The following is a 144,179-nucleotide window of genomic DNA, read 5'->3' on the forward strand; positions in this document are numbered from 1 at the left end:
ATGCCACAGGCCTGGGGCCAGATTCCAACTCACAGTGGAGGATGTGTGAATACCATAGGCTATGAAAATCGCATGAGACCAACTGAAAGCGGTTCTCAAAGTGCCATGTTACCCAGTTCTTTCCCAGCAGGCTGAGGATTAAGATATAAATGAAACATATGGAGATGGGAAAAAGCATATGCCAGGCCTGCTGTGGCCCACGTTCCTGTTAAGTGCACACATGGGGTCATTTTTAATCATAAAAACACCATCAAGCAGGCTGCCCAAATATTTCTACAGAACTGAAATTGAAATCAGTGCTTTATTTCTCACATTTTCTTTCTGAAGTCAGCCTCTTCAGCAGTTTCCCAGAGTAGGCACATCCAGAAGGAACCAGAATTTGGCATCCAGGCTCCTCCTCCCAAAGAAAGAAAAGAACTGGGTAGATCCAGAAGACTGAATAATTCCTCCTGGGTATGTTTCAGTTGAATTAATTATCTCCAGGCATAATAATATTGACAACAACAAAAACATATTGAACACAAACCCTCCACAGAACACTGCAGAGGGTTCTGAGGGTAACACATATATGAATTTACTATCCAATAAATAGTCACCATTTATAAAGCCTGGTTTTAAAAGCTGCTTCTTCCATGAAGCCTCTCTGGCTTGGCTGGTACTTGATCATCTCCTCCATCCCCACCTCCAGATTCAAGTAACAGCTGGATATGGCCACTCTTTTGGGATTCCCAGGTGGCTCAGTGGTAAAGAACCTGCTGCCAATGCAGGAGACATAAGACACATGGGTTCAATCCCTGGGTCAGGAAGATCCCCTGGAGAAGGACATGGCAATCCACTCCAGTATTCTTACCTGGAGAATCCCATGGACAGAGGAGCCTGGTGGGCTACTGTCCATGGGGTCGCAAAGAGTCGGACACAAGTGAAGCGACTTAGCATGCATTCTTGGCCACTCCTTAAGCCTCAGCATAGACCACCAGGCACTGTTTTGGGTGGCTCTCTCCTATTCTGGCTCCTAACACCTCTGGAAAACTCGAGAGAAATCTAGAGTCAGATTATCCTGAATTTGAATCATGCTTCTGTGAGGCGGGGTGAGGGTGGGGGAGAAGAGTAGAGATCAAGAGATCGGCTTGAGCCCAAATGTTTGCCTGGTTTTGCTGTTGCTGAATAGGGTTCCTGTGAGGATGTAGTGAGAATTATGTGGAGCAGCAGGTAGGAGCCAGCTCACTGGTTCCTTCACAAAAATAACCGTTGTTCAACATCCTTTAAGTGTGTCTTTCATAACTTAGCGGGATCTCCATCTGTTTCCCTCCCATGTCCGTTTCAGTTTCATTGGGAGGATATAGGTCAAATTCCAGCTGGATTACATAGTGGTTCCTAGCACTGGGTCAGCAGTTCTCACTTTTTTTTTCCTTCTTCTAAAAGATTGTGTGGACAGCCTTTCACGGGTGTGCAGAGGAAAGTTCATTAGATAGGGTGCTGGGAGACCTGAGATTCATCAGCTGTGGGAATTTGCATCAGCAAGCCTCTCTGAGCCTCAGGGGAAAATAAGAGGACTCAATGTAGTGGCCTTGATGTTCCTTCTCAGCTCTCACATTCCATGATCTGTCCTCGACACTAATATCTAAAAACTAAAGAAAAGCAATGTCAAGGGAATGTGTCTTTCCTGAGAGCAGGGAAAGATATTCTATTTACTTGGCCTCAGAGATAATCTGCTCTTTTCCTTTCTCCCCCCACCCCCACCCCCCATCTATCCCAACACTTTGAAAATTCTGGAGGATTTTCTTTTCAAGGGCTTGGATGTCCGGCTGACTCTTAAGCTTTCTTCTATGTTACTGAATTTTTCAGCCCAGCTGCATAGAGAGATGACAACCCGTTGGAAGCCTGCTTTAGCTCTTGGCTGCCCACGTGTGCATCCCCACAGACCCACGTGCCTCAAAGCATGTGCACAGAAGTTCCCCTTTGCCCTCTCAGGCCCTTTTGTCTCTAAGAGTACACATTCTCTAAAGAGATCTGTAAGCTGGCCATGAAAAAACAATGAGGCTTACAGGCAAGCTTTTCACTCCCCAAGAGTATCAGCCCAGTGACAAACAATTGAGTTTTGCAAAGAGATTCTCAAGGAGAGCCAGAGTTAGGGACAGAATTGTTTAGTCCTTTTTCTGACCCTGGGAAACTTTCTTCTTGGGTGGCAAGGAGAGGAGATTCTTGTGCATTTCACTTCCTGTGTGTGATCTGGATTTCTTTACCTTCCCAATACCTGTGTTAGCTCCTTTTCAAATGTAGGTATGAATGTGTGATATGGGTGAACTATCCTATGGGGGTGAGGGTGGGAATGAGAAGGAAAACTGTCTATTCAATGTGCTGTACCACCACACTCTGTCTCAGGAAATTGTGGTACAAAATGCTCTCAGGCTTCCTTGCCTGGCAGCTCAGGGTCTGTGACGTTCCTCCCTCCATTGTAATGCTCACCCCAAGGCCTTGGCCAGACCTTGGCTTTCAATGAACCCTAGAGCAAAGCATTTGCCTGCCCTTAGTGAACAAATGTCAAGTATCAGGAGGTACATGACACTAGATTTGTATTTGAATTTTTAATATTTGTCATCATCAAAGTGTGATGATGATGCTAGATCTGGATTAAAATTTTTAAATATAGATCATCATCAAAGTGTAATGATATTAACCACTCAGGCTGAACTTGACATCACACTGGACATTCGGTACATTTCCTTGGTGGTATATGTTATACAGTTAATCACACTTATAGAATCAGAAACTCTGGGAATGGGGCCCAGCAATCTGTGTTTTAATAAACCATCTCAACTCCTCTTTTCCTCTCCTTCTCTCCCATCTGGATTTTACCAAGTTTTAACTCTTTTAGAAATTCCAAAGTGTCTTTAAAGGGCATTCCTTGATATTTTATGCTTTTTGGCATCCCCTGAAGCTCCCTTTATATTACAGGCCCTGTATTTAGAGTGAGAAGACACAGCCCATGTTTGCTCTACTTTATTTGAAGTCAAGTGAAAAAAAAAAAAAAACCAACAAGGACATTTTCTTGCCCTTTAATAATTTTAAGTCTAGACCTTTTCAACACCCCAGTAGCCATTGAAAATATTTTCGTTTCTTCCTCCTTCAGTACTGTGGAGGCTTTCAGTACTCTTTCATTCATTCAAAAAATATTCATTGCAGGATAAACAGTGAAATAGATGTGGCACATTTTCCTTTACACATACATTTTAAAGTCAGCCCTGAGTACCTGGCATTTACAGTCTCAGCTGAGCCTTTCTAGAAGAAAGGCTGCTTAAGAGAAGTCATATTTATCTCTATTGCTAGATATATATTAAACATCCATTTTCAATGGTTTCTTATTGAATAGTTTGTGTCCATCTTATTAAAGACTTAAGAGACTGTCATAGTGGTACTTGAGTTAAAAGATTTAGTTTTAGGAAGACCTCACTAGTGATAAAAAGTGCATGTCTAGGGACCTCTCTGGTAGTCCAGTGGTTAAGACTCTCAGAGCTTCCAATGCAGGGGCTCAGGTTCCATCCCTGGTCCTGATGGGGAAACTAAGATCTCATGTGCCACAAGGCTGAGCCAGAAAAAATAATAGGCTGAGTGTGGGGACTGCATCAGTGGAGAAGTGAAGACATGAGCTAGGAATTAAAAGTGGACTAGGGCTCATCATCTGGTAAATTAGAAGACACAGTGGAAGAAGTACTAGATATACATGGCCTTGAATCCTGGCTCTGCCACTTGCTAACTGTGCTAACCCGGGGGAGGGTAACTCTTTCCTTATCTGTAAAATGAGGGGATAACAGAAGCTGCATCATGAAGTGGTACAAGAATTAGATGAAATAATCCATGTAGAACCGTAAGCACTGTGCCTGCCAATGTATAAGTATTGGACAAATGACATCTGTTACTAAGTAACAATAAGTAAGCCTCTAAGATGCAGCTACTGCTCCTTGCAGATTGCACCACCACCATGATGCCCTTCCCATCTGTTTGTCTGATCTGAATGACAATGCTGGCCTCTTCTTCCTCTCCTCAGAAGCTCATGACCCCCACCCTGGTTATCTCAGGACATGAGAATCAGTCCCCCACCACATCCCCCAAAAAAGCAAGGTCACCCTGGTCCTCAGTGCAAAGGGAAGGGGAAAGGGGGCAGTGGGAAAGGGGGACTGAAGGATCATTGAGGTTAGGGCAGTCGGGGCAATGTGCTGCAGTAGGAATTTCGGAGCTGGGAAAGCTGCCATCAACCAAGCAAGAAATGACCAGAGCCTGAGGTGAGCCTATAACTTAGAGAGAAGAAAAGTGCAGATTTGGGGAAAGGGAGGAAAATGTGTGAATAGAATTGGAAGAGATGAGTCCAGAATGAAGCATCACTCTTCCCCCTGTATCATGGCCAAGCGGCAATAGATGTGAGACAAGAGTCAGAAATGAGAGGAGAGAAAAAAAAAAAGAAATGAGAGGAGAACAAAAAACCCGAACCCTGACTCTGCTGTGTATATGACGGATGAATCTGACAGGTAGTCTAGGATACAAAGGGACAGTTGTCTCATGGCTGTGAAGCTTAGAACTCTTCCCATAGGGCTGTGATGGTAGCAGTTTCAATGCAAATTTGTTAGACTTGATAAGTGCACTGTTTATTACATGTGAATTCAATGTATTAGTAGAAAAAAGTGACAATTCCTAGACCTAGTATGAGAGTTTCTGAATATTTTTCCTGCTGGTGTCAGGTTTAAGGGAAAAAATAGCCAAGTAGGAAAGAAATAGCAGGAATTCAGGGTTGTGGTTTTTTTTTTTTTTTTTTTTTTTTTTTTTTTTGCTCACTGGGGAACATAGGCTTTCCAAACAGGGGCGGAGAGAAGTTAAGTGGCCTGGGTTGTTTCCCAGCTCTGAGTGAATTGGCTCCAGAACACACTCAATCTCCCCAAGATGGCAGTCTTCAGTTCCAAATTTTTTCTGAGAAACGTACAGACAGTCCTGCGGGGGCTCCTTAGGGAGCTGCTGTAGCCCCAAAGACACATCTAAGGGGATCTTCCCTGTTTCTTTCTAGCCAACCAGTCAGGCACAGGATAGGTGGTCATAAAAGCTTTTGTTGAATGACTCACCTACTGAATGTTTCACAGTGATCTGTCAAAGATGTTGAAGAAAAAGAAAGGTTTATCTATAGATTAAAAGAGACCTGTTTGTGAAGTTCCAGATAAATTCATCAAAGCTGAATTTCTGTGTAGGTATATGTGCTTTGCTTGTGCCCTAATCATGTGTGTCTTAATAATCATGGCTACCATTATGTATATCATGCAGAACACTGGTGTCTCTATACAAGTAGGAGCAGGGCTTCAGGTACTATAGTGCCAAACGATCCCCAGCCCCCTCCCCCCCAAAAAACACACACTAGTATTTTTCCAAACTGAAGTCTAGTTGATTTACAGTATTATTTTTCTCCACCAATATTAAACTACATCTTCACCAACACTTTTTTTCCACTTTAAAATTTTTGCCAAATCTATAGGTGTAACATGGTATCTTGTGGTTTTCACTTGTGTCCTCTTGAGTGCTTAAGAGTTTGAGAATCTTTTTTTTTTTAATGCTTATTGCCATTTGTGTTTTCTCTCCTGTGAAAGGCTTGCTTATGCCTTTTGCTCACTTTGGGGGGAATTGCCTTTTTCTTAAATATTTTTTAGATCTTTCTGCATTCCTGATAGGAATCGTTTATGAATATTATATATGTAATATATAATTATGTATCTGGAGTGATTAACATCAATAAGTCCTCGACTTCACGTTAAAGACCTAAAGACACTCTAAAGATAATTCACACAACGTTGAGACCTAACGGTGTCACGAGTTATTCTACACAGTTTTAAGAAAATCTTTCCTTGGGATCAAGCCCCCTAGAGCCTCACAGAAACCTATCTCTTCCCCCAACCTGGGCCTTTCCGTCGTGTTTCAAAGATTAGCAAACTCATGATGCAAGCGCACCAAGGAGGCACTCAAGAAGACCTCCATAAGTGAACAAACGAATGAAGGAAAGAATGTTACTGCGTTGTTAGGTAAAGTGAGGAAAAAAGGAATGTTGGATGGCCGGCTGATTATCGGCCGGCCTCCAGGACGCACAGTGCGGGGAGAGCGGGGAAAGTAGAAGAAGGTGTCTTTATTTACACCTGGTCGTCGCCGCCCAGAGGCTCACAACTTGGCGCGCAGAAGGCAGCGCTGACGGGTCGCGGGTCCGAGGTGGGCGCGGCGGCCCTTTGGGCCCCGCCCCTTCCCGCCCCCCGACGACGCCACGGCCCCGGCCCCGCAGCGGCCGCGCGAGAGCCTGCGCACTGGGGCCCCAGCGCCTGTAGCGGCTCCGGGCTCGGCTGCTCCGAAGATGGCGGAGCGCGCCGGCGGCGGCACATCCTTGAGGGGACTGCGCGAACGAATGGGTGAGCGGGCCGGCGGCTCCCGGGGGTGCCCGGGCCCGTGCGGGACGCGGGCTTCCCGCGGCTTCGGGGACCGTCGGAGCGGGAGAACTTTACTCCGGAGTCGCCTCGCGCGCCGTCGGGTCCTCCCCTCACCCCCGTCGGAGCGCCCCGGGACGGGACGGGTCGCCGAGAGGGGACGCGGGCGGGAGGGGAGACCAGCCCAAGCCCTTCAGCCCGCGGTCCAACTGCCACTGCCGACGGCCGCACCCCCTCCGGCGGGCGGGGCGCAAGAGAACTAACGGGCGCTACTGGGGCGGGAGGGCGGGCGCCTGGCACCCGGGAGCCCGAGGACAACCCCGAGCCCCGCCTGCCTTTCGGGGGCGGCGGGCGCCGGGACGGCCCTCTCTGCTCGAGGCAGCCCTGGAGATTCCCCTGAGCCCTCGACGCTCGAGCTTTCTTCGTCTACCATAGTCGGAACCCAGGGCTCTCCGGAGGCTTGACCTCCCGCACCGTCCTGGTTAGGATCTGGTTAAGGTCCTGTGAGGAGGGGGCTTTGAGGGTCTTGATTTGAAATTTGGAATGAGACTTGCCCCCATCCCCCGCTCCTCTTGGCTTGCCTCCTGTAGCACGTGATCGCCAGGATGTCACCTTCCGTGGGACGTCTTGCAGACCCTAGGCTGAACTGAACGAAACTCAGCGCTTCTGGGTGCTTTCTTCTAAACTGGTCTCATCACCAAAGAAATTTTTCTCCCAAATCGTTTATTTTGTAAAATTTGGTAGCGCATGGCTTAGCCCAGGAGACTGCTCCAGTGCTTGAACTAGTATATGTTGCTTGTGGGAGGTTGCTTTTAGTTCTCGAGCTAGTTTCCTCCTATATGACCTTGAGTAAAACAGTCTTATTGATTTTATTGAAGTCCTTCGGGAATTTTCCATTTGCAGTTAAGAAATTAATTTAGACTGGCTGCAATTGGAAGGGTTTATGTTACTTCAGAACGCTTTGAATTAACTCCCCAGAGACTATGTCAGCAGCAAATACACTTTCATTATTGCACAGGGAGAAAAACTCTTCTGTCTTTAGCTTATTATGGTTCACCTACAGGGAGAGTTTGCAATAAATTCCGATTGTTTTATTGTTTATTGGCACCTAAGGTTCTCTGACATTGACTTATTTCACTGATTTAAACTAACCAGCATTCTGGTTAACCGATCCGCCCCCCCCCCCAACGTATTTTTATATTGAACATTGCAAAGTATTTTTAAAATTTTACATGGGACAGTTGCTTGGAATTCACAGTATTTCAAACCAAAAACTTGAAAGCAAAATAAAAAAGGCTTAACCCAGAGCCCTAGTTGACATCTTTGCTGCCCATTTCATATTAGGAATGAAAACATCACATATTAGAGTTTTCAGAGGATCACCTTGATTAGAAAGAACTTTCTTCTTGGTCACAGTATTTTCCTGAAGGGGACAAAGGGTCAATGAAATGTGCTGCCACTTTGTGGCAGTTGCTACTTTTCTCTTATACAAATAACAGTGAGTAAACTTTGTTGCTGTTTTAGGCAAAATTCCTTGAATCCCCTTTATTTTTGTTGTTCCCTGATTGCAAATTTCTTTGGTTTCTTTTTTTTTTTTTCTTAATATTTTCTCACTCTCTCCCTGGCCTAATAACATGCAAACTTCAAGTAATAAGGCCATGGACAGAGAGCCTTGGTGTGGGTGGAACAGATCTGCAGGGGACCACACCACTCCAAACTACTCAGCTTTGAAGAAGGGTGCATCCAGGACTGGGCCAGCAGCTATGTGGGAAGGCTCAGGGACGGGGTTGCTGGAAGACAGTCTGCTGCTAGATATCACTGGCAGCCTACGCTTTGAAGGCTGCATCCAGCAGGAGCTCAAGACTTGTAGCAATTTACCTCTTTTTATTCTGTTACCGAAACAACAGTGAATAGGGCTGTGTTCGTTTATCTGTAGCAATTTGGTTTCATGGTATGCTTGTTTCTTGCCACAACCATAGCCCTTCTTAAAATAATTTTTTAAAAACCTTTCAATCTTTTTTTTTTTTTTTGCAATCTATGCCCTTTGCTAAGGAATAAGAAATACTGTTTCACTAGTTTATGTGATTTAATGTTTCCAGTTAGTACTGAAGAAAGGTCATGGAGAGGTGGGGCTATAGATTTTATGTGGAACTCTGTGATGTCAAGAACAACAATTGTGGCAGACAGTGTAGAATTGCTAGTAAGTATTGGGATGAATATTTATCATTGATATAAGGTTAAACATTTTGGGGTGATCGTGCTTGGGTGCAGATTTAGGAAGATTATTACCATCCTTGAAATAACTGTCTTAGAAAAGTGTTCTTCCTTTCTTGCATTTTGTTTGCTGTAGTAGAGCAGAGCCCTTATGACACAGAGTTTGTGTGTGTTGAGGAAGGAGGTTTAGGAGAGAAGCAGAAATTTTCTACTATGTTGAAGTCAGTAATGACCTAAAATGCTTTATGTCCAGAAGGGGCCTCAAAATTTCAATGATATCTTTTAAAAATCTATCAAGTGTAAAACATTCTTTAACTTTGGCATTCTAGTGGCACCTATTTTTGGTTCATTTTATTCTGAGGCTTTTATTGGGTTAGATAGCTGGAATGATTTTTATTTTCTCCTCGTAGAAGGAGAACGGCAGAGTTCCCTGGTGGTCCAGGGGTTAGGACTCTGCTGTCACTGCTGAGGGTTCAATCCCTGGTTGGGGAACTAAATTGCCACAAGCCTTGAGGTGCCACCAAAAAAAAAAAAGAGAGAGAGAATCGTTTTCTTTTTGTATTGCTTTTTACACATTTTCTTTAAACTCAGGCTTTTCTTAACCACAGCTTTTTTTTTTTTAAGGTAAATGCTTTATTTTAAAATAATTTCCATTGCTGTATTTCCAAAGTATGTTTTATACCAAAACCCATATATTTCATTTACTTATTGTTGAATAAGTTGTATACATTTAGATCTTAATTCCTTCATTATGGTATTTTAAAAAGAAGTAACCTTAAAATTAGCTGAAGTAGGAGTATTAAAATAAGTCATATAAAGGTTGATGTGGGTTTTATACAGTCTGGTCCTTCATATTTATGTAATATTTCAAAGTAAAGTTACAATTGAAGTAAGTTCTGGCTTTACCAGTTCCTATCTGTGTGATCTGGGAAAGTTGTATTTAGCTTCAGTTTGTTTATCTGTAAAGAATGAAGAAAATAATACCCGCTTTATAGGATTATTATGAGAATTAAATGAGGTAATCAATGAAAACAACTTCATAAATGGTGAAGTGATATACATTATTCATTATGGCAATTTTTTGGAAATACAGATTAAGATTCAAAATTCAGTTTTAGTAATAAAATCTACATGTTTTCTTATTTAATCTCCAGGCAGAAAGTAACTTTTAGCTTTAATTTGGAGTTTAGAGTTAGTATAAGAGCTATAGAAATACTCTATTGCACCTGTTAAATTCCTCATTGAATAGAGTTGAATGAAATGTTCATTTTGTTAACTCCAGACATGGAGGCTTTCCCCTAGTGTCTGGACATTTTTAGAGCCTGTCCTTTTGGTGAATGTATTTCTTGTCAGTAGGAATTTGGAAGTAAGGGTCTAAAAATCAGATTTGAGGGACGTTTCCTGATTGTCTAATGGTTAGGACTTGGCACTTTCACTGCCATGACCTGGAATCAGTTCCCTGGTCAGAGAACTGAGATCCTGCAAACCACCCTGTGCAGCCAAAAAACAAATTAGATTTGATATTATAACCTGTATATGGTGTGGTTCATTATTGCCACAACTACTTTTAAGTTTACTTGTGATGAATAAGATCTTTAAATCTGGTAAAATTGTACATTTTGAGGGAAATTGTCCTTATGGCCAACTAAATTGTGCCGAAATATATGGACTTTCCTTATGTCTTTTAAACAGGAAAACTGAATATGCAAAAGCAACAGTGGTTTTCTCTATGCTCACATAGAAATGTGAGTGGAAGGGGGGTGTGTAGGATGGTTTATTTAACTTATAGACTATATAAGAATTTTCTTAGTACACCAGGACTGAAATTCAGAGAATAATTGTGGTCCACAAAATTGATAAATTACTGAAGAAGTTGAAGAGTCTAATCTTCAATTCAAATTTAGCTAGATCGTGGATTATCTGAGCTGTTTGGTCTCTGGGATTTAAAAAAAAAACATTTCCCCTTTTGAAATGGTGGTATCTATGGCAGCAGTTGTGTCACTTTCAAGGTTACTCTGTAAAATGGCTCCCAGATATCTTTCATCAGTGGCAAGTGACATCTCAGCCCATTCATTCAGAGTACAACCACAGGCCCTCTAGTCTCTTATTTAACTGCCCATCTTCAACTGTTCTACGTTTTTCTTGATATGTAGAGACCAGAATTGTATGCAGTATCACAGGGGCATGTTTCCTGTGTTTTTATACTAGGGTAGAAGAGAGTTTTCAGTATTATTTTCCAGCTCCTTCCTGAAGATGCCTGCTACCGTGAGGCATTTTCTACAGTCATATATGGAAAGAGTTCAGGGAATTCCCCAATAACTTGTTTTGGTATCATCCACAATTTTAGTTTTTCTTACTTTCCCTCAAATTTTGCTCCCACACTCTTTTATACTTCACCCTTATTGAAGTTTATTTACCATTTTCTACCTGTTTAGACAAGATGTGTTAATTAATATTTATTAACTTGATATTTTCCTACCTCGAAAAATACCATCCCATTGGAACTTCTTTGAGTATTTCTCCACCTTCACTGTGCATCAGAATAGAGCTTTTAGCAACTGCAAAGGCCTGGGCCCCATACTCAGAGAGTGGAAATGGGGAGGGGAAAGCATTGCTAATTTTTTTTTTTAAACAATTTGGGTGACTCTACTGGGGAGCCAGGGTAGATAGCTCCTGATCAAGGTAATTTATAAATGTTCTCCTTAATATTGGGCCCAATCTTTGAGGCTCTCACTGTTGACACTTTTGCTTCCAAATTCAAACCCATAAACTCCAAATCTTTTTTTAAATTCGCCCAATTCGTGGTGAAACATTTTTTCCAAATCCTTGCCCACTCAGTTTTCCTAGGCATTTTTGAGATCTGTTACTCATTAGCTCTGATTCACCCACCAGCTCATGCTGCTGCTTCCACTGACAACTCTGTGCACAGATAGGCTGGCGTGTCTACAGTAAACAGTGTTAATTCTTTGTTGAATTATTGTTGAACATCATAGGTATTCAGTATGTCTCTGCTGACCCAGAGTCATCTGTCATGCTTTCTAGAAGAGATGCTATCCTATATTCTCAAGATACAGTTTGCCACCCCTGGATTAGCTGTTTGTCTTCTTAATATTTAATCCCTTTCCTTTATCTCTGTGTATTTTAGTTGCTGCTGCTAATGCCATTGCTGAAGAAAGACGAAGTCAAGGTAGCTTTAGTTCTCTTCCATCCCAGCCTTCAAATATAAAATCACCATTTAAGCCAGGTATAATTTCTAGAGTACTTTGATAGATGTCAAAGTGTTATATCCTTTAAGTTTGATATCCTGTTGATATCTAATTATTTTCTTTTTTTTTTAGTAATAGATGGCTCTGTGCTTAAAAATGACATAAAACAAAGATTAGCAAAGGAGCGGAGAGAAGAGAAAAAAAGACAAGATGATGGTATTTTTTAAATTAATTTTTATTGGAGTATAGTTATTTTATAATGTTGCATCAGTTTATGCTGTACAGCAAAATGAATCAGGATGATGGTATATTTTAGACTTAAAAAATCAAAATGAATAAATTTTACATTAAGGTTGCATATTTTCAAAGTGGTTTTACGTTTTAATCTTTTTTAATAGTATATGTTATACAGTATGTGTTACTGTCTTTTTACTTTATGTGTTATATTGGATTAAAAGCATATACTAAATGAGATAAAGAAGATCTGTGAAAAATATTTGGCCTAATTGTTTTATTTTTGAAATAGTAGTTTCTGTTAGCTTTAATTTTCTGAAAACTAAAGTATGAACATTTTTTCAGCATTTGTAGAAACAAGCAAAATGGGCATTTCAGTAAAAATGACTCTGAAAACAAAAATGAAGGAATTCCCTGGAGGTCCAGTGGTTAACCCTGTGCTTTCACTGCTGGAGGCCTGGGGTTCAATCCCAGATTCGGGAACCAAGATCCCACAAGCCATGGCATGGCCAAAAACATTAATGAATTTGCTAAAAGTTTTACCATAGATATGGTATCTTTCACTGATTGCTATACTTTCTCAAGTGTGACTTTGTATTAATTAAGATCTAAAAGAATCCTCCAATTAAAATAAATAAATTTATATTAAAAAAATAATATTCTTTTCTAAAAGAACCATAATCTTGAGAGAATGCTTTTTCAGCTATGTATTTTCCTCATCTGGCCCTGTAAATCCACTGCAAAACTAGTGCTCACCTTCATCCAAATGGAATAGCAGTTGTCTGTTTTGGTGAGGAGCAGTTTCTTCCTGTAGCTCTTTAGAAGAGTATTTTTACAACTGCATGGATGCTCTCCAGGCTTTAGTGAGAGGAAATTTGAATGTAGGAAAACATCATGCTGGTCAGTAATATGGTATGTGCCTAAGCCCATGAAGGTCAAATTGGCATGCTTAATATGTTCTGTTTAGATGAGGCCTTTAAAAATAAGTTTCGTATTGAAAGGAAAAAAGCCATATATTCTGGCCATGTGTTTTTTAATTCTTATTTTAATGTACAGCATATTAATCTGATGGGGTTTGACTTCAGCTCAAGTCAGCAGAAACATCACATGAAAGAAAATATTTCTTTTGAATTTGGAATTTTAGTTTGGATAGGAAAGTCATTTAAGCCAATTCAGTTCTCAGGAGGTAAATGAACACCCAGTGGAAATGATTCTTTCGTGGCCATCTCTGGTCATTTATATAATAAATCTTTAGTTATTAGCACAGGTTATGTTATTTTTAAGAAAGAATAAAATACATTAACTTTCCTTCTCTGTCTGTAATGTGGAAAACTTAAACATTTTCTTGGCTCTTACCTTGCATTTGGAATATTTCAGCTAATAAAGAGACACAGCTACTTGAAAAAGAAAGAAAGTCTAAGATCGTATATGAAAAACAGATGGAAGAAAAACAGCGAAAGCTGAGGGAACAGAAAGAAAAAGACGAACAACGGAGAATATCTGCAGAAAAAAAAAGAAACGAAATGTTAGAGGAAGAAAGGGTACGTGTTTTTCTTCTTTATTAATCAGATGATACACTGTGTTGCCTGGTTCTGCAGTACTTTTTTCTTAGCCCTTCTCTGCTTTTATTGGAACTGATCCCGATTCTTCTGGAACCAGTACCAGTTCTTCTTTGGTCTTTCCTTAAACATTAGCGCCTCTTGCCCCATCCTGCTCTGAGGCCTGAGTTTAGGCTTAGTAACTGAGGTGAAGACGAGCCTTGCGCATCCAGGGAGAGAGCCCTGTGTGCCTGCAGGGTGCCTGCAGCCTGGGCTTTGTTCTGAGGCGCTTTCTCTCCTACTAAAGGTGTTGTCCCATTGCCTAGTATTCACCCATCCACTATCAGGCCCTCTCTGATAGGGCCCCCTCTGTCCCTGACTGGTCTGCTTCTCACCACTCCACTCATTGTGTGAGTGGCAGAGCCCAGCCGGATCAGAGCCTTCCACTCTCCCATGGTTCCCTGGCTCCCTTTTGTTTGCTCTCTCTCGCTCTCCCCTTATTGTTCCTTTCTTGGTCCTCTTGTGGCCTTGCTCTCTTCCTGTCTGGACTCTGGGTGTCTTTGGCACTCTGTTGATACGAGTCACTACCTTTGTCCTGCCCTCTCTTTCCCTCCCTGTCCCTCTTCAGTCCGTTTGCCTTTGGCTGTTTCTCTGTGGGCATCTGGTTAGCTGTCTCAATTTGTAGGATTCTCTCTGACACCAAGTTTTTCTCCTGTAGGTTGTTGCAGATCTTTAATGAGTGTCCTTGGCTCCTTTGGAATTGGCATGTTCCATCCTGTTCTTCACTGTCATTCTCTCTTTCTCTTTGTCCCAGTGCCCCTCAAGTGTCCCTGAGGCTCTTTGTCTGACTCTGGCCCTTTTTCTCCAATAGCACCCCCTTTTTCTTTCTACTTTCTTTGTCTTAGCTTCTCCCTCCTTTTTGCTCCCATCTTTGCTAGTTTCTGCCATGGTTCTCTCAGCGAGTGGGTTTTTATCCTCTCCCTGTCTTTTTTTTTTTTCCTGTTGCTCTAATTTTAGAATATTTTTTCTTTCCTTTTCCCTTTGTTTCCATTTCTCTCCCAAGAGCCCTCTTCTCTGTATCTTTCTCTGGTGCTCACTTTTCTTCCTAACTTTTACATGCAGTTGGCTCTTGAAAATGCCTCACCCCCGCCCCCAACTCCTTATCCCCATCAGTGAATCTTGTTTATTTTAGGGCTACTCCTGTGGTGTTTCTTCCCTGTCCATGGTTCACTAGCACCTTCTCTGTCTTTTCCCCCACATTCCAGTATTTAATGAATTCTCATTCAGAACTTGTATCACTCTATCTTCCTCTGTGAAATGTCTCCTTAAAACTACTTCTCTGTGGTGAAGAAGAGTGAAGGCCAGAGAGACTGAACTTGATAAAGACAGAACCAAAGAGAGTAAAATAGGAAACTGTTGGGTCAGGAAAGGTCCCTGGAGGACAGAGGGAGAGCCCCAAGGACTGTGAGTAGAAAAGACCATCTTAGGAAAAAAGGAACCTGAGAGAGAACACAGGGAAGGAAGAAGCAACAAAATGGCAGTGTAGACAGGGTGGGAGCCAGGGAGAGAGCGCCAGACAAGAAAGAGCCCAGAAGACCAGGAGAAAGCGCCAAAGAGAACCGGCCCCAGAGAGCTAGTGCGGGAGAGCCCTAGACAGAGCAGGGACCGATCATCACTGAGGAGGCTGCACACAGAAAAAGAGAATGATTCAGTAGAGCAGGGTAAAACCTCAGACTCAGTGGTGGTGAGGAGGGGCGAGTGTGGACAGGGGCACATGGGGAAGAGGACAGGAGCTTGCACATGAGCCACAGATGCCAGAAGGAACCTGAAAGAGCATGGAGGGTCAGCACATCTGGAAATACCACAAGAGAGCTTAGGAGAGAGGTTTTAATAATGCAAGAATATTCTCTTTTTGATCTTTATTATACTTCTGGGGTGTCTAAGTAATTTAGAACAACTTCCTTTCTGTTAGAAAATACAATTTAAAATATTGTCATTAGATAAGTTTCATTTAAAATTGCAGTTGCTTTTCTCCTCAGAGGATATGGCTGGCTCCATTTTCCTAATACGTTCACCCTCTAAACTGTGGGAACCTTGGGTTCCCACAACATCATCCTTGTAAGGATGATGTTGCTATGAAGCAGTTGTTGTCAGGGAAGAATAGAAAACTTTCTGGCCCTGAGGTTGATTTGCTTACGTGAGTGTAGTCCATGGTACGTCACAGCACAGAGATGAGGAATAGAAAACTGCATCTCATTTCTGACAGTGGCGCTGTTTTGCCATTGTGTAGCATTTGCATTCGCAGACCTGTTATTCTGTGTGGTTTAGACTAAAGCTGAGGTCAAGACATACACACCTCTTTTTAAAAATTTGATTAGTTAACACTAGGATTTAAGAAGTTAGAAATGTGGATATAATAGATGATCTGGCATAGTTTCACTTATATGTATTAGTTGATTTTTTTATCCTGCCTCATTCTACAAAGAATTTAAGGTATATTTTAAAAACTATATACCACAACCAGATGAGAAAATAAATGTTTGAGGGAATCAAGCAGAAGGGGGAATTAAAGTAAGAAAATAATAAAACATAAGGTATGACTAGCATACATCAAAGCGTACTACTCAGTCCTTGTATAGTTGCTGGAATAGGCTACACCTTTATTTCTAAATTTCCTAATGATACAAGCAAAGAGGGAAGCATGGTCAGTTTCTCGATTCATATCCATAAGATTAAAACCTACTTAGTTGGGAAAGTATGGATTCATACCTGAGATGTTTCCAATTTTAACTTTTCTCCTTTATAAAAAAAATTTTGCCTGATTAAAAAATTCGGTGGTAGGGGTATTTTATAACTGATAGATCAGAATTGTACTAGTGAATATAATACATATGTAAACATTTGTTGGCTTTTATTTTAAATAGGAGAAATTCAAAGCCGTCCTTCATCGTACACTGGAAAGGAGCAGCCGCGTTGACCGTCAAAAAAGATGGTCATGGGGAGGCTATACAACAGTAAATTCCCAAAATAAGACCGGTAATTAATACAACTGCTGAACTTTAAAGTTTATTCATTTTCACATGTAAATATTAGCTGTTAGTATACGGTTGCATTTACAATGGGTTTTCAGCTTTGTATCCTAAGTGAAAACACTGCCATGTATTCTTTGCCATGCATTTAAATTTGTGTCGTGTGAGATTGCCAAAGAAACAGGTGAAATTTTATAATAACTTTATTTTATACAGTATATCCAAAATCTTACCATTTAAACTTGTAATCTGTGTAAAAATGAATAATAATTGATAAGCTTTGCACACCTTTGTCCAGTGCATATTTTAAAAATAAATTGCCCTGTTTACTAATGATGTACTATAATTTTTCCTATGTGTGGATATAATTCTAAGCAATTGCATAAAATGTAAGTTAAATTTCCATAATTTATAAGGAATGATCAACAGTGAGCATTGCATACCTAATTAATACATGTTTATGCTCTGTATAAGTACATCATGAGCTCATCTTGTTTCAGCTAATGATGCTTTTTTAAATATGAGTACAGTAAATCTTGTATCTTTCCTCAGTCAACAAACATTCTACATCTACTGAAAAGCTTGAGCAGGGGACTTGTGGATTATATAGACAAATGTCATCTACTGGTCTTCAAAATTCTGTTGCCAAGAGTAAGTATTTATTTCATGTATTTTACTGAGTTTCAAACCAGTGAAATCAAGTCTTTATATGTATTCCTACAGTACCACTTACTTTTTAGATCATAGGATATTTAGATTTATTTTAGAAGAGCACCGTGTTGTTTCGCAGTAGAGATGGTGATTACTTTTTTGTATTTTCATCAGTATAAATCTGTTTCTTTTTTTAAATTAAAAATAATTTTTGGCTGGGTCTTTGTTGCTTCTTGGGCTTTTCTCTAGTTTCAGTGAGTAGAGGCTACGCTCTCGTTGCAGTGCATAGGCCCCTCATTGTGGTGGCTTCCCTTGTTGTAGAGCATGAGCCCTAGGCGCACGGGCTTCAGTAGCTGTGGCACATGGGCTCGGTAGTTGTAGTTCCCCAGGCTCCAGAGCATGGGCTCAGTAATTGTGGCACACGTACTTAGTTGCTCCAAAGCATGTGGGATCCTTCCAGATCAGGAATCCAATCCATGTCCCCTGCATTGGCAGGCAGACTCTCCACCACTGTGCCGCCAGAGAAGCCCCTTGTTTCTTGGTTTGTGTACTAATGGTATCAGATGGGTTTGTTGGGCTCAGGTAGCCCAACAGCTATGAAATATATTTTGACCCAAAGACATTGCCATTAAGTGACAGAATAATTTATTTTAGAATTAATCCATATTCTGTCTTACCTAAAACTGAAATCCATTTTTCCAGAAACTAGAGTAGTCCATTCAATTTCCATTAAGTTTCATGAATATTACCTAATTTAAGAAAAATAATAGTATGCAGTGGACAGGTTGATCTGCTTCAATATATGTAAAGTTGACAAGCAAGTTACCTTCCTATTTTATAATTAAGACCCCAAGAAATTCAGTGATTTCCATTCCACCCTGCTCTTCTGTGGTTTATATTTTCATCATCTGATCATAATTTTTCGGTCATTCGATCATGGTTTTAAATGGTTTTAAACTGTACATTCCACTAACAAGTCTGTGTTTTTCCCCAAAGCAAATAAAGTGGTTTTTAACAGTGTTAATGAGAGAGTATTTCTAAGCTGTACTTGACAATTCTTTGTAGAGGTGATGCAGTGCTCTTTAAAATAAAATAAAACTTATCTACTGCAGATACTTAAAATACATTTTGCTCCTGGTGTTTGCCCTTTTAATTAGCACTCCTTAGTTTCTTGACCAGGAATTGAACATGCACCCTTGGCAGTGAAAGTGTGGAGTTCTAACGACTGGAGCACCAGGGAATTCCCTAGCATTCCTTATTTTTTTTTTTAAAAATCTATACCTGAGTGTGTTTGTGACCATATCTGGCTTATACTACATGGTGCTTCTCGCTGATAGTTGAGATGGATTAGATAACTATACCCATCAAAAAAAATCCTTTTTCTTTCCAGAGAAAAAAACAAGACATGATCTTTGCAGGAAAAAGACATGGCAAACATATTCCACTTCATTCCCTCAAACTTGGCTGTAGAAAAGATATACAATTTTTGCACCTTGTGAATTGAAACAAAGGCATAATTATAGTTTGAATTAAAAATGTTTCTTTTGTGTTATTAGGTGTTATTAGGTGTCTGAGCATTTTTTGAGCATGCTGATTGCTCTAAAATTCCAGTGTGGAAAAAGATTCTGGATATCATTTAAAGCATATAATTAGTTAATTGTAGCAGTGGTTAACTTAGTGGGAAAGATTTCCGTTTTTGTCTAAATATATGTTGAAAAAGGATTTTTTGTTTTGTTTATACTTAAATTACATCATTTGTACTTTTAGAACTCTTAAAATTTTCAACAATGAACTTGAGAGATCTTTCGTTCTTTGTCAGGTTTGACGCATCTCATTTTCTCTTATAATAAATAGTCCAACAGAAGTTGATCCACTTTCCATCATTAACCTTAGTATGCTTTTCCAGAGCACTTTTACATATAGCCCAGGTTCATTCATAGATGAATAAGGGAAGATTTTCTCTAGCACCTTGCTTATCATATAATAAAATTAATTTATTATTCACAAATTCAATCCTTTAGAAAAATTAGATAACATTCATTGCAATGTCATATTTGTATACTTTCATTTTATTTTAATTGTTTCACAAGTGTTGACCCTGTTTTACTATCTAACTGATTAGAGGAATTAGCAAAGATTTCTCCACAGACATTTCTTACATTTTTATTATAGTGAGCCAACACTAGTGTGTTTTCATTAATATGTGTATGTGCTGTATTAGTGAAACATGTAAAGAAAAGGGACAGGTGATGATTTTCAAGTTAGTAATGAGTTAAATTGCACTGAAGAAACAATTCCAAGTAATTTTTTAAATGATATCTTCACTTGTTTTTAATCCAAGAAGGTATGTGTGGAAGATACTTTATGAAATAACTTGCTTTATAGTATATTACACACTCTGAAATGATTAATGCTATAATTAATGATTCCACGGAAAATCAAATCAATATTTTCACTGGCTTACCTTTGTAAAATCCCTTCAAACTGAAATAAAACCTGTTCAATCCAGAGAGATGAACATTTCAAACTCAAATGAAGTTCATAATCTAACCTGTGATATTTTAAATAGCTTGCTTTATATTTTAATTAAAAAAAAATATGTTTGGCTCTGCTGTGTGTTCAGCATGCAGGATCTTAGTTCCCTGACTGAGGATCAAACCCACGCCCTCTGTAGTGAAAATACAGCCTTAATCACCAGGGAAGTTCCTAAGTAACCTTTCTTTAAATCGTAACTGATTCAAATAATCTGTTTTTCTTCTACTCAGTGCTGACTTAACATAACTTCATACTATTTTGTCATTTCTTGCAATGTTGATAGTAAGGGATAGGTGATCTCATCATATGATCGAATTGATTACATTTCTGTGGATTGTGCTATGCAATTACATTATCAGTTCTAGAATTTTCAAATGATGCTGCATTATCAGCATTTACTTTAATCTATAGCTCCCCAAAAGAATTCTTGTTTTCTTCTTTTGGCCACTCGGCTTGTGGGATCTTTGTTCCCTGACCAGGGATTGAACTCTTGGCAGTGACAGCACAGAGTCCTAACTCATGAACTGCCAGGGAATTCCCCAAAGGGTTCTTCTTTAAACAGACTTCCATCAGTATTCTGAGCTGGAATATTTAAAGTGAAGTGAAAGTGTCTACACAAAAGGGATTATTTTCCCATATGACTAGTTTGGGTTGCTAACATTGAGACATCTGTGCCAAATATTAATTATTATTTTTATTTTAAAAATACTAGTTGAGAGAATTCCTTGGCAGTCTGGTAGTTGGGACTTGGTGCTTTCACCTCTTTGGGCTGGGGCTCAATCTTTGGGGAACTAAGATCCTGCAAGCCATGCAGCGCAGCCAAAAAAATAAAACTCATTAAAACTAAAGTGTATAAATTAGTTTAGTGATAGATGTCATGCAGCCAATTAAAATAAATTTATTAAAAAAATAGATGTCATGGACTGTGTCTAAAATTATACATTGTGTATTCCTAATTTGGGAACTTTGATATTGTCAGTCAGTATGAGATATTTTCTCTCTTTTTATTATTTCCTAGATAATTTTATTTCTCTTTGGATGACTTAAAGAGTAACCTGGTTTTAACTTTGGGCATGTAGAATCTCTTCATAATACTTGAAATTTAAAAAAATTCTTACAAGGAAGAGTAGAGAAGATTAAAAAAAAATGTTGGGAAAAAAGGAGTGGCTCACTCCTGAAGGAAGCTGTTTAAACAGCTTGTAAATAGTAATGTTCCTGGACTTCTCTGGCAGTCCACTGGTTAAGACTCCATGCTCCTAATGCAGGGGGTGCGGGTTCAATCTCTGGTTGGGGAACTAAGATTCCACATACTATGTGGCATGGCCAAAATGTTTTCCTAATTTTCTTAAAGAGTATTATTTCTTTGCCTTTGATCTCCAGAAACACCAGAAAAGAGACGAAGTTCATCTTTGAATAGAAGATGTAGCGGACTGCATTCATCTACAGAAACAGAACAAGTGGAAGAAAAACGACCTGGTTAGTTATTTCTAAGTGCCAGTCTTAACTGGTGGTTTAAATGTGTTCTATTTATGTCAACATTCAGCTGCTTGAGAAGCCATTCCAAAACATTGAAAGCCAAAATATCCCTTCTTTAACTAAAAAATATACTTTGGTGACATGCTTATTTGGCTGAAGCTAGAAGAATCTCTTTATTATTATTTTTTTCTTTTTCCCAAAACTGAATTTTATTGGAAGGTCTAGTTCTCGTTAAGTGTCATACAACAATAAAATATATAATTCTGCCATGAAGCAGAGAACCAGACCATAGAATGCTGGTATAGATAGATTTGTCCTGAAGCACTTCATTCCTTCGAACATTTCATTAGTTCGTATATAGGAAATAAAAGGAAAGTGAAGTCACTCAGTTGTGTCCAACTCTTTGCGACCCCATGGACTGTAGCCTACCAGGCTTCTCTGTCCATGGGATTCTCCAGGCAAGAATACTGGAGTGGGTCACCATTTCCTTCTCCAGGGGATCTTCCCGACCCAGGGATTGAACCTGGGTCTCCTGCATTGGAGGCAGATGCTTTAACATCTGAGCCACCGGGAAGCTCTAAATTAGTGGCCGCATTTTGAACTTCAGAGCTTTGCTGCTTCACAGCATAATCCATGTCTATCCTTTGGGGGTGTATTCACTGCTGATCATTACACACAAGATTTCAAAATTATTACTGAACTACTTGTTTATTTAAAGTTTTTTCTGACACCTTTCCCTTAAGTTTTCCCTATTAAACATGATTGTTCCTTTTTGTTTCATAACAAACTGTTCACTTACAGAGGATTCAGGTCACATCCTGTTAAAACAAATGTCATTGTGGCAGGGATCTTCATGAACTTAAAAGTTTATTGGAGCAAGCGCTCAGCCAGTAAAGAATCCGCCTGCAATGAGGGAGACCTGGGTTTGATCCCTGGGTTGGGAAGATCCCCTGGAGAAGGAAAAGGCACCCACTCCAGTATTCTGGCCTGGAGAATTCCATGGACTGTATAGTCCATGGGGTTGCAAAGAGTCAGACGTGACTGAGCGACTTTCACTTTTGGAGAAGGAAATGGTAACCCACTCCAGTACTCTTGCCTGGAAAATCCCATGGACTGCAGCCTACCAGGCTTCTCAGTCCATGGGGTCGCAAAGAGTCGGACACGACTGAGCGACTTTCCTTTCCTATTTACAGCAAGATTTACTTAATTCACTCAGTCCCTGGGAGCTAGTGGCAATGAACTTGACAAATGTGACTGTCAGTGACATATATCTGGAGGAATCCATGTCAGAGTGCTTTTGTCATTTACAACTTTTTTCTCCACATGTGAGTTTCTCCATAGAGACTCCATACATTGGGTATGGTAATAGATACATTACCTGGATCCCCGCATTGGGATTATTGTGGTATGCTGGGCCTTTGCCTGTCTATTCAGGTCTTATCTTCCCTAACAGTGCAGTCCCATCAGGTGGCAGTGTTTGGTCCTGTTATGTATGTGTGGTTCTCAATTGCCTCTGCTTTTAGGTTGGGATACTTATCATTTAGAGCAGTTCACATTGCTCTTTCTTGCTTTCTTCATTTATTTGTGAGACCTCAAACTGAGTCCTTTCTGTTTGTTCTGATCATTTAGTTTGTTAGCTATATACCTCTCTTTGGGAGAATACTTTAATTGGTTGCATGCTCATCCCAACAAAAGTGTCAGTAGCCAGGAACAAAAGTACTGCTTCATTAGTAGTTTAATAGCAATAATCCAGGTAATAAGCATAAAGTTAGGTTGTATCACTTAAGTTTTTACAGAAAGGCATAAAAATAATTTGAATCAATACTTTGCAAATGAGTGAGTTTGCACAACATTTTATGTTGTATATTTATTTTACGATGGCAAGCATGGTGGAGTAGTTATCAGGGTAATTTATAGGATGAGATGGTTTTTTTAAATTTTAAAACTGTGGGTTTCTTGACCTGTGCTTAAATATATCACAGTATTATAAAAAGGGCTGGATTTTAAGTACATAGGAAAACCTAAATAATATCAAGAGGGAAAGCCAACCTTCTTTTTTTCTTAAAATGTGGAAGAATAACATTGAGTGGCTCTTTAGCTTTTAATTAAGAACATAAAGATTGTAAAATAGGGACTTCCCTGGCAGTCCAGGGTTTAACACTTTGCCTTCCAATACAGGGGGTCCAGGTTTGATCCCTGTTCAGGGAGCTAAAAATCCCACATGCCTTGTGGCTAAAAAAACCAAAACGTAAAACAGAAGGAATATTGTAACAAATTCAGTAAAGACTTTAAACATGGTCCATGTAAAAAAAAATGTTTAAAAGAAGATTGTTGGTAAAACAGATTTTCAGGGTTATGGGTCACATATCGTGTTAAATATGCCTCTGGGTAGTAAGTCCTCAGTCATAGAGAGTTCTAATGCATTGTTCCCATCCTTTTTCTCCTTTTTTCCTTCACTTTTTCCTTTCCAAAATATATCCCGCCCCCTTTCCTTGTTTTTCGGTCAACATCCATATGATTAGTGAACCAAAGTGCTTTCATAGACTTTGTTGTAGTGCAGCTTTATTTCTCCTGTTTCGAATTCCTGACTTTGCTTCTGCCTAGTTGTATGTGTGTCAAATTATTTTCTGCCCATCTCTCCCCAGTGTATTGTGAGGTATTCTAATTCGGTTCAGTTCAGTTTAGTTGCTTAGTCATGTCTGACTTTTTGCAACCCCATGAACTGCAGCACGCCAGGGTTCCTTGTCCGTCACCAACTCCCAGAGCTGGCTCAAACTCATGTTCATCGAGTTGGTGATGCCATCCAACTATCTCATCCTCTGTCATCCCCTTCTCCTGCCTTTAGTCTTCCCCAGCATCAGGGTCTTCTCTAATGAGTCAGTTCTTCACATCAGGTGGCCAAAGTATTGGAACTTCAGTTTCCGCATCAGTCCTTCCAATGAATATTCAGGATTGATTCCTTTAGGATTGACTGATTTGATTTCCTTGCAGTCCAAGGGTCTCTCAAGAGTCTTCTCTGACACCACAGTTCAAAAGCATCAATTTTATTTATTTAATCGGTTGTGTGCTCATCCCAACAAAAGTGTCCTTTTTGGACATCAGTCAGACTGATGCTTTCTTTATGGTCCAACTCTCACATCCATACATGACTACGAGAAAAACTAACTTTGACTATATGGACTTTTGTCGGCAAAGTAAATGTCTCTGCTTTTTAACATGCTGTCTAGGTTTGTCATAGCATTTCTTCCAAAGAGCAAGTGTCTTAATTTTGTGGCTTCAGTCACCATCTGCAGTGATTTTGGAGCCCAAGAAAACAAAATGTGTCACCGTTTGCATTGTTTCCCCATCTGTTTGCCATGAAGTGATGGGAGCAGATGCCATGATCTTTGTTTTTTGAATGTTTTAAGCCAGCATTTTCACTCTTCTCTTTCACTTTCATCCAGAAGCTCTTTAGTTCCTCTTTACTTTCTGCCATAAGAGTGATATCATCTGCATATCTGAGGTTATTGATATTTCTGCCTGCAGTCTTAATTCCAGCTTGTGCTTCATTCAGCCTAGCCTTTAGCCTGATGTACTCTGCATAGAAGTTAAATAAGCAGGATGACAATATACAGCCTTGACATACTCCTTTCCCAATTTGGAACCAGTCCATTGTTCCATGTCTGGTTCTAACTGCTGATTCTTGACCTGCATACAGGTTTCTCAGGAGGCAGGTAAGGTGGTCTAGTATTCCCATCTCTTTAAGAGTTTTCCATAGTTTGTTGTGATCCACACAGTCAAAGGTTTTAGTGTAGTCACTGAAGCAGAAGTAGGTGTTTTTTCTGGAATTCTCTTGCTTTTTCTGTGATCTGGTGAGTGTCGGCAGTTTGATCTCTGGTTCTTCTGCCTTTTCTAATTAGAATTCTAATTATTTTTAAAAATATGTTACTCCCATCAAAAATCTCAATGGTTTGTCTTAAATTTCTTTAGCTATTAGAAATCTAGTTATTATACTTTTATTTTCTGTAGCACAAACTGTCAGTGTTAAAAAAGTGATTAGGCACATAGGTATGTAAGTAAAATGCTTTCTCTGCCAAAAGTGAGGAACTGAAAAATAGCTGAGTCTTTTTGGTATATTTACCAAGTCTTTAAAAAGCCACCATCAAATACCTTTTTAAAAATATTTAGGGACTTCCCTGGCAGTCCAGTGGTTGGGATACTGCACTCTCACTGCCCAGGCTGTGGGTTTAATCTATATTCAGGGAACCAAGATCCCACAAGCTGCATGGTTAGGCCCACAAAAAAAAAGTTTATTTTAAAGTAATAAATATTTAAACCAATAAATACTTAGTGTAAAAAACTTCAATGTAATTTCCTATTATCCCAGTACTCACTGATAACTGAATATTTACATTTATATATTTTTAATAAAGTATAATCATAACCTGCTTTTGTTTAGATTCAAAATATATATTTCTTAGGCTAAAAATATTTAGATTGTTAAAACTGGAAGAGACCTTGGAGATCCAGCCCATTCTGATTACTGTGTGTTAGTTGCTCAGTCATGTCTGACCCTTTGCAACCCATAGACTATAGCCCATGGGGCTCCTCTGTCCATGGAATTTTCCAGGCAAGAATACTGGAGTGGGTTGCCATTTCCTCCTCCAATTCTGATTACTGTCTTACTACAGTTTTTAGTATGGGTGAGAAAATGTTTATACTCTATCTTAAAATAATCATGTATAGAGTGTCTTATGTAATCACCTGTAATGGCAAAATCTCTGGCCCTGGTGACTTTGTTTAGATTACTTTTTATAAGTGTCCAAGGTTTTGTAATTGCCTATGAAAATCATTCTGAACTATAGTGTGGTTAAAATAGAAATGCTTATTGCAGACATCAGCTTTGGAGAAGCATCTTATTTTCATCTAGAGAGCTCTATTGCTTTCACAACGCCTCTCTTTTAGTGGTGGTGCCTCTGAAGTACCAACTCTGAGATGTTTCTGTCTTGTGTCTGTGATCCATTTCACTAAACATTTCTGTATGGTGTGTAATCCCTGTGATTTCCTAATAAATGACTCTGATTTTGTTTTTATACTGCTAATGGTACATTCCCGTCTTGTCAAATTTCTACCTGTGGGGAATTTCACTCTCTGTTCTCATTTATCCACAGGCATCCACAGTGTAATCCAGTATGTAAACATGCCCCTGCTTAGGCCTAGCAGTGATGAATTGAAGAGTGCCATAGTGCCTCCCCAGTCAACAGCGGTGATGCCTTTCCAGGAGAAGGTAGAAATACCTTCCAAGACTAGTGTGGGAGTCGCCCCCAAGGCAAGTGTGGAAGTGCCCCCTGAGGTGAGCGTTGAAGCACTCACCAAGGCAAGCTTGGATGAATCCTCCCAGGTGAACGTGGAAGCACCCCCTGAAGTGAGTGTGGAAGCGTTCCCGGAGGAGAGCATGAAAAAACACCCCAAGGTGAGTGTGGAAACACTCCTGGAGGCGAGCATGAAAGAACACCCTGCCGTGAATGTGGATGCACTCCCGGAGGCGAGCATGAAAGAACCCCCCAAGGTGGGCATGGGTGCACTCGCGGAGGAGAGCATGGAAGAACCCCCCAAGGTGAACGTGGGTGCACTCACGGAGGAGAGCATGGAAGAATCCCCCAAGGTGAGCGTGGAAGCACTCGCAGAGGAGAGCATGGAAGAACCCCCCAAGGTGAGTGTGGGTGCACTCGCGGAGGAGAGCATGAAAGAACACCCTGCCGTGAATGTGGATGCACTCCCGGAGGCGAGCATGAAAGAACACCCCAAGGTGAGCGTGGATGCACTCCCGGAGGCGAGCATGAAAGAACACCCCAAGGTGAGCGTGGATGCACTCCCGGAGGCGAGCATGAAAGAACACCCCAAGGTGAGCGTGGATGCACTCCCGGAGGCGAGCATGAAAGAACACCCCAAGGTGAGCGTGGATGCACTCCCGGAGGCGAGCATGAAAGAACACCCCAAGGTGAGCGTGGATGCACTCCTGGAGGAGAGCATGAAAGAACACCCCAAGGTGAGCGTGGGTGCACTCCTGGAGGAGAGCATGAAAGCACCCTCCAAGGTGAGCGTGGACGTACTCGCGGAGGAGAGCATGAAAGAACCCCCCAAGGTGAGCGTGGGTGCTCTCCCAGAGGAGAGTGTGGAAGCACTACCAGAAGTGAATATGGAAGGACCCTCTGCAAATGTGGAAACATCACCTGAGACAAGTGAGGACTTATCCTTTGAAGCACATGTGGATCCATCCCTGGAGGTGAGCATGGACTCATCCCCAGATGTGAGTGTGAACCCATCTCCTGAAGTGAGCATGGACTCGTCCCAGGAGGTGAGCACGGAAGCATCATCTGAGGCTAGTGTGGACATATCTCCCGAGGCGAGCATGGAAACACTCCCTGAGGAGAGTGTGGAAACATCCCCCGAGGAGAGTGTAGAAGCATTCTCAGAGGCAAGCATGGATGCACTCCCAGAGGAGAATGTGGAGGTGCTCCCCAAGGAGACCACGAAAGGGCCTTCTGAGGCAAGTGTGGAGGTGCCCCTGGAGACCTCCCCCGAGGTGACCGTGGAAATATCTTCCAAGGTAAAGTGAAAGATTTTCCACAGGTTCGACAAGTGCCTTTCATTGACAGATTTTCTATTAAAATCTATTATTTTTTGTTGTATAGATGATGATGGGTCAGAGTTCACAACATACAGCATTCTATGATAAAATATATTCACTTTAATGATTTAAAATTATCTGATACTCATTGTCTCAGAGTTTCCCCCTAAAGCTGGAATAATAGATATTTTTTAATAGAAGGGATAAAATATAGTGGTTTATATGAATTATGTTTCTAAACTCTGAAAGAATGTTTTGAGAACTATCGCAGAGCTCAATTAGGATTTACAAATAAAATTAAGTTTTGAAGTAAAAGAATTCTTTTAAATTATTTCTATGACCTGTTTGAATTGTACAATATAAAATGTTAGTCTGGAAGAATGAATGTCTGTACCTAAGTCTCATGCATGAAAGGAGAATTGGGATTTTTAGGAGCATTTTATTCAGAATTTTTTTCTTTTGAAAGGGCAGCCGCAAAAGGTAATACTAGTAACTTTTTATATGATCGTATTGATTTGTTCAGAAATCAGAAATGGGCGAACAGCCCTCAAACCCTATTACCAAGAAGCGTGTACCACCATCGCAGATACCGTGTTATAGATGGTCGTCATCTCCTACAAGAAGGTGGTGTCCACCATCTCCCACCAGTGCTAGGTAAGTAGCTTATTTGCAGCTGTTCCTGATATATGTTTTACCAGGATAAACCTCGCATCAGTGTTTCATAAATAATGTAGTATGCATGGTAACAAATATAAAGGGAAAAGCCTTTAAAAATGGATTTACCTTTTCTCTATTATAAAATATATCATGATGTCAAGACATTATAGTGTGTGAAATGGTACAGTAAAAATCAACACATATATATTATAAAGTCATACCAGACTTCCTCCATTTACTGTTTTTTTTTTCCAGTAGGCAAATTCAAAAGAATTGCCCCTCATCACCTTCACCTGGCACGTCAAAACAATCGACACAGTTTTGTTTTTCCTATAAAGTAATTCCTACGCAGCGTACCGTATTTGCACAAAATGCATTAGGTACTATGGGAATGAAAAGCAAAGCCGTTTCTAACACCATTAACAACTCTGAGGCTGCAAGCCAAAAGGATATGATCTGTGAAGGTGAGTTCCTTCACTAACAAGTTCATTTCAGCAACCAGAAAATCTCAAGGTAGTTTGGGAACTGTCATTGTTATTTTATTCCCCAGTGCAAAGAACTATAGGAAGCAAACTTTCATTAAAGAGCATCGCACCAGTCACACTGGCACAATGCTTGTTTTTTCTTGCCGCAACTTCTGATTTAGCCCCATTTTTGGAACTGATGTTTAGTGTATACAGATGGGTTGGATGAATGTCATGGTCTAGGTGGTCCCTGCAGTTCCTTCCAGCTCTGATAGTGGATGGCCCTTAGGTATTTTCCATCCTTGGAGACAGCGCATCCAGCCATTTGTGGCTGAGCAGGTTTCCATCAGGAGCTGTAGGGTAGTTCTTATGCATAGAGCATAACATGTGTCAGGTCAGTATGTGGGTTACAAAAAATACCATACTGGTTTTTTGACTATCACATGCATTCTTTTTTTTTTAATTGAAGTGTAGTTGATTTAAAATTTTATGTTACTTTATGGTGAACAGCAAAATGATTCAGATACACATATATAGATATTCTTTTTCATATTCTTTTCTATTATAGGTTATTATAAGATACTAAATATAATTCCCTGTGCTTATGCTCAGTCCAAATGAGGTATAAATCTTTTATTTTTCTTTTTTGGCCATGCTGCACAGCTTGGGGGATCTTAGTTCCCCAACCAGAGAGTGAACCCAGCAGTGAAAGCAAGCAGTCAAGTAGGACCTTACTGTTTATTTTGTATGTAGTGTATCTGCTAATCCCGAACTCCTAATTTATCCCTTCCCCTCTGCCTTCCCCTTTGGTAGCCATAAGTTTGTTTCCTATGTCTGGGAGTCTGTTTCTGTTTCTTTTTTTAATTGAAATATAATTGATTTATAAGAATTTTCCACAGTTTGTTGTGATCCAGACAGTCAAAGGTTTTAGCATGGTCAATGAAGCAGAAGTAGGTGTTTTTCTGGAATTTCCTTGCTTTTTCTGTGATCCACCTGCATTGCTTAATTTTAAATACACTCATGAATTTTGCTTTTTGAAGGAATTACACAGTGAATTCTTTGTAACAGAAACAGTCTTTTTATTACAGTTTATTTATTCCTGATTTCTTAAAATCCTCATTTTCATATGTAGTTTATTTAAAACAAATTTGTCACATGAACTCCATGTGGTCGCCTTATTTTACTGATAGTCTTGGTTTCTTTGGTTATCCACAGTTAGCCACTTTATGATCAACCAAATATATTAACATACTGTTATCAACACTTAGTGAAATAATATTTATTTAATAAAAATGATGCACAATTTTCAGAATGTATGCTGAATATATTTTTGTTTAATTGACTTAAGATTTGTGCACTTCAGGGAATTCCCTGGCAGTCTAGTGCTTAAAGACTCGGTGCTTTCACTGCTGGGTTCATCCCCTGGTTGGGGAACTAAGATCCCCCAAGCTGTGTACCATGGCCAAAAAAGAAAAAAAAGAAGATTTATACCTCATTTGGACTGAGTATAAGCTTATCTTCCTCCATATTCAGTATATCTTAATCTTTTTTTCCATAGAGGTAATTTAGTCAGGTATCTCAAAACAGCTAAACCAAAACAGGAACACATTATTTCTTTTGGGGACAAGTAGTTGTTAAAAGTTAACAAAATGGTACTTCTGTTGGTGGCTTGGGTTGGCCATGAGGGCATAGGAATTGGGCTTTTGAACAAAAGCTGTTACATAAATCACTTATAGTTTATTTATACATTTTATATCATGGACATACTGTTGCTGGGTTTTTTTTTAAAACATTGTACATTGTCTTGCACCTCTTTGTTGGACATAGAGGCAGTAAGTTCCCTAAACTTAACTGTTTTGCATGTTAATTTAAACTAGAGTCTGGTAATAAAGGCACACCAGGACCTAAGAATGCTGAGGAGGCAACAAAAATTTTGGCAGAAAAACGACGCCTTGCTCGTGAGCAAAAAGAAAAAGAAGAAAGACTACAAAAAGAGATGGAACAAAGGTTGGCACAGAATCATCCTTTCTATACAGTAAATCTTGGTTGGGACCCCAATTCTGAAAGTCATACTTTATCTTTAAGTTAGATGTATATAAATTCTCAAGGAGAGCTGACTTTTTCTTCAATGTGAATCAACGTGGGGAACGTTTCAAGCAGACAGGACGCTAGTGTAGATGAGTATGTGTTCCTCTTTAGTCTCCATGTGTCACGTGCTCTTGAGGTGTGCTGTAAAGATGTAGAAAGAGATCTGCCTTCACGTTAAGGGCCTCGCTCTCACAGTAGCACCTGAGTGATCACCCAAGACTGTTTCTATTGGCATTCACTGGTGTCAGCCCCTTTCTTTATTTCAAACGTCCTTTATAACTTTAGAATTTGTAAACCTGTTTATGAATAAGTTGCATGCATCATGACCCTTTCCTCCTAAATACTTCCCTGTATACTTTCTAAGAAGAAAAGCATTCTCTGATGTAACCAGGGTATTAATAACTAAAATCAGGAAATTTATTATTTTATTTTCTAATCCAGGGTCAACATACAATTCAGTTTGCTGTTTGTCCCAGTGACAGTCTTCTTTTTAAAGGTTTTTAAAATGACAGTTCTTTCTTAAAAGTTAACATGTGTGTGTAATAGGAAACTAAAAAACACAAGAAGCAAAAAACAAAGTCATCCATAATCACAAGCAGTTTACCTTTTGATGTGTCCTTCTGCCAGTGACATTCTTTATATAATCTTTTCAGTTCAGAATTCAGTCCTTAAACAGTTCATAAAAAATAACATATACACACACATAGAGATAGTAACTGGTAAAGCAACTTTGCTTGAAACTTTTTCGTAAGTTTGAAATGAAAAAGTTATCCCCCCAAATTTGTAAACTTGGAAAAGATACTTCCTTATGTTTTACTGGGTTTCCAATGACCTGTGGGCTGCAAATGTCATATACAGTTGTGGGCTACTTCAGTCTAAAGGTTTCTTGATCTTTGATCTTGAAGTCCATTTGATTTGGGTCCCTGTAATGTAAACCTCTGTCTACAACCTGCAAAGAATAATAACTGACATTGTTCTTAACTATTATTTTTGAATCACAATCATATCCTGTCCATGTACCTTATATGGGTTTGGGAGAAAGGAAGAGACATTTTGAATAGCAAAAACCCCTATAACTTAAAGAATATTATTTATTAGTTCATGTAAACAGAGCTAGTTTCACATTTTAAAAGCCCTGAATACCAGTCATTTTGATTGAACTTTCCTCCTCTGAGCACCACCAGACCCTTCTGTAAATTCCCTCTCTCACACCCCCATATGAGATCAAGTGTGAGCATACATCTAGCACAGTTAAGAAGGAGTGGTTATATGTGTGTGCGTATGTGCGCATTTGTATTTTAAGATGCAAAGTAGCCCACTACTTGATAAAAATCTTTTTCTTCTCCTAAGGGCTAGTTCCCCCTATTTAAATAGGTGAAATTATGCACATCCTGTGGAATAACAAAGAAAATGTAGGGAATCCGGTGTAAATATAAATTGTATTACTATACACAAGCAGCTTCACTATAAAACTGCACATAAAAAGAATTATTATTTAATTTCATTTTCATCAGGAAAATAAAAGATGTAGCAAAGAAAGTGGATGAAGGTCAAGAAGACGAGTTTTCAAAATTTGGAGATGGGCAACAACCAAAGGAGATGAAGAAGAAAGAAAGTCAGGAACAAGAAGACCAAAAAGTAGAACTCCAGGTTTGCTGGCTCTCCTTGAGAACCAGATTGTAAAATTCAATAGAAACCCAAAGCAAAAGTCTGTTTATCCAAGAAAGAAAATGACCAGATGCTGCATGCTCTGGTTGCATTTTTACCTTACAGTCTAGCTTTTACCCAGTGTTGCTGTCAGTCCTCCATTACCATTAGCAGAATCTTGGAATGTTTTCCGGGTGAAACGAAAGCAGCAAATTATAGATTAGCAGTCCTCTAGTTTATCTACATAAATAATATTACAGGTTGGCGTCAAGAAATCCACATTGCTCACAGAGATTAAATATCCTGTGTGATATTTCCTAATCCTGCATTCTGTGGTGACATACCTGCACCACCCCACTAACAGATCAGTTGAAAATTATGAATGCCTCAGCAATTCACCAATTAGAATGTCTCACTAGTGTAAGTTAAATCACCTAGTAAATAAATCCCAAAACTGAGCTCAGACAATATTCAGCATAAATTATTATTATAGCCTAATTTATATAACAGTTTTAGTGTATCACTTATCAAAATCAGTTATATGTTTCATAAATGACTATGCATTTGCATTCCTTGAGAAAGTATCTGTAAGAATCCTCTTGGTGCTTTTGAAGTACAAGACTTGGCTCCTGGTACCTATGTCAGTGGAAGACTACATAGTCACATATTTCAAAATGATAGTGGTCTGACAACCTTGAGGTCCTGAAGGGGATTAACATGCCTTCTAAATCTCTAGCCATAATAGTTAGCCTAGTTCTGTACATTTTTGCTAACACTTTGAAAACTGATGATCCATGAATGTTATATATATGAGTACTCTCAATCCAAAGGTTACATTTTATTTTGGGTAACATCTTACTGTTGCACTGTTGTCATTCAGATATATTGAGAGTCAATGATATTTTTATACAAATTTCCTAGAAAAGTGACGCCAGAATAAAAGCTCAGGAGGAGGCTGATAAACGCAAGAAGGAGCATGAGAGGATTATGTTACAGAATCTGCAGGAGAGATTAGAAAGAAAAAAGGTATGCCTCCTCTCTGTTGGGGGGATTTGATTCTTTGTTTAAAACAATGTTGGACACATGATTCCAAACTATGTTTTTAAAAATGACAAGTGATATGCTAGCTGGGGGGTTGTTTTTCCTCTATACTCTCTCATCTTAGGATCTGACCCCTTCTCCCTAGAATGGGCTCCTCTTAATAACCATAGCTCTTCCTTGTGGACCACTGATGACCATCACAGGGATGGCTCTGTACAGCAAACCACTGGGAACAAAGTTCCTTTGAACAGAATCCCTTGGGTCATGGTAGGGGTGGGTAGAAGTTTGAGTTTTTTCTAAACTGGACTGGAAATTGCAATAACTGAGCTTGAAGAAGCAGAAGGTGGGGGCTTCTCAGAGAGGCCAAGATGCAGGCTCTTTGTAAGGTTGGACTGCAATTTGTGTAACCCATGTGTCTCATCTGGGAGTAAGGAACACCTCAGACCAGGGTGAGGGACTTCCCAGCCTCTCTGTCAGGAGATCAGTCACCTTGAGGAGGCCAGAGAGCTAGAGCTGTCCTTACCTTCAGGGAAGAAGGGAACTCTTAGCCTTCCTGCGTGTGCTCTTTCTAGTAACACAACCCGTGACAGCATTGCATTGTTGAGATGCATTCTTTTCATTAACATCAGCTTCACTCATGATCTGTTGAGACAAAAATCATGTTCACAAGTTCTGATTGGTTTGCAATGATATGTGCTTGGTCTAGTAATAAATTTCCACACTGGCAAAATCAGGAGTGAGAAGTCATTTGGATTTCTGCGTTAGGGTAACAAGTACACTTGTCACCATTCAGAGTGTTTTCTAGATGACTGACCATGAAACTGGGCTTGGAGGAAAGTGCCCACCCAGCTGCTGGCCCAACATCTTGCATTGACTTTGGCACAGACAGCAGTATTGTCTGCTTCTGGAACACAAAAATAATCAACTTCTTCAGGACCAGTGTTTTGTTTTTAATGTTTTCATGTTTGAATTTTATTTTTTTAAAAAATAGAGAATTGAGGAAATTATGAAGCGGACGAGAAAGCCAGATTCGAATGCCTCAAAGGTAGTCTGTGTGTTCCTACCAGCAGTGTATAAGAATTCCTGTTGTTTTACATTCTTGCCAACTTTTTAATTTTTGCCAGTCTCTGGTGCTAATGAAATAACATTTCACATTTCCCTGATTATTAAAAAGATTGAGCATGTTTTTTCCCATCTTTAGTTAGCTTTCATGTTTTTTCTTGTGTGGAATCCTTTGTTTAGTCTTTTGCCCAAAACTTTCTGGCTGACTTATCTTTTTCTTACTCATTGGTAGTTCTTTAAATGTTCTAGATACTTCTCCTTTCTTGCTTGTATGTGTTGCAGATACCTTCTCTCAGTTTGTGGCTTATCTTTTCTTATTGCTGTTTGCTGCTACATAGATGTTCTTGATATTTCACATCGTGGAATTTTATCAATATTTTTGAATGACTAATGGAGTTGAGTCCCATATTGGCCATTTGGGGATTCACTTTGGTGAAGTGTCTTTTCAAGTCCTTTGCCCCTGTTTCTATTCAGTCACTCGCATTTTTCCTACTGATCTGTGGGAGAATTTACAAGGTCTGCTTCTGAGCCCCTTGGATATCTGTACTGCAGGTATCAGCCCCCAGGCTATAGTTTGCCTCACACTCTCATAATGTCCTTTGATGAACTGAAGCTTATTTTAATGAACTCAGATTTAGCATTGTTTTTTCTTTTATGATTAGTGCTTTCAGGGTCTCTCATAAGTATTTGTTTATCCCTCCCCCAATGTCTTGTCTTTTGATGGTTTGCATTCTTCTCAGATCTTTTGGGGGGCTTCCCTGGTGGCTCACTGGTAAAGAATCTGCCTGCCAATGCAGGATATGGGTTCAGCCCCTGGGTGAGGAAGATCTCCTGGAGGAAATGGCAACCCACTCCAGTATTCATGCCTGGAGAATCCCAAGGACAGAGGAACCTGGCAGGCTACAGTCCTGGGCTTGTGAAAGAGTCAGATACAACTTAAAACCAAACAACAGGTCTTTTTATCCCCAGATTCTTTATTCTTCACCATCTGAGCTACAAAACTGATATTTTGCCTATTTAAAATTGCCTAGTTGTGGTCATTCACATCATTATGAAAATTTAGAATCGAAACGTCATTTCTGAAGAGTGATGGCAGTTACCCTCTCAGAGAGCGGGTAGCACATTGACTTGAGAAGTCCTGCCTCAAGCAGCAGCCAAGAACATTTCAGCCATGGTACCACCTGAGCTTAGGGCTCCAAGGAGGCAGAGCCTTTACACCATCCCAGAGCTGTTGTCCCTTGGCTCTCATTCAGGGAAGTCTACCATTTTTGGCTGTCTTTCCGTAGCTGAAAGACACAACTTGGGTCACCTGTCCTGTCCTTTGTAGATTCTTGGGGCTAAAGAGGTTAGATTCCTTTTTTACCTTTTAATTGAAATGACAAAAGTTAGCAATCAATCCAGGCATGAAATCTGTCTTCTCTGAAATAACTGTCAGGATGATTGAATGGTAGATGCAATCTTGACTTTCTTCTCTCGTTGTAGGCTACAGAAACATTGAGCAGTGATGCATATGAGGAGGACGAGGCAGATGATGAGGACGAGTCAGAAAGTGACAGTGATTCCTTTGATGACATGCGTCCATCAGGTTTGCTTGCCTTTTGAGTTCTGAAGTAAAGTCACTCAGTTGTGTCTGACTCTTTGCGACCCCATGGACTGTAGCCTACCAGGCTTCTCTGTCCATGGGATTTTCCAGGCAAGAGTGCTGGAGTGGGGTGCCATTTCCTTCTCCAGGGGATCTTCCCGACCCAGGGATCGAACCCAGGTCTCCCGCATTGCAAGCGGATTCTACCCTCTGAGCCACCAGGGAAGTTCAAAATAACACTGTGACCCTGACGTGATTTGAACACGCAACCTTCTGATCTGGAGTCAGACATGCTACCATTGTGCCACAAGGCCTTCCCTTTGAGTTCTGTTCATCACCATTTAGGAGCTAGACTGTCTAGGTTCATCCAGACTTCCTCTGCTTGTGAGCTGTTTGACTTTGAGCAAGTTACTTAACCTCTCTGTGTTCAGTTTTACTATCTGAAAAGGGGGAAGCTAATATTGTTCTCCTGGGGTGGGCATGAGATTGCAGTGAGATCCCGAAGTACTAAGAATGGTGCTTGACACATAGTAAACTCTCAATAAATAGTAGCTGCTATGACAACTGTTCTTTTGTTTTGTGCTGAGAGACTGTAGATGGCAGCTCTTTCTCAGCTCAGTGTGAGGCTTACTAGCATCTCACAGTTTAGGACCCCATGTGGCATTCATGACTGACCACAGGTAGAATGCCACTCCCTGCCTCACAGAGAGAAAATGAGGATCCTGGCGTTACAGTGCCTCTAAGGTACATTGTTGAGTCTCATTCCCTGGTGAGTGTGAACCACAGTAATGGCATTTGAGAAAACACAGTTGGTCCACCCTTTATGCCTTAGTGGGTATCAGGCACATGGGAACCCTGCTAGCTACTGGGGCGTTGAGGAACCTCAGCCAATGGGGAGCCAGACATGAGCAGATGGTGGTGCTGCCACATGCTGGTTGCACTAAAAGGAGTTAGGCCAGAATGTCACTAGAACAGGAGCAGGAGCAGCAGAGGGGTAGGCTGGGCCTTAGGCCATTGAGAAAGGTTAAGATCAGAGGTGAGACTAAAATGAGAGGGTCACCAGAAAGAGGGACAAGAAGCACGGAGCTGTCCTACCCTCTAGCCATCATTACTTGCTGGCAGAGGAGAGAGGGCACGTTCCTTCAAGGTGGCCCTTGGTGCTTTCAGGGCACAGTGGGCTTTTGCTCTGACCCTGCCTCCCCAGAATCCTGCCTCCAGACAACTCCTGTCTTCAGGTAGACATCCCTTGCCCAGTCTGGCAGGCTCACAGCCTTTACTTTGCTTGTCTTTATTGTTGAAACTCCAATTTTAATCTTGCTGCCTTTTTTTTTTTTTTTACCTCTAGCTACTATAAATGGCATGGATTCATCCACAAAACCAAAAACACATTTTAAACATGTGAAGAACACTAGCAAGTTTTTAGATGTGACTTCTAGCCACATCCATAAAGAGACAAAAGCATCTTTAAATACTGACATGAAAACCTTTGGACCAAAAGGAGTGAAAGACCCTTTGAATCAGACAAAGAGTACCAGGTGAGTCACTCAATGAGTTTATCAGAATACACCTGGGAGGGGTTATGATTGGCATCCTTAGAATGATGCACAAGATTACTGACTGCACTCTTAGTTTGTCCCAAACACTATGTCAAGTGCTCTACTTATAGGAACAAACTCAGTAAGGATGAGCATCCCCCTCCTTACAGACTTGAAGACTGAGGCATGGGCTTCCCTGGTGGCTCAGTGGTGAAGAATCCACCTGCCAGTGCAGGAGACGTAGGTTTGATCCTTGATCTGGCAGATCCTCCTTACCCTGGAACAACGAAGCCCAGGCACCACAATTATTGAACCTGTGCTCTAGAGCCTGGAAGCCACAACTAATGAGCCCCACTTGCCACAACTACTAGGGTGTGGCCCTTGCTCCCCGCAACTAGAGAAAAGCCCGTGTAGCAACAGATTCCAGCACATCTAAAAAAATAAACAATTATTTTTTAATGAAAGAAAACAGAAATGGAGAGATTATGAGCCTTATTCAACCCAGCATCCAACAGTTCAAGGGCAGAACGTAAATTCAACCCAGAAATACCTGATTCCATTCTGAGTTTTTATTCACACTGGTTAGTGTTGTCTCATACAATCAGGGAAGGGGACGTTGAGTGACTGCAGTGTAACAGACATTTTATCTGTCTAAATTCCCATTGCAACTCTGGGCATGATGTTAAAGTCGTCATTGTACATTTGGGAAACTGAGGGTCAGAGGTAAGGTCAGAAGAACAGGACCAAATTCTTAGAAAGGAAGGCTCATTGGGTGATTGTCTGAAAAAGAGTGTTACTTGCCACTGAGGAAAGATATCTGGGAGCCATTTTATAGCGTAACCTTGAAAGTGACATTACAATTTCTGCCATAAATACCACCATTTCAGAAGGGGAAACTGATTGTTTTTTTAAATCCCAGAGACCGAACAGCTCAGATAATTCATGATCTAGCTAAATTTGATTTGAAGGTTAAACTCTTCTAAACTTCAGTTATTTCTATCATCAATTTTGTGGACCACAGTTATCCTCTGAATATGAGTTTTAGTGTATTAAAATAATAAAGCTTCTGTCAGGCAAAGCCTTGGTTTGGGGACAGTCAGGATTATAACCAAATATCTCTTTCCAGATCCTCCACCAAAAGACCAACCAACCGAGCAGCAAAAACTGGAAAGGTGGAAATCAGCAGCACTGTGGGACCTACCAAGAGTTCCCGTTCAGAGGTACAGAAGTGGGTATGCGACCAAATTATTGACTTCTCAAGAGAGGCAAAACCACCTGGGTCCAGTTTCCCTCCTGAGAGCCCAAAACTCCAGCCGAGAGGCTCCATGACATCCTGCCTGAATCACCGGCCACCTGTAGACAACAAAAACAGAAGCCAATCTGTGCCTGCTCCATCAGGTAAGGCCTTCACCCATTTCCACAACCCTCCTCTGTTTCCAGCTGTGCCAGAGCTTGGCACCATGTAACTTTGGAGGCGAGGGAGAAGACAGTGGTGGGTCTAAAGCTAGGTTGAAGAGCCCCCCATTAGTTAGTTTCGAGAACATTCATGACATGACCAATTGTTAATATACAGAGTAGGTTCGTTTCAAACAATGGACTCCTCTGCACTCCTGATCCACTGGCTGCTCTTTAGCACTCAGGTCATTTAGGGCGGCGGTGGCGGTGGTATAGTTGCTGCTGCTGCTGCTAAGTCACTTCAGTCGTGTCCGACTCTGTGCGACCCCATAGATGGCAGCCCACCAGGCTCCCCCGTCCCTGGGATTCTCCAGGCAAGAACACTGGAGTGGGTTGCCATTTCCTTCTGCAATGCATGAAAGTGAAAAGTGAAAGTGAAGTCGCTCAGTCGTGTTCAACTCTTAGAGACCCCATGGACAGTGGCCCACCAGGCTCCTCAGTCCGTGGGATTTTCCAGGCAAGAGTGCTGGAGTGGGGTGCCATTGCAAGTCATGTTCAACTCTTGCAACCCCATGGACTGTACCCCGCCAGGCTCCTCTGTACATGGAATTCTCCAGGCAAAGATACTGCAGTGCTTTGCCATTGCCTTCTCCAATTTAGGACAGAGGGTTGGTGAATTTTTTTGAATTAGTCCCTCAATTTGTGTATCCAAAACCAAAAGGCCTAGGTTTTTCTTTCCTTGAGAAGCTCTGTTTGAAATTGAGAGGCAGCTTCAACCCATTTGGAGGTTGGGGAGCATTTATAAGAGCACCAGTACGGCAGCAACTTGGGGTGGAGGGCCTGCTGCTGAGGGTCCCAGGCCGGCCTCAGTGTGGGGCGAGGATCCACTTGGTATGGAACCAGTATCTTCACTAATAAACCTTTCTTTTCTTTTTCCCTCTGTTCAGATACGTAAACCTTTTCCAGCCTAGAAGAGAATCCATTCTCCACTCTGGATTTTGACCTCTGGGCCCACCTTTCAAAATTTCTCTGCTTCCTACATGAACCCAGCAAAGAAAATGACTCTCAGAAAAAAATATCATCTTAACATATCTCAGAAGATGCTCATATCATCTTGAGTCTTGCCCATAAGCAAGGGTTCTGAGTAAAGAGTCATTTTATTTTGCTGTAAAAATCTCCATTGTCTGTCATTCTTGTATTTTCGTGCCAACACATTTGTGTATCAAGTGTGTCTTTGTAAAATGTTCACTCTTAAGCATATATAAAATGCTAAGAGAATCTTACACCAAAACAAAAGTTTTTTGTCAGTACCTATTTGAAATCTTAAAATCATGTTTACTGCATTTAACAATTAGTTTGTTTTTGTTGTTTAGTTGCTGAGTTGTATCTGACTCTTTCCAACCCTATGGACTGTAGCCCACCAGGCTCCTCTGTCCATGAGATTTCCCAGGCAAGAATATTGGAGTGGGTTACCATTCCCTTCTCCAGGGGATCTTCCTGACCCAGGGATCAAACTCATGTCTCCCGCATTGGCAGGCAGATTCTTTACCGCTGAGCCACTAGGGAAGCCCCAACAATTGCTTTAATTTAGCAATAAAAACTCACATTCAGTCTGGTAGAGAACATAATGGGTCTTAAGGGTCTCAAGATTCCTCACACAAGGTTTGTTGGATTGTTCTTAATATACAAATACAGAAAGTTGCAAGATAGAGTAAATCACATTTTATCGTTAATGTATGTTTGTTTCTAACTGCCATAGTCTGCCAGTCCTGGGCACAGACACTGGTTACCTTCAAATACTGGCGGTCCTAGAAGGTGTAATTTTTTTTTTTCATCTTTCCTGCTTTTGTCAGCGTTTCATTTTGGAAGTACATATTGAGGTTTATAAAAATTTGTTATTTTTATTGTGTACATAAGACAGTATTTGGCTGTTGTCTGTTGGGGTTTGTTCAATTCCTCTGCATGTTTACCATGTATAATCTTTTTCTGCTTATGTTCTCCAGGCCTGCCATTCAGTATACACTCAGGCTTGAGATGTGGAACCAAAATTGGTTTGCCTTTCTCTAGCCACTAGCTGCAAGCGTGTAAAGGAGCAATGTTTTTCTTCAGTCCCCACTGTAGATAGGCACAGCACGCACACAGTGGACATGCACACGTGTACACACACACATGTGTACACAGGATCTGTTTCCTGAAATCCACTGAATCATGCTTAAATGATTGACTAAAACTTGAATTCAGATTAGTTGTCCTAATGCTAATGAGTTTTCTGGTGGGTCACAAATGAAGCAGGCCCATCGTCCTTTGTAGCCACCAGTCTTGAATTAGTAAAAGGAAGTAGTTATTCTTTCTGATTCCCTAGTTCTTTGCTATCCAGAGTACTGTTATCTTTGTTATAGATCAGAGCTTGGTGCCTTAGATTTTAAAACTTTATATACACAATCTCTTTTATATAAAAGGCAGAGACAATCATTGTAACAAAACGTGTTTCTGATATTTTTCTGTGCAAATTTCACACGTTGAAACACTGTTAAACCTTCATATGTGTGCTCTATGCAATAAACTTTGCAGGTAAAGCAAGTTTTCGTCATGTTTTAATAGCAAAAAAATGTACTGAAGGTGGTATAAAGGTGACACTAGCTTGTAACCAAGCTATGAACACAGGCAGGCAGTATGTTTGATAAATAGTCATCACATCCTCTGATGCCCCTCTGCAGCCACTTGGTGGTTTGGCAGTGTGCCACCACGTGCGACATTAAGGTGTGAATTTCGAACTCTGGTTTTCTCCCTGCATCTGTTTCAGTGCTTGTTACTCCTGCCTGTGATGGCTCTGACTTATATTTGAGGCCAGTAATTAAAGTATCTTTCTTTTTACTGTGGTAAAATTTACATGAGTGGCATTTAGTACATTTAAAATGGGCAACTGTCACTGCTGCCTAGTTCCAGAATGTTTTCATTACCCTAAAAAGAAACCCAGGACCCTTAAGCTGTCACTCCCTATTCCCCCCTGCGCATCCCTTTTAAAGCTCATATCTGGTGAGCCACACAAGGAAAACACAGTTGCTCTTGACAGTCTGCGTGTGCTCTGGCAGTCATTGTGCTCTGTTACACGCACATGACGTCACTGTTACTGTGTGTGGCCAAACCACTGTTTGGATCTGCCCATAAATGTTTAGCTTCTACTCTGGAAACATGTTCCACTCCACTGGGTTTTGTGTTGGATAAAGGTGCGGTCCTTGTTTATCCCTGATCTGTGGCATCTGGTGCTTTGAGAATAGTGGCAGCCGTTCCCCACTTGGCATTCCGTGCCGGGCCATGCACTAGGATTGTTGAACCAGGGCATTCCTTGGTAAGCACACAACCTAAAACACCAATATAGCACCCTCCTGACAGCTCTGAGGTGTTGGACACTGACCCGGCCTCCACGCTTGCCGTAGGCTGGTGTCCTCTGGGGACACACGGGTCACCTCACGTTTCCCTTGCTCTCTGGAGAACCTCTTGGTGCCCACTCCCCTGAGGAATAGGCCCCTGGCCTCTCCCAGTGTCACCCCTCTCCCCTCCGTAGAGTGCAGTTTCAATCCCCAACAACCACAAAAATGCAGTAAAAACATTGGAAAGGATGCTGGACAAGTCTGAAGAACTGAATCCCACCTGAGGTGGCTGCAAGCCCACCAGGTGACTGCGCACATCACGGACCTCTCTGAGCCCTCTGGTGTGGCGAGTTGGGAGGCTGGGCTCCAATCACTGAGGGCCTTCAGTTCTCAGGAGTCACTGACTCACTGTGGCAGGAGCTAAAGGGTTGAGAAATGGGCATAGAACTGTAGCAGCAGCTGGTGCCAAGAAGCACAAGCCTGAAGGCAGACTGTCCAGCATGTCTTATCAGGGAATATCCAGTAGCCCCCCCCGCCCCCACCATTCACAGGCCTGGTTGGTTGCAGACCACTTTGACCTCGGTCTCCCTTCCCACCAGTCTACTTTTGAGTGTTCCTGGATAGGCTTGTCTCATAATTTCTCAGACTGTTGTAATAACCGTAGTTAACATGTTCTATATGCCAGATACTTAAGAGGCATCATTTTAAACCCTCACAACCACCCTGTGAAGTGTGGGTATTCATTTTTCCCTAGGACACAGACTCGTGGAGGTGGGTATTTGTTCAACGTTATACAACTAGAAAGAGGATCTGGTGCTCAAGTCTAATTCTAAAGTCTTGGCTTTTGCGGTGGGTAATATACTATCTTTGGTGCTAGAGAGAAAAATAATTGCTAATGTTTGTTGAATGGTTTTCTTGGATGTTGCTTTTCCTGCATGCCAGTCGGTTGCCATGCTTAATAAATAAGCATTTGTATAATCATGTAATGTGCATGTGATCCTGCAAGGTAGGAATTCTGTCTTGTTTTACAGGCGAGGAAGCCAGCTCAGAGAAGTTAGGTGACCTGCCCAAGGTCTCATACTTAGGAAGTGGCAGTGCAGCCAGGATTGGAATCCAGGCAGTATGGCTGCAGAATTTATCTTGTTACCGGAAAGTAGATTATGTTCTTGATACTCTGATCCCCTTCATTATGAGGGAGAAGAGGGTTCTCTGCTGAAAATTCTGTAGGTAGACTTTCCCCTCCTTCCTCCTGAGTCTTAGGTTGTCATTGTTAAAATGGATTACTGAGCACTGAGCGGGGGGCTTCCCTCATTGTGATGTAGTGGACAGTGCTCTCCCCTATGGCAAGGTAGCATCATAAGCCTTGTAGCCTGGGCTAGAGGTGTGCCCAGGGGTGTGTGACCTTCAGTTTTCTCATGTGGAAAAGTGGGGCACTGGTGCCAGTGTTGGCTGTGAAGCCTTGGTATAGTGGTATGAGGTGCTTCTCAAGTGTTAAGCAATATCTCGGGGCCCAATGCTGGCAGGCCTATTGCTGGGGGACAAAGGTGGAGCCTGGGATTGGCAGGAAGGGTGGAGGGAGCTACAGGTGACCTCAGGCAGGGTTGTGCAGGCTAGTCATACAGCTTTTTCTCCGCAGAACTCTTTAGCCCTGGCATAGGCCGGGGTTTTGCATGCCGAGTGGGATGGGAAGCAAAGGGTGATGGGATTGAGGTTGACAAGATGGGGTCAGTGATAGGGTGGGTGTAGCATCTCGGGGGGGTGAAGATGAGAAGGGCTGAGAGAGGTAATTGAGCCATCAGTGGACTGGGGAGCTAAGAACTAGTTCAGTGAGATGAAGAGTGAGAACAGGAAGGGAGGGAATGCTGTCAAAGAGATGCAAGTACCAGTGCCATGAGGGCCTAGGATTTCCCTGTGCCAAAGCAGCAGAGGTGGGGGCACTCGTCAGGGTCTCCCCCTGGGGCCCCCTTGGGCTCCAGCCTTTGCCACTGCCCATCACCCAGCTCCTTTAGGAAGCAGAGGGCCACCATCTCAACTCCCCACCTCACCCCTACTTCTTGGGGCTGAGAAGTCGTCCAGATGATGACCCAATAGACTCTTATAACTCTTTAACTGCTAATTTCTCTAGGGAAACACACAAGAGGCTGTTCTCCATTCATAGCAATAACTTGCTACAAACAGGCCTTGATTCATATCGTGGCAAATGCTAGCTTCAAACACGTTCTGTCCTTTCATTACCCCGGGTATGAGAGTTCCTCCAAAGACCTCTGCCTTTAGCTGAAATGTCCTTCCACCTGAGGAGCTGCCAGCAGACACCTGTGTCACTGGGCCTCCGGCACCATCCTCAAACAACTACGTCGTGTGAGCAGGTTGGATGCCCCAAGAACCTGAGCCTCAGGGGTGTGGCCATGAGCCATGATCTAGAAGCTACCTCTACCTCTGTCCACACCATCTCCACCTCCCCCACCCCTGAGACAGAGGGGCCCAATGAGCAGCCTCCCAAATGACCGGTGTCCTTGAGCAAGATCACCTTCTGAAGGCCTGGCAGTGGAGGAGTGGCCACTGAGAAACAGCAGGGCTCCACATGGCACAGCGAAAGGCAGTCAGAACACAGACGGGATGACTTCCCGACACTTCAGCTGCAGTTCCCCTTCTGGCCGACCCCCTGGCTAACGGAAAGCAATGTGCTCTTTTTAAGGGTGATCACCATCTGGGAAATGTTATTTGGGGTCAGAGTGGGGTTTTTCATTGTTATTGTTCTTAACTGGATCCAAGTGCTGTTACGGGGTTTCTTTTATCTTGTTTATAATTCATGTAATTGAACTGAACTGAGTATGTCCCTGAAGGAAGGAAAAGTCATTCAGGTTTCTGGACCTGCAGTATCACTTTAGAACAATTCCACCGAGCAGAATTAGAAGTCAGGAGGCAAGTTATTTATATGCTGCTTTATTTCTGTAAGGATACACGGAACCGTTAGATGATCATTGTTAATGACAAAATGTAGAAATGAGGCATCGGCTTCTCTAACCACTCCTACGAGAATGTTAGTATGCATTGTTATTACATGTGTACTCTTGATATCGTCTCATTATACTATGTAATATAACATTGTAGCTAGAATACAGTAAATAGGGGATCCTGCGACTCAGGTAAGCACTACGTGGAACTCTGGTTCTGCCTGTGGGCACAGTGGCCTCCATGCCCCTCTAGAGCCAGTTAAGCTCTGGAGGAACAGTCCTCAGAATCACAAGAGAAGGGAATTGGCAGGCCTGTTTAACACACCGACACAGAGCAGACAAGTACTATGTTACAAGGGATTCCACTCGTCACTGCTGGGAAATGTCATATCCGTGTCAATGACAGTTCTGGCGCCTGCTCACCTACCCCTCTAGAGTTTTATGGTTACTTCTGTAGGATGAATTCAAAACTGTAGGAACATATAAGGGGGCTAAAATATTCTCATGCAAGTCTCCAAACCCATAAACTATGTTGCTATTAATTAAAACAAAGGAATTATTAATTAAAAAAAGATAAAAGGACAGCTGGGTTAGTTTTGTTAAGCTTCCAAAAGTATTCGCTGTGATGACGTTCTTCTGAAACAGGCTCGTTTTCTCAGATCTGCCTACACTTTCCAAATCACCTGCACGTTCCATGCTTGAAAGTAGGAACGCTCAGAAAACACGCCACACAGGGAAATCAAACGTTAGTACAGGGAAAAAGGTCAGTTGAGAATTACAGCTAAATTCAAATGTTAATTTTTTGGAAATTCGGATTAGTTATTTGAAAGCACAAAAAACAGAAGGAAGGTTTTGATGAGGAAGTTATTTAAACCATGCATTTCAGTAAGTTCTTTCTGCTCACAGAACAGGGTGAGCAGCTGAGTTGGAGCAGCCGCTGCAACTCTTGTGTCGTGTGATGACAACGTGGGTCCCAGCTGAGCCACAAGAGGTATCTCAGTGGGGCTTTATCTCTTAGGCTTCTTGCTTACATCACTAAGCAGCTACATGGTCAGCGCTTTTCTGCTCTATGATAAACATGCGGAAGAATCAACCTACCTAAGTATTTGTTTCCTAATTGCAGCTATGGAGAAATAAACTTTGCTGCAGGCTTGCTTTTTGCTAAATCCTAATATGATCACTGTGTGCCGTTAACTCAAGTAATAACTGTAAAATGGGAGAAAAGACAGAAGGAGCAACTCTGAAGAGGTGAAAGGCCGCTCTTGCCCTATGGGTGGTGCCGGGCAGAGGGCAAGGACACAAGGAACAAGACTCAAATTCCATTTTACAGGACAGGAGCCCCTGTCACTTTACAGCTTTTTGGCACAGTCGGGGCAATACACTTGCTCCTGATGGAAAACAAAGCGCTTGTTGGCCAGATTCACGGAGCATTTTTTGCAGTGGAAGCAGTAGTCGTGCCAGGATTGTCCTTCATAGGCCACCACACTGGAGCCTTTACCAAACCCTGTGGAGGAAACAGAAGCACACAAGAGCGACAGCTGAGTGGACACAGGTGGCAGCCAGGCTGCCGCTTTGCCCATTCATGGAGCCGACAAGCACGCAGGCTGCATCCGCCCGGCGCCCGGCCCCCCGCTCCACCGCGCAGTCCCCCACGCCGCCGGGACCTGAGAAGATGCCAGAGCTCCGCCGAGGGCCCCCCTGCTCTCCGGAACCCACATCCCCAGCCACCGCCATCGCCCTGTGACTGACACGCACCGACCTCCCAGCACAACCAGTTTCTTTGATTTAGGTCAGGGCCATGGCATCAAAGTGGCCACCAGGAGGCAAACTTGGGCTGTTTGTGGGGTGTGCACTTACCGGGCCTCGAGGAGCTGCTAAGCTTCGATTTTTTCTATAAAGAACCACCACCCACGAGGGACAAGTCCTCTCTCCACCCGGATGCCTGCCCCGGAGGTTGGCGCTGGGAAACAGGGTGAGAGGCAAGCGTTTCCCGTGGCACACTGGGGGCTTCCTAGCTTTAGAGACTGGGTGGCTCACTCTTGACACAGTCCTTTTCCCTGAGGATGGCAAAAGTCTTCTCAAATGTACATTTCAAGGCTCCCCGGGAGATGGGAAAATTGGAGGCGGGGGGAGAGGGCCCAGGGCACGTGGACCGCGGCCGCGAGATGAGGAATGAAGTGATTAGCTCGGCTCCTGATCGCAAAAGAACTGCCCACTCGCACCTCTGAGCTAGCCTTCGGCTACGGGGTGTTCTCATCCCAGCTTCTCACTCTCCGGCCTCCCCCCTCCCCCCTCCCCCACCCAAGCCCACCGTGCTCCTCTCCCCCACCCCTCTCCCCAGCACCCCCCCCCATCCCGCGCAGTGCCTGCCCGTGGCCGTGGGTCTCAGGCTCGTGATCTCCGGCAGCGGCGTAAGTTAGTCGGCAGTAGTTGTAAGTGTTCTGTGTTGCAAAGGCTAACCTGGCCTGGGGGAGAATCCAAACTACTTGGGGGCCTTTGGGACCACAATGGCAGGGGGAGAAGGGCATTCTTTGGGGCCTTTGTGGATGAAACCGACGACGTAGGAAAATGAGAGATGGTTACCATGCGCAAAACCTAGCCTGGCAGACTTAGCAAGGACTCTTTAGCCTACCAGTGATTGGGTTCTTGCATCCAGCACACTTCTTGGCCACAAAGTTCTTGTAGCAATCCACGCAGTAATACTGGTCCTCCACAGCAGTGAAACGCTGCCCAGCCAGCTTCTTAGAGCAGGTAACACACACAAAGCAATCGGCATGCCAGGGCTGATCCTGGTAAGTGATTCCTCCAGATGTGATGGCCTAGACCAGGGAGTGTAGCACCGGATTCAGATTCAACAACCATTTTGTTGAATGCCTACTACGTGCCAGGCACTGTGCTGGGCGCTCTGGTCTATAGTATCTCATTAAATCACCACAATGGCCATGGGAGGCAGGTGCTATTATTATCCGCCAGTTACAGTTGAAGACACTGAGGCTCAGAGAAGATGAGCCCCTGTGCAAGGTTACTACATAGCAACTGGGTGCAGGAGGCCAGCCTCCAGAGCCAGTGTGCCCTTGGACAGCCTGCCTTGGCCTGGGCGCTGCTTTCTACTACCACAGAATGATAATTCCTACGTCACAGGGCTGTCGTGAGGATGGAAGGGGAGAGTGTGTGTGCAAGTGCTCTGCAAATTGTCAAACACTGCTAGAACTCCCTTGACACGCACCTTGTTGCACTTCACGCAGTGCTTGGCAAACTTGGTCTCATGGCAAGTCACGCAGTAGAAGTCCTCCCCTTTAGGGAAGAAGCTTCCTGTCCCAATGACTTGCTTGCAGTTGCTGCAGGTGAAGCAGTCTTTGTGCCAGACAGTGCCCTTGTATTCCACGTTCTGATCTCCTGCGGGGGGGGGGGGAAGCGAAGGGGTAGCCCCACTGGCAGTGCCCTGCAGGGGGCTGCATCCACTCGGGGTGCTGCCTGGGCCCTCCAGAGTGGACGGAATGCAGGCCCTGCAGTGCGTGGCCCCATGCTTCCATTCACCTACCCGCGGGGAGTTCTCCACCACATCCTCCATGTGGTCATGCCCACCCAGACTCTGTCAGGAAGGGAACCCCGGCCGTAGTGATTTAGGGTCAGATGCCTGAATCCCCACTCCCACACCCCCATGGCCTTTGTGGATACAGAGATGCAATGTGACCCGGAATTACACCCTAAGGAAGAAGCATGCTTCGATCACTTACTATCCCAAATGAGAAAGCGCTACATACTTTTCACTTCCTTCTCTTGCCACAGACAGTTCTCTCCAGTGTTCTTTTAGCTGCCAGGTGTGTGCGTGTGTGCAAGCATATATGTGTACACATATATTCAGGTATATATATGCGTGCATATATACGCTGAACTCCAGCATTGGCTCCCCGCGGCTCCAGCCCCATCCCCGCAAGCAACCCCTTGCCACGTCTGCCCTCAGGGCCTCCTCCCTGGCTGCCCCGGGGCTGAGTGTGGCTGGTACCTGCTACGATGGGCTTGAGGCAGCCCTTGCACTTGGGGTTGTCCTCCCGAGTGGTGCACTTGTTGCACAGGATCTTGTTGTCCTTGGCCACGAAGGTCTCACTGGCCAAAGGCTGGAGGCACTTGGAGCAGCGGAAGCAGGTGTCGTGCCAGTAGCGGTTCTTATAGTGCACCTCCTGGGAACCGAGCAGTAGCCGGGCTCGGTGAGCAAGACCTCGCTCAAGACCACACAGCGCCCCCGCCCCCTGCCCAGAGCCCAAGCAGAAGGGCCAGGGCCCCACGCACATGGCCCCCGCCCCGCCCGCCTGCCCCCACAGCCGCCACTACCTTGGAGTCGGCGCCGATGGGCTTGCGGCACTCCACACACGTGTTGGCGCAGAACTTGTCGAAGCACTTGAGGCAGCAGTGGTGGCCGTCCTTCTGCACGTACTTCTTTCCCTGCAGGTTGTCTCTGCAGTAGTGGCAGTTGAACTTCTCAGCCATGGTGCCTACTTTATAGCTGGACGGACCTGTGGGGGGTGAACAGGAGGGACAAAGAGCCAAGGGTTAGGCTGGAGTGTGCCTGAGGGGCTCCAGGGAGGCCACCCTGGGACCCAGGCAACAGACACCTCACCAAGACACCCGAGACAAAAGCATCCTGCCGTGAGTCCCTGGCACTCTGAAGGGGGGGCGCGGTTGACGAGCAAGGGCAGGGCTGGGATCGGGCAGGCTGGAGAGGGGAGGCCGGTCTATACCAAAGGACACACTGCTCTGGGTCGAGTCTGCAGGTGGCAGCTCGTGGGCTCCCCCTTCACAGGAAGGAGGTGCCCAGACCCTCACTAGAGACCCAACCAGGAGCCCCGTCACCCTCCCCAACTTTCTCAGCACAGAGAGTATCGTCTGGAGGCCCTGCTCTCCTCCTAGCTGCAAAGTTCAGTTCATCTAAAGAAAAACTTACTGCTGACTCTGGACCACGCTAGGCATGGAAGCAATACTTAGTCATTTAGTTTAAATGTCTGCATTTATTTTAAACATGCCAGAGCACTTTTTAATCCCTACAAAAATCCTAAAGAATTATTACAAGATACTTTACTAACTTTTGAAGCCCAACATTCAGGCAAAAGAGGACTTATTAAAATGGCACTCTCCATAGGTATCAGCCAGTCTTGCAATTGAAAACTATTTGTCACTGTGACGTTTGGTTTTGAGATGAGCCAAAATCAAATTCCCCTTCGTTAGAGCATCTGAAGATCAATATGGTTAATAAACTGTATGATTTAGGACATTTGCTTTAAAAAAAAAATTTGCAACTGTAAAGTATAATCTGGGCAAAAAAGACTTTTAAAAGACTTTAAGTTGATTATTCCAAGAACCCCTTCCACTTTGTTCCTATGAACAACTCCCCTTGCCCCCTCCCCACCCCAAAGTCACAGCCCATAAAAAGCACTCTGAATCCTGCTACTTAAAAAGGTAACAAATATGAGTTTCTATTAGCTCCCAACTTTTGTAAGCATATGCTAATTTCTTCCTCTCTCCCTGAAAAAGAAATTTACATTGGTAAATAGACAATGATTATTTAATTTGCCCAGGAAACACGAAAACAGACACTATTTTCTCCAGCTACCCACAAACATGGTTACTGTGTGAGCGAACATCCCAGGACTAATTTAGAGAGAAAGGAGGGAAGAGGAAGGAGCACTTGCCTGGTACTCACCGTAGCTCTTCCGCTAACTGAACAGCCCCAGACTCCCACTTTGGGTCCCATTCCCAGTTTTTTTTTTTTTTTTATGCAAACACATGTCCACGTTGTTTGGATCCTGTTGCCGCAGGCAACCAAACAGCAGAGTGAGCTAAGGAAACCACACCCTGTGTCTGAGCAGCGCCAGGGAAGGCGGTGAACTCTCACTCAGAACCAGCAGCCTCCAGACAAGGGCGGGTGCTCGCCTCCCCCGCCCACCCCGACCCCAGCAGTTCCAGCTCCCAAAGACCCTCCTCTCCAGACACCTGGTGACTGAAGACGAGGAGTGACATTCTTCTACGAAGACAGGGGCTTGGGACAGTTGTGTCACAGTTCAGACATTTGAGACCCGAGAAAAGTTCTTACTGGTACTTTCCCCCTGAAAGAAAACTGGGGTGCCCCCCTACATAACTGGGTTAGAAAGGAAAAGCAGAGCCCCGATGAAACCAGGTCTATCTCCTTGAACTACACACTGCGTACATAAGGGAGCTTTTAAACTGTCTTCAGCCCCTGTGTACATGGGACAGAGTGCCTGTCACAAGGACAGAATGTTGACAATCACTCTCCTTAATTCATTCTTGTTGGCCTTTCACATGCCACATAAAATCCTTGTCTTATTAGCTTTTCCATATTGAAATTGTACACTCAACAAAGATTTACTTTCTTGTTAAGAGCTTCATGGAGAAACCAAATAAATCTCCAGTAACAGTAAGTGCCAGGAAATTAAATTATCAGTGGCTCCTAAATGCCATTTGGCAGGTAATCAGAATTTGTAAGATTACACGGCACTGGCTTCCTGTGTGGCTAGTAACCATGGTGGATTTAGTCCTTCACAGACTATCTTCTTGGACCATATTTGAAGATCCCTCCTTCTCTCTTATCAAAGTCTATAGAAGTTTGCACCCAACTCATTTTAATATATATCACTCTCTTTTGATATCATCCAAAATAGAAATGGATTCTAATATTTCTATCCCAGAGTACCATACACAGACCCGCCTAAAGGCTGGGTCTATCTCGTGGTATTTCTGAGTCCTAGCTTTATGGTAAAAATACAGATATTCATGTCATACCAAAAAAGCCTACCAGAAAACACAGTAAATTCTATGTAGAGGTTTTCGAGAGAAGGAAAACCACTGTGGTCCACACTACCATTAAGATCTTACCTGCCAAGCCCTTCCCAGCTTAAAACCACATACTTTCAAATAACTACTTTACCAATGCCAAGTTCTTCACTGGTTAATTTTCATAGTTCTGGAACATGACTTGTTCAGAGTTTCTAGGCACCCAATGAACTAATCCATAATCCATGGCTAAGCAATGAACACGGCAGAACAAGAGTATGTTGAAAACAGACTCTGCCAGTGAAACTGTTCACACCTACAGTACACGGTTGTAAACCAAGCAGAAGGAAAATTCAGTGAATCAACCCCTGGTTAATGGTACCACTAATTTTCCAAAGTCCGACCACTTGGTGTTTTAGAATCCCCGCTGTATACATTACTTTTTCTTCTTGTAGGATGAAAAGTCCAGGGTTATTTCATATGTCCCGTCACAGTATACTTAAACTCAGAGAGTTTGTATCCAGATGGAGTGACAGATTTCAAAGGGCATACCCTTTTAGAACAATTTCCACAGCTGACTTGAGCCTTTTTCATGTATGTGGAAACACTTATTTGTCAAGATAAAATAGGCACTTCTAGGAATGCAAGCTTTATTGCCTAATAAGTAAACAGGCTGGAAATACTTGAAGCATGTTAACAATGTCGATGTCAAATTCACGAACTTTAGTACTTTTCTGCAATAAATCCAAATAAGTGGAACTTGGGCAACCTGAATGAGATTACCTCGTGTTTTTCTAACTTTATGATTATTTGGTCAAAAACTATTTCAAACCTTCATGCAGAATACTTAGGTAGAAGCTGGGGTAATACATTCCTGCTGCAGAAATAGTTACCACAACAGAACTCTGCATAAAATATGGATAATGTGCACAAGAGCAAAATATTGTTACTACTTGTCATCAAATAGATTAACAACTCTTAAGAAAGTGGCTTATAAATGACAATGCTGAGACAGACAGAAGTTCCTAAAAGACAGCAAACACTCTGATCTGTGGGCTCCACCAAAATGATCCACCGTGAAGATCTGACTTCATGAGAGAAAATCTCTACACTTTCCTTTTTTCCCCTTTGCTAGAAATAAGAGACTAGAGGGAAAAAATGGTGAAGATGGCATTTTTATCTCCTCTTTAATCTTAGTGAATGACATCCACTTAGGCATTTAGCTCTTAGGGAACAATTTTTTACCTCCTTAGCAATTTCTACGTTTGTGAAATACAAAACCTTTTAACCTTCCAAAATTTTCAGATCTCTCTGCCTTGGCCTGTTGCTGTTATCAGGAAAGGGCAGGTCATCAATCAAAAGATGAAACACTGGATACATAACATTAGAACGATCCTTTCCTTCAAGGTTGCCTGTCCCTGTCCAGAACACGTGTGCCCCAGGGGAGATCTCTGACTAATCTCACTTCACAGTGCGGCCTTCACCCCTGTGTGCTAGTGAGGTTCCTCTATCACAGGAACAATTGCAAGTATGCTAGCAGCCCTGGAAACCCGATCCAGGGCCCGGGCGACATGGGTCCCCCAGTTTGTGCCTATGGATTGACAGGTGGAGGTGAGTTATCACTGTTCAGCTTTTAAAACCTCTTTTATTAAAAACATTTGATAACAAGTATTTCTGTTTTAGAAAATAAAGGGACTGCTCATGGGACTCTAAGGTGCTGATGTCTAGGTGACAGTCCTTTATAGACTTAGCCACTTGGAATGCAGCTGGAAATGTGACTGGGTGATCAAATTTTAGTATTTATTCCAAGATAGTAGCCTGACTTTCTTGCTATGCCTGCTTCAAAAGACACATCATTTTTCACTTAATAAACAAGCTTCCTCTTTCAGAAAATTCCTGAACTATATCCAACATGCTAAGAGGGCCCTATATAAACCTCAATACCTCAATAAAAAGTTTGGGCTTTCAATTTAATCATGTACACATACAAGAAATACAACATTACACAACATTTGTTTACCATAAACCTCTCATTAGAGAAGATACAATTTGTATTTAATAATCTTGTTTCTGTTTTATACATTTTCTCTCAGGGATTTCTTGCTAATCTTCATTATCCCTCTCCTGCCCAAGTGGCTCACAATAAGAATATCTAAGGAAAAAGTGAATATTATGACTAGGTAGCATTTTTCTAACTATGTACTTTCCACGAGTGGCATAATATACAGTATAAACAATGAACAGCAACTCAAATGGGAAAAAAACATAGGTTATTTCTGGTCTGTTAATTGCTATTTACAGGACAGGACATTAGTCACTCCATGTATAAATGCTGGCTTCTAAAGAAAGGGTATACTGCTTTCCTGAGAACATTCAACAGAGCGAAGCCTCAGCTGATGAAAGGCAGGCTTATGCAGGAGCCACAGCTGCACACCTGGAGGTCCCACCCCACGCAGGGCGGGCTCCTGAGTCACCACTGAAAAGTGGGCTTTCAGAGAATTTCACAGAAAATTAGAAAGTCATTTTTGCCCTACAAACAGACCATGTTCAGGAGGCTTCCAAAATGCCTGCAATTCCTCTTTTGGCTCATTGGTCACAGGTAACCCAGTTTAGATGACACTTGGGATCAGGAGGGGGCTGTGTAGAGATGGTCCAATGAAACATTCCGTGCCCCTGAACTTTCCCTGGACAGATCCTCTCCCAGAACTGCTCTGTTCTGACACAGCTTTTCTGAACGTAGCACACAATACATGCAGCACATTCTGCCTTTCACACCGGAGAGAAAGGCCCACTGACCTGGCAGCCAACAGAACGTGTGTTTTCCGTTTCTCTAGCTGTGGCAAAGTAGCAGGCGGTTGTTTGGTAGTCATTCAAACTACAAAACGTTCAGTTTCACCCTTGAACGAGGTTTCTGACTACCACTTTCCTGTGATTTCCGGAAGCCAGTTCACTGGGTCTTCCCCACCTTGCCCACTGTTCCCTTTATATTCTGGCCTGGAAAGGGAGCTACATGATTTCACTGCCCTCCCATCTGCCCCATCCGCAACTTTAAAGGCCAAAGGGTAAGGAATGAAATCTGCAGAACTTTGCAAACGGTAAATATTCAATACAAAAGCATCAGTTCTTGTCCTTGAAAGGTCCTCTCAGTATGTGGATGGTCCCTAAAAATGGATTATGATCCATCCAGTCATCAGAGCCTCTACTCTGTCCACACAAAGTCCTTTTCAGGGCACTATGGGGCTTCTTTCTGTGAGCACTTCTTTCTCAACTGCTTTCACGGACCTATGAACCTAATGCAACAGAAGATGAGTTCTGATTAAAATAAACTATTAAAATAGTTCCTGATTTAAAAAATCATCTAGACGGTGCCAGTAGTTTGTCTAGTCAGAGTTAGAGCCTTCAGATTTACATAAAAGTTATGTCAGGATTTGGTGCCATTTAAAAACCCAAGGTTGGGTGTGTTATAAACGTGTCACCTTTGAAATATATTTCCCTATTCTGTCATTTAATTATTAAATAAAACAGGGAGTTACTCTACTAGTTAACACACGTTCAAGGTCCACTGGAACAATTGCTACAGCTGACTAGTTTGTCTACACCCAAAGACAGTGTATGCTGGCCGATTACCACAATCTCAGGCGTGTGGTGCCATGTTTGCAAAGTGGCTCCTGGGGGTGGGGAGAAAAACAGACTGCTCTTGAACACTTGGGAACAAGGAAGACATTGCATACTGATTCCCTAAAGCAGTGCATTCCATTATAGGGTATTTGTTTTAAAATATCAAAGTGAAAGTGAAAGTGAAGTCATATCCGACTCTTTGCGACCCCATGGACTGTAGCCTATCAGGCTACTCCATCCAAGGGATTTTCCAGGCAAGCGTGCTGGAGTGGGTTGCCATTTCCTTCTCCATGGGATCTTCCCGAGCCAGGAATCGAACCTGGGTCTCCCACATTGCAGGCAGATGCTTTACTGTCTGAGCCACCAGGGAAGCATTCCATTATAGTGTATTTGTTTTAAAATACCAAAAGAGAAGTTTAAAAGTATTTCCATTGTTTAAATATTGACAGTCAATTACAAGTTTTAAAAAATGTTTTTTCCAAAAGACTGCCACTGATAATTACTTTGCTCCTTAATCTGAAAGCTGGGAGATGGCACAAAGTGCCTGGTTGCTAAGAAAGGGAACTGTTACTTAGGCAGAAGGCAACAGAACCACAGTGACGTTCCTGGCTTTGCAGGAGAGAGAGGCAGCAGGCTAACTCCAGAAAACTGGGCTTTCTGGGGAAACTGGCCATCCTTCAGGCCTTTGGCTCTATCTCGGGAGTCTTGTCCATGGCCAAAGGGCTTTCTCAAACTCAGGAAAACTCTCACTGTAATGATAATGATGCTCCAGAGGTTCTGAAGCTTTGACCCCTTTTCTGATGAGAACAGTTAATAATCTACATGTCATATCAAAAGTATCATAGCTGTTTCTTCGGGAAGACTCAAAACACAGCTCAGAAAAGGAGAAGGTATGGTTAAATCAGTATGGACTTTCTTAGTTATAACTCTTCCTCCTTCCAGCTCTGTATCTGATTGATCTTTTCCAAATACTTTAAATTCGATTTATAGCACTGTCAAGATGAAGATTTGTATCTTATAAATAACAACAAAAAAATCCTAATAACAAAGAAAATCTCTTTCCTCACAGTGTCCTCCAGCTTCATAAGATGTCCTGGAAACTGTACGATATAGTAGTATATTTAGATATTAAAAAATAAACTACTCAAACTGATGATTTTACTTGAGTAAGAATAATCTTTTGTCTTGAAAACAGCAGTTGAAGGACAGAAAAGAGATGAGTTAGACTTATTTACTATTTAGACAAGACTAAAATAATTTCATCGAAAAGTATCTTTTAGACCAATGATGGATTCAGTGCCTAATAAAACTGTGCTTGCTAGAAGATAAAGAATATGAAGCTTTTACCTGAGTGTCTATGGGAAGCCATGGCTCAGACACCGAGTTCAGGAGCAGCACCTACGCCAGTCTTCCCTCGAGCCCAGCTGATAAGGCTGCGGCTCAGTTGTGAACATACATTTAAGGGGAAGTGGCTAACACAAAAATAACCAAGAGCAGATGGCCCACCCCTCCCCAGAGATCACAACCTTAATCCCACTAGAAAATTCTTAACCATTTTAGGTGATCCAAGGGAGAAGAATAGGACCCAGTAAAAATACCAAACACTACATATAAATACCTGTGGGGCTACTCAGCATCCAAATTAGCTCCAGAGCCAGAGAGGCCACATAGAAAGTGATCCCTGTACCGGAATAAAATTTAGACTCAGCCCTGGCATACCTTAACGCTGAGCCACCCTCATTAATCCACTTTATATGCCTAAAGAGCTTGCACTTGGTCTTCTGGACAGTTTTTGTGCTGTTAATGATAAAAGTAACTATAAGAGATAAACTTATGTTACCAGTGTAATTAAAAGGGATTAGACATGAAGAATACACAGATCAAGGGCATTATCTCTGTCCTCCTTGGTCTGCACCAGAGATCAGCAGAATACTGAAGAGGGCAATTCTAGCCACGTATCTCCTTAGAGTCAGCGTGGGGCAGGAGGCAGCGGCATACACGCACATACACCTACTATGTACGCCAAGGAAGGGACACTGTCCTATAAACAACATCTCTTGCTTTTCACTGCCAGGGAGAGTCAAAGTAGAAATAGGGACAAAAACATGGCATCCTAACATGCTCTAATGGCTTCACGGGGCATCCGCTGGCTGGAGGCTGGTCACTGGGATGGAGCTCCAGGAGGAGCTGAGGTCCTGAGGATGGTCTGTGAGTCGGTCCCCCACCTCTGTCCTGACCCTTCTCTGGCTTCATGCCTGCCCCCCTCAGCCTCACGCCCTCCAGACACACCCCACCTCAGGTCCCCACAGCCGCCCCCTCAGCACAGAGCCTCTCATGGCTGCTCCTCTGCTCCTTTCAAGGCTTTGCTCCAAGGCACTTTTGCAGTGTCATCTTCTTTGGCCACCCTGTTTAAAAGAGCAACCATGCTCCCCACCCCACTCTCCCTACTCTCTTCCCCAATCTGCTCCCCATGAAAGCTGTGTGTTAAAAAACTGAATTTAAAGACGAGAAGCATTAATCAAGACACATATGAAACGGAGACATAGGCCCACTTGGATTCCTAAAAAGTGGCCTTGGCCATTGAAGTTTAAGAAAGGAGACAACCTTCACTCTGGGTCATGCCATGTCTCATCTACTGCTTGTCACTGGTTTCACCCTATTTCCCCCCCTTCCTCCCCGCAGGCCCAGGGCCAGGGTCATGCTTTACTTGGCTTCCTGTTCCCAGATCCCACAGGTAAGCAATACATGCTTCATGATGAATGAACCAATGGGTTTCGTGGTTCTTATGCTCTTCAAATGTTTAAAGAGAAGTTTTTCTAAAAGTTAGCAAAAACTATCAATAATTCCTAGTTGGCTGTCAAATGACATAACAATAAAGTCCCAGACGGTACAGGCAGATTTATTATACATTAGTGTCAAAAAAAAAAAAAAAAAGCCTGGGGAAAGAGAGGAAGTGACATTGCCCTCCCGCCATGCCTCCACAGCCTCCTCCTTATCTCAGCTGATTGCATTCTGGCAGGGAGACAGGCCAGGTTGAACTATGCCGCACCCCTAATACAAACTCAAACTTTTCACTCAGAGGAAATACTCTTATTTTATCGGATGATTAACCTTTACAAACGCTAAATTTTCAATTTTAGTGAGGTGTATTTTTAGGTAGAGCTAATGTATTTTTAAATGTCTGTCTGGCCTGCTCTGAACAATAAGCTCAGAAGCCCAGGCACTGGGGCCCCAGGACCTTGGGCAAGAAGAGTAATTCCTTTATCCGCTTGATCCTCGTCAAAGGTGGCAACACAATACAGACAGACCAAGAGCCATATAAAATAAGGAAATACACCTAAATCTCTTTTGCCTGAAACACAAGGAAAAGCACAGAAGCAAGAGAACTGCTTTCTGACTATTCACTAGTCAACTCCAACAAGCCAGAGTGAGCTGGGCACTCGAGCAATGACAACAGCATTTATGTTGCAGTTTACACCAAGGAGGTGAACTCTGCCTTCTTAAAAAATTAATGAGGTATGACCACCATCTGCTTTGACATCTGTCCCCACTGCCCATGTCCTCAAGTCACAAAGCTACAACTTTCACAAAACCAAAACAGAGAAGGCCTTTTGCTGGGTGAAAATCAATTTCTCAGTAAGAGCAGGTGGTTCAGTGGTTCAGAAACCTTGACAGTTACTCAGCATCTGAGCCACCTTTGTTACATATTAACAGCATGATGTGTGCCAACACCCTTAACAATCACTGCACTGTTTACAAAGCACCTTCATGTACTGTTAGTGGAGCTGGTTGGTGTTTGACGAACAAATCTCTTTAGCGCCCGAAGGCCATGTTTCAGGCCTTTCAGCCTCTCCTGCTCCAGCAAACATCAGGATGATTTTTTGGTGAGTGTTGGGCATCACAACGTCTGAGTCTCCTCTCACAGGAGAACCCAAGAACCATTTCAGAGGTTAGCTACACACTCCTGCCATCCAACCACTCTGCATTTACATCTAACCTACCTTTGGCTCCAGCTGTAGATAACACCACCCCATGCATTCGTTGACTTTATAACACTTCCTGAACACATGTCTCACTGTGCAGTGCAAAATATTTTGTTGGTCACAAAGAATGAGAGCCAGCCCTTCCTGAGCAGTGTACCAAGATCAACATACAGATGACTAGCAGGCCAGGCATGGCACGCTGAGTACAACAAGACAGATGGAAAAGTGGTATCAAGATTTATCACAGTCAGAGATCACATCGGGTTTGGGGGACTGGACAAGGCTAGATGGCTGTGATGACATGAGCCCTGGTCCCTGAAGAATGGGGGAGACTGCAGCGCACAGAGAAGGGGAGGGGGCATTCCAAGAAAGGGGACAGTGTGAGCAAAGCTATGAGAAGAGTGAGGCTCGCTCCAGAGGCAGGATGCAGCCCAGAGAGGGCGGGAGCGTATAGCCAAGGGAGCCATCGTACACACCGCCTCACTTCCTTACTCACTCACTCCAGAAGCAGGGAGGGGCTCTGACAGGGAACGGTGGTTCTCCCCTGAGATGTCAGGAGGACAACCTGCATGAAAGCACCCTGGGCAGTGGGCATGGAGAGGAGAGCTGAAAGGGCCACTGTGGCAGAGGACTGAAAGGACAGCTTAGGTGCACTGGATGGGGAGAGGCCACCGCCCTTCTGAGGTCATTCATGATTCTGGGTGATCAGGGAATCGATGGGGAGGCAGAGCCAGTGTGGGGAAGAGTGGAGCTTTATCTGGGGCTTTATAACAAGGTTCTTCTGAGATGTCAACAATTAAGCCCCTTTAATGGGATCCCATGTGTCAAGCTGAGAGAGAAATAGGGATGAGGGTAAGGTCAGGTGGAATCATGTTCATGGGGATTCTCACCCTGCAATCGAACCTCAGAATCTCTACCTCACAAACAACTCTGGGAGGATCAAACTTCCAAAGTTCAAAGGGGTGCAACCTAAGAGTCAAACATGGCGAATTCAGTGACCCAGTTGGCCCACATCTTGGGAGTTCCTCACTCACGGCTTGGCTTGTGGTGACCCTTCTCCCTTTACCGTAGTTCTCTTTTACTGAAGAAATTGGAAAACTTACTCAGGTTTAGTTACTTGGCCGTGAGTCCAGCCAGAGACAACAGGCTGATAACAACCTGAAATGGAGTATTTGTGAACCTATCACTACTTTCACCTTTTCTCTTCCATTCGTCTTCTCCCCATGCCTGCTACTAATACATTAATACACTGCAAGTTTTAACTTTGTCAGGCTCCCCAGTCCCTCCGCCAACAATTTTCCCGAGCGACTCCAACCGCGAGATTAAGGCACCCAGTCATGCACCCAGACATGGTGTGATTCAATGTTGCGCTCTCCAGAGTATTTCTTGTCCTATGTGCTCTTGCCAGAAAAAGGCCAGGACAACTTCTGCCATCTCATGTTCCTGTCAATCTTTAGGGTGAGAAGAGTACTTTTTCTTACTGACAAGCCAAATTTTGCAAAGTCACTGCTTCAGTGTCGCAACCGGTCAAAGAATAAAACAAGGGGACCCCCAGAACCATACAAGGGGCAATTATATCAGGTAAGATCCAAATGAAAGTGAACCTGGAATTTTTCCTCCCCAACGGGGAAGCTTTCACTCAAGAAAGGGTGGCTACCAAAGGGGAAGATCTGTTACAAGTGAGATAAAATACATGGAACAGAATACCCTCGCACTAGCAGAGCACCTTGAAAATCTTCATTCACTCCTGTGAAGGCCTGTTCATTTCACAATTCACCAGGGCTCAGAAAATTTCCATGTAAGACTCACAGATCAAGCATTTCAACACGTGCCATGGCCTCTGCCATTTGATTTTTGAAAATGTCACTCCATGATTAGTAACAGTTTTAAATGTCTCCTGTCCCCAAAGTCTGCCCCTTCCCATACTGCTCCTACACTCTCACCAAGATGTAGGAACTATCCTAACCACATCCCAGAGGTGTTTCAGTGGCCTTCTAACCAGAAATCACCATCAGGACAACAGTGAAGAAATGATTTTCAAAGTGAGCCACTATGATGATCTCAGATTTAAACATATATATTTGAAGTGTCACTTAAAATAGGAAATAAAGAGGAAGTGAGAAAAATCAGAAAGAGTTTTAGAAGGAAATATAGAATACAAACACAGAATTTTGATCAGAAGAAAACGAACACTTCATGAAACTGAGAAGCTCGTAAGGACAAATCTTTGTCATATTTTAGGTGTTAAAATTCTCTTCCAGTCTATTTCTACCAGCCACTTGTGATATATCTGTTTTAGTTCCATGTTGCCATGTGCCATGACTCAAAACACCAGTTCAATCATGCTAAGTCCTGGCATTTACCAAGCCCCCACCTGTTATGGACATTTTAAGCCTTTGATAGATGCTTGAGAGCTAAACATTCCATGAACCTAGCCTATAATTTAGCCAGCTGATTAACATATGTAACAGGAAAGAACAGCAAATCAAATAAGCTTCCATCTCCTTACTCTTAACCCTGCTACTTGGGACCAGAGGCGTGATCATGCCACCTTATGAGCCCTGCTTCAGGGTGTGATAGTAGCATATAACCTGTCTTCAGGCATCAAAGGACTGGAATAACTACATCCCTTCATTCTGCATCGGTTCCTTCAACTCCTAAGAGGGGAAGCCCCACAATTCAGGGTAGAAGTTGCAAACACGGGTGGTTCTCTGGAGTTGGTCATGGTACCCAGAAGTGAGTGTGAGAGCACAGGGGCAGGACAGGCATCCAGCCATGATCTGGGCATCACTCAGGAAGTTTAGAGTTTGTCAGGCAATAGGGCCAAATGGGGTTCTAGAAGACTGAAAGCCTCACTTGGCGGCCAGCACACAGACAGGATGATGGTGACACAAGGTCCAGCCAACACAGCCCAAGGAGAAGTCCACAGCTAGAGTTGCAGAAGCCATCATAGGTCACACACTCGGGAAGCCTCCATCACGTTTACCTCCAACCCCAAACCTTCTTGTTAGTTTTCCAGTGGTATGTTAATCAAAGAGAACAAGCATATGAATACAGACTGAATGTAAACAAGACCGGGTTGTCAGAGGCAGGAAAACCCAAACGAATGGTGATGACGATCACTGTACTCAAGGACTCAGATAAAATGGTTCAGACCGCACCATAACTATTTTGGAAGGTTTCCACAAAAGAAAATCAAGTCTTAATTTTATATGAGATTGTTTGAGCAAGTAACATTGTTCTAAGACAAATAACATAGAATTTTCCTTGAGTTTAATATGGAGTTATGTTTTATAAAGTTTCAAAGGAATACAGCATAGTAGATAAGAGCATGGGCTGTGGAGCCAGAATGTCTAGAATTGACTCTTGCCTCCTCCACCACTTAGTGGTTGCGTGCGAGCACGTATTAGTTAACTTCTCTGTGGCTCCGCTCATCTTTAAAATGGAGATAAAAAGAGTACCTAACCTTAACAGGGCTGTCATGAAAAATGAAACAGTAAATACTGGCAACATTTAGAACAGTGGTTAGCACACAGCAAGCACAACCTATTTTTATTTATTCAATTTCACTCTAAAAATATGGATGTTCCAAGAAGCAGATTCCTGCAAAAGAGGAATTTATCTTCAATTCACAGGGGATATGTACAAAAAAAGATAAGAGCTCAGGATCTTGGCCAAGAGCCCAGCGGCAAGGATTTTGGGCCTGAGAATGACTGGGGCCACCAAGAGCAATTTTGAAAGTCCTAGGAATTCGAGAAATCAGTTTTTGGCAGCAGGACCATCCAGGAGGAGAACTGTCCCTCCCATATTTTCAAGGAGGTTTACAGATGGTAGAGACCCATGGAGATTGAAACTCTGCTCTTTTGATCCTCTAGTGAAAAGACAGGACCCACTAGATCTAGGTACCCTGCTCAGTCTTGGGCTGGGGAAGGATCTTCCCCACGTCCCTCCTACATGTAAGGGCCTAGTGAGCCCAGTGGATGATCAGACCTTCCTACGTGATCAAAAAGGCCTTGCTTTGATGAGGCGAATTAATGAGGTATGCCCCCTGTGGCTCACACCTCTGATCTTCAGTTTGCCTATGAAGATGCATAAGAGGAGGCTGCCTGTACTCCAGGAACCACAGCTTAGTCTTGGATCACATGAGTTCATTCAGAATGAATGCCAAGGACATGCATCTAAAGACGTGGTCTTCTTAAGCCACTTACAAGATGAGGTAAGGTTGCTTGTGGGGAGACTTCGCTTGAGTGAGCACACTCAGGCCGAAGGTCTCAGAAGTGGCAGAGCTGAGATTGTGCCTTGTCTAACCTATCCCTGAGCCAGGATACATTGTGGTCCCACTGCTGTGCTCAACCCAAAATGAGCTCAGGTGTAAGCACCTGGAGTGGGGAAGACTGACAGGAGACTGTTCTCTGACCAACCCATGGACAGGCTGATGCTGCGATGGCAATGGCCCAGCACCTATGAACACTTGGTGACTAGGGGAAGAGAGGTCACACTGTCAGGTCCACCAATCTCACCCCAGAGCCCCAGAGCTCAGCCCCTCCTATTAGGAAGGGCTTCTCAAACCCTGTGACTCAACATGACCAGGAGAACCCAAGGAAGTGGTGGCTTAGTGGCTCACTGGGGAGGCAGGCTAGGGGCAGGGGTTGCCCTTCTGAGGCTTCTTTGAAACCTCCCATCACTTTCTCTCTTAGTGGCAGGGAGTGGGGAATGCCTGCAGCCACCATTTCTCAATCCCATATAACTGAAAATCCTTTCTTTGGTATTAATTTTGCTTAAAATTCTATCAACCAGGACTTCATCTGGGTTAACAATGTTCCACGAGAAAACAGAAAGTTCACTGGTGGGTATTAGTGAAAGTAGCTAAGGATATGAAGGTTTTCAGTGTTATCAGCAATGCTACATAAAATATTTTACAACAGAAAGATTTCTTTGGTGGAAACTTAAAAGTTTCTTGTTTTATATGTTCACAGCGACTCAAAGTTTCCACGTTCATGACTTCACCAAGTTGTTTTTTATTTTCTGAGATACTATTTACGCAGCATAAAATTAAAGTGTATACTTCAGTGGGTTTTAGTATATTCATAAAGTGGTGCAACCATTACCCTTATCTAATTCTAGAATATTTTTATCACCCCCCTATTCCCTCTCTTCCCAGCTCCTGGCAACCACTAATCTACTTTCTGTTTCTGGGGATTTTGCTATTTGGATATTTTCATATAAATGGAATCATACGATGTGTGACCAAAAATTCTGTGGCTGCTTTCTTTCACTTAGCATGTTTTCAAGGCTCATGCGTGTTGTAGATGTGTAAGTATTTAATTTCTTTTTATTGCTGAATGATACCCTATTGTCTGGATATCCTATAGCCTGTTTATTAATTCTTTCACCAGTTGATGGACATGAACTGCTTCTACTTTTTAGCTATTATGAATAATGCTGCTGTGAATGTTGTTTCTGCACGTGGATTTATTTTCTTTTTTAAATACATATTGAGACAAAAAGTTAGAAGAGAGTATATAGTGAAAATTTTTTTTCCCTGCCTGTTCCAGACACCTATTCCCCTTTCTCCATCAGGAACCAATGATACTGGTGTCTTACGTTTCCTGAGATACTGGGCATATGAAACATAGACAGCCATGTACATTTTTTTCTTTAAAAAAAAACATAACAATGATACACTACACATACTCTTCTACATGTTACCTTTCCTATTCAATATATCTTTGAGTTTTCATGTTAGTACTTCAAGAGCCTCGACTTTTGTAACATGTATATGGTATTCAACTGTGAAGATGGACCACAATTTATAGTTCGTTATGGATAGACATATAAGTTATTTCAAGTCTATTATTACAAACACTGATGTAAGAGATATGCAAAGTTTAAAATGATGGGATGAATTAACTAAAAAAGTTGGTGAGTTTGATCAGACTGCCTTTCTCTAATACCAAGGGTCAACCTTCACTAAAAGAAGCAGCATTGTGATTTACAAGAAAAGAGACAGAGAGGAAAAGGCTGAAGAGATCTCAAGTGGATCAGGCAGCACCCACCAAAGCTTACTGAAACGGCAGATTATTTTTGTTCAGGCAAAGAAGATGCCACTTGGAAATCCCATGCCAACTACGTTAAGGTTACCCTCAGCTAATAAGCCACCCAGACAGGAAGTGGTTTTTGATTCCAAGTTGAGTGCTCTTTGCACCAAACCACAATGCTTGGCCAATGAGTTACAAGACAATAAACTGAGTCACTTATCCTGACAACATACACATGTGCTCATCGCGGTGCAGTGCCGCACTGTGAGGCACCGGGGACAACCGAGATGTGACCCCTCAAGACTGAGGAGGCGCTTAGAGTTCATCAACTCTTTAGGCAGAAAAGGTATAAAGTATATATGGTATTTGACTTTCACAGGTTCACATTCTCTTCTTTATCTACTGAACAAAATAAAAGGTGGCTTCTCAGATGGGAAGAAGCTGGACTGGAGCCAGCTGAGCTGGGCACAGGGCCTCCTAGGCCAGCGGATGGGCACAGGAGCCCATGCTCAGCACTGAGCCAGAGCTGGTGTGGCTGAGTCACACAGCTGACCTTCACCTTGCCCGCCCGGAAGGCAACACCACACACCTTCCTTATGGAAACCTGTCAGGGATTTTCCAGTTCTGCATCAGAGCTTTAAATGGACCCTGTGAGTGCTCCTTCTGTAAAGCAGAAGAGCAACTTAGTGTCTATCATCTCAAAAGTCAGTCTTCTCTGAAGTGGGCACTTGCTTTTTTAAAGTTCACATAACTAACAGAAGCCAGGCAACTTGCGCTCTGTCACTGACTTACCAACTTAGATGGTTCCTCCCTGTTTCTTCCACAAATAAGAATAAATCTCCCTCCCTCTCCCACTCCAATCTCACAGTGAACATTCACAAAATTAACTCTTTGGGTTTCAGAAAAAGGGGTTAATGCTCATAAATTAGCATAATATATGCAACCGGTTAAAACATACGTCTACCAATGATTTTTGTTAGATGTTAAAATAGGGATCCTCAGTCACGGTGTTGTGGCAGGTCAGTGTAGAGGGCCAGGAGTATATTAAAAATCACAAAAACAAACTAATTTTAATTCTCTTCAAGCTGTCTACTCATTTAAGGTCATAAATAAATGTTAAAATATGCTATAAATGACTACACTGGACAAGGGAGTGTACAGAGAAAAGATGAATTCAGGAACTGTGAAAAAGGACGTCTAATTTTGAAAGTTTTTAGCAAGTGCAAAATCAGTTACAAGTTATGTTTGTCAAAGTAAATGAAGACAACATTATAAAAGTTAAATTCATTTTAAGCTTCCATTTAATGCACTGAACGGTGAACATTTGGTTGGCTTCATTGCTTTGTAACTCAATGAATGGCCAATAGACATGGAATCAAAAACCCCCTGTTTACCTGATCACAAGCCAATTTAATTTTTCTTCCTCATCAATAAAATGGGGACATGAATACCTGACCTGCCTTCCTTATAGGATGTTTTAGGAACCAAATTAAATCCTGTGTGTCCAAGTACTATATGAACTGAAAAGTAGTATAAAAAAATCTGGAAAACAAAAATACATATACAAATCAGGCTTTGGACCTAAGTAGATAGTGTCTTTTAATTTTTCAAGTAGATTTCATTTTTCACACGACTTACACAATTTCATAGTAAACACACACACATTTATACACCACTAAAATCTAATAGCAGAACACTGCAAAAGGACTGGCAAGGATTCTCTTTCTCTCATGTTAGCCCAAAACTTCCAAGGATACAGAATTCAGAAAATAGGCATACGGGTATTCTAGTTTTCCTTAGGGTCTAATTATTTAATCCTCTTGCTATTTAGTTAATATATGATTCTTTGCAAAGGCAGAAGTAGCAGGAAACAAATATATAATAAACAAGTTCCACACAATCTTGGTTCTTGGCTTTGACCTAAAAACCTCTGCCTATTTGTAGAGGGTAATTTTAAGTTGCTTTAAGTATGGTTTATCCTTCATTCTTTACAAAGAGAACAACTTGGAAAGCTCTCCACAGAAGAAAAAATTAAGCCAAGGTTGGTCAGAAGACTTTTTTTCCCAGAAAAATTAAATAAAACAAGGAGCACTTTTTATTTGTTGTCAGAGGGCTGGAGATTTAGTAACCACTTGAAGAAGTGAGTTAATCCCTTTGTAACACAGCCAAAACAGGGTTTATTTTCCTACTGTTATGATGGTAACTTAGAACACACAGGACAACAATATCAAATATCAATTCCCTCCAGAGTTGTAACTTTCTAAATGTAGTAATTAGTAATTTGTCAAGATTATCATTCAACATATGAATAATTTCTACGGAGTAATTGTGCCTTGATGCCACTTTCTATATCAAGTCCTCAAATGCTATCAAATATAAACCAGGTACTGTTTTCATGAAAGAAGAGTACAGGTGTTACAGATGGATAAACTGAGATGTTAGAAAGATTAACTGTCTTGCCTTAAGAGAGGGAGCAAGGGCAAACTAAGAATAGAAGCTCATACTGTCACCTGTCCCCATAAATCTAGAAGCTTTCCACCTTCCTACTAGGTACACAGCCTAATCAATTTCTATGTGGTTTGAACATCTGTTTTGCAGTCAGGAAGTGAAGTTTCTAAACTGTTTTGTGGACATGCCATTTACTCCAGGGTGGCCCTGTACATATGCATGACAGAATATAAAGTATTCATATACAAAACAACAGTTTTCAAACAAAATTAAATCAGATTAATAGTAATTATTCAAAAACTTGAATTATAACAGAAACTAGATACAGTTTTAAACCTCTCTACTACACCATATACAGTAAATTCGTTTTATTATCAGAGCTTATGAAAGTCTCAGATCAAAGAGCAAGTAAGTAGTAGAGGAATCAAAACCTTTGCAACCTAATAAGTCCCTTCCAAGACCAAAGGGCATTATCCTTTCATGGCGCTAAGGACTTCTAATAGGTTTTAAAGAAGTAGTGTGTCTGTCTCAGGGCACTGCTTAAATTTTTACAACTCCCAATAGGTAATTTTTTAAATCCATGTTCTTTTTTCTTTTTTTTATTATTATCATTATTTTTTTTTTAACTTTACCATATTGTATTGTTTTGCCACACATCAACATGAATCTGCCACTGGTATACACGTGTTCCCACCACCCAGTTCTTTACCCACATCCCCAATCCTAACTTTTTATTCTTAAACATTAAATTTTTCTTGGAAGTTTCACAGCTTGGAAGCATCCAAGAGATCTGCTTCTACCCAGGCAACAGCAGCTGGAACTGAAGTGGAAACTGGGATTAGTCCCTATAGGGAGGGGGCCCAACTCCTTGGAAATGCTTTTAAGGGCTCTTCAGCCAGCTAACTCAGGAGTGCAAGGGAAGACTTCCAGAAGGAAATATACCCAGCCAACCCTGGGGCCAAGGGAGAGTGTTTGGATGGGGTTCTGGGGATTGAGAATAAAAAGAACAACAATGCAGCTTTGCAAGGACAGAGGGCGTGCTTTCCACATCAAGGGGGCAAAAGCCACAGTGAAAACCTCTCATCTCCATCCCAGTCTCAGTGTTCCCAATTGTAACAAGAGTGTTTCTTAATAATTCGCACTTAACACCTTGACACCAGGGTTTGGGACAGGATCTAGCAGAGAGCAAATTTAGTCCTTAGTTAACTGCTTCCCTGTTTTCCAAATGCAACAGATTTTGTTGGACTCACCAACACTGATGTATTTTTTAAAACACTTTTAAAGATGATATCCTGCCTCTCTGTAAGAACTGGAAGTTATTTGGCTCCTGTCTCAACGATGAAAACAAAATTTACAAGCATACCCCCCCTTCTCTATCAGGGGTCAGCAATGTCTGAGTCACAAAAAAGTCCAGATTTAAAAATAAGCCAGTATTCTTTTCCAACTCCATGCCAGAATTCCAGAAAATGTGCGACTTTTAAAATAAGACTCCTAATTTTTTTGCCCAGTAAAACTGGGGCATCTATTTGACACCTTCTTTCATGGGACTCTATGCCACTTTAGGCATATTTGGATACTGTTTCAAAAGCCAGACTCAAAGTATGTAAAATACATGAACTTACTTGACTGGTGAAATCTACCACATATTCTTGGAAATGCATCCCGAAGTCATTTGGATTGATAGATACAGACAGAGGGATGACTAGATATCTCATCAGACAAGCAGAGTAAAATGCTAACAGTACACTCCAGAGGCTGGGGATACAGGTGTTCTTCACACCATCATTACAAAGTGGAAATCTTCATAATAAAATGTTAGCAAAAAATAAAAATAGATAAGCAAACACTTAAAAAAAAACCAACTTCAGTGATAAACAAGGCAGGTACTGGCTTAGACTACAGGCAGAGAATGTGGTCCAACCCATAATGAAAGGACCAAAGTGAGTATGGCGTCCTCCAAGTGAAAGAAAGAAGCCAGCGCCATTGTAAGGCTTTTTAAGCATCATCAAAGAAGCCCTGAAAATCTCCTAATGAACTGTACTATTGTACCCACCCATTTTCAGACTTGTGTTGAACACTTTGAGCTATGGGCCAAGAGAGAGACCTTTCGAAACGTTCCCTAATCCATTCACACGGCCCCATCCGAGGGATGACACTGGAGCCCGCCTCCAGCCTCTTGACTACCTCTCCCCTTTTATGGTGGTTTCAAGTTGAAAGCAATACTCATCTGTTTCCAGATTCCTAAAGGTACTAGAAAAAAAAATCTAAATATAACAGATGGATAAGTGCTCATGGTAACTGGAAACCAAAATGTAACTTCAGCTTTTGCAGGCTGATGCCCTAACACATGGCTTTAGTGTAATGGTCTCACTGAAGACCTTTTGTCTTTATTCCCACAACAGAAATATTATCCTGACTTTGATGGATGACAGATAAGTGTTATTCAAAATTTTATTTTAAGCTGACATTAATAACCTTTACTTAAAGTCATTCAGTAAGTGTTCTCATGTATGTCAAAATTTTCTATGAAACACAGTTGAGGGTGTCTGTTGTCTTTAAAATAGTTTGATGCACTTTAAAAAATCCAATTCAAATGTTGGTGAAACCTCTGAAACATTTCTATGAGTTATAGGGTTCCATGGAATATAATGTGAAAACCAATAGGTTAGAAGGACCCTCTATTTGTAGTTAAGTGTTTATAAAATCTACCATCCTTAGGTAATATAAACAGCCACGGAATCCTCTCAAGATTTTATATAATGCTATCATGCTGGTAACTTCCTGTTTCGGAATCCCTTTCCTCATCACTTATAGTATTTAACTCAAACCTCCTGCCTCACTATCCTCAACACCAATTCTCCAGTTTTACACCTACAAACAAGACCCTCAATTCTTATTTCCTACACGGGCCTTTCAAGTTTCAACACTACAAATAATATGACCGTGTAATGTGGGAGATAAAGGGCAGCGATATAAAGTGCTTTTCACTTGCTGGTGGTTAAAAATAGACAAAAAGTCCCCCGAGTCTGAAAATGGAGCTTATTTCACATTCAACTTACATCTTTTCCTAGCCACCACCAAAGTAAGTGTCAGAATCTTAGCAAATCTGATAGCAGGTCTAAGAATTTCAAAATTGCAACCACATAATGATAAGCATGCTGCAGCATTTGAGGGTGAAGTGTATTATATGGACACCTGCAGGTTGCTCTGAGTGAGCATCTGAACCTACTTTAGTGAATAACACACTATGGATTATGAATCCCCTAGCCATATACACTGATACTACATACACAAAGTCCTCACCAGAATCCACAGAAAAACTCCACTGGTTCTGGGAAAGAAACACTTGGAATATCTTAGGGAAATTATTAATTCATACCCCTGAATCACATATGGGCTTCCCAGGTGGCACTAGTGGTAAAGAATCCTTCTGCCAATGCAGGAGACATAAGAGACGCAGGTTCGATCCCTGAGTTGGGAAGATCCCCTGGAGGAGGAAATGGCAATCCACTCCAGTATTCCTGCCTAGAGAATCCCATGGACAGAGAAGCCTGGCAGGCTACAGTCCACAGGGTCGCAAAGAGTTGCACACAACTGAAGCGCCTTAGCAGGCATGCACAAAGCAGGTATAAAAATGGCCATAACAGACACATATCACATGGCTTAAGAGGATTCCATAGTCTTGGAAAGACCACAAATTCTCACCAAACTACCTAAGGACCACTGCTTTCCTGCTCAGGTGAAGAACTGGTACAGAAACTAGATGTTCACCCATCAGATGGAGATCCTTCAGTGTGACATGCTATACAAAGAAGGAATTATCTAGCTGATAGGATAGCAGAATGAGACTACTATTTTAAACACATCTTAATATACGTCATCCTTTTTAAATTTAAATTGATTTCATCCTTAGACCTATTGAAACAAAAGTAAAACATTAAAAATTAAAGACATGAGGAAATAAGCCCAGTTCTCCACAGTAGGCTTAGTGATGAGGATAAAAGTGCTATGCTTCCGCAAGCACTGTTAACAGCTTTGGGCCTTGACGTTTTAACTTCTGTAAAAGCTTTGACCTCAGCTATGCTTACTGTACTGACCATAATAAAATGTATATGACTATGACCTTAATCTCATAAATTTTCTAAGTTCACAGTGGTAAGACACTTGAGCAAGGTTTCAACCCCAGAACTTGTGAGTATCCAACATTCGTCTCACAAGTATGGATTTCTTTCACCAGTGAGCATCTGTTGTTGGCTTCTCAAGTCTCTGTACTATTAATAGAGGAGTTGATGATGGAGAAAACCTTAAAACAACTTCCATATCCATTGAGTTTTATGATGTTACAAAATTAATAAAAACATTAAGTATTCACGAGTTCCTATCAGACTTGAACTGAACTTGATGACAGACTTTAACACTAATATTTTTTGCGGAATAAGGATGTAAGGGCATTTAAGTCGCTTCTCTTGTCTCAGTCTTTGTACAGTCCTCATGAATCATTTACTAATTCCTTTGCTTGGTTTTAAAGAAAATTAACATGTGTGAGTTTGTTCCTAGAGATGAAAGGACTTGCAAATAGATAAATCATCCATGAGTAAACTCACACACTATACACTAGCATTAAATATGGCACTGACTCAATTTATGATATATTATTAAATTTCCTAAAACTGAAGTATCTTGTAAGTCTCAAAGTATCATACGAAAGAGGATAAAAAGTTTTACAAAATGATTTGAACCAACTTCAAGATGGTATGACTCTACCTACCTTACTGCTCAGAGATCCTTGTTTTCATTTCACATCACTTGGGTATGGACAGAGCGCTAGATTTGAATTCCAATGTCCAAACCTGACTTCTTCTGTGGGAATCCTAGTCAAATCTAACCTTTCTAGTTTAATACATTTGAACTCTGAAATATGGTTTCAACATTTCTACGCATGGAGACTTAGAATGATGTAATAGATAAAGGAGATACTTTTTTAAAATAAAAAATTGTAATAGCCAATCCATGTTCCAATTGATTTAATATTCATGGAAAAGATTCACTTTTAAAAGGTTCTCACTGAAAGTTAATTCACATTAACAATACTTTATTTTAATTGAAAAAAAGTATTTCCCGGGGCCAATGGTAATGTTGCACATGTTTATGTATATACGTGTATGTGCATGTTTATCTAAAAGACTTCACTTTCTCTACAAGTGCCCCATGAACTCTGATCAAAGACGGCAGAAGAATCGAAGACTCTGGGGATACCACTTTTCCAGAGTCCAATTTGGACACTTTCTCTAAGTGAGGCAGTTTCTCTCTTATGGTAAAAATGAATTCTCTCTATATCAGGGGCTGGGAAAGTCAAGAGATGTACAAGAGGTCAAAATTAAGTCCATTAAATCCCAGCCCTGGATTTAGTCACCATGGAGACAGGAGAGATAAATAAACCAGCAACCTTAACAAATGTGCTGCACCTTTGCCAGACATCTCTCTGACTTTACCGTTATTTTTACTTAAGTATCTTTCAGTCCAAACATAACTGATGATGAAGACTACGAAACCAAACAGAACGAGGCCCAAAAGAAATAGGAATGCTCATGCCGGCAAAGGGCAGGCAAAGAGTCAACAGCAGCCCCCCTCAGCAGTGTGCTCTCTGTTCCCCTTGAAAAACGATTGCAACACGAAGCTCCAGAGGCAATGACATATGGGGAAAATATGTGGCCCTACAGCCAGAGGAAACCATGTCAAAAAAGAAAAACAGACATGAAGTAACTGACCTAATTAAAGGAGAAAAGTATACTGAGAGCAGGGAGACGGGAACACAGCTGGAGGGGAGGGGGCGCCGTGAGAAGCTCAGGACACTGAGGTGGGGATTCGCTGCTTCTTTGATGGAAACCAGGAGCTGAAACGGGTGCTGCCCTTCATCATGGCTCCACTGCAGTGAACACAGAATCCACACATGTAAAGGTCCACCCCCGGCCCTGCTGCACACCAATGAGAAGCTCTGAGACAGACAGTTACACCTTGTCACATGGGACATCAAGATGCCTTGCCACAGACCACAGGAAGGAAAGGGGGAGGCTTGGGATGGTGGAATGAAGCAAGCAAGAAGGAACTAGACTATCAGAGCTTGGCATTCAGGCCCTCAGCAGGAGTCTTCACTGTGTTTCACAATTATTTACTAAATACCTACTGTGTGATCAATGGACACATCACTGCTTGTGATGTGGCGTTGACTTAACAGGTAAAAGCTGAAGACTCAACATCTAATGTGTACAAACAGAATAACAACACAAAACCTCAGACAGAGTGCTACTTACGTTTGCCCAGGTGCCTTCTAGTTCTTCTGCATATGTACATGTCACTTGACAAGGTTATAACCACAGCAGATATACCATTCAGCATCCTACATTTTTTAATCAGGTTGTATTATACAAATTCTTTCATGCTGCTTAGCAAGTGTCAAAATTTTAATTTTGAACAGATACATGGAATTCCACTACAAAGAAGTATCATAATTATTTATCTAAAAGTATTTGTTGAATAAATAAACCATTTCTCTAATGTTGGATGTTTAAATTCTAATTTTTGTCCTTATAAACAACACTGTGATGAATATCCATAACATACAGCTTTTTTCTTTTCTTAGAACAGCATGTTTCTTAGGACACATTTCCCCCAGATAGGATTACTGGATCAAGGGGTACCAATCTTTGTGACTTTTGCCATATATTGCCAAATAATGTTCCAAAAAGCTTTTTACCAACTTACAATGTTACCAGCAGTGAGTAAGTGTTTACTGCTTCCAAGGTAACCATAGTAGCATCAGGTTTTCTTTTTGTTTTTGTTGACTTAACAGATGAGAAATGTACCTCGTTGCTATTTGAATATGCTCATCTTTGCACATCTGTGATGCTGAACATTTTTCCATGTGTTCATTTACTTTGCGATAGAACGTGAATGTCTTTTACCCATCTCCCTACGGGAGAATTCATTTAGCCAACAGAAATGGATACTCTCTGATATGCCAGGCCTTACAATCTATATGAACTCTGCACAATATGGAAACCAATTATCCTGTCATATTTACTACAAACTTTTCCTGGCCCATTTTCCCTTTCAATATTTTGCCCCAGCTCTACTGAAGCATAATTACAAAAACTGTGCATATTTAAGGTATACGATACAACGTGACATGCTTGACATGCATACCCTGTGAAGACTATTGCTATCAAGTTAGTATGGCCACCACCTCAGTTACCACTGTCTCTGTGTGGTGAGAATACTTAAGATCTACTCTGTCGGTCCATTTTTATATATTTGATTCCGTTGATCTCTTCCTTTCTGAGATCTATCAATTTTTTTTTGTGGCCATGTGGCAGTTTGCAGGATCTTAATTCCCCAACCAGGGATTGAACCCGGGGCCACAGCAGTGTAAGCATGGAGTCGCAACCACTGGACCCACCAGGGCAGTCCCCAGAGTTTGATCATTGTATAGTTTACAAGGTTAGCATATTTCCAGGGATTTGATAATTATACTATTTTCTGTGGTCTTCTTTATAAGTTTCTATAAGAGTCTCATAAATATATCCTTCTGTAATTATAAAATTCAAAGATTAAATTTCTACTTCATGATTTGTGACCTTTAACATATCTCGCTCTTTCAACAGAAGCACTTAGTTTAAAAAAAAAAAAAACAAGATATAAAATAAAATCTGGGGCTTCCTCGTGGTCCAGTGGCTAGGAATTCACCTGCCCAGTGCCGGGGGCCTGGGTTCGATCCCCAGTCACAGAGCGAGATCTGCAACTAAAAGTTCACATGCTGAAACAAAGACATGGTACTGATGCTCCTGCTCTGAATCAGGTCCCATCAGAAGTTATCCTTCCTATCAGATGTTTACCCTCAACCCTTTTAAGGTATTCCCTTCAAATGGGCATCACCTAGTATGCACTTGAAAATTCACACACTGCTATTATGAGAGGAAGGATGGCTCTAACTTTGTAGTCACAATAGCGCAATAGACCTGGGGTTGAAAAGCCACATGTGTGTATGAGCCAAGCAGGTCTTACAAAAAAGTAAGACGTTCAGATAATGGCACCCGACCCTTGTCCTTAGTGTCAAGGAGATAACAGAGTGGTGGACACTGTGGCAAGTTTCAGAGCTCATGTTCTATCTAAAGATACAGCAGCTATTTGGCTCCAGCCTAGCATTGCTCAACAGGAATGCGGGCTTGATGCTGCCAGATCTTCTGCTATTTCAAGAGAAGATGAAAATCTGGATTTAAAAAAAGTGTGAAATCTCTCAATTTCTAAATGATTGGCAATTCACTTAAAATTTTAAAAGAACACCTCTGTGTGCCAGATCCAGCCCACCAGCTTGAGACCTTGGCTCTAGACAGAAGATTTCCAAAGTCTTTAAGCCTGTGTGACCCATCTGGGCTGCTTTTCCTGCTTACTACTAGTGCACCAAGAAGAGCAGTCACATGAATATACATAGTACGAATCAAATCACCATGACTACTACTCTTAAAAATTTTGTTTTGTGACTATTAAATACTGCCAAATTGATAATGAAAGTGACCATATGTCAATGATACAAATATTTCCTAGAAGTGAAATTAAAGTTTCCTTAATTGACAACATTATCTCTACTACAAAAACTAATACATAGAATACCCAGCTCAAGTATGCATTAAGAATTACATTGTATTCAAGTTTTTGTTCCAAGTAATTCCATACCTATTGGGCAGCCAAAGGGAATAATTCCAAGTTCCTGAATTATAAAGCTTACCTGTGAAAAATGCTGTGCTAAACATAAAACAGGATACATTGTCATTAAAGAAACACAAAATATATCCTCATGTGGAAATTGCAAAGTCCATTTTCCTTAACTGTCCAGTTTTTCCAAATAAACTTTTAAAAACAAGAGTTTGGAATACAGTTACATTTGTTTTCATTTTGTGGGCATTTGGGTCCCAGACACAGCTAGCTGCACATGCTCATATGGAGGTGGCATAATTCACAGGCTCAAGGAGCAAACTGGAGATAGGGACTTTGGTTTGCATCCCTGAACCCATACTGGTTTACTCAATATTGGGCAATTTATTTTAAAAAGGAAAATCAAGCTTCAGCTTCCTCATCTGCAGAAGTGAAAATAATCTCAGGATGTCCTATCCTTGAAGACTATTAAACCAAAATGTATCATTTTTTTGTTTTGCTCACTCTTATATTCCTGACCTAGTCCATAGAAGGGCTAAATGAATGAATAAAAGAGCTATTACTTTAAAATCACTGCCACAGATTTCTGTCACAGTGAAGCAGAATTTAATGGATTCTATTTCATTAACTCACTTGAGAAGCTCACTGCTCTCAAAGAAAACCCAAAGATGTTAAGTTTTAGTCAAAGATGTCATTGGGGGAATTAGTTAATATCAGAAAACCACTTCAAATGTGCCTTCAAAGGACTTCAACCAAAATGTTCCATTTTAAGAACAATCTTGTACATATAGTTTCTCCTGAAGTTTTCTTACTGACAAAGTTTGTCAAGGCTGCAAACTACAGTGGAAGTGGTAAGGGCAAACAATGTATCTGATAGGCCAGTTTCATCTGGCCAGCATTTCCAACGCAGTTGATGGGAGATTGTTTTTAGCTTTTCTGTGTATGTCCTTAAACAATCTAGTGTTTGCTTCTGTGGAAAAATAAAAGTAAGACCTGTGAAAGGGCACAGAGCAAAAACCTTGGCTCCATAAACAGAGCTTTTCAACAGCATTAGGGCTCCTTGGACGAGAAGAGGTGCAGCCTCCTACTTGAGCCAAGGCAGTTCTGGTTTGGTGTTCTCTACTGTGGATGTGACTGGTGATAGAAGCAAGGTCCGATGCTGTAAAGAGCAATACTGCATAGGAACCTGGAATGTTAGGTCCATGAATCAAGGCAAATTGGAAGTGGTCAAACAGGAGATGGCAAGAGTGAACACTGACATTCTAGGAATCAGTGAACTAAAATGGACTGGAATGGGTGAATTTAACGCAGATGACCATTATGTCTACTACTGGGGGCAGGAATCCTTAAAAGAAATGGAGTGGCCATCATGGTCAGCAAAAGAGTCCGAAATGCAGTACTTGGATGCAATCTCAAAAACGACACAATGATCTCTGTTCGTTTCCAAGGCAAACCATTCATTATCACAGTAATCCAAGCCTATACCCCAACCAGTAACGCTGAAGAAGCTGAAGTTGAACAGTCTTGAAGACCTACAAGACCTTTTAGAACTAACACCCAAAAAAGATGTCCTTTTCACTATAAGGGACTGGAATGCAAAAGTAGGAAGTCAAGAAACACCTGGGGTAACCAGCAAATTTGGCCTTGGAATACAGAATGAAGGAGGGCAAAGACTAATAGAGTTTTGCCAAGAGAACGCACTGGTCATAGCAAACACCCTCTTCCAACAACACAAGAGAAGACTGTACACATAGAAATCACCAGATGATCAACATCAAAATCAGATTGATTATGTTCTTTGCAGCCAAGGATGGAGAAGCTCTATACAGTCAGCAAAAACAAGACCGGGAGCTGACTATAACTCAGATCATGAAGTCCATATTGCCAAATTCAGAGTTAAATTGAAGAAAGTAGGGAAAACCATTAGACCATTCAGGTATGACCTAAATTAAATCCCTTATGATTATAAAGTGGAAGTGAGAAATAGATTTAAGGGACTAGATCTGATAGAGTGTCTGATGAACTATGGACAGAGGTTCGTGACACTGTACAGGAGACAGGGATCAAGACCATCCTCATGGAAAAGAAATGCAAAAAAGCAAAATGGCTGTCTGGGGAGGCCTTACAAATAGCTGTGAAAAGAGGAGAAGCGAAAAGCAAAGGAGAAAAGGAAAGATATAAGCATCTGAATGCAGAGTTCCAAAGAATAGCAAGGAGAGATAAGAAAGCCTTCCTCAGCGATCAACACAAGGAAATAGAGGAAACAACAGAATGGGAAAGACTAGAGATCTGTTCAAGAAAATTAGAGATACCAAGGGACCATTTCATGCAAAGATGGGCTCGATAGAGGACAGAAATAGTATGGACCTAACAGAAGCAGAAGATATTAAGAAGAGGAGGCAAGAATACACAGAAGAACTGTACAAAAAAGATCTTCACGACCCAGATATTCACGATGGTGTGATCACTCACCTAGAGCCAGACATCCTGGAATGTGAAGTCAAGTGGGCCTTAGAAAGCATCACTACGAACAAAGCTAGTGGAGGTGATGGAATTCCAGTGGAACTATTTCAAATCCTGAAAGATGATCCTGTGAAAGAGCGGCACTCAATATGCTAACAAATTTGGAAAACTCAGCAGTGGCCACAGGACTGGAAAGGTCAGTTTTCATTCCAACCCAAAGACAGGCAATGCCAAAGAATGCTCAAACTACCTCACAATCGTACTCATGTCACATGCTGGTAAAGTAATGCTCAAAATTCTCCAAGCCAGGCTTCAGCAATACGTGAATCGTGAACTTCCAGATGTTCAAGCTGGTTTTCGAAAAGGCAGAGGAACCAGAGATCAAATTGCCAACATCTGCTGGATCATCGAAAAAGCAGGAGAGTTCCAGAAAAACATCTCTGTCTGCTTTATTGACTTTGCCAAAGCCTTTGACTGTGTGGATCACAATAAACTGTGGAAAATTCTTCAAGAGATGGGAATACCAGACCACCTGACCTGCCTCTTGAGAAACCCATATGCAGGTCAGGACACAACAGTTAGAACTGGACATGGAACAACAGACTGGTTCCAAATAGGAAAAGGAGTCAAGGCTGTATATTGTCACCCTGCTTATTTAACTTCTATGCAAAGAAACGCTGGGCTGGAGGAAGCACAAGCTGGAATCAAGATTGCTGGGATCAATAACCTCAGATATGCAGATGACACCACCCTTATGGCAGAAAGTGAAGAGGAACTAAAAAGCCTCTTGATGACAGTGAAAGAGGAGAGTGAAAAAGTTGGCTTCAAGCTCAACATTCAGAAAACTAAGATCATGGCATCCGGTTCTATCACTTCACGGGAAATAGATGGTTAAACAGTGGAAACAGTATCAGACTTTATTTTGGGGGGCTCCAAAATCACTGCAGATGGTGACTGCAGCCATGAAATTAAAAGACGCTTACTCCTTGGAAGGAAAGTTATGACCAACCTAGATAGCATATTCAAAAGCAGAGATATTACTTTGCCAACAAAGGTCCGTCTAATTAAGGCTATGGTTTTTCCAGTAGTCATGGATGGATGTGAGAGTTGGACTGTGAAGAAAGCTGAATGCCGAAGAATTGATGATTTTGAACTGTGGTGTTGGAGAAGACTCTTGAGAGTCCCTTAGACTGCAAGGAGACCTAACCAGTCCATTCTAAAGGAGATCAGTCCTGGGTGTTCATTGGAAGGACTGATGCTAAAGCTGAAACTCCAATACTTTGGCCACCTCATGCAAAGAGTTGACTCATTGGAAAAGACTCTGATGCTGGGAGGCATTGGGGGCATTAGGAGAAGGGGATGACAGAGGATGAGAAGGTTGGATGGCATCACCGACTCGATGGACATGAGTTTGAGTAAACTCCGGGAGTTGGTGATGGACAGGGAGGCCTGGCGTCTTAAGATTCATGGGCTCGCAAAGAGTTGGACATGATTGAACTGACTGACTGTGGTTAGACCTTTATCTGAAGACAGGCTTTTATCATTTAAAAAAAAGTTTGAAAAGAACCCTTCTGGATAAAGGCTGGGGCTGATAGTAATGCCAGGACTTTAACCTTTAAATGGAAGAGTTGATCATGGCTTGCAGTTGAGAGAAATGGGGAAGGATCTCTGACTACCACTATAACTGATGAAATTGATCAAATTCAGATTAAACATTTCTAAAATGCTGTCCTACTTGTTCACTCTTTAGGGTTTAATATCTTTAGTGTTTATATTTTCTATCTAAAATGTAATATATTTAAAAATCTGACAAATATTAAAAGCAGCAAGGGAAAAACAACAAATAACACACAAGGGGATTCCCATAAGGATAACAGCTGATCTTTCGACAGAAACTCTTCAGGCCAGGAGGGAATGGCAGGGCATACTTAAAGTGATGAAAGAAAATAACCTACAGCCCAGGTTACTGTACCCAGCAAGGATCTCATTCAAATATGAAGGAGAAATCAAAAGCTTTACAGACAAGCAAAAGCTGAAAGAATTCAGCACCATCAAACCAGCTCTCAAAAAAAGCTAAAGGATATTCTCTAAACAAGAAACACAAAAATGGAGTATAAACTCGAACCCAAAACAATAAAGTAAGTGGCAACGGGATCATACTTATCAGTAATTACCTTAAACATAAACCAAAAGACAAAGACTGGCTGAATGGATACAAAAACAAGACCTCTATATATGTTGTCTACAAGAGACCCATCAAAACAAGGGACACATACAGACTGAAAGTGAAAGGCTGGAAAAAGATATTCTACGCAAATAGAGACCAAAAGATAGCAGGAGTAGCAATACTCATATCAGATAAAATAGACTTTAAAACAAAGGCTGTGAAAAGAGACAAAGAAGGACACTACATAATGTTCAAAGGGTCAATCCAAGAAGAAGATATAACAATTATAAATATATATGCACCCAACATAGGAGCACTGCAATATGTATGACAAATGCTAACAAGTATAAAAGGGGAAATTAACAATAACACAATAATAGTGTGAGAATTTAATACCCCACTCATACCTATGGATAGATCAACTAAACAGAAAATTAACAAGGAAACACAACCTTTAAATGATACAACAGACCAGTTAGACCTAATTGATATCTATAGGACATTTCACCCCAAAACAATGAATTTCACCTTTTTCTCAAGTGCTCATGGAATCTTCTCCAGGATAGATCACATCCTGGGCCGTAAATCTAGCCTTGGTAAATTCAAAAAAATTGAAATCATTCCAAGCTTCTTTTCTGACCACAATGCAGTAAGATTAGATCTCAATTACAGAAGAAAAACTATTAAAAATTCCAACATATGGAGGCTGAACAACACACCGCTGAATAACCAACAAATCACAGAAGAAATCAAAAAAGAAATCAAAATATGCATAGAAACGAATGAAAATGAAAACACAACAACCCAAAACCTGTGGGACACTGTAAAAGCAGTGCTAAGGGGAAGGTTTGTAGCAATACAGGCATACCTCAGGAAACAAGAAAAAAGTCAAATAAATAACCTAACTCTACACCTAAAGCAACTAGAAAGGGAAGAACTAAAGAACCCCAGGGTTAGTAGAAGGAAAGAAATATTAAAAATTAGGGCAGAAATAAATGCAAAAGAAACAAAAGAGACCATAGCAAAAATCAACAAAGCCAAAAGCTGGTTCTTTGAGAGGATAAATAAAATTGACAAACCATTAGCCATACTCATCAAGAAACAAAGGGAGAAAACCCAAATCAATAAAATTAGAAATGAAAATGGAGAGATCACAACAGACAACACAGAAATACAAAGGATCATAAGAGACTACTACCAGCAATTATATGCCAACAAAATGAACAACGTGGAAGAAATGGACAAATTCTTAGAAAAGTACAACTTCCTAAAACTGAACCAGGAAGAAATGGAAAATCTTAACAGACCCATCACAAGCACGGAAATTGAAACTGTAATCAGAAATCTTTCAGCAAACAAAAACCCAGGTCCAAACGGCTTCACAGCTGAATTCTACCAAAATTTAGAGAAGAGCTAACACCTATCCTACTCAAACTCTTCCGGAAAACTGCAGAGGAAAGTAAACTTCCAAACTCATTCTATGAGGCCACCATCACCCTAAGACCAAAACCAGACAAAGATGCCACAAAAAAAGAAAACTATAGGCCAATATCACTGATGAACATAGATGCAAAAATCCTTAACAAAATTCTAGCAAACAGAATCCAACAACACATTAAAAGGATCATACATCATGACCAAGTGGGCTTTATCCCAGGGATGCAAGGATTCTTCAATATCCACAAATCAACGTAATACACCACATTAACAAATTGAAAAATAAATGGCATATGATTATCTCAATAGATGCAGAGAAAGCCTTTGACAAAATTCAACATCCATTTATGACAAAAACTCTCCAGAAAGCAGGCATAGAAGGAACATACCTCAACATAATAAAAGCTATATATGACAAACCCACAGCAAACATTATCCTCAATGGTGAAAAACTGAAAGCATTTCCACTAAAGTCAGGAACAAGACAAGGGTACCCACGCTCACCACTACTATTCAACATAGTTTTGGAAGTTTTGGCCACAGCAATCAGAGCAGAAAAAGAAATAAAAGGAATCCAGATTGGAAAAGAAGTAAAACTCTCACTGTTTGCAGATGAGCTGATCCTCTACATAGAAAACCGTAACGACTCCACAAGAAAATTACTAGAGCTAATCAATGAATATAGTAAAGTTGCAGGATATAAAATCAACACACAGAAATCCCTTGCATTCCTATAGACTAACAATGAGAAAACAGAACGAGAAATTAAGGAAACAATTCCATTCACCATTGCAACAAAAGAATACAATACTTAGGAATATATCTACCTAAAGAAACAAAAAACCTACGTATAGAAAACTATAAAACACTGGTGAAAGAAATCAAAGAGGACACAAATAGATGGAGAAATAGCCTGTGTTCATGGATCAGAAGAATCAACATAGTGAAAATGAGTATACTACCCAAAGCAATTTACAGATTCAATGCAATCCCTATCAAGCTACCAACAGTATTTTTTCACAGAGCTAGAACAAATAATTTCACAATTTGTATGGAAATACAGAAAACCTAGAAGAGCCAAAGCAATCTTGAGAAAGAAGAATGGTACTGGAGGATCAACCTGCCTGACTTCAGGCTCCACTACAAAGCCACAGTCATCAAGACAGTATGGTACTGGCACAAAGCCAGAAATATAGATCAATGGAACAAAATAGAAAGCCCAGAGATAAATCCACGCACCTATGGACACCTTACCTTTGACAAAGGAGGCAAGAATATACAGTGGAGAAAAGACAGTCTCTTTAACAAGTGGTGCTGGGAAAACTGGTCAGCCACTTGTAAAAGAATGAAATTAGAACACTTGCTAACACCATACACAAAAATAAACACAAAATGGATTAAAAATCTAAACATAAGACCAGAAACTATAAAACTCCTAGAGGAGAACATAGGCAAAACACTCTCCAACATAAATCACAGCAGGATCCTCTATGATCCACCTCCCGAATATTGGAAATAAAAACAAAAATAAACAAATGGGACCTAATTAAAACTAAAGCTTCTGTACAACAAAGGAAACTATAAGCAAGGTGACAAGACAGCCTTCAGAATGGGAGAAAATAATAGCAAATGAAGCAACTGACAAACAACTAATCTCAAAAATATACAAGCAACTCACAAAGCTCAATTCCAGAAAAATAAACAACCCAATCAAAAAATGGGCCAAAGAACTAAATAGCCATTTCTCCAAAGAAGACATACAGATGGCTAACAAACACATGAAAAGATGCTCAACATCACTCATTATCAGAGAAATGCAGATGAAAACCACCATGAGGTACCATTTTAGGCCAATCAGAATGGCTGCGATCCAAAAGTCTACAAGCAATAAATGCTGGAGAGGGTGTGGAGAAAAGGGAACCCTCTTACACTGTTGGTGGGAATGCAAACTAGTATAGCCACAATGGAGAACAGTGTGGAGATTCCTTAAAAAAACTGAAAATAGAACTGCCTTATGACCCAGCAATCCCACTGCTGGGCATACACACCGAGGAAACCAGAATTGAAAGAGACATGTGTATCCCAATGTTCATCGCAGCACTGTTTATAATAGCCAGGACATGGAAGCAACCTAGATGTCCATCAGCAGATGAATAGATAAGAAAGCTGTGGTACATATACACAATGGAGTATTACTCAGCCATTAGAAAGAATACATTTGAATCAGTTCTAATGAGGCAGATGAAACTGGAGCCTATTATACACAGTGAAGTAAGCCAGAAAGAAAAACACCAATATAGTATACTAATGCACATATAGGGAATTTAGAAAGAAGGTAACAATAACCCTGAATGCGAGACAGCAAAAGAGACACAGATGTATAGAACAGTCTTTGGACTCTGTGGGAGAGGATGAGGGTGGGATAATTTGGGAGAATGGCACTGAAACATGTATAATATCATATGTGAAACGAATCGCCAGTCTAGGTTCGATGCATGATACAGGATGTTCGGGGCTGGTGCACTGGGATGACCCAGAGGGATGGTATGGGGAGGGAGGTGGGAGGGGGGTTCAGGATGGGGAACACGCGTACACCCGTGGCGGATTCATGTTGATGTGTGGCAAAACCAATACAATATTGTAAAGTAATTAGCCTCCAATTAAAATAAATAAATTTATATTTTAAAAAAGTCTCTGGAGAATTCTGTATCAAGTACATGTAACAAAGGCTACTACCCTAACTGAAAAGACAGGCCCTACACTGCATGTGGGACAAAGCATGGAATGGGGCGGGGTGGAGGGGAAGGCAAAAATGCAGCAACCTTTTGAATGGATGAAACAAGAAATCCTGAGTGGTCTGGTGCCAGCAAATGTTACTACCGCTCTTATAAACACAAGGAGACTAGGGCCCAAAGAGTAGCAAGACTGCAGCTCCTTACACTGTGCCTAGAGGAACCGTCTTGCAGAGTCCCTTCTTCCAGTTTTTGCAAAGGTAAACATCCCCGATCTCTCAAAAAAGACAGAAAAGAGTAACCTGGCATCATCACAGTCTCCAGAAGCTGCCGAAGGTACTAGGACTAGGCGGATGGAGGATGCCTCTCCAGGGTATGTTAAATAGAAGGACTGGCTTTGCCCAGCTGCTCACACCCACGCGGCTGTCCTCAGAACTTCAGTCCTAATCAGAAGATGATCTGCCCACCCACATTAAGGTGACCCCACGGAAATGTTTCAAATTGGTAGACTGTGAGCGGCTGCCCCACACCTCGGCTCGGCTCACCCCAGGCCTCAAGAGTCCTGACAGCTGACTGGGCAGCCCAGGAGCTGCTCCACGCAGCCTTCCTGTTCCCTACCGTCCACAGGGTGCCAGAGGCAGATCTGCAGCCTCAGGCCCACCTTCTAACCACTCTGCTCTGCTTGGCACATTCACTTCTCATGCGCCCAAATTAAAAGCAAATGAGATGTTTCACCCTTGAAAAGGCAATCCCCAGAGACCATGTATCTAGGGTAAGCAGTGACATTGGTCAGCTCAATTAAAACAAATGTGCTTAAAATCTACCAAACAGATAAAGATCTCTGGACAGCGTTGACTCGAATGCCACACAGCAGAAGGTGGAGACTGGTGTAATAATGTGTGGCAATTGGGAAAACTTACCTCACAGTGGATGTGTGCAGAATGGGATGTATTCAGTGAGGGCAGGAGACTGCTAACCACCTCTGATGTGCCTAAGTTAGGAAAAAATGAGAAGCAAGAGGTCAAGTTACCTTTTCAGGAGAAAAGCTAGAAGTTTCTTTAAAAAAAAAAAAAAACAACCCTCACGATCCAAAAGTCAACTTCCTTTGAAATGGCTCACGGTAACACCTTCTTCTCTGTATTTACAACTCTTAAAGTTAAGGAAAACTGCCAAGATGTTCTGCATATTTCCCCAAATGTCTGTTTATCACGTAACATTTGTACCGGCAACGGATCTGGCCCCCTCATTATCAAGTTGTATTAGCTCAAACACTCAGCATTGTTAGCAGAGTGAGCTCATGGCCTATTTCAGTTTTAAATTAACATTTGGCAATCACCCGGGTAATCAAAACAAATGACTCAGTCATTTAGAATAGATTTATTAGTTGAGTCCCCTCCCCCCTTCTTTTAACATCTCTAGCATATTTTGCCACAGGAGAGCTCAGAGCCAGACAGAATGTAGAGCACAAGTCACCAGAGGAATATTTAGAGGTGTTGCCATGGAGATGAGGTGCTTTGTGACTGCTGAAGTTATCTCCAATCAACAACAGGATTAGGCAGCAGGCTGGTGAGCAGGCTCATCCCCGCATGGATGGTTCTGCCTGACTAGGAAACAGGTGTGCCCTGTGCTTTTCCCATTGACACAAAGATGGTACACTCTGACACGCTGCCCTCTCCGCACCCTCCAGGCCTCCCCACAGGCAGCGCTGACATCACCACCTTACCTGCCCCCCATTATTCAGAAAGGACTGGCTGGGGCTAAGGAGAAAGGAAGTGTGATCACTGTATCTTCCCCAACATGTGAAATCCTGAAACTCACACCAAAGGCTCTTTTATATCAACTGTGAAATGTACATGAGTGAAAGAATTTGAAGGAAAGACAGCTCCCTGAGAGAAGGCCCTCCCCCACCCAACCCAGGCCCACCTGTTCCGTTCACTCCTTCATTCCCACACCTAGAACAGTACCTGGCACACAGGAGGCACTCATGAAGCATCCATTGAATGAAATAAGGCAAACAAAAACCAAGGATTATAACCAGGCTCATAACTCCCCCCTTCCACAACCAACCTGTTCCAAGCTGGTCATCAAACAAGCAGGGGTTAGAAATTTTCTTTTTAATGTTAATGAATGGGAAAATAAATCCAGTTAGTTCAATAGGCTAATTGGTTCATCTATTTAGAGACCTTAATAACAACTGTTGAAGACAACTCTTTCAAATTCAGTATGGACAAGTCTGCTGACGATAGGGACAGGGGTCTTGTCTGCCAGATCTAAAGCCCCAGATCTAAAGGCAAATTTGTTAACTTTCAAAAGTGAATGCTTAAATTGACTGACTCCAAAGAAATGCCTTCTAGTCCCCTTCCCACCTACACTTAAGGAGAGACAATATTTTCTTGTTCTATCATATGAACAATGTCTCATTGGTTCCGTGTTCTGCCTCATTTGTCTTACAGGACTTTAAGTTTCTTGGTGACAGGGACAGAAATCCCTGTTTTCTTGGTGACAGGGACAGGAATCCCTGATTTCTTTTCTACCTCCCAGGACTTAGCATGGTATATATGTACAAAAGGCTTGGCTCAGCCTCATCTCCCACCACCCGCACCCCAATCATACGGAACTCACTGTTTCTAAAAGGTGCCACACCCTTTTATGCAGCTGCGTGAAGAATGCAGCATGGCACAGCTGTTCACAGCAAGGGCGCCGGAGTCAGACTGGCTGGGTTCATGTGCTGGCCCTGCCTCATATCAGCTGTACAACCTCTGGGAACCTCATAATGGTAAGTGACCTCACAGAGGGACTGGATGCTGGCAAGATGGCAGGGCTTGTAAAGCACTTAACCAGGGCCTCACTCATACAAGGTACTCAGTGAACATCACATATATATTTATCACGATGATTACAGCAGGCAGAGAATGAAATGTTATCAAACTTGGATAATAATTTCATATTCTGCCACAGACAGTTGGCCCCAAGCATACCCCTAATTAGATTCAACCCAACCTAAACTTTGAATCTGAATCCATCACAGTCTAGCCTTATGATACTAGTCCATTTTACTCACCTTGTTGGAACCAATTTTTCCTAGAGATAGATTCGATATGTAGTGAGCTCTATTTGAAGGAATCCCATTCTCTAAACAACCAGAATAGCTTCCTCCCTAAGATCCCAACACTGCCAGTACCATCCCTGCCTTCTCTCTGTCTGCTCCCTACCTCTACAAGCTCAGGCTCTAAGGAGCCTTGTGGGGCCAGGGGAGGCCAGAAAACTTGTTTTCTAGTAACCACACCAAGTCACCAGCTCTCCGAGAGTCCTTGAGTGTTATGTTCCCTGACACCCTCCAGAGGGCAGTAGAGAGAAAGGCCCAAAGGCTGAGCAGACAGAACTCTCCGCACCGGGGTCCAACTTGGTCCCCAACTTGGTCCCCTGCCAGAGGAGTCTTGGGTTGCAGAGTTCATGGTTTCACCATCAAGAACTACCCCACAAAGAAAGATAAAAACATACAGCAAGATTTTAACAGCATCTGTATCTCCATTTCATTTTATTGTCAGGGCTAGTGCCCTGAACATTTAGTTGGGGTTGGGGGGATAAAGGCACTCATGGCGATAGTGTTGTGTATACTTTTCAATCTGCAGTGTGCAACTGTGGCCCTGACCAGACATAACACAAATTGTGTTGATGATATTGCGCAAGTCAAAGAGCAAAAACAGGACAGCAGCCAAACATACTGGGTAAAATGTGATGACAGCAAAGTAATCCAGAATAAAACCCAAACACTTTAGGGTCAGTCATGCTTTCAAATAAATCACGTTAATCTTATCCCACCCTGACAGAATTAATAAGTGAAGTTAGACAAACTATTTATGTTATTCCAGAAGCCAGAAGCTACATTCTAGTGACATTCAACATACACAATCATTCTCCTTCAGGTTTAACAAGGGTATTTTGGTCACAGATACTGACGATCCTATCATTATGGACAGCCAAGCCTAAATAATCCCCAAATCACCAATCAACTGAGTGAATTATATGGAAACATAAGATCCAGAAACAGCAGCTGTCTGAATGAACCTAAAGACCAGTTGAATCAGTCAAAATGGATGAGCTCCATAGAATCACTGTCGCCTCTAAATTCTCTGAATGCAATTGTCATGGTAACCATTCCTTAATCATATCCTTCAGAATATTCTCTCCTACCTTAGAAACCAAAGAGCAGTGAACCTCAAATACCTTCTTAATTAGGTACACTTGTGATGGTACCAGGCAGCAGCTTAGACTTATTTATCCTGCTTTGATTCAAATGCTTACACTGCTATGGCTGTCAAGACATCAGCATATACACGTCTAAAACACATTTGAAATGTTATCATTATATGCAATAAGAAATACAAATGAGATGGCCACCGGCTTCTTTCCTTTATCAGAAGAACTGATAAAGTGGCTCTTACCCAGTAAAATTATGTATCGGTATAAATAAACAGTTAAGATAAAAGATGCCTCATTTTAATAATTTCAACATAATAAAGATCTATAACATCATAATCAAATCTTTACCAATACATTAACTTAATACATAAACAAAAACCAAAAGGATATTATGTTATAGAAACAAAAGAAAATCCAATTTTGTGTCCTTAGATTGAGTATAATATACTCTATGTCTGGAAGATTATCTATTCCACACAAGTTTCTATATTTACTTTATATGATATAATATTCTTCAGAAATTGGAAAGAAAGGTTTTTATCTTTATTCAACCTGGCAAAAGAGAGGTTATATTTTTAAAAGATATCTATTAGATATACTACACATTTTAAGTTGTGATCCTTCTAGATTCATCCTTAGACTTTTATCACAACTTTTCCAAAGTTAGAGTAGTAAGCCATTTAAAAATATTGCATTGGAATATATGGAACGTTTTTAAATATCAAATTTGCTTGTACTGGTTTCCAACTAGTAATAAAAGGTCTTTCCTTCCAGACATGGCACAACCTGTATACTAATAAGAACAGGAAAAATAAGCAGTGTGTCCACCAGGCCCCAAATAAGCACTAAGGAGCTCTTTTGACAGGCCATTTCTGTATGCAAATTTACATAATTTTTGGTCACAAAGGGTGGATAAGAAATAAAAATATATTCATTCCTTTTTAACTGGCATATTAAAATTTGCAACAAAAGCAAAAATAATCAAGTGGGGCTATATAAAATAAAAAAGCATCTGTGCAGCAAAGAAAATGATCAACAAAGTGAAAAGGCAACCTATGGAATGAGAGAAAAATATTTGCAAATCATATATCTGATAAGGAACTAGTATTCAAAATATACAAAGAACTCATACAACTCAATGGCAAAATAAATAATCCAATTAGCAAATGGGCAGTGGAAGTGAATAGACATTTTCCCAAAGAACACAAACACATGGGCAATAGGTACATGAAATGATGCTTCAACATCACTAATTTCCCTGGTTCAACATCAGGGAAATGTGAACCAAAAACACAAAATCATCTCACACCCACAGAATGGCTATTATCTAAACACTACAAATAACAAGTGTTGGCAAGGATGTAGAACAAAAGGAACATTCTTACACTGTTGGTGGGAATGTAAATTGGTGCAGCCACTACAGAAAACAGTATGGAGGTTCCTCTAAAAATTAAAAATAGGACTATGCTATAATTTAGCAATTATATTTCTTGGTATTTATCCAAAGAAAAGCCCAAAGATAATCTGCAGCCCCATTCATTGCAGCACTACTTACAATAGCCAGATATGGAAACAACCTTCTTACCCATCAATAGATGAATGGATAAAGAAGATGTAGTACATGTATATACAATGGAATGCTACTCAGACATAAAAACGAAGGAAATCTTGCCACTTGCAATAACATGGATGGACCTCTGGGGCATTATGTACGTGAAATTAGAGAAAGACAAATACTGTATGATTTCTCATATATACAATCTAAAAAATTCATTTTAAAAAGCTCATATATACAAAGAACAGGGGTTGGGGAAATGAGTGAAGGGGGGGGTCTAAGGTTAAAAAAACACACTATAGGTATTTTCCTCATATGCTTTACATAACTGCTGGCTAATGAGCTTTATAAGACTAAAGAAATGTATAAAAACAAATAAAACATTAAGAATACTTAGGAATACAAAAGTCATTGATAACAGAATAAACTAAAATTATGAGGCATGAGGAACAAGTAGGAACAATGCAAAAAAACCCATCACCACAACCACGACCACCAAAAAGAACAACAAATGGCGAAATCCAGCAAGAAAAATGGAGCAGCAAATATTTGCTAAAGTTAAAAGGTAAAACCTTGAGATCCTGTCCTTTGCCCTAATGTTCAACGGTATTTTTGTTTTAAAAATATGAAGGCTGATGTCCTTTCAATGACTATTACAACAGTTCCCAAATAAAACAAATGATAGAATAAAAATTCACTTAACTGACTGATAGGCTTGAATCAGTCACTGCCAAGTTTATGACTTTCCCACAACTCCAAGCATTCTTTTGTCAAGAGAAACAGGATTCCGCCCTCCCACTCCACCATGATGACCATGGGTAGCTTTCTGGGTGACTATAATTTGAGTTCTTCTCTAACTCACTGGGGAATACCTGCCCAATTAGAACTCCAAAATCAAAGCAATGATGGACAAAGGATGAGTACAGACGCATAAAACCTGACAATTCTGATAGCTGCCTCTGCAGGGCCCGGTTATCCCAGAACAAGAGAGAAATTCCTGAGCCAAAGGCTTAGTTCTAACCCTACCTTCTCCCCACAGAGCTATCACTGAATCCTAGCCATTTGTCCTACAAAGAGCTTTCATACCTTTTCTTCCTTATAATCACATTTATACAATCCTAATTTGGTTCATGATTACTTCAGATCTAGACTACTTACTTCACCAGGCTTCCTACGGCTCAGTCGGTAAAGCGTCTGCCTACAATGTGGGAGAGCCGGATTCGAGCCCTGGGTCGGGAAGATCTCCTGGAGAAGGAAATGGCAACCTACTCCAGTACTCTTGCCTGGAAAATCCCATGGACAGAGGAGCCTGGTAGGCTACAGTTCGTGGGCTCTCAAAGAGTCGGACATGACTGAGCGACTTCAGTTCACTTCCTGTCTTCACAGAGCTGCTAGAATAACCGTTCAAATGTACCACCTTGAATGGATCACTCCCATTCCTCCAAACTTTCCTCTCCTTCAATCTAAACGCCAAATTTCTAGCATGAAACTCAAGGCCTCCCAGTCATATTCAAATCTACTTTTCCCCATCCCCCGACACTCAACTTCAGCTTTGGCTGACTCCATGCCTCTGAGCTTTGTTACCACTGCAGAGTAAGAGGTGCTTTGATGCATGTCACCTTCCCTAAATCAGTGAGATTCTCAAATTGGCTGCACCTGGGAAGCCAAAGCAACTAGTAACGTCTGAGTGGGCCCTATGGTCCCCCAGATGAATCTAATGTGCAGCCAAGTTTGAGAACAACCATCCCAGTCTCCTGGGGGAGAGGGTTACTGAAACACAGTGTTGAGCTGCATCCCCAGTGCTTCTGATTCTGTGGGTCTGAAATGGGGCCCATGAATCTGCATTTTCAACGAGCTCCCAGGTAATGCTGATGCTGATGGTCCAAGGACACCACTTTGATAAATGCTAATCTATAGTTGTGTGAAAGTGAAGTTGCTCAGTCGTGTCCGACTCTTTGCAACCCCATGGACTGGAGCCTACCAGGTTGCTCCATCCATGGGATTTTCCAGGCAAGAATACTGGAGTGGGGTGCCATTTCCTTCTCCTGGAGATCTTCCTGACCCACGGATCGAACCTGGGTCTGCCACACTGTAGGCAGATGCCTGACCATCAGAGCCACCAGGGAAGATAGTTGTGTAATCAGTACAATTATATAGTATAAATATATGTACCATATACACATAACAGTAACTATCATATGCACATTTCATTTGGCCAAAGAGAAGGTACTATCTCCTGGAATCCTTCTATTACCACCCTGTACTGTGTTTAACTTTTTAACCCATTTGCTTTTGAACCAATCTATATAGAAAGTTTTATAGATTATCCAGTCCAATTCCCTTTCTAAACTGAGACCCCGAGAGGGGAAGTACTTTGCCCAAGGGATCAGATGGTTATTGGTAGAACTTGGGCTAGCACTCAACACTCCCAACTCCTTCCTCTTCTCCCTCAGTTCAGTGGTCTTTCCACCACATCCTTAACGTGTCTCTAACAGCTTCTCCAATTAGGATGGGTATTCCTTGCTTGAAGAGATCCCTTTTGTTTTTAATATTCTCCACTGCATCTAGCAAAGTGCCTTGCACACAGAATAAACAGTCAATAAACATCTGTCACCCTGCTTATTTAACTTATATGCAGAGTACATCATGAGATATGCTGGGCTGGAAGAAGCATGAGCTGGAATCAAGATTGCCAGGAGAAATACCAATAACCTCAGATATGCAGATGATACCACCCTTATGGTAGAAAGTGAAGAGGAACTAAAAAGCCTCTTGATGAAAGTGAAAGAGGAGAGTGAAAAAGTTGGCTTAAAGCTCAACATTCAGAAAACGAAGATCATGGCATCTGGTCCCATCACTTCATGGGAAATAGATGGGGAAGCAGTGGAAACAGTGGCAGACTTTATTTTGGGGGGCTCCAAAATCACTGCAGATGGTGATTGCAGCCATGAAATTAAAAGATGCTTACCCCTTGGAAGGAAAGTCATGACCAACCTAGATAGCATATTCAAAAGCAGAGACATTACTTTGCCAACAAAGGTCTGTCTAGTCAAGGCTAGGTTTTTCCACTGGTCATGTATGGATGTGAGAGTTGGACTGTGAAGAAAGCTGAGCACCAAAGAATTGATGCTTTTGACCTGTGGTGTTGGAGAAGACTCTTGAGAGTCCCTTGGACTGCAAGGAGGTCCAACCAGTCCATCCTAAAGGAGATCAGTCCTGAGTATTCATTGGAAGGACTGATGCTAAAGCTGAAACTCCAATACTTTGACCACCTCATGTGAAAAGCTGACTCATTGGAAAAGACCCTGATGCTGGGAGGGATTGGGGGCAGGAGGAGAAGGGGACGACAGAGGATGAGATGGCTGGATGGCATCACCAACTCGATGGACATGAGTTTGAGTGAACTCCGGGAGTTGGTGATGGACAGGGAGGCCTGGTGTGCTGCAATTCATGGGGTTGCAAAGAGTCGGACACGACTGAGTAACTGAACTGAACTGAACTGAAAACATCTGATGACTTCATTTGAGGAAGTGTTCAGACTCTTACTCTAGAAGCTGGCTTTTGTATCCTATGAACCGTTTCCCAAAGCCCTGACAACCAGGCAGCCCTGCTCCAATCAATTAGCTGCACAGTAAGTCCTTCACCTTGGCATGCAGACAGCCAGGGTGTGCTATAGGGACAATAACACACACAGAAAGGAAAATTTCGGCTTCCCAGGTGGTTCAGCAGTAAAGAATCTGCCTGCCCATGCAGGAGACACAGGCAAAGTGGGTTTGATCCCTGGTTGGGAAGATCCCCTGCAAAAGGAAATGGCAACCCACTCCAGTATTCTTGCCTGGAAAACCCTATAAACAGAGGAGCCTGGCAGCTACAGTCCACGGGATACTAAAGGGTCAGACATGACTAAACAGCAACAAAAGGAAAACTGTAGGGGTTTTAAAAGAGGAAGGAACAATAAGCTTATGAGGTGATACAAATTAACTTTCAAGTTGTATATCAGAAACTTTCACAAGTACCCTAAGTTCCATCTGATACATACCACGCCTGTGCAGCTCTAACAGCCCGGCACTGGGGGGAGTCTAAAGTACACTGCTCTGGGGCCTCTGCCGAGGGGCCCCAACTTTTTTTGAACTTTCCTTGCACCTTAACAGAAAAATCCAGGGTAAGCAGGAGACAGAGGGGAAAGGAGACCAAGAGAAGACAAAGGGCAGCAGCAGTAGAGGGGTAAGCAGGGCAGACCCTGTCACATACCCACCCTGCCTGCCATCATCACAGCATCTCTACAGGCCTTCCAGCTATCTCCAGCAGCCTGGCTGGGAGGAGCAAGACTGTGCCAGGCCTCTTGACTGACCGAGCCTGTGTACACCTGTGGGATGAACACAGGATGCACTGGTCAGACCGTTACTTCTGCTGCCTCTACAATGGACAGGAACTGCACATACAATCCAGTCAGCTTGCAGAACTTGGTGTCAATTGTGAGGGCAACCACAAGGAACGGAGTGCTTATGCCACCATTCGGGCTACCACTGGCCCACAGCAACCCACGACCTTGGCAGCCAAACTGGAATCCCCAGCCTCCATCAAGGGTTGCGACTCAATGGAGAGATTCTCTCTGTCCCTTCTTTCCCCTTCCCGTTAAAATCTGCTGCTTCCAATACAGGTAGGAGCACACATAGTCAACCAGTCAAGCATTGGAATCGAGAAAAAATATGTGAAAGCTTTCCTAATAACAGGCATAACAATAAGTATACATAACAGATCCATACATTAAAAAATTCTTCCAATATACAATGAAATTTAATACATTAAACTGGTGAACTTGATAACCAACTCCCCCTTCATGAGTAATTTTACAGCTAACTGTATGAAGTTTTTGACCCTGGGTCTAATCACAGAGCTGATGGACACATTCCATGAACATCACATCCCCAAGACAGCCATTCCTTGATTCCTTGAGTGACTGCCCTCATTTATGTTCTAATTCCTAATGCTTTGTCATTTTTTTCTCTTCCAATGACTTCAACACCATCCCAACGTTTCCTTATCTCCCTCAACCTCAAAGTCCCTCTCAGGCCTGATCCCCACCCACCCACGCCTACATAGAATGGTCTGTTTACACAGTCAACTCAAGAAAGCAACACATACTTGAAGATGCTCATAATATTCACTCAGTTCCAATAATATAGAAATCATTTATAATAAGACATTCTTTTCACATAGGTTTACTGTTGTGTTGGCCAAGCTGAGTAATTGCCTGGAGGTTCTGGTGTCAGATTTATGCTACTACAACCCAAGCAATAACCTTTGGTCCAAAGCAATCAAACTCTGCCCTGGATACTGGCTCCAAGAGTTGGCATGAGCTCACTGATTGTCACTGTTGCTGGTGACACCACAAATGCAAGGGTCAGAAAGGGGCTCTTTGAGTTGTAGGGCAGGCAGTTTGTCAAGCCTGGGGCTCCACTGCACCACAAAGATGGCACAATGCCTCAGTGACCACAGACAGAGAAAGTTCCAACCCAGTGCTCACACTGACCTGCCCAGTAACTCTTGTACAACCTGACAGTGGTGAGCAGCACTGGGCAGCTCTCCCAGGAGCTCACACTGTCACTATTCAGGGAGCCCATGGGCTAAGCTAAGGGCTTTCCACATGGCTCTGTGGTAAAGAATCCGCCTGCAGGAGGCCTGGGTTCGATCCCTGGGTCAGGAAAATCCCCTGAGCAGGAAATGGCAACCCACTCCAGTATACTTGCCTGGGAAATCCATGGACAGAGGAGCCTGCTGGGGGTCATAAAGACTCGGGCAGGACTGAGTGACTGAGCACAGCACAGCACGGCTCAACTTACTTACTTCCATGAGGAGCACTTTTCTTATGCTGTGCTCTGCTCAGATTCAGTCGTGTCCAACTTCATACTGGAAAACAAACACCGTGCTTTTAGCTACAAGCTAATAATAAAAAGTGCTGATATAGTCATTGTATTTCTGAATCTCAAGTGAAAATAATAGATTTATTAAAGCAGCCTTATTTTTTGGCAATAATTTTTTCAATGGTAGTATAGTTGATTTACAATGTTGTGCCAGTCTCTGCTATACAGCAAAGTGACAGTGTTACACACCTATATACATTTGAAAAGCAGTTTTAGAGTTACAGAATTGAACAGAAAGTGGTTCTCACATACCTTCATAAGACCCCTTCCCACTTTCCTCTATTTTTGATACCTTGCATTATTGTAATATATTTTTTATAGTTGTTGAACCATCATTGATAACTATTAACTAACCTTAATAGTTTACATTAGGGTTCACTCGGTGTGTGTCTTGCATTCTATAGATTTCGACTAATGTTGAAGGATCTAAAAATAACAACCCTTTCCAGGAATGCCCTGGCAGTCCAGTGGTTAAGACTCCCACACTTTAACTGCCGAGGGCCCAGGTTTGATCCCAGGACAGGGAACTAAGATCCAACAAGCTGTAAGTCATGCCCAATAAAAACAAAACAAAATCTTTCCAGTACCTTTTGAGGAACAATAAATCTCCTTACCACAAGAACATTTTAATTGCTTTAGCTTTGTAAAAGTAAGTTTGGTAGGAACACTGTAATGTACATCACTCATTCCTTTTCAGTGAATCATGGTTTCAACAACTGTCTATAACAGACCCACATATTCAACTTTTTCTGAAAACCAACCCTTCCCAACTCTCAAACCACCAGCATGGCCCCAAACTTAAAAGGAGTTTGAATTATTGGACCATGAAACAAAAAGAAAAATAATCTTCAAGATGACACCTGACATGTTGGAATTAGTCTGCTGATGACTTGGTCTGGAGATGTTTATAAAAACAGCTTTGTCATGAGAAAGCAGAGCAGCTTTAAGAGTAGTAGTATCAGGAGACAGAAAAGAGGAGGAAGAAGAAACCTGGGAAAGAAAAGCAAAGAGGGCAGAGAACAGTTGAAATCAGGAGTGTCAGATGGAGACTAGATGCAGGACAGAGCAACAGCAATGGAAAGGAAAGCTTGTTAGACACAAATTTCGGTGACATGGATTATTTTGAGGGAGTGAGTGAGGAAGAGAGAAACTGCATCTCAATACTGTGTGTGTGTGTGCCCAGTTGCTTGTTGTGTCTGACTCTTTGCACTCCATGGACTGTAGCCCACCAAGTTCCTCTGTCCATGGGGCTTCTCCAGGCAAGAATACTGGAATGGGTTGCCATTTCCTCCTCCAGATCTTTCCGACCCAGGGATTGAACCAGCGTCTCTTAGGTCTCCCACACTGGCAGGCAGTTTCTTTACCACTAGCGCCACCTGGGAAGCCCCTATCTCTCCTGTGAAGCTGTGTGAAGCTGTGAAGCTCGCTCTGTCGTGTCCGACTCTTTGCGACCCCATGGACTGTAGCCTACCATACTCTTCCGTCCATGGGATTCTCTAGGCAAGAATACTGGAGTGGGTTGCCATTTCCCTCTCCAGGAGATCTTTCCAACCCAGGGATCGAACCCCGGTCTCCAACATTGTAGGCAGACGCTTTACCATCTGAGCCACCAGGGAAGCTCCTATAGCCTTTCAATTGCCTAATCATTCGTTCAACTGAATATATCAATGGGAAAGCAACAGACAGCATGTGAAAAGCTGGCTTTGCACTAGTGTGTCAGGATGATACACCTTCCATCCACTTTAAATTCCCCCGAAACCATTTCAAATCTTTTGGAAGGCTCAGAGGGTAGAGTTATTCCTGAATAATGATTATATATTGATACACACACTAGCTGGAGGTATATAGATCTACAGATGTAAAACATTTGTTCTCATTGCTTTCAGTCTTAATCTATGAATAAGTTTGAAGCAAGATTCAAATTACATTATGTGTCCTATCCTTGAGGGATTTGACATGTCACTACCTATTTCAGAAGAACATATACCACACTTCCATTTTATTAGAATTGTTTCCCTCTTGGTTTTTATCTCCCTTCAATCCAAGTATGTAGTGAGACTATGTAATAAGGAGGCTGTAGTTTACGTGCAGACAAAATTCTTAAGTACACATCTTTAAGCAAGCAGGAAAAGATTCTAGAAAGTCAAACCTGGAATCTGCCTGTAATATTATTTTATCTCAAATACAGAGAAGAAAACAGTGTTTTGGATTTATATCTGGTCTTTGGACCAAGAAAGATCCACAAACTTTTCAAATCTAAGTTAGAAAGCAGCTTTTACACAAAAGCAGATCAGCAGTGGCCTGGGGACTGGGGCAAGGGAAGAATGTGCTGCAAAAAAAGAAGTGAAAGGAAGCATGTAGGGAGAATGAGTGCCCCAAATATTCCACATCTCCAGAGTGGCAGTGGCCTCACGGGTGTATACCCCTGCTGCAACCTGTATACCTTAACTGGATGTAGTCTACTGTACATAAATTATACTCAATAGAGTGGATATCAGATTATCTTGATAATCATTTCACAATGCATATGTATATCAAACCATCACATTGTACACTTCCTTTTTTCTTTTTTCATATTATTTTTAACATTTTTAAACCGAAGTGTAGTTTATTTACCATGTTTTAAAATTTACAATGTTTTCAGGTATACAGAAGTGATTCAGTTATATACATATATCTATTCTTTTTCAGATTCTTTTCCATTAGAGGTTACTACAAGATATGGAATATAGTTCCCTGTTATACAGTAGGCCCTTGCTGTCTATTTTGTATATAGTAGTGTGCACATGTTCATCCTAAACTCCTAATTTATCTATTACAATTTATGACAGATTTATTGTACTTACTTTATTGTACCACACTAGACCTATAAATATATATATAATTATATATGTTATTCTTTAATAAATTAGGAGAAGTTGATATTTAAAAAGTGGCTCCAACAAAGGCCAACTGTTTTATCTGTAGATACAAGTATAAACTTTTACCCTGGCTGCTTCATTTCTTTTCCTTAGTGTGGTTACATGTGCTTACTACACTGGAAATTTTTGCATCTTGTGGCCCAGAAGGGAAGGGTCCAGAATTTGAAAATTTGAACCGACCCTGGTATTTGGAGATGTAGAATCTTTGACAAGGAATTCAAAGCGTCTCCTTAGCATCTAGAAATCATCTGACTGACGACATTTTTTTAAAACATTTTAAGTATTTGAAGCTATCATTATTTACAGGGTGCTTCTTACAAACTGTTGAAAAACAAAATTTTGTTAATTCAAATGTCTAAATTCACCACTATGGTTTAGTGATATAAAAATTTTTAGAATGTGTCTGTGTGCCTGTATGTACTTTTTAGTCTCTAAGCAACCTGGGGGGACACCTGTTAACCTGGGGGGACACCTGTTACTTCAGTTCACCTAGTCACACAAAAGTGCAGATGATAAATTATGTCTATACACAGACGCTGGCAATCAGCTTCCCAAACAAGAATAAAGTCTAATAGTAGACCTGACAGAGATCCACTGAAAAACCAATCCTTAATGTCTTCCTAATAAATCACACATTTTTAATCTGACAGATGCCAAGCAGCCTTATCCGTACTCTAAAACTGAAAGTGAATAACAAAACTTGTTGAGTATAGAAATTTACTTTTGTACTATCCTTATCAAAACAACATTGACAATAAAATCTCTACATTGCCAGCTATCATGTCTTTAGTACTGAAAAGCATATTTAGAATTTTGTGGATTTTGCAAATTCTTGTGATTAGAACATCTACTATGGAGTATGTCCTGAACATATGTAAGAACCAGAGTTTTTAGGTGGGTAAATAGAACCTACAGAAAGTAGAATGCTGGCAACCACGACTTATTTTGATAGCTCTTTTCTTTTTCTAGGTTTCATTGCACTTACAAAGCCAGTACATATGTATCTTTTATCTGTGTATTTTACACCTAGAGTACTCCCAAAATTAAGTGCAAGCAAATCTCGTTGGTTTAAATACAGAGGAAAACCCATTGTCAGGAGAGAAATACAGTGTACGGCAGGAAGCTGGGAAGAGCTGGCAGCTCACTGACAATATACATACTCATTAGCAGGCAATAATGAGGAACAGGAGCAAAAACTACTTCAGAACACACCCCTAGGCAAGGGTACAATTTTCTCATTTGTTCAAATAGTAAGCCCTTGGCAGGGAGTATCCATAATCATTATTCCATGTAGCTTTAGCATTTGCTGGGCCCCTGGCCACAGAGAAGGGATGATTTTGTGTTAAAGGCTTACATGTGTATGCAGCCTATGTAATCACCGGATGCACTTTGTTGAATTCTGTGCTAGCAGTGACATTTCTGTATCAAGTGACACTGGATCTCACCACACACCTGCTCTGGAGAGCAGCTTCCCTGCCTATTCTATGCCGAAAAACAGAGCTGGTCCAGGGTGGGCTAACTGTAATACTGGCAAACGAGGGAAGGGGAAGACAGAGCGGCAAAGGAACTTGATGAGGACTCCAGGAGCCTGGAAAAAAGGCAAGTGCGCAGAGTCCGTTGGACACCCCCCAACAAAAAAAGAAGAAGAAAAGTCACCCTGAGAGTAAAATAGACATTCAGGCAAAGGAGATATGAAGAGAGTGACCCACGCAGCTACAGAAAGAACAAAGACGGCCAAGAAAGAAAGGGAGGGAAGTTGAAGAATTAATTTTTTTAACGGTGCTAGATTTAAAACAACGTTTGCACATGTGGGAGCACGTGCATGTGCATTTGCTGCAACTGAACTTAAACTAAGTTTGGAAGCAAATACATCTTTAAAATTTCTTTTCCACAATTTTAACTTTCCCACAATTTTAAGACATCTCATTTTATAAAGGCAAAGGAAACTTTCATGCGGCAGTGGCTCCAATTGGGGCCTTCCAGGCTAGTATGTGTAAAGACTCTTATAAAGTTGCTGCTGCATTTCTGTGATTCTAGGCATATTCCATAGGCTTTGGTACTTGTCCTTACCTCCCGGGCCAAAAGAAATTAAAAGCTAGCTGCTCAAAAGAGGTTTCCCACCACTAATGTTCAATTTCAATAAAGCAAATAACATGATAAACTCCTGCAAACAACTGTTTTGATCATTTTCTGAAATTAGGAAAATCATGGCCTTTTTGGTATCCTTTACTATATAGTTAACATACTTTCACCATAATAACTTGTTCTCTTGAGAGACAGGCCAACAGAAGGTTCTAGCTTTGAAGAGTTATTAATTAGGAAATTAAAACTTACCTACACATGGAGGACCTAAAACTTCAAATTGGAACTCTGACATTAACACATCATACAACCTTGGATCATGTGCTTGGCCTCTTTGAGCCTCAGTTTTCTCATCTGTAAAACAAAGGGAGGTGGATCCTGACAGCCCTTTAGCTGAAATTCTCCTACTCAAGTTGGAGGAGGAGGTATTTTAAGGAGCTTACAGGAGGAGGCCACATGATCTTTCTCTAACTCTTGGATGGCATTCCCATTTCACTCTTCATGACCACGACTTCTATCTGGAGATGCAACAGTAATTCAGACTTTTTGGTAAAATTTTTTTAAAAAAAATTAAAAATTTAAAATTTTTTAAAAACCTAAGACTACACTTATAAACTGGAGACTCTGCAATGGACTTGGGTCCATCATTAAAAAAAATTACTGCATTAAAAAAGAAATTCAAAACACTATCACTAATTTCAGAGAAGGCAATGGCACCCCACTCCAGTATTCTTGCCTGGAAAATTCCACGGATGGAGGAGCCTGGTAGGCTGCAGTCCATGGGGTCGCTAAGAGTCGGACACAACTGAGCGACTTCACTTTCACTTTTCATTTTCATGCACTGGAGAAGGAAATGGCAACCCACTCCAGTGTTCTTGCCTGGAGAATCCCAGGGACAGGGGAGCCTGGTGGGCTGCCGTCTATGGGGTCGCACAGAGTCAGACACGACTGAAGTGACTTAGCATAGCATCACTAATTTGGGGGTGGTGGATTATAACTGATTTTTATTTTCTTTAGGCTTGTCTGTATTTTCTGAATTTCCCCTCAATGAAAAAGTGCCGTTCTTATTTTAAAAATAGATTTTCAAAATGATTAATGTGTTCCTGCAAGTTTTACCAGATTTCTCAAGTCCACTCTAAAATCCTGGGGGAAGGGGTAACAAAATCAGGCAGTATCACAAAGCATGTCCACATGCAGTGGTTGATTATTCAAGTGGCTGATTGCTATAGTCAGAACCAGGACATTATTATTATCATCAGAATCTATGGCTCACAGTTTTATGTGGAAATCAAAATGTACATTTTATCTAGATAATCTTTCTTTTTTTTTCCAGCATCCTGGCCTTTGAGAATCATGGTTAAAATTTCTTTAAAGTAAACGAAATGAAACATGAGGTACTTCTTCTACCCACACACACACAAAAAGCTTGCTGGACAAAATATGGTTGCTATTGGGCTGGTTTTTATTTTTCCTCTTTTTATGCATCTAAAGTTAAAATAAATATTTAGCTGTCAAAACAAAACACACACCCCCATATGGAAAACACAAGTATGAATTTGATGATGTTTATTGTAAAAACAATGTTCACAGCAAAAACAAATGTTTAAATTGTATACAAAGACTACAAAACTAAATGCTGTCATTGTTAAGTTCTATACAGCAGTTGAAAAAAGGCAGAAGGTAAGCCGTGGAAAGGATATACACGCAATTAGGTAACTTTTAGTTTCACCATTATAAAAACAGTGTTTAAAACTTTCCCGGTAGGCAGACTACAAAGTTCTCCAAAATGACAACTGCAGTTTCAGTTTGGGTAGAACTCTAGAACAAATTTCATACTGAACTGCATTCTCCTCAGTTGAGGAAGGTATAGTGGTTCACCTCTCCACTCTCCTCCTGGATGTAATCCATTTCTACATGTTACCTCTGAAAGGACTTTTTACCTACCACTACTCACTCACCTCTCTGCAGTAGGCTCCTTGCCTCACCCCCTTCAGCAACCCAAGCTTCAGAGAACGCAGCAAGCGACAATGGCTTAGTCATAGGACTGAAGTTCAAATCCCAACTCTGCCGCTTATTAGTTGTGTAATCTTAGACAAGGTACTTAACCAACTTCATCCGTGCATCATAACCACTTTGCACAGTTGCTGTCAGGATCAAATTACATAATGGGTATAAATTCAATTCATATTTTCTTTTTTAAAAAATTATTTAGCTACCTCAGGTCTCAGTTGGATCACGCGGGATATTCATTGTGGCATGAGGACTTATTGCCTCACGGCATATGGGATCTTAGTTCCCCAACCAGGGATTGAACCTGCATCCCCTGCACTACAAGGCAGCTTCTCAACTGCTGGACCACCAAGAAGTCCCTCACATATTTTCTAGAGTTATAGTAGGCCTTCAAGTAATGTCAGTTCTCTTTCTCCCCCTACTTCCATACGATCAAATTTAACATTCATAGTTTTAATTACTCTTCAGCAAACTCAATGGTATATAGGACATATTGTAATTTTGATTTTAAGTAAGATTTTGAATGGAGCACACCACAAGGGAGACAGTATGATGTTGTGCTCAAAACCATGAACTTCTGAGGAGTAGCAGACAATCTTAATTTTGGTGTCTCTGTTTAACCATGACCAGCTGTGACACCAAGGGCAAATTACCTCTCTGAGCCTGGTTCTTCATTTAAAAACTGAAGTGACTATACAATGTATACAGGGACCTGGCACAGGGTTAAGTACCATAAATGATAGCTTTTATCAGCCTTAATTATTTGGGTTGATGTTCAGGAACTAGTCACTCTTAAGACTAGTTAAGTAAGCGCAACTCCTTATTCACTTCAAGACACTTAGTGTTCTCTCCTAAAATTACGTTTTACTGCATTTCATACAGGAAATTACATCAACCTCAGCATTATTCACAACTGGGGTCAGGTGATACTCTGTTGTGGGGGGCTGCCCCGTGCATCATAGAATATTTAAGCCTCTTGCCTGACCTCTACCCACTAGACATACGCAAAGCTGTGACCACCAAAACTCTTTCCAGACATTGTTCAATGTCCCCTAGGGGGCAAAAGTGCCCCAGTTCAAAATCACTGGTCTAGAACTACCCGCAGATGGGAACTCTCAAAAACTTGGGAGGCAGCCCCGCAGGAGGACAAAGTTTTACTCGTACTCTCATTTAGTTTTATATACTCCTCCATGCTCCATCATTCATTGGTACCCATAAGTCAAAGCTGACCATAGAAAAATAAATTTTTTGGCCCAATTTGCTGTCAGAAGCTGCTTTAAGTCACAGGAAAGAACGCTGGCCTGTTTGTGTTTTCACTACTCTGTACGTGCATGCCAAGTCACTTTTGTCATGTCCGACTCTTTGCGACCCTATGGACTGTAGCCCACCAGGCTCCTCTGTCCATGGGATTCTCCAGGCAAGAACACTGGAGTTGGTTGCCAGGCTCTCCTCCAGAAGATCTTCCCAATCCAGGGATCAAACCTACGTCTCTTATATGTCTCCTGCCCTGGCAGGCGGGTTCTTTTCCACTAGCACCACCTGGGAAGCCCCACTACTCTATACAATCATACAAAATGTTGAACTTTAAAAACCAAGAAATCTGCTATGTCTTAATTACATAAAAAATTTAAAAGGCCATTGACCTTAAGATGACTTATAAATCATATTACCCAAACTGACAGACTATGTCTTCGTTGGGAAGGTGAGATGGAATTTATACAGTGACTAAATACCCCAGAAAAAATGGCTCCCATTTGCACAGCTGTAGCATGTTTACTGTCCAGTCCAAAAGACTCTGGACAACTCTCGATTATTCACAATGAATTCACTGTCTATTTTTCATTTTAATAACTGCACCAGAAAGCAGGAGCCATTGCTTATCCACTGTGCATGTAGCACAGAGCCTCCAACAGAGGCAGTAACTCAGCAAATGTTGGTTGAATAAATAAATGGCCATATAATCTGCTTAATTAAGTACTCTGTTGACCAAAGAGAAAAAAGAACCCTTCTTTGCTCTCATCCAACAGGAGCTGAAAGAAAAGATCTTTTAAGAGAAAATAATTATAGTCTACTCCCTTTTACTCCAAACCCAAACAAGTGGAAAGTTCAATTAACCAAAAAAATTTTGTAGGTAAAAGTTGGGGATAGCAGCCAAATAGATAAGGCCTAGAGTTCAAGCAAGCATGAACATTTGTTCAACTCCCACAAGGTCATAAAAGTTGGCACAAGAGGGAAAGAAGGGAACCCGGAGGTGGGAAGCAGGAAAACGGAGCTGGATCAGCCTCAGGAGGTTAACGGGGCCATCCTTCAGTGAACAGCTCTTTTTTTTTTTAATGTCAAAACTTTATAGAGGTGAGAGTCAAGGTCTTAAATTAATTTGTAGGCTTGATTTACAAATTACTTTTCAAATGGATATAAGCAAAACTTTTAAGACTATTTAGAGAAACTTCCCTGGTCGTCCAGTAGTTAGGAATCCGCCCTGCAATGCAGGGGACGCGGTTAGATCTCTAGTTAGGAACTAAGATCCCACGTGCCACAGAAGAACTAAGCCTTAGTGCAGCAATGAAAGTTCCTGCATATCGCAACTAAGCCAAGTAAGTGTAAAAAAATATTTGGAAAGATATATGACCATATTTTTGTTAATTTTTGAAGTTTATTTTTTTTCTCTCCTCCTCCAGTCCTGCAGGGCAAACAACACATTCTCAAAAAGCTAGGTAAAAGACACTTCATTTACTCCTTTTGTCTAGAGAAATTCTAGGGCTCACCACCATCACATGCTTCTCTCTGTAAAAAATTTCACCACTCCCAGCATTTTATTCACATGAGAAAATATCAGATTTAAATTGCACTTTTAATGTATTATTTTTAGATCATTGACCAGTGTATAGAATTGGATATCACATTAACATTAGAAATGGTGCAAACAATAGTGTTCATTTAAATGTACTCTCATCCATCTTTGAGATCAAAACCTCTATTTCCACTTAAAACATTTCCAGTTTATCATTTCCAGTACACAAATAAATTATCTTGTTTAAGTGGTCCATTAGTTGGACACATTAAGTTAGCTTCAATTTCCTGGTATCACATAAGGGGAATTTTACCAATTTAAATCTTATACCATTTTTTTAAACTTTCACTCAAAAATCTAGACTTGGTTGAAAAAAAAAAAAGTTTTCGTTCTCCAAAAATTCAATATGGGAATGTAGCTCAGAATTTCAAAAACCAGATATAGTTACAGACTCTGTATGGTAGTCTTAAGACTATATACTTATTGGTAGGTGGCTTGCACAAATCATGGTATATATGGCCAGTTTCCTGTTGCATAAAGATTATATTTGCTCTTAAAAATGTTAAATAAGCATTTTTAAAGACTAAAGGTAAAGACTAGATTGGAACCTTATGGAACCAAAATGGGAAAGCATATATAGCCTCACCACATTAAAGGCCTGAACCTTTTCAGTATGTATTCTTCCTAAGCAAATATGAGCATGAGTTTCCAAAAGCAAAGCAACCATCCCAGAATCCCTTGCTTCCTCAGTGTAAAGAATGGGGAGGGTTCTGTTGTGTTCCTGGAGATGAGCTGGGGAGGAAAAGGCTTCGCAAAATTTCAAGGGGCTCATAATTTAAATGTATGCTACTCTGCAAATGTTCACATTTCCAAGGAACAACATAAAATTTACATTAAAACTGTCTTAATCAAGATAACGAAAAAAAAAATTATTCCTGCTGCTCTATAAGCTTGCCATAGATTTGATAACCCAGGGAAGAATTACAAGCAATTACAAAATGATGGCTCCAATTAGGAAAACTGGATCTACTCCAAATTCAAATCAAAGGGGGCTCAGACAATCCCGATGGAATAATTTAAATGACTATAAGGGACTTCCAGCAAAGACGTACGTTTAATTCTATTTTGACATCTTCTGAAAGCCAAGGAAAATACTACAACGACGTATCTCTTGCACTTCAGGAAATTCAAAAACCACCTGGAATCCCCTTAATAAACCTTGTTCTCTTCTTTTCCCAAGGGGTCTCGCTGGTACAGGGTTTGTATTGTAAGGGGCAATCAAAACAAACCTGAGAAACCCGTACTGTCTCAAACGCAGAAAACCATATAGCGCTGAGCACAAACCACACCAAGTCTATCCTTGCCGATTTCCAAATCTCTACCTAGTCCTGCATGCCTGCGAAGAGGCCGCAAGGAATGGAAGAGAAAAGAGAAACTTCGAAAGCAGAAACCTCTCTCCCAGAGCCTAGAACAGACAGCACCTTGTTGGGATTTCACGCTTTTTGAGACGGAAAGGTCACACCCTGCAGTTTTGAAAATCCACCTTCTAAGACTCAACCCGTATTACAGAACCTTCCTCCAGCTTCTCTAGGTTTCGCGCTGGAGCTGAAATCCCCCTCTCCCCACCCCCATTCGCCCACCCCCCGCCATCCCCTAAGAGAAGAACCAGAGCGGGCCCTCCATGTCCTCCTCTTTCCCTCTGCACTCCACCCCCACTCCTCGAACCACCCCCCAGCATCCTCGACGAGAAAACCCTGGGAGCCCCTCACCTCTGCTCCTTCTCCTGCACACTCCCGCCCGCCCTCCTCGTTGTGCGAACCGAGGCAGGTTCCCCCTCCCTCCCCACCCTCAAGAAAACCGAGGGGAGCCCCCCTTCCTCTTTACCCCTCCCCGTAACCCCAGCTAGCTATCCTCGTCGAGGGAAAAGAAAGGTGGCCCCCACCTCGCCCCACCCCCATTGCCCTCCATCCCCGGGCAGAAAGCCCCGGGCCCCCGCACCCTCGGTCCCCACTCCCCACCATTCCGAAGAGGAAAATGGGGAGAATCCCCTCCTCCCTCGCGCTGCCGCCACCTCCAGGCGCTCCCGGTCCCCTCCACCCGCCACCCCGGCGACGAGAGCCCGAAAACCGAGGGGAGGCTGAGGCACGCACCGGCGGGAGGGAAGGGGAGGGGACCCCGCGGCCGGCTGGCCCGCAGTCCCCACCCCGGGCCGGACGGCCGAGGCCCGAGGCCCCAGATACCCGCCCGGGGGCCAGCCCGCGGGCAGCGGCGGGGTAGGAGGGTAGCCGCTCCCCCGGGACGCGGGCCCACGGGGCGGGAGGCACACACGCATGCACTCACACGCGGAGAGAAAGCGGGCTTACTGCCTGGGGATGCTCGTCCGCGCGGCTGTCTCGGCGGCGGCCGCTGCCAGCACCGATACCGAGGCGCGGCGGCGGCGGCTGCGGACTGAGCCCCCTCGGCCGGGCGGTGGATGTAGGGCGCGGGAGGGGCGCGAGAGGAGGGGCGCGCGGGGGAGGCGGGGATGGAGGGCGCGCGCGCGCGGGGGCGGGGGCGGGCGCGGCTGGCCGGGGGCGGGGCGGGGCGCGCGCCAGCCGGGGCCCGGCCCGCGGGGGCTGCGGTGCGGGGCGCGCGCGCCGGAGCCCGCCAGGCCGGGGGCGGGGTGAGGCGGGGGCGCCACGCACCACGCGCGGCCACGTGCCCCCGCCTCGGGAGCGGCCCGCCGACTGCAAGGCGCGGGCGCGCGGGGAAGGTGGCTGCGAGGAGGCGGGGGCGAGCGCTTCCTCGGCGGGCCGGCTGCGGCGTGGGAGGCCGAGGGGAGGGCGGGCTGGGGGCGCCCGAGGCCCCCCCTCCCTCGCGCCGCAGCCCTCGAGGCCGGCGGGGAGTCACGAGTCACTGCAGGCAGCCGCGGCCGGCGCCGGGGAGGTGGGAGCAACAAAGGGAGTCGAGCGAAGGTGGCGTCACCCGGGGCCCCAGCTAACCTGCGCACCCCCTGCAAAGCGGCCGGGGTCTGGGGCGCACCGCGATTTGGCCCCCGACTGCAGGAGCCTCGTGGTTCTGAGGGACGCCAGAGGACTCACCGGCGACCCTTCCCCTTAGTAATCGGCCGGAGGGACCGGAAAGGATCCCCAACCATGAGCCAAAAGCCACCATACAGAGGGCTTTACATCATTCGGAAAAGCACCGATGGCAGAGCAGCACGTGGCTACTCATTCATTCACTCAACATTCGGTTTACTGAGCCCTCACCGTGTGCCAAGCACTCTGCCAGGCGCTCAGGGAACAGGGCAAAGTAAAGCAGAACACCCTCCACTTGCCCTCGGAGCTTGCAGTCTAGTGGGGAAGACAGACGACCAAGAAGTGAGAAAATAATCAAATTTGGCAATAGGCCTGTGCAGGGAAAAAAGAGGGTGCAAACTGTGTGGTTAGGAAAGTAGGAGGTGGCATTTAGCCCAGCCCTGAAACTTACAAAATGGCAACTATTGGAAGAGCCAGGAGAAAAGCCTTGCAGAAAGAGGAAGCAGACGTATGAAACCCAGGAGGGACTACTCTTACCTCCTTAAGGTTAAGAGGTGGTGGTTGTGATCAGCACCAAAAGAGCTAGGGAGAGCAGCATAAGCCTGGATAGGTTGGCAGGGACCAGATGGTGGACTGCATTCTATTCAATGGACAGGCCGTTTTATTCCAAAATCAATGGAAGGCCAGTGAATGAATGACTTTACCCCTGGAGCATGGCATGACCTGATTTATATTTCTTTTCTGTTCCTTTTTCCTTTGGGGATAATTGTAGATTCACATGTTTGTAAGAAATAATACAGAGAAATCCCATGTATTTTTTTACTGGGTACTTACCCAGTTTCCCCTTGTATGATGCAAGATCATGAGTACAAAATCATAGCCAGAATATTGACATTAGTATAATCTACCAATCTTATTATTTCCTTGGTTTTATTTTTACTTTTCCATTGTATAGTTGCTAAGTCATGTCCAATTCTTTTGCAGCCCCATAGACTGCAGCCCACCAGGCTCCTCTGTCCATGAGATTTTTCCAGGCAGAATACTGGAGTGGGTTTACATTTCCTTCAGGGGATCTTCCTGACCCAGGGATCGAACCCACATCTCTTGCATTGGCAGGCAGATTCTTTACCACTGAGCCACCAGGGAAACCTTATTTATAGTTAATTCTATCCAATTTTATCATGATTTTATCACCTGTAGACTCATATATCCACCACCACAGTTGGCATACAAAATACTTTCATCATTGCAAGAATCCATTCTGTTGCTCCTATAGCCTCAGCCACCTCCCCAGCACCACCCTCACCGCCCCCCCGCCCCACCCCCCGGCCGCCAGTTCCTTGCCATTGGCAACCATTCATCTGTGCTCCATTTCTATAATTCGGTTAAGAATGTTATGTAAATGAGTCATACGGTGTGTAACTTTTGGGGATTGTTGTGTGTTTTTTTTCACTCAGCTTAATTTACGAGTCATCCAAGTTGTGCGTGTCTGAAGTTTGCCCTCTTTTATTGTTGAGTGGTATTCCAGATCCAATTTGTATTTTTGAAAGATCACCTTGACTACCTATGTGGAATAAGGTTCAGAGGAGACTGAGGCTCAAAACAGGAAAACTAGTTAGGATGCTTCCTAATAATCCTTATCAAAGCAGATGGTGGTTTCTATTAGGCTGGTGCCTGTAGAGGGAAGTGGAAGGATTTGATGAAACAGGTTAGGTGAGGAAAATAGAGTTAAAGTAGAGACAGCATAGTAGAGATGGTTGTTTTGAGATGTTTCACTGTAAAGGGGAACAGAAGTGGAGTGGAATGGGAGGGACAAGTAGGGACAAGAGAAGATTCCTTTCTCTCTTTTTCATTTGAGAGATGAGAGCATGTGGAGGGATAACCAGTAGGGAGGGATTGCTGATGGCTTACCAGTGGAGTCAGTCCCTGCCTAGCCCAGAGGAAAGGAGAGCTGGGGCCCTCCGCCTGCTGAAAGAAGTTCTCCACTGTAAAGACAGCACAAGTATATGCTGATCAGGGATCTGGGGGGTGGGGGAGTCAGGGAAGGGCGGTTATAACTCCTGTTTCCCCCCTAGTGCACAAACTGGGCACTGGCCTCCCATAGAGGGGAGCATACATCCTTGGAAGTTTCCCTTTTCTTCCTCTGGTGCGTAGCTCTTCCCCTTTCCCATTCCAAGCCCTAAAGTTTGGTCTTTCTGGATGGTTGGAGAGGCTGTGGCTTCACACTTGCTAGAAAAAGTCAATCTGTCCCACCTGATCCCAAGAAACTTCTGAACAATGAACTCCGTTGCAGGTAATTCTGGGACTAGAGTGCCAGCTCCCAGCTTTATTTTTGGGGCTCCAAAATCACTGCAGATGGTGACTGCAGCCATGAAATTAAAAGACAGTTGCTCCTTGGAAGAAAAGCTATGACAGACCTAGACAGCATATTAAAAAGCAGAGACATTATTTTGCCAACAAAAGTCCATCTAATCAAAGTTATGATTTTTCCCGTAGTCATGTATGGATGTGAGAGTTGGACTATAAAAAAAGCTGAGCACTGAAGAACTGGTGCTTTTGAACTGTGGTATTGGAGAAGACTTCTGAGAGTCCCTTGGACTGCAAGGAGATCCAACCAGCCCATCCTAAAGGAAATCAGTCCTGAGTATTCATTGGAAGGACTGATATTGAAGCTCCAATACTTTGGCCACCAGATGCGAAGAACTAACTCATTGGAAAAGACCCTGATGCTGGGGAAGATTGAAGGCAGGAGGAGAAGGGGATGACAGAAGAAGAGATGCTTGGGTGGCATCACCAACTCGAAGGGCATAAATTTGAGCAAGCTCCAGGAGTTGGTGATGGACAGGGAAGCCTGGCGTGCTGCAGTCCATGGGATCACAAAGAATCAGACACGACTGAGCAACTGAATTGAACTGAACTGAACCCAGCTCCTAAACAGCCCAGAGGCATCCAAGAGGGGGGGCTCTAGGAAGGGCCCTCTCCCAGAGAACCTTCTGGCTGCCTAGCCATTTGGCATTCAATAAGTGTTACTTGTGGTTCATTCCTCACAAGATCCTTTCTTTCTTCCCCACTTCCTTTCTCCATCTTTCCTTCCCCCCTTCCTTCTGCTGCCCACACTCTTTCCTCCCTTCCTCCCTTCTGCAGATGTTTGTGTCCTGCTCCTACTAGGTGCAAGGTCCAGATCTCCCACGTTGCCCATGCTTGGTCTACATTCTAGACCAGTCCTATCTGCCTCTTAACACTTCATCTCCTTGGATTTGAACTCAACTTTTGTGGGTCATGGAAACACATTGTTCCACTTAAAATATGTGGGAGACTGTGTTGCAGAATAAGCAAAACAGATAAAAGAAAAGAGGCTGCCCAAATTGTGAACTTGTGTGCTACATTCTGGTACTGTTTTCAGCATCAAGAAGCAAAAAAGAAATAAAACAGACTAAAATCAGATGGTATGATCTCAGATCTGATCTTTTTAATTTCTGTTTGAGTAATGAAATAGGCCCAAGGACAAGGGTCTTAGATTTTGACAGAATTTAAAGCACCCTGGGAAGGAAATATGAAGCATTTTTTAGCATATGAAGTTATCAACTCCTTTGCCTTGTCTTCAAAAAGTACAGGCTGACCAGTGATTCTGTTATTTAAAGTGTATTACCTACCAGACAGTTTATATGCATCATTTTATTTAGTCCTCATTTTATTTACTCTTCAGTTGAGTTCAATTGCTCAGTCGTGTCTGACTCTTCATGACCCCCTGGACTGCAGCACACCAGGTTTCCCTGTCCGTCACCAACTCATGGAGTTTGCTCAAACTCATGTCCATCGAGTCGGTGATGCCATCCAACCATCTCATCCTCTGTCATCCCCTTCTCCTCCTGCCTTCAATCTTACCCAGCATCAGGGTTTTTTCAAATGAGTCAGTTCTTCACATCAAGTATTGGAGCTTCAGCTTCAATATCAGTCCTTCCAATGAACATTCAGGACTGATTTTGTTTAGGATTGACTGGTTTAATCTCCTTGCAGTCCAAGGGATTCTCAAGAGTCTTCTCCAACACCACAGTTCAAAAGCATCAATTCTTCAGTGCTCAGCTTTCTTTATAGTCCAACTCTCACATCCATACATGACTACTGGAAAAACCATAGCTTTGACTAGATGGACCTTGTTGGCAAAGTAATGTCTCTGTTTTTTAACATGCTGTCTAAGTCTGTCATAGCTTTTTTTCCAAGGAGCAAGTGTCTTTTAATTTCATGGCTGCAGTCACCATCTGCAGTGATTTTGGAGCCCAAGAAAATAAAGTCTGTCACTGTTTCCATTGTTTTCCCATCTATTTGCCATGAAATGATGGAACCAGACGCCATGATCTTCATTTTCTCAATGTTGAGTTTTAAGCCAACGTTTTCACTCTCTTTTTTCGCTTTCATCCAGAGGTTCTTTAGTTCCTCTTCACTTTCTGCCATAAGGGTGGTATCATCTGCATATCTGAGGCTATTGATATTTCTCCCAGCAATCTTGATTCCAGCTTGGGCTTCATCCAGCCCAGTAATTTTTGCCTGATATACTCTGAAGATAAGTTAAATAAGCATGGTGGCAATATACAGCCTTGACGTACTCCTTTCCCGATTTGGAACCAGTCTGTTGTTCCATGTCCAGTTCTAACTGTTGCTTCTTGACCTGCATACAGATTTCTCAGGAGGCAGGTAAGGTGGTATGGTATTCCCATCTCTTGAAGAATTTTCCATAGTTTGTTGTGATCTACTCGAAGGCTTTGGCATGGTCAATAAAGCAGAAGTAGATGTTTTTGTGGAGTTCTCTTGCTTTGATCCAGTGGATGTTGGCAATTTGATCTCTGGTTCCTTTGATTTTTCTACATTCAGCTTGAACATCTGGAAGTTCATGGTTCATGTTCTATTGAAGCCTGGCTTGGAGAATTTTGAGCATGACTTTGCTAGCATGTGAGATGAGTGCAATTGTGCAGTAGTTTGAACATTCTTTGGCATTGCCCTTCTTTGGGATTGGAATGAAAATTTACCTTTTCAGTCCTGTGGCCACTGCTGTGTTTTCCAAATTTGCTGGCATATTGAGTGCAGCACTTTCATAGCATCATCTTTTAGGATTTGAAATAGCTCAACTGAAATTCCATCACCTCCACTGGCTTTGTTGGTAGTGATGCTTCCTAAGGCCCACTTGACTTCGCATTTCAGAATGTCTGGCTCTAGGTGAGTGATCATTGTGGTTATCTGCATCATGAAGATCTTTTTTGTATAGTTCTTCTGTGTGTTTTTGCCACCACTTCTTAATATCTTCTGTTTCTCTTAGGTCCACACCATTTCTCTCCTTTATTGTGCCCATCTTTGCATGAAAATTTCCCTTGGTATCTCTAATTTTACAGAAGAGATCTCTAGTCTTTCCTGAAGAGATCTCTAGTCTTTCCCATTCTATTGTTTGCCTCTATTTCTTTGCATTGATCACTGAGGAAGGCTTTCTTTTCTCTCCTTCCTATTCTTTGGAACTCTGCATTCAGATGGGTATATCTTTTCTCCTTTGCCTTTCTCTTCTCTTCTTTTCTCAGCTATTAGTAAGGCCTTCTCAGACAACCATTTCGTCTTTTTGCATTTCTTTTTCTTGGAGATGGTCTTGTTCCCTGTCTTCTGTACAATGTCATGAACCCCCATCCATAGTTTATCAGGCACTCTGTCTATCATATCTAATCCCTTGAATCTATTTGTCACTTCCACTGTATAATCATAAGGGGTTTGATCTAGATCATACCTGAATGTCTAGTGGTTTTCTCTACTTTCTTCAGTTTAAGTCTGATTTGGCAATAAGGAGTTCATGATCTGAGCCACAGTCAGTTGTTGGTCTTGTTTTTGCTGACTATATAGAGCTTCTCCAAAATCTGATTTTGGTATGGACCATCTGGTGATGTCCATGTGTAGAGTCTTCTCTTGTGTTGTTGGAAGAGGGTGTTTGCTATGATGAGTGCGTTCTCTTGGCAAAACTCTGTTAGCCTTTGCCCTGCTTCATTTTGTACTCCAAGGCCAAATTTGCCTATTATTCCAGGTATCTCTTGACTTCCTACTTCTGCGTTCCAGTCCCCTATGATGAAAAGGACATCTTTTTTGGGGCGTTAGTTCTAGAAGGTCTTATAGGTCTTCATAGAACCATTCAATTTCAGCTTCTTCAGCATTACTGGTTGGGGCATACTTTGGATTACTGTGATATTGAATGGTTTGCCTTGGAAATGAATGGAGATCATTCTGCCATTTTTGAGACTTCACAAAGTACTGCATTTTGGACTCTCTTGTTTACTATGATGGCTACTCCATTTCTTCTAAGGGATTCTTGCCCACAGTAGTTGATATAATGGTCATCTGAATTAAATTCACCCATTCCAGTCCATTTTGGTTCACTGATTCCTAAAATGTCGATGTTCACTCTTGCCATCTCCTGTTTGACCACTTCTAATTTACCTTGATTCACGGACCTAACATTCCAGGTTCCTATGCAATATTGCTCATTACAGCTTTTGACTTTACTTCTGTCACCAGTCATATCCACAACTGGGTGTTGTTTTTGCTTTGGCTCAGCCTCTTCATTCTTTCTGGATTTATTTCTCCACTTTTCTCCAGTAGCATATTGGGCACCTACCAACCTGGGGAGTTCATCTTTCTGTATCCAATCTTTTTGCCTTTTCATACTGTTCATGGGGTTCTCAAGGCAAAAATACTGAAGTGGCTTGCCATTCTCTTCTCCCACAGACCATGTTTTGTCAGAACTCTCTACAATGACCCGTCCGTCTTGGGTGGCCCTACATGGCATGGCTAATAGTTTCACTGAGTTAGACAAGGCTGTGGTCCACGTGGTCAGGTTGATTAGTTTTCTGTAATTGTGGTTTTCATTCTGTCTGCCCTCTTATGGAGAAGAATGAGGCTTATGGAAGCTTCCTGGTGGGAAGACTGACTGAGGGAGGAAACTTGATCGTGTTCTGATGGGCAGGGTCATGCTCTGTAAATCTTTAATCCAATTTTCTTTTGAAAGGCAGGGCTGTGTTCCCTTCCTGTTGTTTGAAAAAAGTGAAAGTGAAGTCACTCAGTCATGTCTGACTCTTTGTGACCCAGTGGACTGTAGCCCACCAGGCCACAGGGATTTCCCAGGCAAGAATGCTGGAGTGGGTTGCCATTTCCTTCTCCAGATCTTCCTGACCCAGGGATCGAACCCGGGTCTCCCACATTGCAGGCAGACGCTTTAACCTCTAAGCCACCAGGGAAGCCCTGAGACCAAACTATGTAGGTAATGAAGATAATGACGACCTCCTTCCAAAGGTCCTGTGCCCACACTGCCACTCTCAGTGCACACAACCCTGTAGCAGGCCACCGCTGACCCACACTTCCACGGGAGACTCCTGGACACTCACAGGCAAGACTGAGCCTGACCTGTGTTTGAGTCTCCTGTGGAGGTATGGGTCAGCAGTGGCCTGCTGCAGGGGCAGGGGCTCTGGGTGAAGGTCCCTGGATCACACAGCCTGTGGCTTAAGCCCTCTTGTAGGAGGTTGCCATTAACCCCACCATAGAGCCACCAAGCAGATGACCCACAAAGTGCAGAACAATTATACCAAAGAAATTCTTGCACTGTTAAGAAACTTCTAGGACCCACAACAGATTTCCCAACCTGGGGATGTAGCAAAGGGACTTAGAACCCCCAGAGAATTTGACTTTGGAGGCCAGTGGAATTTGATTACAGAACTTCCACAGGACTGGGGAAACAGACTCTTGGAGGGCACAAACAAAACTTTAGTGCACCAGGACCCAGGCGAAAGGAGCAGTGACCCCGCTCTTCATGTTAGATAATATTATCTCCACTGTACAGGTGAGAAAATGGAGGCTCACAGAGGTCAAGCAACTTTGTAGCCAGGATTTAAAACCAAGTAGCATGGCTCCAGTGGAGAAGGCAATGGCAACCCACTTCAGTACTCTTGCCTGGGAAATCCCATGGATGGAGGAGCCTGGTAGGCTACAGTCCATGGGGTCACGAAGAGTCGGACATGACTGAGTGACTTCACTTTCACTTTTCACTTTCATGCACTGGAGAAAGAAATGGCAACCCGCTCCAGTATTCTTGCCTGGAGAATCCCAAGGACGAGAGCCTGGTGGGCTGCTGTCTATGGGGTCGCACAGAGTCAGACACGACTGATGTGACTTAGCAACAGCAGCATGGCTCCAGAGCCCACAATCCAAACCAGTATACTATACGTCCAAATGATGAAAGAAGAGAGTTAATCACTTTTTACTATGGTCATCCAAAGTGGCTGCTTCTTTCTGGTAATTCATTCTTTTTACAAAGTAATGCTGAGTCCTTCATCTTCGTGACTTCTCTTAGCAATGGAACCCACATAGTTCAAGTGTCTCCTTCCACAAGGGGCCTCAAACCTACTGACCGTTGCTCATCACATATAGTGGCAATGACGGAGCCCAGCCTAACTCCCACTGAGCACAGCTACCTCTCCAGCCAGCCTTACCTCCCCTTTCTCCCCTCTCAGCCCCTAGGGGCCATCAGCCTGGGGCCTAGGAGGTTTTGAAACATACCTTGTTCATCTCTTTTGGAAACCTCTGTTATTTCTGCCTAGAACACAGTTTTGGTGACTTCCTGCACATCTCTACATTTCACAGGTATCCTGCTGATGTCTGCCCCCACCCTGACCTATTTCTCTTCCTGTATCCCTTGTCTTTGTTAATGGACTGCCACCACTGCCCAGGTGCCCAAGGTAAACTTCCATATCCTTCTACTCCTTTCGCATACACTAGCTCACCAAGCCCTGTAAATTCTACTAGTGAAACAGTCAAACCTTACCTCCTCTTGCAATAAGCCCTGACCAAGTCAGTCAGAATTAGTTTCTCCTATGGCAATTGGTTTATACTGTGAGTACAGCAGGTAATTGTTTACACACCTGCTGATTTCAAGGATCTTCTTCTCCCCCACTACATCATAGGCTTCTTGAAGGCAGGCAATGTGTCTTTCCTGATTATACCTCTAGTTACTTGGAACATGGTAGGCATTCAATGAACATTTCTTTTAAAATATTTCATTATAAAAATAAACATATACAAAATAGAGAGAACAGTATAATGAATTTACATGTACCCAACATCCGCCTTCATCAATGATCAACACCAATTTTATTTCATTTACATTGCCCTATCCATTTCCTCCAACATGTGCACACACACACTGGCCTTTTTTAAAGCAAATGCAACACATCATATTCCACCTAGAAATGTTTCAGTATATATTGTTAAAAGATAAAAATTTTCCTTTTTAAAACAAATACATGAAGGGAAAAAACATAAATGCAATATCACTGTTACACCTCAAAGCAATTAACTAAAACCCCTTAATATCAACAAGTACCCAGTCATCTTTCAGAATTCCCCCAGATGTTTCCAAAATATTTTTCAAGTTTATTCCAATCAGGATATTTTCAAGGCCCCTTTATTATATTTGGTTGATATGTTTCTAGTTAACGGTTCTTGGATGAATGGATGGATCCTTCATACCTTCTCTCACCCACGTCTCCCCTAGTCCAGATTGCATCCATTTTACAAAGACTCATCTGTCTGATGCAAGAATCTGTTCAGGCTCCTCTGAACATCCCAGCTAAAAATAATCTCTTCCTTCCTGACCTTTCCCTATCCTTCCTGATCCTTCACTACTATTTCCTATTCTTCCTGGCCCTTCCCTACTGTTCCCTATCCTTCCCGGCCCTTCCCTACCATTCCCTCTCCTTCCCTACCTTTCCCTATCCTTCCCGGCCTTTCCCCACTGTTCCCAGTCCTTCCCTATTGTTCCCTATCCTTCTCTTCCCTTCCCTTTTGAATCTCTGGAGAACTCCTCTCTCCTCTCTCCCCACTCCCCTCTCCCCATTTCCCCTCTCCTCCTCTCCCCTCTCTCTCTTCCCTCTCCTCTCTACTCTCTCCTCTCTCCTCCCTCTCTTCTCTCACCCCAATCCTCTCTCCTTTCTCCCCTCTCCTCTCTCCCTTCTATTCCCATTTTCAACCTCATAACATGAATCTCTGGAGAACCCTCTCTCCTCTCTCCCCTCACCTCTCTACCCTCTCCTCTCGCTCTCCTCTCTCCTGTCTTCTCTCTCTTTTCCCTTCCCATTTTCAACCTCCTAACATGAATCTCTGGAGAACTCCTCTCTTCTCTCTCCCCTCTCCCCTCTCCCTTCTTTCCTCTCTCTCTCCTCTCCCCACTCTCTCTCCTCTCTCCCCTCCCCTCTCTCCTCTAGCTCTCCTCTCTCCCCTCACCTTCCCATTTTCAACCTCCTAAAATGAATCTCTGGAGAACTCTGAATCTCCCGCAGGTGAGTTCCCTTCCCTTAGCATGCCCATCATGACATCTCTGACATCTCATGAAAACTCCTGACATCTCTTCACATATCCCCAATGACATTCATAACCTAATTCCACTTAATTTCCTTCTCCTGGTTTCCACATATGCAAAATGGGACTGACATTAGCTAAAACACAGGCTTATTATGAGGATAAAATTAAATTACATGCCACATGTAAAGCAGAGCATAATGTCAGACATACAGGTGGCAAATATTCAGCAAATATTAGATTCCTTCTCCACCTTTCCACCTTGACATGCCCATTTTTACAAGTACAATTGATAAATCTCTTTCTTTACAGTCTAAAAATCATAGGAAAAAGTTATAGACTTGCTCAAGATCACACTTGAAATAATAAAAGTGAGCTGAAAATCTAATTCAGGACATTTCCCTGTGCATTTTTTAAAACTTTGAGACATGTTATATAAGAAAAGTACAAAGGATGAAACAATGTTCCCACCACTCAGAATTAATAGCTGTTAAAACTTGACATTTACTTTAAGTCTCTCTTTTGGGAAATAGGATAATTAAATGGTGCAGATTAATATTTAATATTGGCCAGTGCCTTCGGTTCTATCCTCTTCCTTCTCCCAAGTCAACCACTCTTATGAGTTGGTTTTGTTTTATGATTTTAAGTTTGATGTACAGTACTGGTACCATTAGTACATATCATTTTACTACTTATTTTTGTTATCTGTTTGACTCAACATCATGACTTTATTCCTCTCCTTCTCTCCCTGCCACCATCATTTTAGAAGTCATATGTTCTAATAAAAGCTATATAAGACAAACCCACAGCAAACATTATCCTCAATGGTGAAAAACTGAAAGCATTTCCCCTAAAGTCAGGAATAAGACAAGGGTGCCCACTCTCACCACTACTATTCAACATAGTTTTGGAAATTTTGGCCACAGCAATCAGAGCAGAAAAAGAAATAAAAGGAATCCAGATTGGAAAAGAAGAAGTAAAATGCTCATTGTTTGCAGATGACATGATCCTCTACATAGAAAACCCTAAAGACTCCACCAGAAAATTACTAGAGCTAATCAATGAATATAGTAAAGTTGCAGGATATAAAATCAACACACAGAAATCCCTTGCCTTCCTATACACTAACAATGAGAAAACAGAATGAGAAATTAAGGAAACAATTCCATTCACCATTGCAATGAAAAGAATAAAATACTTAGGAATATATCTACCTAAAGAAACAAAAGACCTACATATAGAAAACTATAAAACACTGGTGAAAGAAATCAAAGAGGACACAAATAGATGGAGAAATAGCCTGTGTTCATGGATCAGAAGAATCAAAATAGTGAAAATGAGTATACTACCCAAAGTAATCTATAGATTCGAAGCAATCCCTATCAAACTACCAATGGTATTCTTCAGAGAGCTAGAACAAATAATTTCACAATTTGTATGGAAATACAAAAAACCTTGAATAGCCAAAGCAATCTTGAGAAAGAAGAATGGAACTGGAGGAATCAACCTGCCTGACTTCAGGCTCTACTACAAAGCCACAGTCATCAAGACAGTATGGTACTGGCACAAAGCCAGAAATATAGATCAATGGAACAAAATAGAAAGCCCAGAGATAAATCCACGCACCTATGGACACCTTATCTTTGACAAAGGAGGCAAGAATATACAATGGAGAAAAGACAATCTCTTTAACAAGTGGTGCTGGGAAAACTGGTTAACCACTTGTAAAAGAATGAAACTAGATCACTTTCTAACACCATACACAAAAATAAACTCAAAATGGATTAAAGATCTAAATGTAAGACCAGAAACTATAAAACTCCTAGAGGAAAACATAGGCAAAACACTCTCCAACATAAATCATAGCAGGATCCTCTATGACCCACCTCCCAGAATATTGGAAATAAAAGCAAAAATAAATAAATGGGACCTAATTAAAATTAAAAGCTTCTGCACAACAAAGGAAACTATAAGCAAGGTGAAAAGACAGCCTTCAGAATGGGAGAAAATAATAGCAAATGAAGCAACTGACAAACAACTAATCTCAAAAATATACAAGCAACTCCTGCAGCTCAATTCCAGAAAAATAAACGACCCAATCAAAAAATGGGCCAAAGAACTAAACAGACATTTCTCCAAAGACATACACATGGCTAATAAACATGAAAAGATGCTCAACATCACTCATTATCAGAGAAATGCAAATCAAATCCACAATGAGGTACCATTTCAGGCCAGTCAGAATGGCTATCCAAAAGTCTACAAGCAATAAATGCTGGAGAGAGTTTGGAGAAGGGAACCCTCTTACACTGTTGGTGGAAATGCAAACTAGTACAGCCACTATGGAGAACAGTGTGGAGATTCCTTAAAAAACTGGAACTAGAACTGCCATATGACCCAGCAATCCCACTGCTGGTCATACACACCGAGGAAACAAGAATTGAAAGAGACACATGTACCCCAGTATTCATCGCAGCACTGTTTATAATAGCCAGAGATGTCCATCAGCAGATGAATGGATAAGAAAGCAGTGGTATATACACACAATGGAGTATTACTCAGCCATTAAAAATAATACATTTGAATCAATTCTAATGAGGTGGGTGAAACTGGAGCCTATTATACAGAGTGAAGTAAGCCAGAAACAAAAACATCAATACAGTATACTAACGCATATATATGGAATTTAGAAAGATGGTAATGATAACCCTGTATGCGAAACAGCAAAAGAGACACAGATGTATAGAACAGTCTTTTGGACTCTGTGGGAGAGGGCGAGAGTGGGATGATATGGAAGGATGGCATCAAAACATGTAAATTATCACATGCGAAACAAATCGCCAGTTCAGGTTCGATGCATGATACAGGGTGCTCGGGGCTGGTGCACTGGGATGACCCAGAGGGATGGTATGGGGAGGGAGGTGGGAGGGGGGTTCAGGATGGGGAACGCATGCACACCCATGGCAGATTCATGTCAATGTGTGGCAAAACCAATACAATTTTGTAAAGTAAAAAAACAAAAAGAAGAAGTCATATGTTCTATTTAGATGATTTAACCCAATGGAATTAGTGTGCCTATTCTGGGCTCCAACATCACTGCAGATGGTGACTGCAGCCATGAAATTAAAAGACGCTTACTCCTTGGAAGGAAAGTTATGACCAACCTAGACAGCATATTAAAAAGCAGAGACATTACTTTGCCAACATAGGTGTGTCTAGTCAAGGCTATGGTTTTTCCAGTGGTCATATATGGATGTGAGAGTTGGACTATAAAGAAAGCTGAGCATTGAAGAATTGATGCTTTTGAACTGTGGTGTTGGAGAAGACTCTTGAGAGTCCCTTGGCCTGCGAGGAGATCCAACTGGTCCATCCCAAAGGAGATCAGTCCTGGGTGTTCACTGGAAGGACTGATGTTGAAGCTGAAACTCCAATACTTTGGCCCACCTGATGCGAAGAGCTGACTCATTGGAAAATACCCTGATGCTGGGAAAGATTGAGGGCAGGACGAGAAGGGGACGGCAGAGGATAATGGGGAGGGAGGTGGGAGGGGGGTTCATGTTTGGGAATGCATGTAAGAATTAAAGATTTTAAAATTTAAAAAATTAAAAAAAATTAAAAAAAAAAAAGAAAGGAAAAAAAAAAAAAGAAGGTTGGATGGCATCATCGACTCGATGGACACGGGTTTGGGGCTCTGGGAGTTGGTGATGGACAGGGAGGCCTGGCGTGCTGCAATTCATGGGGTCGCAAAGAGTCGGACATGACTGAGTGACTGAACTGAACTGATTCTTCTCCCAAATAAGTTCTCCCACCCTATTCCCAACTCTTGTGTTTTTGTTGTTTATGATTTTAGTTCCAAGCTTTGTTTTGTAATGTTTTTGTAGAACATCTTGACTTCATACATTTATATATTGTAGCATGTTAATTTGATACATTTATATAATATGACTGCCAGTATAGCCTTAACTAACACCTGTTTGTGTTTTTAATTGTGGTACACCTACCATAAAACTCACCCCTTTAAGGTGCATAATTCGTAGGTTTTTAGCACATTCACAGTTGCAACCATCACCACTGTCTAATGCCAGCACATTTTCAATACCCCCAAATAAACTCCATTAGCAGTCGCTCCCCTAGTCATTTCCCATCCCCCTCCCAGCTCCTTGCAACTCCATGCATTTGCCTATTCTGGATGTTGCATTATAGAGGAAATTATACAACATGTGATGTTTTGTGTCTGGCCTCTTTCACTTAGCACAGTGTTTTCAAGGTTCAGCCTTTATAGGGTTGAATAACAGGCTATTGCATGGGTATTTTGTTTGTCCATTCCATTTTGTTTATCCATTCATCAACTGAAGGACATTTGAGTTGTCTTTAGCTATTATGAATAGAACTGCTACAAATATGTGTACAATTTTTTGTATGGACGTATGTTTTCAATTCTCTTGTATATAGACCTAGGAGTGGAATTACTGGGTCAAGTGGTAACTATATTTAAACTCTTGGGGAACTGCCAAACTGATTTTCAAAGTGGCTGCACCATTTTACAATTCCACCAGTAATATGTGAAGGTTCCAATTCTTCTACATTCTCACCAGCACTTGTTGTTTCCTGTCTTTCTAATACAGCCGTGCTGGTGTGTGTGAAGTGGTATCTCATTGTGGTTTTGATTTGCATTTCTTTGATGACTAAGGATGTTTGTCATCTGCAAAAAAAGACAGGTGGGATTTTCATAGAGATTGTATTGCATTTGTAGATCATTTTGGGAAGTATTGTCACCTTCACAAATTGTCTTCTAATCCATCAACATGGGATGTCTTTCCATTTATTTAGGCCTACTTTAAATAGCACTTTATAGTTTTCAGAGTACAGATTTTACATACTTTTTCATTAAATTTATCACAGTATTTAATCCTTTTGATGTTATAAACAGAATTGTTTTCTTAAATTCACTATTGAACTGTTAAATTGCTACTGTACCGAATTGCAATTGATTTTTACCTACTGATTGAGTAACTTGCAACTTTCTTGAACTGGTTTATTAGTTCTAAAAAGTCTGTTTGTGGGCTCTGCAGGCTTGCTCTTTCATATATTAATATAAGATCATGCTATCTGTGAGTAGCGATAGATTTTTTTCTTTCTTTCCAATTTGGATGTCTTTTTTATTTTTCTAAGCATGATTACACTGGCTAGAACCTCTGGTACAACATAGAGCTGAATTGATAAGAATGGACATTCTTGGGACTTCCCAGGTGACAATGTGGCTAAGACTCAATGCAGGGAGCCTGGGTTCCATCCCTGGTGGGAACTAAATCCCATGTGCCATAGCTAAGAGTTCCCATGGGAACTAGATCCCACATGCTGCAATTAAGGCCCAACACCACCAAATAAACAAATAAATATTTTTTTAAAAAAAGAAAGAAAAACACTTAAAAAAAAGAGTGGACATTCTTGTCCTGTACATGATCTTAGAGGGAAAGCTTTCAGGTTTTCAGCATTAAATATTACATTAGTGGTGGATTTTTTTGTAGAGGAAATGCCTCTGTCTTGCTAGTTTGTTGACTGTTTTTATCGTGAAGGGATGTTGAATTTTGCCAAGTGCTTTTTCTGAGTGTACTGAGATTATCACATGTCTTTTTGGATTGTCTTTCAGATGTTAAATCAACCTTGTGTTCCTAGGATAAATCCCACTTGGTCAGGTGTGTAATACATTCATGTGCTTCTGACCTTAGTTTGCTAATATTTTGTTTAGGATTTTTGCATCTATATTCATCAGAGATATTGGTGTATAGTTTTCCTTCTTATGTTGTTTTCATTTGGCTTTGGTATCTGGATGATACTCATTCATGAAATGAATCAGGGAGGGTTTCCTCCTCTTCTACTTTTTAGAAGAGTTTGTGAAGAATTGGTATTAATTCTTTTTTGAATATTTGTTAAATTCACCAGTGAAGACATCTGGTCCTGGGTTTTTCTTTGTGTGAAACTTTGAAATTACTAATTCAGTCTCTTTACTTATTAAAGCTCTATTCAGATTTCCAATTTTTTTAAGTCAATTTCAGTAGTTTGTGTCTTTCTAGGAATTTTTTTTCATCTAGGTTAATTTGTTGGCAAATATTTGTTCATAGTGTTCACTTACAATCCTTTTAATTTCTGTAAGGTCAGTAGTAATGTAATTTCTTTCATTTCTCATTTTCATAATTTGAGTGTTTTTTCCCTTGGACATTCTAGTTAAAGGCTTTCAATTTTTAAAAAAAAATAGCTTTGAATTTAAAAATTTTATTTATTTTTGGCTGCATTAGGTCTTTATTGCTGTGCATGGGCTTTCTCTAGTTGTGGCAAGCAGGGGCTACTCTTCGTTGCAGTGTGTGGGCCTTTCATTGCATTGCGATGCTTCTCTTGTTGCTGAGCACAGGCTTTAGGCACCCAGGCTTCAGCAGTTGCAGCACGAAGGCTCAGTGGTTGTGGCCTATGGGCTCTAGAGGGTAGGCTCAGTAGTTGTGGCATAGGGGTTTAGGTGCCCTGTGGCATGTGGAATCTTCCCAAACCAGGGATCAAACCCATGTCCCCTGCACTGGGAGGCAGATTCTAATCCACTGCATCAGCAGGGAAGTCCTAAAGGCTTTCAATTTTGTAGATACTTTAAAAGAAATATCTTTGTTTTGTTCTATTGTTTTTCTATTCTCTATTCAATTGATTTCTTCTTTTTTAAATTGATTTATTGCATGTTCTGATTTCAAAATCTATTGTTACAACTTTATGTATGCTAATTTCTCTTTTTATCACTGGAGAGTTTGTGGGGTTTTTGTTTGTCCTTTTTTTTCCTCATCTTTTTATTTTAAAATATTTCAAACCTTTAGAAAAGTTGCAAGAAAAGTATAATGAAAATCCATGTATACTTCACCTAGATTCACCAACTGTTAATAATTTTCCGCATTTGCTTTTTGTGTGTGTGGATATCTATATCCATCTAGCTATGTGTCTATCTCTGTTTGTATGTGTGTAGATAGGTAGGTATGTATTTATCTGTATTATTTGGTAGCTGTGGCAACATGTGACATGACACTTCACTCAGAAATACTTCAACATGCATTTTCTAAAAATTAGCACATATGCCTACATAACCACATGGGCTTCCTACGTGGCTCAGTGGTAAAGAATCTGCCGACCAATGCAAGAGATGGAGGAGATGCAGGTTTGATCCCTGGGCCAGGAAGAGCCCCTGGAGAAGGAAATGGCAACCCACTCCATTATTCTTGCCTGGCACATCCCATGGACAGAGGAGCCTCATGGACTACATAGAGTCCATGGAGTCTCAAAGAGTCAGACATCAATGAGCACACCCACATCCTCCTACATAACCACAGTACAATTTTTACACTTGATTCCAGCGGTTTCTACCAGACTTTCCCATTGTAAGGGCTCGTTTTCTCCCTTTGTAATTAGTAAGAAATCTGTGAAGTGATATTTTGGATTTCCCTTCCCTTCCCTGCTTTGCTTTCTGCCATTAAAGTGGTATCATCTACATATCTGAGGTTGTTGATATTTCTCCTGGCAATCTTGATTCCAGCTTGTGCTTCATCCAGCCTGGCATTTTTCATGATGTACTCTGCATATAAGTTAAATAAGCAGGGTGACAAAATACAGCCTTGACATATTCCTTTCCCAATTTTAAACCAGTTCATTGATACTGAAAAAAGGTTCCAAAAAAGTGGAGGATAAGAGAAACCTTTAATTTATATGCAAATTCCAACCAATAAATGTAGAAGAAATGACAGAAAGTCATTATATAACCACCACACTAACAACTGATTCAGGCACATGTGATTTTTATGTATTGATAGACTAACTTGCAACTTTCTTGAACTTGTTTATTAGTTCTGATAGGTCTGTTTGTGGGCTCTGTAAACTCGTTCTTTCATATATCAATATAACATTGTGTTATCTGTGAGTAGTGATAGGCTTTTTTCTTTCGTTCCAATCTGGATGATAATTTTAGCATCCATTGCAAAGAGGAACTAAAGAGCTTCTTGGTGAAGGTGAAAGAGGAGAGTGAAAAAGCTGGCTTAAAACTCAACATTCAAAAAACTAAGATCATGGCATCTGGTCCCATCATTTCATGGCAAATAGATGAGGAAAAAGTGGCAACAGTGACAGACTTATTTTCTTGAACTCCAAAATCACTGCGGATGGTGACTGCAGTCATGAAATTAAAAGAAACTTGCTCCTTGGAAGAAAAGCTATGACAAACTTAGACAGCATATTAAAAAGCAGAGATATTACTTTGCCGACAAAGGTTCATCTAGTAAAAGCTATGGTTTTTCCAGTAGTCAGGTACAGATGTGAGAGTTGGACCATAAAGAAGGCTGAGCGCTGAAGAATTGATGCTTTCGAATTGTGCTGGAGAAGATTCTTGAGAGTCCCTTGGACAGCAAAGAGACTGAACCAGTCAATCCTAAAGGAAATCAACCCTGAGTATTCACTGGAAGGACTGATGCTGAAGCTGCAGTTCCAATACCTTGGCCACCTGATGCAAAGAGCTGACTCATGTGAAAAGATCCTGATGCTGGGAAAGATTGAAGGCAGGAGGAGAAGGGGGTGACAGAAGATGAGGTGGTTGATGGCATCACCAAGTCAATGAACATGAGTTTAAGCAAACTCCGGCAGATAGTGAAGGACAGGGAAGCCTGGTGTTCTGCAGTCCATGGGGTCACAGAGAGTTGGACACAACTTAGTGACTGAACAACCATTGAACAAATGGACTCTTAGGCTCTTTATTTATTATCAGTGTGTTATAATTCATTCCTGCTTTTATTCATTTTGCTGCTCACATTATTGCAAATTTGGTTAATGGGAGCCTCTTCTAGCTGGCACCTGTGTCTTTATTTTTTTTTATTTTTACAAAAGTCTATCAAATTTGGTGCATTTCCTCAACTTCTCACATAACAAGATGTTCCGGGTGCACTTTGTTCTTTCCTTGCTCTGCACATGGAATAAGTCCCTTCTCCAGCGAGATCTAGTTCCTTTTAGTGAGGAACAGCATGGTAGACATGGAGATATACCATCTAGATCACTTTCTAAGAAAGGACTTAATGCCCTGCTGTGGGGAGTACCGTCATTGGGCCACTTCCTGCTGTCGGCTCCTACAGGGTCTGCCTCAGCTGCAAAACTACTTCAGCTATATGCACACGCTTCCTGGGGCAGCCTATATCCTAGGACCTTTTGTGTAGATGGGACTCTTAGCTTAATGGTAAATTATTTTAAAGAATTTACTTGTGATGAGGAATTCTGGCTTCCAGGCAGACCTCTTACTTCATGCCGCCACTCTCCCAGCATTTCTCTTCTGACAAATGTGTACTTAAGCTGTGCATGACATTTTTCCTGATTACTGCGTTTCACATCTTTTTATCCTCCCCTGGAAATGCTAAAATTAGATGCGTTTTCAGTCTCTGGTTCAATGCTGAGACAAAAGGCCTCCTCTGCTCTTTGATATTTAACAAGCTGATGTGCTGACTAATTCTGCAGCAGCTTTCTCTATTACTTCAGTTGCTAAATATAGCAGTGGACATGGTTGGTATCTGATAGAACAAGTTAATTAAACATTACTTTTCATCCATTAATTTTTCAGTTGTTCACTGTTTAAGAGCAAATAGTTTCACTGGAGAAAAAGCAATTCAAAACAAAAGCACATACGTATTCAGAATATTTACATGTAATTGCCAACCATTTTTCTGTTACTTGAGAACTGAAAGCCACTGATAACTGTAACACCTTTTTTTTTTTTTTCCAAAATACGGTCACACACATCATAACCTAGCATTCTCTTTTTAGCATTATGAGCTGAGGAAGGCTAGAGAGACCCAGTGAGGAAGAGTCAGCTTAGGCTTGGGAGATTTGTTCTGTTTGGGGTTAAATCATGTCAACATAATTATTTTCTGAGTCCGGATCACCACATGCAGACTTCTACCATATATGCTTATGGTACGAATACACATTGCTATCTTAGCCTGGGTTTAAATCGAGCTTAGAGTTGACTAACTATTAACAGCAGTTGAATTCTGAAGAGCTACATGATTTATGTTGTTTATTGATTAATGGGTTTGGCAAAATTGAACACAAATGGAAGCAAGTGAATTCTTGACTTGTTTTCTAGACTGGAATGATTTAGGAGTGAGAGCCATTCTCGATGGAGTTAGGTCTATATTTGGGAATTTGGTAAGAGGTACTTCTCTACAAAGCTCACAATGAAGTCAGCCATGAAGTAGAAGACAGTGGCTGAAATTACCATCATTTTAAGGAGTCACTTTTTCTTATCTGCTCCATCCCCCAATTTCTTAGCTTGGACACCACATTGTTAATTGCTGCCAATTCAATACAAATGTAAACTCCCTTAGTTCTCTGTGATTTTTTAAAACAAGACAGGAATAAAGAAAGAAAAACAGTTCATGCTTGTTGACTATTCTGTGCCTGACATTTTAAAAAGAGCTTTACTTGTACAGTCTCATTGGATCTTTTTTTTTTACAAGAGTAGAAAAACAAATTTAATTATTTACATCCAGGAGCCCCATAAAAATATGAGACTCAAAGGCTAGTTGGGCTATGGGGGCTTATATACCAACCTAGAAACCCTACAAAAGAGATACTATATTATCCTATTTAATAGATGAGAAACCTAAAGCTTCAAAGAGGTTAAGAAACTTACCAAGTGTTGCATAGTCGAGAGGGGTGTCTGATATTCAACCCCAGGCACTTTGACTCCACAATACATTGACTTCTTTTCATATATGTGCTTCTCACCATTTCATATAATTTTTAAAAGAGATATTGGATCATGATTTACCATTGACTTAGATAATTGTTTTGGGGAATTTTTGGTCATAGATCAGCAAGATGCCCTTTTCCCTGTCATTTTTAATAAACCAATGAATGCAAGAATTCAGAACTCTGAGACTGCAGGACTCTGAGAAGGAGTTCTCAGTGGAACCCTTTCAGTTTTTAACTCAAGGTATAATTTAGTACTCAACAGATAGGACTAGCTCTGGTTCCGCTGATCTCTGTTGGGAGTTTTCTGTCTTTTTAAAAAGTTTATTTAGTTTTGGCTGCGGTGGTTTGCTTCATGCAGCTTTCTCTAGTTGTGATGATTGGGGGCTACTCTAGTTGTGGCCCATGGGCTTCCATTGCCAAGGTTTCTTTTGTTACAGAGCATGGGCTCTAGGCGCATGGGCTTCAGCAGCATGCTGGTTCAGTAGTTGCAGCTCAGGGCCTTAGTTGCCCTGCGGCATGTGGGATCTTCTCAGACCAGGAATCGAGTCTGTGTCCCATGCATTAAGAGGCAGATTCTTAACCATTGGATCACCAGGGAAGCCCAGGAATTTTCTCTCTTAATTTCTGAACTATGTCATAGGTCTGAGCAGATTCCAGAAGTCAACCTCCCCCCTACCAATACACACACCAAATGCCACCTACACTCCCTCAAGGGCGAGACAACAAGAGGCTTGTCCGCAGCCAAATGCTGCAGCCCCACGCGGTCACTGCTTCTCCTCTTGGAAGAGGCCTATTTCTATCTTTTATACCCAAGATGATGGACACTGATGACATTCAATTACAACATCTCCTTCTTCATTTGAGGGGCCAAGTTGCAGATTTGCTCACTTCTCCATAGAAGTATTACAGAGGTCTCATGACCCATGTGAGATGTAAAGAGTAAAGAAATCCTCGTGTTTGCTTTATTCCCCTGGTTTTATCTCAGGAACATTATCTCTTATAAATAGGGTGTTCCTCAGCCCTGCCACACCAGGCTCTCCTACTGACAGCCTACTTCTAGATGACTGTGCAAGGTCCCTGACTCAACTGGTTGAGTCAAATACTAATGAACTGATTAGTATTTCTTCACATATTACTAAGTGCTTGTGTGAGTGTGCTCAGTTGTTCAGTTGCGACCTTATGGACTGTAGCCCTCCAGGCTCCTCTGTCCATGGAATTTTCCAGGCAAGAATACTGGAGTGGGTTGCCACGCCCTCCTCCAGGGGATCTTCTCAACCCAGGGATCGAACCCGCTTCTCCTACTTCTGCATTGGCAGGTGGATTTTTTACCGCTAGCGACACATAGGAAGCCTAGCACTGTGCAGTCTGCTGTGGAAGACTCCCAAGAGATATCAGGCATGGCCATCATGAAGATGAGAAGTGGAATATTTCCTGTCATATCAGTAAACAATGATGTCACAGTCATCAGAGATGGCACCCTTCCAATGTGAGCCTGAGGAAACTCAGGGAGGGAAGAATACCTGCCATCCAGCAGCCATCAAACTGCAGCCACAGCCCACAGTGAGCCCCAAGAGAGCTCAGTGTATGAAAACATAGGATACCAGCCCCACACAGCTGAGGTGCATAGCAAAGGAATGCTTTCAGTGAGCCCAGACTGCAATCTTCCCATATATAGAAAAGTGCTAGATTCCTTCACTTCTGATATCTGGTTTTCTGTAACAATCATCTTCTGATGTCCAGACTACCTGTCCTTTGTTGCAAAACTTCTATATAATCTGGTTCCCGCCCCCTCAACCCTGCTTCCTAGGAGCAGTTCTCTCAGGGTTACTTAAGCTGCTGCCTCCCAGGCTTAAGTCCCGAAAAATTCCCACCAAATAAAACACACCTATCAAGTTTTAGGTTGTGAATACTTTTTAAGTCCACAATGGAAACCCCTGACCACCTGCAGGGCCCTGCATGCCTGGCCCTTGGCTCCTTCCCCCATCTCATTTCCCCTCACTTTTCCCCTTTTTCTCTGTGCTCCAGTTCCACTGGCCTTTCCCTTCATTGACTGCACAAAACTTATTTCCACTTCAGGGCCTTTGTACTTGCTTTTCTCTCCACTTAGAACAATCTTCCCCCACCTCCTGACATGGCTGGTTCCTTGTTATCAAGTCTTCTTTAACCACTGTATGTAAATATGTAAATTTAATCACCTCCAAGTCACTGTCCCACTGTAGCATTGTCACTATTTTTTTATCCTCACAGTGCTATAACTCTCAGAACTGGTCTTGTTATTTGCTTATTGTCTCTTTCTCCTACTAGAGTGTAAGCTGCACAGGGGACTTTTGCCTCTTTTCCTCTGTTTCATCCTAAGTACCTAGAACAGCCCCTGGCACCTCACAAGTGTTCAAATAAATATTTATTAAATGAAGGAATATTTAAGTACTAAGTTACTTGTTACCCAAGTCTATAAGTAAATTAGGGGTTCAGAGGAAGAGGGGAGGAAAGAAAGAAAATTGCAAAGAGGAGGTCAGAGTTGAATGGTGGGACACTTTAAAAAATAATGATTCTGAGCACATTTTATTGTTTTTAGATGTGATCGATCTTTGTTTAGCTGTGGCTCCTTTAAGCTCCTCTGTCAGTTAATTACATTTCAAAAGCCTAAACTCATCAACGGAGATGCCATTCAAGCAAGAAAATCCTTCGAACACTTAAAAGAATGACCCCTTCCCTAATTTTATCTGTTTATAAATAATACTCCTGGCATTTTAAGTCAAAATAAATTGAGGAATTGATGATTAGCTAATGACTAGTTTTGAGCAGTAATGATTTCTCCAAACGTGTTCAAGGAGAAAACGGACAGAACAGGCTCCTTCTTGAAAGCAGGACTCCATCTTGGGCCGGACTGTGGACTTTGAGCTGTATGCCCAGTATCTATGGAAACGACATACCAACTGGAAAACCTGGCCCCCCGGATGGAAGAACCCCAGGGCTCATACCTAGACTCTCCATTGCCTAAAAGAATACCCTAATTATCTGTGTAACCTAATAGAATTTTAAATTCTATTGTGATTATTGGGGTATGACCACAGGCCTATTGATAATTGTCCACTGTTAACTACCTAGGCTTAAGGCATACGAATCACGGGTTAACTTTGATTGTATCTTTCTCTTCCTTTGTTCAGACTAGTTTCAGGGAATTTGGGAAGGTGGGTTTGGGCACGTACACTTAGGGTTTATAAGGTTTTCACAAAAACTGGTTGGGGTCCTTGGCTAAGGGGAGACTCTGCATTGGGCCCGCCTGTATAATAAACTGTACTTCACTATCTGCATTGTCCTTCCGAGTGAGTTTGTTTCCCGGGACGTGTGGCCACAACACTGTCTCCAAACCTCAGGAAGGGGTTGAATTAGTTCAGGAGTCACAGATTCAAAGGCCACCTGGGGTCAGACAGGTCAGGTAGGGAAGACCTTGACATCCAGGAACATGCTTGCCCCCATATGCTGCAGGTGGGCCTGACATGGCCAACTTTACCCATTCTTTCAAGAAAAACCAGAAATCCAGATTTTTATGTGAAACTGTCTAATTTGTCAATGTTGGCAACTAATCCAAATAGTTTTAAAATAGTCACAAGAGCCAAGTAAAACATGTCTACAGGCTGAACTTGGCTCATGGACCCCTGCCCTGGCTTTCTAAGTTTCTTTCCAACTTCTCAAATGCCTCCAGTTTATGAAATTTCTTTTTCAAAGTTGACACAAAATCTGGGTAAACATCGAAAATCTCTAATTAGCATAGAGGCCTTTTTTTAAGATCAAAAGAAGACATTGTTTCAAGTGAGATACATTAATATTCACTGTGTACTTGAGTTCTGTCCAATATGTTAGATGTTTTAATGAAGTTGTTCACTAAATAAGCGTACAGGAAGGGAAGCCAGCAGTCTAAGGAAAGGAGAGCATGCTTAGCTGTGATGTCTTAGGGCCAGAGTGGACAAGAGATGGACAGACTAACCTCTATGGGTAAGGAGTTGCTGTGAATTTATGTCTAGTGCAAAAAATAAAATTTATCCAGAACTTTAATAGTAGAGTAGATCTTGGTCTGTGTAAAAAGTTTAATCTCACTGGATCACATTCTCAGTTCATTAAAGAAAAGAGAAGATTAATATTGGTAGCCAGGAATTTTCCATGTCCTCTAGAAAACAAACTATATAGAAATACCCACTCATCCAAGAAGCATATTGACTACTTTATTAGCAGACAAGTTTCCGGAAGAAGCAAAGTAAGCAGTTTCATATTAACATTTTTTCAGATAGAATAGGGTTGGCTTGGAATTTTTATGATAATATTAAATCCATTAGTGAAGTCAATTGTTTCCACATTACCAAAATATACTAATGAAATGATTTTTTAAAGTTTTATTACTGTGCAAACTATTGTAACATTGGGACCCATGAAAACAGCAACCTAAAAATATGAACAAACTTTGATTTTTAAACTTAGAGGTTGCTTATGGTGATTTTTTACTTCTTATTCAAAATGTCACAGCAACAATCTGAAAATAAAATTAAGAATAATTCCATTTACGATAGCCTCAAAACAAATGAAATACTTAGGAATAAATTTTAAAAAGAGATATAAAACTCATACTCTGAGAAGTACGAAATGTTGTACAAAGAAATTAAAGAAGACCGAAATATATTAGGACATTCCACATTAATGGGGCAAAAGATTTATTATTGTTAAGCTAGCAATACTCCCCAACTGATTCACTAATTCAATGAAATCCCTATCAAAATTCCAACAGTTTTTTTTTTTTTTTTCAAAACTAGCAGTCTGTCTTCAGGTTCATATGGAATCACAAGAGATCCCAAATAGCCAACACAATACTGATAAAGAGGAATAAAACTGGAAGACTCACACTTACCAATATCAAAACTTACTACAAAGCTGCTGCTGCTGCTGCTAAGTCGCTTCAGTTGTGTCAGATTCTGTGCGACCCCATAGACGTCAGCCCACCAGGCTCCCCCGTCCCTGGGATTCTCCAGGCAAGAACACTGGAGTGGGTTGCCATTTCCTTCTCCAATGCATGAAAGTGAAAAGTGAATGTGAAGTCGCTCAGTCGTGTCCGACTCTTCGCAACCCCATGGACTGCAGCCCACCAGGCTCCTCCGTCCATGGGATTTTCCAGGCAAGAGTGCTGGAGTGGGTTGCCATTGCCTTCTCCTTACTACAAAGCTACAACAATCAAAACAGGGTAGTACTGGCATAAGGACAGACATATAGAACAATGGAATGGAATTGAGAGTCAAGAAATTAACCCATTAGCATATATAATAAATTATTTTTTCTCAAGGATGCCAAGGCCATTCAGTGAGGAAAAAATAGTCTCTTCAATAAATGTTGCTAGGAAAACTGGATATCTACATGCAAAAGGATGGACTTGGATCCCTATCTTATAACATATACAAATATTAACTGTGAATGAACTAAAGACCTTAGTGTAAGAACTAAACTATAAAACTCTTTGGAAGAAAATATAAGAGTATATCTTGGTGACTTTGACTTAGGGAAAACATTCTTAGATATGACACTAAAGGCACAAGTGACAAAAGAAAAAATAGATAAATTGAACGGCATCAACTGACAAATTTTGTGCCTCAACAGGGCACCATCAATACATATATGCAATGGACTGCTACTCAGCCATAAAAAGAATGAAATAATGCCACTTGCAGCAACATGGATGCAACTGGAAATTACCATACTAAGTGAAGTAACTCAGACAAATACCATACATCACTCATATGTGTAATCCGAAATATGACACAAATGAACTGGTCTATGAAAGAGAAACAGACTCACAGACATAGAGAACAGACTTGTGGTTGCCTAGGGGGATGAGGGGTGGGAGAGGGATGGATTGGGAATTTGGGGTTAGTAGATGCAAACGATTATTACGTTTAGAATAGATAAACAACAAAGTCTTACTGTACAGCACGAGAAATTGTATCCAATCTCCTAGGATAAACCATAATGGAAAAGAATATATAAAAAAGGATGTATGTATGTGTATAACTGAGTCACTTTATTATACAGAAGAAATAGCACAACATTGTAAATCAAATCTGCTGCTGATGCTGCTAAGTCACTTCAGTCATGTCCGACTCTGTGCGACCCCATAGACGGAAGCCCACCAGGCTCCCCCGTCCCTGGGATTCTGCAGGCAAGAATACTGGAGTGGGTCGCCATTTCCTTCTCCAGTGCATGAAAGTGAAAAGTGAAAGTGAAGTTGCTCAGTCGTGTCCGACTCTTAGTGATCCCATGGACTGCAGCCCACCAGGCTCCTCCATCCATGGGATTTTCCAGGCAAGAGTACTGGAGTGGGTTGTCATTGCCTTCTTCTAAATCAAATATACTTCAGTTTAAAAAAGTCACCATCAAGGAGATGAAAAAACAACACACACATGAGTAAACATTCACAAATCATACATCTTGGAAGGTGCCTGTATACAGAGTATATAAAAAGTACAACTCTATAATAAAAAGAGAATCCAATTTTAAAAATGAAGAAAAGACTTGAACAGACATTTCTCCAAAGAAGACATACAAGTGGCTAATAAGCACATGAAAAGAAGCTCAAAATAACTATTAGGGAATTGCAAGTCAAAACCACAGTGACTGAGTAGATCTTAAAAGTTCTCATCACAGAGTGAGACAGGGGTGGGGGGCAGAGGAGGTCCAAGAGGGAGGGGATATATGTATACATAGAGCTGATTCACTTCTTTGTACAGCAGAAACTGACACAACATTGTAAAGCAATTATACTCCAATTAAGAAAAAGTAATCAATTCATCACAAGGAAAAAAACTGTAACTATGTGAGTTAATAGATGTTAACTAAACTTATTGTACTATCATTTTGCAATGTGACATACCAAATCATTGTCGTTTGTTATGTGGTTATACTTCAATATAAAATTTTAAAAATCAGTATGTTGTACACCTAAAACAATATGTCAACTATGTCTCAATAAAGCTGGAAAGAAGTTAAAAATTACTTTTTAAAAAGAAAATAAATGTTGGAGAAGGATGTGGAGGAGTTGGAATTCTGTACATTGTTGGTGGGAATGTAAAACGATGTAGCCACTATAGAAAACAGGCTGCTGCTGCTGCTGCTGCTGCTAAGTCGCTTCAGTCGTGTCTGGCTCTGTGCGACCCCATAGATGGCAGCCCACCAGGCTCCCCCATCCCTGGGATTCTCCAGGCAAGAACACTGGAGTGGGTTGCCATTTTCTTCTCCAATGCATGAAAGTGAAAGTGAAGTCACTGAGTCGTGTCTGACTCATAGTGACCCCATGGACTGCAGCCCACCAGGCTCCTCCGTCCATGGGATTTTCCAGGCAAGAGTACTGGAGTGGGGTGCCATTACCTTCTCCAGAAAACAGTATGGCAGTTCCAAAAAAATTAAATATTGAATTACTATATGATCCAGCAATTCCATTTCTGTGTACATATCCCAAAGAACTGAAAGCAAGGCTCTTGAAGAGATATTTGTGCACATATGATCATAGCAGCATTATTCACAACAGCTAAGAGGTGGAAGCACCTGTGTCCATCAGTAGATGAGTGGATAAATAAAATGTAGAATACACACACAATGGAACATTATTCAGCCTAAAAAGGAGGGAATGCTGACATATGCTACATGGATGAACCTTGAGGACATCACATTAAGTGAAATAAGCCTGCCACAAAAAGACAAAAACAGTATGATTCTACTACTTAGGGTAGTCAAATTCATAAAGACAGAAATAGAAACACAGAAGTGGTTGCCAGCAGCTAAGGGGAGGAGGGAATGGGGAGGAGTTGTTTAACGGTATAGAGTTTCAATATCGCAAGATAAAAGAGTTCAGGGGATGGAAAAAAAAAGAGTTCAGGAGATGGATAGTGTTGATGGTTGCACAGCAATGCAAATGTACTTACTATCACTAAACTGCATACTTAAAAATAGCGAGGATGGTCAATGTTATGTTAATGTGTATTTTACACAATGAGAAATACTTTTTTAATTGGCAAAGAATCTGAATAGATACTTCTCCAAAGAAATACACAAATGGCCAATAAGTTCATGAAAAAATGCTTGACTTCAGTAGCCACTAGGGAAATGAAGATGAAAAAGTATAATGAGATACCACCTCACACCTACTAGGATGGCTATAATTAAAAGACAGATAATAACTAGTATTCTCCAGGATGTTAAGAAATTGGAGCTTTCGTGTATTACTGAAGGAAAAATGGTGCAGCCATGTTAGAAAAGTTTGGCAGTTTCTCAAAAAGCTAAACATGGAGTTAACATAGGTTCCAGCTATTTTACCCTGAAGTATATATCCAAGAAAAATGAAAACATATGTACACATATATATACACATGTATGTTTATGTGTGTGTACACATGTTTTATATATATATATGTTCATAGTGACATTATTTATAATAGCAAACAAGTGAAAACAAACTAAATGTTATTCAACTGATGAATGGATAAAGTGTGGTAAATTTATATGATGGAATATTATTTGTCAATAAAAAGGAATGAAGTAGTGATACATGCTACAATATGGATGAACCTTGAAAACATGCTAAGCAAAATAAACCAGTCACAAAACCCCACATATTTATGGTTCCAGTCATGTGAAGTGTCCAGAATTAGAGACAGAAAGTAGGTAAGTGTTTGCCTAGGGCTGGGTTTTGGGGATGGGGAGTGTCTGCTGATGGCTCCAGGGTTTTGTTTGGTAATATTTGTTTGTTTATTTATTTGGCTGTGCCAGATCTCACATGGGATGTCTGTGACATGCAAACTCCCAGCTGCAGCATGTGGGACCGAACCCTGGGCCCCTGAATCAGGTGCATGGTGCCCCAGCCATTGGACCACCAGGGATGTCCCCAGGGTTTTGCTTTGAGGTGATGAGAATGTTCTAAAACTGTTTGTGGTGACGGCTGCATAAGTCTATGAATATACTAAAAACCGTAGAACTATGTACATTTTAAATGGATGAATGGTATGTGAATTATATTCCTATAAAACTATTAAAATGTGATGGTATTCTTCCACATTTACAAAAATCATAGATTTATTTATTTCACAAACTTTGTTCACTGTAGTATACTATCATCTTGCATGTGACTGGCACCTGTAGAAATTGGATAAATATTTGTTGAATAAATGAATGACTAAATCTTGACACATTTTTGCAAGGCCAAATTGCATTCCTTCTGATTCTAAGATGATGCTTATTTATCAAACAAATGCTTCCTTAGGTGGCAACAAAACAATAGCTACATCACTCTTGTCTCTCCTGTCTCAAGAAAAGACAGAATGGAGTGAGACCTACTTAATCTTATGGAAAACAGAGTGGCAGCTGTCGACAGGAGCACAGGCAAGCTCTGTAACACTGCAGCCCCAGGTGGATGGTTAGTGGGGATGGTGGGTAGGGCTTGTTCTTACAGGACCTAAGAGCTTCAGGGTTTCCAAGATTCCATTCTCTTTATCTTTAGCAAATAGACCAGGATCAAATACAGAGTTGAAAAATCATTATTCGGGTATTCTCCAACAAGGTATTTTAACAGAATATCATACAGAATCCCTATAGACTTTGTTGGAATTTGAGAAAACAATAGCTCAAGATACTCAACTCCTGAGAAGTATTGTATCAAGCTACACAACAGTCTATAAATAATGACAATGGTGTTTTGCATCAATGTATTATTACATAAAATAAGAAAGACATGTTGGGGTTTTTAGCTGAAAACAACTGAGGGTACATTTAGTCTGCAAGCCTGCTTACTTCCTGAATCTTCTTGAAACTCTAAAGATTTAACTTTAAGGAAAAGTACCAGTGGTAAAGGACACAAGCAAGGCAAGGTTCTACAGAAGTCCCACCATCCCAGCAATTGCTACACAAGTTATAGTCTAAATCAATTAACCCATGTGAAGTGTCTGCAACTACATAGACATGCCTAGAGTCTTATTATTTGAGTATGACATAATTTTGTGTCTGTAAATTAAAAAAAAAAAAAGATCTGTTAACCTCATGAAGACTAGTTACCAAGGCAAGAAGTCAGATACAGTGGTGGAAGACAACAGAATCATGTTAGTGCTGTGAGGGGCAAGGTGGGGAGTTGGGTCCACCCCACCACAACTCTCAGCAGGTGCTCCACCTCAAAAAAATAGTCTCCTTCAAAATCTGGGACCCTCCCTATTTGCTGCAACTTACAGCAGTTAACTCTGTTAATCTCTGGAATGTCTCAGTTAGTCAATGTAGCTTGTATTATCTGGTTTGGTTTCATGGCTACTTCGATAATATGAAAAAGATTCTAAAAATTAAGAGCTGGAAGAACACTCAAAAATGAAAGATTGTTTGTATTTTTACAGTGAACACAAGACATAAAATATGTTTCTCAACATTCCAGCTGCTAAGTAACACAAATAGTTTTCCAGTCTCCTAAACATTTGCTTATGCACGTCTGCATTACAATGATAGCATTCAGAAGTCGTGTTTAAGTCTTCCACAATTTAGGTGTACAACAGAATCAGGAAAGATCATTTCTTGTTTAGTCTTATTTCTTTTGCTACAATGAATTGTATGCCCCTACCCTGCTCCCAAATTCATGTGTTGAAATCCTCTTAATGTGAACTATGGACGGAAGTTCATAATATTGTACAGAAGGCAGCGATCAAAACCATCCCCAAGAAGAAAAAATGCAAAAAGGCAAAATGGTTGTCTGAGGAGGCCTTACAAATAGCTGAGAAAAGAAGAGAAGCAAAAGGCAAAGGAAAAACAGAAAGATACATACATCTAAATGCAGTTTCAAGGAAGAACAAGCAGAGAAATAAGAAAGACTTTCTAAGTGATCAGTGCAAAGACATAGAGGCAAACAATAGAATGGGAAAGACTAGAGATCTCTTCAAGAGAATTAGAGATACCAAGGGAATATTTCATGCAAAGATGGGCTCAATAAAGGACAGAAATGGTATGGACCTAACAGAAGCAGAAGATACTAAGAAGAGGTGGCAAGAATACACAGAAGAACTAAACAAAAAAGATCTTAATGATGCAGATAACCATGATGGTGTGATCACTCACCTAGAGCCAGACATCCTGGAGTGTAAAGTCAAGTGGGGCTTAGGATGCATCACTACAAACAAAGCTAGTGGAGGTGATGGAATTCCAGTGGAGCTATTTCAAATCCCCCAAAAATGATGCTGTGAAAGTGCTGCACTCAATATGCCAGCAAATTTGGAAAACTCAGCAGTGCCCACAGGACTGGAAAAGGTCAGTTTTCATTCTAGTCCAAAACAAAGGCAATGCCAAACAATGTTCAAACTACCGCACAATTGCACTCATCTCACACGCTAGCAAAGTCATGCTCAAAATTCTCCAAGCCAGGCTTCAGCAATACGTGAACTGTGAACTTCCAGATGTTCAAGCTGGTTTTCGAAAAGGCAGAGGAACCAGAGATCAAATTGCCAACATCTGCTGGATCATAGAAAAAGCAAGAGAATTCCAGAAAAACATCTATTTCTGCTTTATTGACTATGCCAAAGCCTTTACTGTGTGGATCATAATAAACTGTGGAAAATTCTGAAAGAGATGGGAATACCAGACCAGCTGACCTGCCTCTTGAGAAACCTGTATGCAGGCCAGGAAGCAACAGTTAGAGCTGGACATGGAACAATAGACTGGTTCCAAATAGGAAAAGGAGTACGTCAAGGCTGTATATTGTCACCTTGCTTATTTAACCTATATGCAGAGTACATCATGCAAAATGCCAGGTTGATGAAGTACAGCTGGAATCAAGATTGCTGGGAGAAATATCAATAACCTCAGATACACAGATGACACCACCCTTATGGCAGAAAGTGAAGGGGAACTAAAGAGCCTCTTGATGAAAGTGAAAGAGCAGAGTGAAAAAGCTGGCTTAAAACTCAGCATTCCGATAACAAAGATCATGGCATCTGGTCCCATCACTTCACGGCAAATAGATGGGGAAACAGTGGAAACAGTGGCTGACTTTATTTTTGGGGGCTCCAAGATCACTGCAGATGCTGACTGCAGCCAAGAAATTAAAAGACGCTTACTCCTTGGAAGAAAAGCTATGACCAACCTAGACAGCATATTAAAAAGCAGAGACATTACTTTGCCAACAAAGGTCTGTCTAGTCAAAGCTATGGTGTTTCCATTGATCATGTATGGATGTGAGAGTTGGACCATAAAGAAAGCTGAGAGCTAAAAAATTGATGCTTTTGAACTGTGGTGTTGGAGAAGACTCTTGAGATTCCCTTGGACTGCAAGGAGATCCAACCAGTCCATCCTAAAGGAAATCAGTCCTGAATATTCATTGGAAGGACTGATGTTGAAGCTGATGTTCCAATACTTTGGCCACCTGATGTGAAGAA

General features: G+C 41.7%; 2 protein-coding genes and 1 non-coding gene across 17 annotated transcripts; 1 reads left to right on the forward strand and 2 right to left on the reverse strand.

The window, feature by feature from the left end:
- The first annotated feature begins 6,101 nt into the window (after positions 1–6,101).
- MAP7D3 (MAP7 domain containing 3) lies at positions 6,102–41,987 on the forward strand. Of its 4 annotated transcripts, none has more exons than XM_070291955.1 (18): positions 6,102–6,428; positions 11,803–11,901; positions 11,996–12,079; positions 13,475–13,638; positions 16,560–16,671; positions 17,217–17,315; positions 21,231–21,326; positions 26,477–27,915; positions 28,460–28,590; positions 28,849–29,057; positions 30,935–31,064; positions 32,660–32,795; positions 33,714–33,818; positions 34,825–34,878; positions 36,378–36,480; positions 37,823–38,012; positions 39,139–39,410; positions 40,355–41,987. In XM_070291955.1, exons 1-18 carry the CDS (start codon positions 6,374–6,376, stop codon positions 40,360–40,362), a joined length of 3,486 nt encoding a protein of 1,161 aa, XP_070148056.1. In that variant the 5' UTR covers positions 6,102–6,373; the 3' UTR covers positions 40,363–41,987. The 4 variants fall into 4 exon arrangements, with proteins under 4 accessions (XP_070148056.1, XP_070148057.1, XP_070148058.1 ...); XM_070291956.1 differs by having other exon boundaries at positions 28,852–29,057; XM_070291957.1 differs by lacking the exon at positions 34,825–34,878.
- TRNAW-CCA (transfer RNA tryptophan (anticodon CCA)) lies at positions 36,720–36,791 on the reverse strand. Its single transcript has one exon. It is a non-coding gene; the product is annotated as a tRNA-Trp (tRNA).
- A 3,718-nt stretch (positions 41,988–45,705) lies between the features above and the next one.
- FHL1 (four and a half LIM domains 1) lies at positions 45,706–110,478 on the reverse strand. Of its 12 annotated transcripts, none has more exons than XM_070291960.1 (8): positions 109,963–110,094; positions 87,034–87,104; positions 50,065–50,246; positions 49,739–49,913; positions 48,959–49,128; positions 48,365–48,551; positions 47,590–47,789; positions 45,706–47,236 (listed from the first exon to the last, which is right to left on the reverse strand). In XM_070291960.1, exons 3-8 carry the CDS (start codon positions 50,218–50,220, stop codon positions 47,153–47,155), a joined length of 972 nt encoding a protein of 323 aa, XP_070148061.1. In that variant the 5' UTR covers positions 50,221–50,246; positions 87,034–87,104; positions 109,963–110,094; the 3' UTR covers positions 45,706–47,152. The 12 variants fall into 12 exon arrangements, with proteins under 12 accessions (XP_070148061.1, XP_070148062.1, XP_070148063.1 ...); XM_070291961.1 differs by having other exon boundaries at positions 109,940–110,048; XM_070291962.1 differs by having other exon boundaries at positions 109,750–109,992.
- Positions 110,479–144,179: the final 33,701 nt, after the last annotated feature.

Source organism: Ovis canadensis, chromosome X, assembly GCF_042477335.2.
Source record: "Ovis canadensis isolate MfBH-ARS-UI-01 breed Bighorn chromosome X, ARS-UI_OviCan_v2, whole genome shotgun sequence".
In the NCBI taxonomy this organism is placed as follows: domain Eukaryota; kingdom Metazoa; phylum Chordata; class Mammalia; order Artiodactyla; family Bovidae; genus Ovis; species Ovis canadensis.

Coding starts and splice junctions, on each gene's coding strand:
- MAP7D3 (XM_070291955.1), top strand. CDS start 6,374: ATGGCGGAGCGCGCCGGCGGCGGCACATCCTTGAGGGGACTGCGCGAA. Junction 27,916..28,459: donor CCGTGGAAATATCTTCCAAG/GTAAAGTGAAAG, acceptor TGATTTGTTCAG/AAATCAGAAATGGGCGAACA. Junction 38,013..39,138: donor AATCAGACAAAGAGTACCAG/GTGAGTCACTCA, acceptor ATCTCTTTCCAG/ATCCTCCACCAAAAGACCAA.
- FHL1 (XM_070291959.1), bottom strand. CDS start 57,505: ATGGCTTCCCATAGACACTCAG. Junction 48,552..48,958: donor ACTGCGTGAAGTGCAACAAG/GTGCGTGTCAAG, acceptor TCCCTGGTCTAG/GCCATCACATCTGGAGGAAT. Junction 47,790..48,364: donor ATGCAAGAACCCAATCACTG/GTAGGCTAAAGA, acceptor TGCCATCCTCAG/GGAAAAGGACTGTGTCAAGA.